This window comes from Thamnophis sirtalis, unplaced genomic scaffold, assembly GCF_051295495.1.
Source record: "Thamnophis sirtalis isolate CommonGarterSnake01/CBP01778 unplaced genomic scaffold, rThaSir2_p1.2 scaffold_4, whole genome shotgun sequence".
Classification (NCBI taxonomy): Eukaryota; Metazoa; Chordata; class Lepidosauria; order Squamata; family Natricidae; genus Thamnophis; species Thamnophis sirtalis.
The window spans coordinates 32,588,032-32,732,210 of record NW_028261384.1 but is presented as its reverse complement, the minus strand read 5'-3'; the positions used below and the strand labels follow the sequence as shown (position 1 = coordinate 32,732,210).

Here is a 144,179-nt window from a genome sequence, read left to right as displayed (position 1 = left end):
GGAAGTTGCGAATGGCGTAGAAAGCAACATTCACAAGGCTGGCTGGGGACATTTCCTATTGCAGAACTATGCCACCCTTGAGGCTGGTGTAAAGAGTTATCAGTAAACTTCCTGGTCCAATTCAGACTATGGATTATAATCTATAAAGGGCTATATAAAAAAGTTCCAAGATATCAGGGATCAATTTGACAAGTATGATTCTGCCTATCCAGTCCAAACATTCAGATAATAGCTCTGAAATCCCACGAAAGAAGAAAAGTGTGGGCCCAGAAGCCAGACTTCTACCATTCAAAGTCTATTTTGATTTGGAGTTTGAAGTCAGAACTGCCATGTTTGCAGGATGTGTAGATTCAGTCTACCAGTCTCTCTCTGACTTTTGTAGCTTAGTAGATTCCTGTCTTCACATTCACCCCTTTCTGAACAGGAGATATCTAGTATGCCACCGGCTATTGCACCCATCTGTGTAGCAAATAAAGTTGGGCTGTTAATTGTACCAGTTTCAGTACTCTTAAAATGTCATATTTAATTACTGTTATGAATTTCTGCCCAGTTAGCTGAGAGTAAGCTTCATAAACAACATTGAATTTATTCTTGTGCAAGCGCGCATCACATTGTGCTGTGAAAGTATATAAATAATGGTCAAAGAAAAAAACACTAATGTAAAACTTCCATATTGTAGATTATGAAAAATAATTGTTAGAAAGGTCAAAATGGAAAATGTTACCTATAGAAACTGTCATTGCAATTTGTGATTGATATAAGATAATAATCCAAAACATAATTAGTAAGGAGATTTACTATGCTGTGACTGTATTTATAATATAATTAATCTCACAAATGCAGAAAAGTTATCCATTCTAGACTCAGCAATTAAAATAGCGAATGAATAGAATCAAAGGATCCTAGAGTAAAAGAGACATTGGAGGTCTTCTAGTTCAATCCCCTGCCCCTGGAGTCCTTATACCATCCCAGAAAAATGATTGTCCAATCTTTTCTTAAAACCTCCAGCAATGGAACACTCACAGCTCTGGGGGATTAATCATTATTACTATCAGACAATTCCTCCTTATTTTGGATTGAATCTTCTTCTGACACGCTTCCACTTTTTGCTCCCAGTCCTGCCCTTAGATGCTGTGAAGAATAAATCAATACTGTCTTCCCTGTGGCAGCCTTTAAATATAGAAAGACTATTATTATATTTCCCAAATATTCTCTTCATTAAGCTAAAAATATGTACTTCCAGGATCCAATCTGAATCGATCATTGGGACCAGAAGTTTATTTTTCCAAGTTTTTGGACTCGTGCTAGACTCCATTCTCAGGAAACTTCGCTCTCTCTCCAGTATGTCTCCCTCTCATTTTGGAGAGTGAGAAGTTGGGCTCCAGCATGAGTCTGGAAGTATAGACTTCTGGTCCTGGTGACTGACTCAGATTGGATCCTGCACCGTTATCCTGGAACACACACTAGTTCCCTTAGCTGGTCATTGTATAATTTAGCCTCCAGATGAGAACTTATCATCTTTGTTATTCTTGTCTGCATTCTTTTTAGGGCCTCAGCATCTTTATTTTATTTTATTTTACCAAAATTGGACACAGTATTCAAAGTGTGATCTCACCAGTGCAGTATGGAACTACATTAGCTTTTTTGGCAGCTGCAGAATGCATCTGGCTCATACTTAGCTAGTTCTCCACCAGAGCAGCTTTTGATAGCTCATTTTTTCCCTTTTGCATAAAGGCAGATGCAATAAAGAAATTAAATAGTTCTGGTTTCTACTTGCTACCCATCACCTTCTAGTCATCTTCTCCCATTAGTGAACCAGCTATTTGAATATATAGGAGCCACTTACCTATATTTCTCCATCTACTGCATTTCAGATTTAAGAGGAATCTGAAATAAATACATTTGAAACATTCACACATGTAGGCATGTAGGTAACACCTTTATAAAATGTTTTAGAGATTAAAAAAAGAGAAATATTGTTAAATGGTTTGCATTTTTATATGTAAAACATTCTCTATAGCTGTACAGTCTACCTGATGAAGCTAGAATTGGGAATGAGGCACTTATCGTCTTAAATTTGTAAAATGACCACTTTTCATAAGCCATAAGCATGGACAGTAGTCTACGATGATAAGAGTTGTAATCTAATCATGTCTGAAAGGTCACAGATTTTATATCATTGGTTAGAGCTCCAGGGCTAATGTGATGATTAATTAATCCTTGGATAATAATACAATCAATTTTATACTTTTGTCTTCATTAAGGGTAAACAGTTGCTACTAGTCCAGATGTTGCTGAAAAGTCACACACAACCAGTGATGTGCAGTCAGAGGAGGTAGGGGAGGCACAGCCTCATCAATGTCAATCATGAAAAGGAAAAAAAATGTAAACAGGAAAAGGCGAGTGCTGAGGTTAGGCTAGCTAGCTGCTGCCACACCGTGAATGACTGCCTGTTTAAAAAAGCCTCTAAAAAGTGCCCTCTACTATGAGGCAGGAGAACTGCATGCCTCATCTAGTCTGACTTTTTGGACACTCGAGCAGAGTTAAGTGAGGGTTAAAAGCCTAAAAAATCCTGAGATAGTTGAGGCATGCAGTTCTCCTGCCTTATAGTAGAGGGCACATTTTTAGAGGCTTCAACTCTATCATTCTGTTTAAAGCTGCAGCATCGTGCTCACTCTTCCTCCTCTCTTTCTCCGTTTCTGATGCCCCCCCATCCCACCCCACACTCCCTCTTTTCCTTCAAATTTCCTTTTTTTTCTTTTTTCTTTAATAAATGCAATGCTCAGGCATTTTCTCCTCTCCCGCAACACCCCACTGACTAAAGCACTTTCGCCCGCCTGAGCTCACGGCAGCCCGCCTGAGCTCACGGCAGCCCGCCTGAGCTCCGCCGCGAGCACAGGCGGGTGAAAGAAAGTGACTTTCTTTCTCCCTCCTGTGCTCACAGCATAGCTCAGGTGGGCTACTGCGAGCTCAGGCAGGTGAAAAAAAGTCACTTTCTTTCGCCCGCCTGTGCTTGCGGCAGAGCTCAGGCGGGCTGCCACAAGCTCAGGCGGGTGAAAGAAAGCACTTTAGTCAGTGGGGTGTTGGGGGAGAGGACTGCCTCACCAGCCATAAACATCACCACACGTCACTGCACACAACATGCTAGAACAACAAATGATTTGAATTTATCTCTTAAATACATTCCCATTCAGAATTTAAGCTGTATATCAACAAAGGTGTGCATGTGTTTAACCATCAATTTTCATTATACAAAAAGCTTCAAAATTATTTAGGATGGAATTTTAGACAATTCCTTCCATTGTTGGCATTATTCAGTTTACCACTCTAGAAAATGTGTCTTCTGTGAGGAGAATTTATAAACTGCTTAAATATGAGTGTAGTTTAAACCTATTTTATGTGTCCATATTGAAGTAGAATAAGGGTGATCCATTTGGTACACTCCTTTTAGATGAGTAATGAAATTGTTCATTAGACAATATTGTTTTATTTCATTAGCAGTCTTGATGCTGTAGTTGTGTGATTCCAAGATGTCACTTATGCTTATTAACCCACTAAATCTTTCCATCCAAGCAGTAATACTGTGATACATCAGCAAGCAGACTAGATGGATATTGAGAAGATCATTGCATTTGCATTAAAAACAGGCATCAAATATTTTATCTCTCAAAGGCACAAAGAAACAGGAAAATGGAACAAATCAATCATTTCAAAGCTTCCCCTTCATAGTAAGTGGCTTCTCTGAGAATATTTTATATGGCGTTGGATTTTGGGGTTAACTAATCTGAAGATTTTAAATGCTTGTTTCTAGAGCAAGCATCCCTATCCTGATGTCCTCAAGGCTTGAATTGGATTACAGATCTCATCATTGTCAATCGCATGAATTGATGGTAGCTGGATGTTAATAATCATAGTTGAATTGTCTTGGAAGATGCCAGGTTGGAAATTGTTATTCTCTAGATATACGTATACATGACAGTATATTCACAAACTTGTACCTAGGCAATAAGATCGTTTAAACTATCTATAGCAAGTCTTTTAGACTTGAGATATATACCTTAGGAAAGGTATTTTCATATATAGATTAAGTTCTACATCTGTAGTTCTATATCTATAGAAGTTTTAAGCCTGTTCTATCATCATAAACCTTATTAATAACGGAGTTTTCTGAATGTCTGTCAAGAGCAACATACATTGTCCCATCTTCTTTCCTTTCTCCACTTGATATGTGATTGCAGTGATTATAGATCTCCTCCAAACTTTCCTCAATTGTGTCTGCAACATTAATGTTTCAATTACCAGTATGTCACTGTTCCATGTACTATCATCATCATCATCATCATCATCATCATCATCATCATCATCATCATCATCAATTTCTTTCACACGAAGCACAATAGAACAGCAAGCTTCTTCCAATTAACCCTATCCATGACAGTGTCTTTGGCAACTTCCCATCTCTAATATATTATGGTTAGGATGCTATATATCTAGTAAACAGTAGACAAGTACCATCTAGCTACAATGTATTAAGGATGTTCTCTGGCTCATACAGTAAACAAAACTGGGTCAAAAAAGAAGCCAAGAAATGGAGCTAACTGATGCTTAGTTAAAGATAAATTACTTGTTAGTACTTTTATTTAAACTGAATTATTTTTAATTATAACTAGCAATTCTTAGATTGCAATAGGATATAAATGTAATCATATCCAAACATTAAAAGCCATTTATTGTATTCTGAAAGTAGATTCTAGCTAAGCATGCATGTGAAGCATCTTTGTCACTAATGTGAGAGACACCCAAATTATAGGAACCATAATTCCCAAAATTATTTTTCATGGACAAGATTACATCAATTAGCAATATAATACTTCAACAATATCTGCATTTAAAAAATAAGTAGAAGTCAGTAAAATGCTCACAATTAATCTGAAAAATATCATCAATATGACCAAAACCATGTTTCCATTATAATTATTAGAAAAATTGAGAGAAATTGAGCTTTCTTTACTTAATTTCTCAGTTCTAAAAAAATAATTTTACCTTTTTTCTATATTTTAACAACGGCAAAGAATTCCCAGGTGAGCTATATTTTAGTGATATATTATTTTTCACCAGGTGACCAGCAAAACCTTAGTAAAACAGGAGTGATACATTCTGCCAAGCATGTAGAAATTCTTTATAGCACATTGTTACACTACATGTGAGCTTCTCTTGATCTTTGAAGAGGTGGCATACATAGATAAAACACATTTAAAAAGTTGAAAGCAAGGAGCATTTGGAAAAGCAGTGAATTAGTAAAGGATTATTTCATAATTTGTAGTCAGAGAAAGGAATTAAAGAAAAACTTCACCAATAGTTGTAATTGTTGGCTTTTGTCTTATATCCAGGTTTATATTTTGAAAAAAAAAAGGCAAAATATAAAATATTTAATTTTAAATTTTAAGTAACATTGTGGTTCTTTATATACTTCCCTGGGGAAAATCTCAATGCACTACAGATACTTACTTCCATGTAAACCATCCAGATTGTGCTGAAAATTACTCAGGTAGTTTAAACATTTATCTATTGACCTTTATTGTAACACTGAATGAAATCCACTTTGAATTCTACAAATAGTTAAAATGTTTTGACACTTATCAACTAGTTAGTCAGCCAGCATAGCAGTAGTAGGTTGCAGGATACCAGATACCATTCCGGTACAGTGTTCCGGAGGGCCTACCTGCCCGCCCGAGCTCCTTACCTGTGTTTTAAAGCTTCTGCACTGCTGCGCACATGCATGGCACATTCGCGCCTGCGGAATGCTCCGCAGAGCAGCTGGAGCATCATAGAATTGCTAAGATGCGTGTGTGTGCTGTGTGCGCGTGCATGCATGCTGTGCGCATGTGCACGCACGCTGCACATGTCCATGAGGACCCTGTCGGCCCCGGTGGGATTTGAAACCCACCACTGCAGTACAGATGCCTAAATTCTTTGAAAATTAGATCAGGGAAGTTATGATGCCTTAATAATTGACTGGGCAATCTGTAATCTTCTATATATTGTTGGACTATACATTTTTAACTGGAGAAAACTCGCTGTCTTTTATATAATTCCTAGTATTGGTTTATAAATTACAGCCTCCAAAGCCAGTGACTATAATTACTAATAGACCTGTTACAACCATTGCTTCACATTAGCTCAGCTGATTAAAAAAAGTAGAATCCATGAGCACTGTAATTTTGCTTTCATATTGTTGTTCAACTAATGTAGTAGTCGAAACTAGATAGCTATTGGCATATATTACATATAATTGACATTCAATTATTTAAAATAGCCATTTTTATTCTGCTCATGTCAGTGCTTTTAATTATAACATAACCGATCCATTTGCTTAAGATTAAAATTAAGTGACAGCAAAAGTTCCAAACAAACATAATGTGATGTGAGTATGAAAGGGCAGAGCTTCTATCACAACATTGTCTTGTCTCAGGTTCTGTATCTATAGCACCTATTAGCAGTTTAAAATGCTAAACATAATAAAATATTATTAAAACACATTAGCAGTATCAACTGAAACTATATATAACTATTTAGACATAAACGCCTTGATTTGCAGGTACAATATAGAAATGCACTCCCAAATAGCAGCAACATCCATATCAGATTCACTCCATCTTTTCTGATAGCCTTAAACTTGAGTAACTGTCATTGTTAATCATCTTGGCTAGTAATCAGTGATTATGAGGATTATGGCCTCACCATTCTAAAACTCAGAAAGTTGTTTTTAAATACTATTGAGAATAAAAAGACATTATTCAATTAGATAACAGTGGGAGACAGATCAACAAAAATTGGCAAAAAGCTCCATAAATTGCATCTTACTACATAGAAAGTAATATATCTGTTAAATGTAACTCAGTGGGGCAGAGACAGGGTACTTACTCTGAACACAAAACATTGAAGTCTCAATCCCTGTATGTTCGCTTATACTTATGCTCTAAACCTTGAACAAGGACTTTGCAATGGAGGAGGTTATAGAAACCAAAATATATAGCTCAGATTCCAAGATCCAATCCTAGTGATTTTGGAAATAATTCAGGCTTAATTGTTGGATCCAGAATGAAATTCAGAGAATGGGATTCTATTCTTACTGTCTAGCTGTGGAGAAAATCGAACCATTTACTCTGAAAAACATATGATGCATATACTTTGAATAAACAAGACTTTCACCCCCAATCTGCATAGCTATGGGTGCTAAACCCAGCTTCTCAGCCACTTGTTAGACCAGTTGACCATAGAAAATATACAAACATATATTGTTAAAGAACATCCAAGTTACTTAGTTATGCTATATGTGCCAAACGTGTAACTAATGTTATGCATATTAAACCATAAGCCAGCTAATGAATTTCTATATAAAAATAATATGCTTATCATATCGCTATGCCTTTATCTTTAAAATGACGCAAGATCATTGCCTAATAAAGCTTGTTATAATTTCATCACCACATTGGTCTTTTCCATGGAAAAGTTTGTTTATTTCCATCCACATGGCATAAGGAGACCACAACTAACTATATCTGTTTGTTATTTCCATTGAATGAAATGAAATTTACAGAAAAAAACTAAGCAATTTGAGAGAATAAAACCTGCCAACTCTCCTCTTTGCTGCTATTCCTGTAATCATTTCATATCCACTGAATATCTAAACATGTACTAGCACTTGATGATCCCATAGGAAAAACAGCAGGAAATTTAAAATTCATGGTAATTTACAACAATCATTGCCAAGGTTTCAGTTCTTAATCAGTCATTGTTCTTCATCCTGGTGCTCCAGGTAGCCTTGGTGGGAAGACAAGTCAGGTCCATTGTTTTTTATGATCCATCTCCTTTCACCAAACTGTCTTCCTGACTTTATGGTAGACAGATTTTCTCTCAGGAGATGTGAGTGGCATTTATTCAAATTACTCCTGCTCTCAAACAACTCACTATTCTCAGTACTGTTTTGTTTTGCTACTTGGCACCACAGTTCTTCTTTGGACATTTTAGGAGAAATCTCTGATGATTTAAGTTCTGGGTTGAAGGAATGGATGGTTTTAAACTCACTGTGAGGGTTTTATGCAGTCTTCATCATGCTGCTGCAGTTATACTCACTTGCACTCATTTTCCCATTCTTGTTAAGGTTTCTCCCATCAAGAGGCACAAAATTCTGCAGGAAACAGATGTTCATATCCTGTCTCATACCTACCTTATCAGTAGAGATCCTTGGGCGAAGAACCTAATGCCTACATCAAAATATGAAAATGAGACTAGGAGAGTCTTGCCAGCTTGGATGTCACTCAGATTAGCAAAATCCATGTCATATTTTCAGAAACAATCTGATGATAAGTGGGTTACTAGAACAAAGTATACATGGACAAGGCAAGAGAAGCTGGATTTATTGGAATGATACTATAACAGCAGACATAAAGACAGGGGATATATGAAGTGTATGAGGGAACTATGGGTGGACAGAAGACCTGCATTCACACTAACTGAAAAGAGCCGGTAACCCAATGTTTCAACTTAGTGAAGAGGAAACTACTATCACAATTGGAGATAAGCCAACCACACATTCCATTTCATACTCATGAAGTCCTGATAGAACAACTGGCTGTGCAGCCGATATCTGAAATATTGGAATGTCATTACCACAGTCTCCAGCACAGAACACATATGCTGATATGATGCATAAGATAATTGGATAAAATAGCTACAATCAACCCTCAAAATCAATTTCCAACATTCAGCAAAGGAATACCATCAGATAGTATGCTGGACAATAATCCCTATATCGCAATAACTCAAACCAATGAACTGATATATGCTACAACTGCTGTAATCTGCAAGAAACTGAACAATACTGGAAGTATATGGGAAAAAGAGAAGTCACATAACACCAGTGCAAAGTAGTTATAGGACCTGACAGCAGCCCACAGCAATCTCTCAAAACTGTAACCAATTACCATTACAATAGCAGACATCCAACAGTGGGTTAAGACCATGAACATCTGGACAGTACACAGCCCAGACATGACCCACACTTATTGGGTGAAGAAACTAACAATACATAAATGCCTAGCAGTACAAATGAACCAGATGATTTCCACTCAAACTACCAATCCAAGATGAGTGCTAATTATTGAAGAACTCCACCAGGGATCAATACCAGTCAACTTCTGACCAATGACTTCCCTCTTCACAACTTGGAAAGTCTCACCAGGGATCAAACTATAGGACCATATGGGCACAGTACAGAAGGACATCGGAAACAACACCAGAGGCTCAAAATACTAGTTGCTCATAGATAGAGCAGTTGCTGAAGATTCAAGAGCTAGACAGATGAGCCTGAGCACTGGATTGATTAAGGGAAAACATATAACTCAGTGCCATACATATAGATTTATGAATGCCTGGCACTATATGAAATCAACAGAACATTAAGAATTCTCTTAAAGAACTCAATGGGACTGTGGAAGGCAACCCTAGAAGGCAGTTCAGACAAGTGGCCATTAAGTGCAGCAAAAGTCAAGGTTATGCATTGTTCTTTGGCTGTTTTGCATAAGCTTGAACCAGGGGTATGTCCCAGCAGGCACTACCGCCGGTTTGCTCATGTGTGCACCATGCACAAGTGCACGCACAATGCAATTAAAATTGTTCTGCGCATGGGCAGAATCAAAAAATAAGATAGCAGCTGTTAAATTATTTGAATCCCACCACTGTTTACAACCCTGCCTAAGTGGTTTACAAAGTGGTCCTAGTTGTGATAGGATTAAATTTTAAAATTCTCTCTCTCCCCCCTCCCTCCTCTCTCCCCTCTCCCCCTTCTCACTCTCCCTTTCCCCCTATCTTTTTCCGCCTGTCTGTCTCTCTGTCTCTCTGTCTCTCTGTCTGTCTGTCTGTCTGTCTGTCTGTCTCTCTCTCTCTCTCTCTCTCTCTCTCTCTCTCTCTCTCTCTCTCTGTGTGCATGTCTTCCCTCCCTCCCTCCCTCTTCATAGATAACCAGTTTGGACACATTGTGTGAAGATTACTTCTCTTGAGAAGATTGCAATGTGGGTGAAATGTAAGCAAAGAGAAGAAAAGAGTGAGCAGCAGCAACATGGTTGGATTTACTTATACTATTACAGTTATAATACCCAAAGTACCAGACTGAGAACAAATTGACCTGGAAAAAATTCTATGTAGTCATTAAGAGTTGAGGCCAACTTGATGATTCATTATCAATCAATCAAAAGTGCAATGAAAGTAAAAGCAATTGACTGGCTGAAAACAAAACCAGTATATCTGGAAAAGATGATATCTGAGTTCAATAGATCAAAACAACTTCTATGCAGCTTTTCCTCCTCATCAGTTCTAATTACAAGGATGACTCAAAAAGGAAGAAAAATATATAATAAATTGGTGGGTTTAAAAAAAATATCATAAGTCTTCAAAGTATAATCATTTAGATTGGTGGGAACAATGGAAGCTGTAAACCAACACATCTGGAAAGCATCAGGCTGTTCCTTATACCATTATTATACTATTTTGTAAATGAATAATATATCCTTATTTTAGGTGAACATTTTCAGAATTACCCCAAGTTTAATGAAGTACATTTGATGCATTATTCAAATGACAAACAGAGAACTATGATTGATATATTTTTCCATCTTTAGCCATGCAGAGAATACAACCACCAACAATGGTAGAATTTAAATTAGTCATGAATAACATGTCCTACCTTGGCTTTTGATGCAACCCTTTATTGGATCTTTACAATGTTCTAGGTTTTATTAGATATTTTGATTATGTAACATATAATGGTAATTGTAAAAATAGTTTTACAATAGTTTATTCATGGCAAAGAAACAGATGCCTCCATAATTCTGCAACTCATTTCAGAAAAAGAGTGTAAATGTATAGATCTAACAGAGCCAAAACTAATGTGAGACCAAATGTATAGCGTTGATTTAGTTATTGACTTATTTAATATTTTATCCATGACGTGAGTGAGACCAGAATTTTTGATATGACAACTTCTATTTAATCTATAAATATTTAGTATTCCCTTAATTGTTAGTTCTCAAAAAGACCCAGAACTTTTAGAATGGACTTAAAAATCCCCTTCACTAGGTATAGTAAAAAGACTATAACAATAAATTAAACAAGCAATAACTTGCTGATCAAAATTCAACTGTGTGATGGACACCTTTTGTCCCCTGCTCAAGTTGAAAAGCCTTTCAGCCAATTTTCATTATGAATGTAATGTCACATTTCAACAAACATTACATTATGAATATTCAGCATACTAGTTTTAATCCAAATGTTTCCCATATTAATGGTTTCCATATGAAACTGTGAGAAAAGAAAGTAAACATGAAATAAAGGGATGTTGCTAATCAGCTATCATTCCCAATTTATAACAACTTTACTTTGGTTTAGCATAATCACAGGAGAAACAATTGCATGGTGACCAGGTGTGGTGGGGATTAAAATCTGGCATCTGTAGAATAACAGATGCACAGGACAGATATATTTTCTTGAGCATTGTTTACATGGAAGTATGGGGTATAAATGTGAAAAATGAATCAATAGAAGATTAGTAAGATACTGTGTGACGTTGGCGTTAGAAAATCATTGGGTGGGGGGAAAGAAAGGGAAAAGTCTCTATAGATCTGGAACTAAGAGGAATTCTGACTGAAAGACTGCAAAGGTTGCTCTTGCTACAGCTCACCTCCCATCCAGCCCCAGTTAATTGCACAGACTTTGGCCTGTTGAAGGTTACAAATGATAGCATGAAAAAGAGACTTAATTCTCTCTTCGTCCAAACTGTTTTTCCACTGGAAAAAAGTTCTGAGCACAGTAATAGGCAATTCTCAGTGAGCAAATACTATGGGGAAAAGGTTGAAACTCATTATACCTGATATACTCCCTGAATAGCTGGAAACATATAAGTGGCAAAGTAAGAGAATTCTCACAGTGTAACTAAAGCAATTCACAGATATATTAATTTCAACTATTACTTTTTTTGCCAAAGAAATGTTCTATTTTAACATTACAATAAAGAAGTAAACGCAACAAAAGGATATCATCCAAAGATTAGCAATTCAGTATATGTCCAAAAACATATTTATAATATTTTAGTGATATTAACTTGATAATTTCCTGGAAACTTTAATAAGGCTAAGTGTTTTCCCCAGTTTTATATACAATGAGAATTGAAAGATTATTAGATTATGTTCTCTGTATTTGTTTTGATTAAATTTTTGTTAAAGCTAAAGCAAAATAATATTTATTTTACTAAGAGCCCCAAATAATATTCTTTTTTTTTCTTAGCTATTTAAACCCACATCCATAATAAATATTCTTCTAGTATCATTTAGGATACTTCACAGAGAAGGTTTTCTAAAAACCTGTTTTAAAGATTGCCTTAAATCTTTTAACTATGAATATTAAACTTATAAGCATAAAAGTCAAATGGGCTACCAGTTCATCTTTAATGTCAGTATTTAGGCCCTCACAACAGTCACTCGTGCCCTTGTGACCTCTAGGCTGGAGTACTGCAATGTGCTCTACATGGGGCTGCCCTTGAAGAGTATTCGGCGACTTCAGCTAGTCCAGAATGCGGCCGCGCGAGCGATCGTGGGTGCACCTCGTTTCACCCACGTAACACCTATCCTCCGCGAGCTGCACTGGCTGCCTGTTGATCTCCGGGTGCGCTTCAAGGTGCTACTTGTCACCTACAAAGCCCTTCATGGTATTGGATCTGGGTACTTGAGAGACCGCCTACTGCCAATTACCTCCACTCGACCGATAAGATCGCATAGATTAGGCCTCCTCCGAATTCCATCAGCCAGCCAGTGTAGACTGGCAACTACCCGGAGGAGAGCCTTCTCGGTGGCTGCTCCGACCCTCTGGAACGAACTCCCCATGGAGATTTGGACCCTCACCACCCTTCAGACCTTCCGCGTCGCTCTTAAAATCTGGCTGTCCCGGCTGGCCTGGGGTTAAAGACTCTAACCCCATTCGAATTGTATGACTGTTGTGTTCTTAAATGAGGTAGTGTTTTCATGTTGTAAATTGTTTGTCCTCCCCCCCCCTTTGAACTGTGAGCTGCCCTGAGTCCCCCCAGGGAAAAGGGCGGCATATAAATAAAGCGAAAACTAAACTAAACTAAACTTTTGCAAAAGCAATATTATTTCCCCCTTTCTTCTACATGTTCCAAATAAATTTTCCCACTTGTATTTCTTCATAACATTTCCTCTTTTAAGAAAAGTTCTTAAGACAAATTGCTTATTCATTCCATTGATTTGCTGCACATTAGAAATACTGGACATCCTAATTGTCTCTCCCTTTTTTATTTCTCAGTGAACTGACATTGCATAAAATATATATGGGAACTATGTTGGACTTGGTTTGTATGCTTGCATGCTTTTGAACAAAATATCCCTAGGAAGATGGAAGGTTGCTGGGGAGGGTTGCAACCTAGGTTACAACTCACACACTGTATATGATTAGAATTTGAAATATGAATGTTATAGTGTGGCAATCGCCTGTTTCTGAATCTTGCCTGGCAGGATATTATTACTGGGTATTCCATTTTATTTCACATATGGCTTGTGATATTAAAGATAGGATAACTACACTAGTGAATTTTTCAATCTCCATTGTTTCAAGAGCAGTTTGAAATCCATAATTATAGATTATAGTTTTTATCAAGCTCTACGTCAAATTCAATTTTATCTTTTTCAAATTCATAATTCTTATATCCATGTTAATTTTTTTCATTAGCTGTCTTAACTGCATAACTGCACTCAGAAATATATCAACAAGAAATGGGGAGCACTACTCCGACACAAGCTGCAACAGGATCTGCAGTACGGTAATTAAAATTTCTCAAGTTATCCCTCCACTGGAGAAAGAAAAAAGGAAATTAAAAGTAGAGGAAGTGCAGAGCTTTGCATCACTTTTGCCCTGCCAAAGAAAAGAGAACTTGTTTAATCCCTGTTCACTTCATCTAAACAAGAAAAAAAAACCCAGTGATTAATATGAATGAGTGATGGAATGTAGCCAGCAGAAAGAGTGTTATATTATTTTAAGTGATTTCAATTTTTCTTAAGAAAGAACTGTTTTTTTTAAACATAATGTTTTTCAATATATTTATATCTATGATACACTCTAATATTGTTAATGACTTTATATTTAATCTAGCAGTTCAAACTACTCTCATTAATGTTTCTAATTTACTCAGAAAGCAAACTGCAACATTTTAATTATTCAGAAAAAATACATTTTGATGTGTCTATGTTCAGGAGCCGAGGTGGCGCAGTGGTTAGGGTGCAGTACTGCAGGCCACTTCAGCTGACTGTTATCTGCAGTTCAGCGGTTCTAATCTCACCGGCTCAAGGTTGACTCAGCCTTCCATCCTTCCGAGGTGGGTGAAATGAGAACCCAGACTGTGGGGGCAATATGTTGACTCTGTAAACCGCTTAGAGAGGGCTGAAAGCTCTATGAAGCGGTATATAAGTCTAACTGCTATTACTGCTATTCATTTACTGTGTTCATTTACAAATGGAAACTTTCTTTGGATTTAAAATGATTGCTTATAAAAAGGAGCAAGTTTGACATGTATATTTAATAAATAAATAAATTTGAGAGAGAGGTGATAAACACATGTTGCTAATCTTCACAATTTATCAATGAAAACCTAATTCCCATTGAAATTAATAATGGTAGAGGAATTTTCTTCCATCAAATGTGTGCAGGTGACATATTTGTGTACATGTCCCTGCACATATTTACTGTATATGCGGACATCAGGATTAACCAGAGATTATTTCTAAATAAGTAAATAAATAAAAAGGAATAATACTTGATTAAGAGTGATTGCCTATAACAAAATACAATACAGATGGAAACATTTGGCAGTATGTAAGACAGAAATATGATTGGTGAAAATGACAGAAAATGAAAAGGTGAAACTGGCTTGTTTGATTAGGGAAAAAATGCAACAATCCTTATTAGTGATTGGAAATCCATATGGCCTTTGTGCATATTAAATAAAATGAATCTCTGATTTTGATGATTATATAAAATAGATTAGGAAGATGAGTGTCACCATATAACTTTTTAAATGCTTTAAAGAGTGCGGAAACCACTTCTTTATGTTTTCTTTTTCTTTTCTGTTTTTCGGCTATTTTTCTTTTTGCACCTTTTAATTTTTCTTTCCTTTTTCCTTTTTTCCTTTTTTCTTTTTCACTCTACTTTAATCTGTATTATTCATATTCTTCTGTTTAAAGTTTTCCAATATATATATAAAGTCAACTCCAAATATGTATGTATATATGTATGTATGTATATATGTAATTTTTTTTGTCACCACCCCTGGTATGGCCAAATATGGGAGGAAGCATACTGCTTTCCTTATATACATGTATGTATGTATGTATGTATGTATATATGTATATATGTATATATAGAGTATGCTCCCTCCCATATTTGAGCATACCAGGGGTTGTGACACAATATATATGTGTTTGTGTGTATGTGTGTGTGTGTGTGTATGTATGTATGTTGCATTTGTGCTGATAAATAAATAAAGGGAGACTAGTATAGGTCTATTTCAAGCTATTTAGATCTCATCAGCTAGCCATACCCTTACTAGGATTTGAACCTGTGCTGTATTACATATTAGGCAGTTGTGTTAGCCACTAAGCCACAGGCTCTCCTCCATTATCATATAATCATATATATATACGAGCCATCCAGGCAGAAAGCCATTTTTTATGTTCCCTTGTTACATTTGTGTTGCATTTGTGCTGATTAAATAAATAAAGGGAGACTAGTATAGATCTATTTCAAGCTATTTAGCTCTCATCAGCTAGCCATATCCTCACTGGGAATCGAACCTGGGCTGTATTACATATCAGTTGTATTAGCCACTAAGCCAGAAGCTCTCCTCTTTTATCAGCTAAGCCAGGGAAATGGGCATGTATTGTGTCACAATCCCTGGTATGCCCAAATATGGGAGGGAGAATACTGCTTCCTTTTTCTGTCTATCGGATCACCCTAGGAACCATCCAGGCAGAAAGCCATTTTTTATGTTGGCTTTGTTACATTTGTGTTGCATTTGTGCTGATGAAAAAATAAAGGGAGACTAGTATAGATCTATTTCAAGCTATTTAGCTCTCTTCAGCTAGCCATAAAAAAATAAAAAAGGCTTTCTGCCTGGATAGCTCCTCTGTGTGTGTGTGTGTGTGCGCGCGCGTGTGCGCGTGTGTGTGTGTACATACGTACGTAGGTATGTATGTATGTATACTTCACAGAAATGTCTACATGCCTCCTTAGTAACAACACAATAAAGGTCACTATTTCCCACTTGGATGTTTTAAAATAGTCTAGCCTACAGATTTGAAATTGCCTGGTTATCTTCATTCAAATACAAATCAGGATCAACCCTCCTATATTGCAGTGTTTGGCACTGTCAGCCTAATGCTATACTACAAAACATAATAAGCACTGCATTGCAAGAAATCTAACTAGCACCTGGATGGGAAATCATTGGGAAAACTCAAGATTATAAATTCCCTTGACTCTTCAAAATCATCACCACTTCCCTAACACCCCAAGTAGTATTTCTGAATCAACAAGAACCAACATGCAATGAAGAGTTGCAATATTTCCGCTACTATGTCACTACCATGCCTATGCAATCTCCTAGACCAAAATATTCCCTGCTTATTATAGCTACATAGCACTGAGTTTATATATAATGCAGCTAAAGGATCTTTGTCTGTCTGTCTGCAACTGTGGAATGGGACAATTCAGTACAGTCACCTCTCTGCTGCCAGCTTCTCATTGCCAAGTCACCTCTGCCAAATCACCGTTGCCAAGTCATTGCAGGAAAATTGAACATGGCCATTTCATCATGGGGACAACTCATCACAGGGAGCTGGAGGGAGAGGCAGATGGTCAAGCGAGTAGGTGGGCAGGATGCAGAGCAGTGACATCCAGGCATATCCCATTTTCACAACCCTTCCCACTGCTATGCTGCCAGTTATTCAATGGTAGCGGTGGTGTTTGGGCCATATGATAATATAATTTAATAAAGAAGGAAATGTTTTGGTCCAGGACAGTGATGGCGAACCTTTGGTATGCATGCATGAAGTGGCACACAGAGACATCTCTCTGGGCCCACCAGCCACCACCTGTTGCTCTTTACATGCAAGGGAGCGCCAGAAACTGGATGAGCAGCTCCCTAGCACGTATGTCAGTATTGGTGAACCTTTTTGACATCTGAAACTGGAGTGCACGCATACATGGCGGAGCACTGGAAACCAAAACCAGTTGACCAATGAACATGCACCTGCCAGAAACTGGAATCCCAGCTTCCTGACACATACATGTGTGGCAGGGAATTGTTCTTCCAGTTTCTGGCACTCCATAGAACTGTTCTTCTTGTTTCTGATGCTCTCCCCCACCCCCACCCCCACGCATGCTCCAATTTCAGCACTTGGTGCCGAAAAAGTTTGCCAACACTGATCTATAGGATTACACAGACATTGTAGAGACAGTACTGCACCGAGTCTCAGAATCAGCCTGCTGAGTTGTCCTATGATGACTTGGTGGTGGTGAACTGGTGGTGATGAGCTGGCTAATTCTGTATAGGATTCCACAACCAGTTTTCTTTGGAGATTTCAACCTCGAGATGCCACCATCCTGATCATCCTCCTAATGTAATTCATTTACTTCAGGTGGTATTAAAACTCACCCAGTCACCAGCATCATCTGTGAAGATATAATTGTCGTTTTTTTTTAAAAAAAAATTGGCATGAAATCAGAGCTACCCATATTTGTTTTAATGGCCAGTAATTGTAATAGCTTTCTGAATTGTTTAGTGACAGGCTGATTAGCAGAGCAAACAGAACAGGAAAAAAAAACTCTTCTAATTACACAATTAGAAAATAAGCAAAGGGAAGATCCATTTCAGAATTGCTTTCACTCAAGGAGTTGAGATATGAAGCTGAAGGTTTTTAGTCAAAGAACATTTTTTTCCCAAGAGCTCTGAGAAAGGAATTACTGTGGAATTATAAAAACAGGCAGCAGCAACCATCACTACATAGAAAGTGTAGTTATATATGGGTCAAATAATATATTGCCCACTTTTCTACCAGCAACCAGCAATGATATCCCTGTGAGATAAATTAGACTGAGAAAGGATAATTGTTCTTATGCTTTTTTTGTAACATGTCTGGTACTCTTAATGGTCAGGAGGCAGGTGAAAGATCAATAAAGAAGTTATTAGAGCATCCCACGTTGCACATGCTGAACAATTGAATACAATTGTTAAAGGCACAAGATTCTGTAAGAAATGAACAGCTTTCTCCATTGGCGTCTGAAGTTGTAAAAACTGGGAATAATGCTTAAGTAAAGCCTTGTTCATTATATTGTACTTTAAATCTGAAACATCTTCTAGGTATCCTGTGGAGTCATTTCTTATTTTAAGTAATCAGGTTCATTTTACAGTTTTACCAAAAAAACAAATGTTTCCTATTTATCAGTTTTAATCTTCATACATAGTATTGACTGCGATCATTTTGAAACATTGATTCCATTCTTTTCAGAAGAAAAAGATTCAATAAATGAAAGGCCTGTATCAACAGATAATGACATATTCATAAACTAGGAAAAAGAGAAATAATTAAAATAATTAAATTAAATTAAAATTTAACTTAATTAAAATAATAACAAGAGATACACACATGCAAGAAATTGAGAAGTACAAACTTTCCATCTCAATAGGAATAGATCTGTAGCATTCTAAACATTTCTGTAACCTGTTAGTGTGTAGGGATAGAGGAAGGGTTACATAAAGACACGCACAGCAAACTGCCATGATCTCAGTGACTGTGTAAGATAGGGCAAATTTTATATCTTGAACCCAGGGCTCCAGTAAAGATACTACATCTATGGTCTAGATGCCATCATGCAGTGGAAAAATTTGGCTCTAAAGTTTTAGCAGGACAACAATTGATCACAAAACCTCCGCCTGATTATGATCAAGTAAAAATTATTCCCCCGAAATCATCTTTAATTGGACTTTCAGCTCCTCATGGAGAGGTTAATTCTTCTGCTTCTCCACAGTCATTGTACACCCCCATGAGACAAATTTTAGAGGAACACAGCTTTTTGCCCTAAACCTCTTTCACACTGCCTTAAGTATAAACAACTGTAAGGATGTTTCTCTTTTGATTATGATTCTTTTACTAACCCTTCTTACGATGCCTTGTCTAACAAAATAAAAAAGAGTGAGATGTAGGGATAGAGGAAAGGTTACGTAAAGACATGTGCAGCAAATTGCCATGATCTCAGTGGCTGTTTACCTCTTAACCTATGAGCTCACCTAATTAGCTTCACTAGGCACTACCAGGAACTATAGAATTACATGAGATTCTACCCTGAGTGGGATGTTCTTAGAGATTGACATGGAAAATAAGCCAACTATAATACTGTTGCTATATGCTCATTGCTTTGCTTGTAAATACTAAATACTGTATAAAAAGAATAAACCCTGTGGAAGCAGGGAGGCATTTTGGAATGAACCCTGCAATGTCGAGTCTTTGAATCCATCATTAGTGGATTAGGTTTTAATCAGGCAAACGTAATGTTTTGAGGGAGCCATCTGGCCCTCAGAAGTTGAATAAAATGTGTAGCATTCATATTAATATGTATAAATACCCAAAATCAGACCCATTCTTATTTTCTTTTTTTTAATATCATTTTTATTCAGCATTTTTAAACATTAAAATCAAAAATACATTTTACAGCTTGGTATTTTTTTAAAAAAAATCTATTTTTCCATTCTATGGCCTATTGTTGCATACATATATCTCCTTGTTTCATGGTTATTACTTTTATATCTCTATTGATTTCTGAATATATACCATCTCCTTTTGTTATATTTTCTACACACGCATATATACCTATTCTTATTTTCTATTGGGCTTTAAAATAACCTCTTGGGGTTTTTTTGTGGGGGGTTATTATTTTTAAGTGCAGGAGGTGAAAAGCATGGGAGCCGATGGGAATGGAAGTGCAGCTACCAATGCTCCCTCCCCCTCTGTCCCACTGTCTGCTTGCTCCGAGCTGCAACATGCCAAGCTCGACGCATGCCTCGGCTTCCTTGGTGCAGTGCAAATACCATTAATTGCAAGCATGGAGGCAAAGGCAGGGGGGAGGGGGAGAGGATAGGTGATTCAAATGTGCTGCACAGTTGCCTAACTCACAGGAGACTTGTGGAAGGTTTACATAGTGGCATTGGCAGCAGGTGGAGGTAGAAGGATGGGAGATGGAGGAGGAAGGCAATCCCGATGCCCCCTGTGGGTGCCTGTTTGGCTGGGCCACAAGCAAGCTGAGAGACAGTGGGATGGAGTGGGTGGCACATTGGGATTGCCTCTGCTGCACATTTTTCACTCAGAGAGAGATGAAGCTTGATGTGCTTGCAAAGGAAACGCTTTGAAACAGACCTAATTGCTCCATTTCAAACCATCCTCTTTGCAAGCACATAAAACTTTGAATCTCCATCCTTTCTCTATCCAGTTGAAGAGCATTTGGTCACCTATTGGGTGCTTGGGAACGGAGCCCTTACATGTGGCTTCAGGATCGACTTCCTCCCCCATGTGTCTGCTTCTACCTGCTGCTGGTGCCATCCCACAAATCTCTCATGAGTCAGGCAGTCACACAGCATGCCTGGATTACCTGTATTCTTCCACCCTGTGCCTCCATGCTTGGAATTAATGGTATTTGCGCTGCGCCAAGGGGCCAGCAGGCTGGTTGCTGCCAGACTCTGTCAACTCCCACATGGTTGCTGCTTATCAACTCCCATGTTGTTTGCTGCTGCCCATGCTGATTTCCACAGACTTATTTTCAGGGAAGGGGTTATATTAGGCTCACCCTCCAAAAATCAGGTTTGGGTTTGTTTTCAGGGTGGGTACTATTTTCAGGGAAACACAGTATACAGGTAGTCCTAAATACAGAATGTATTTACAATGGGTACAGTGACTTGGGGTCATGGGATTGCCATTTGTGACCTTCCCAAATGCCCTCCAAGAATTAAAGTCAATGAGAGAAGTTGGGTTTATTTAATGTCCGACAATTTATTTAACTGCAGTGATTTGTTTAACAACCATGACAAAAAAAGATCGTAAAATTTGAACATGGCTCACTTAATAACACCATTGCTTAGCAATGAAAATTCTGGTCCTAATTGTAGTCATAAGTCAAGGACTACCTGTAAAAATATTCAAATGACTTAATATGATATAAAATAAACAACATATTTAGTAGTGGTTCCTAAGTTGTGAAATGTCCTTCTGAGACTAGCTTACCTGGACCTTAAATTCTTTTGGATCCTCTGCTTTTTAAATTATGTTATAGTTTTACAATTTTTCAACCTCATGGATTTTGTTTCTTTCTTAGTTTCAGCTTGATTAGTCATTACACGTAATTTATTTGGTTCTCTGATATTCTATGGGTTCATTTTATTTCGGGTAAAAATGTTCTTATTTACAATCCATCTCAGCTTCAATTATAGGAAAAAGTGTAAATTATATTGAACCAAGTAAGTAAACAAATGAACAGAATCAATTTAAAAATAATTCCTGCTGATCAGAAAAGATTCACTTTTTCTAATAGTGGGGCTGGAAGACAATGCTAATGAGATATAGCAAAAGCTGATTTTCTCTTTGAGAATTGCCACTAATTTTACTAAAATTATAAGACATGAGATTTACACACCTCCTCAAATATGCTTTGATAAAATTAATCTCCCTCTCTTTCCTTTTCTCTTTTTTAAAAGAAGAAACAGAGCTAATCATACTCAAATAATAGATTTCTCAAAAATCTTTCTGTTGATTCTGCTAATAAAGCCAGAATAATAGGCAGACAGAGCAATGGATGCCATAGATAGCTTTATTTAAGAATCATTTGATAGTGTGTATTATTTTTCTCATCTATCACATTACTTTCAATGGTTTTAGATATGAAAGATATGACGGCTAAAAAAAGGAAGCTTTCCCCCACAAATTCTGTGGTGCACTCAGCAAATAACTTATTCTATGTATATTTTCACCCTTTCTATTTAATCAACTCAACATGAATATTTTCATACCAAAAACAAGGTAAAGTCTTGAGCCCCAGGTTGCTGCCACATAACTTATTAGTCCTCCTCCATATGATGGCAAACTTCCTGCCAATCAATAGCCAGAAGCCAAAGTGGGAAATGTCTTGAGAAGATGTTTGTTCTGCAAATCAACATAAATGGCTTTTAGATGAGCAACTTCAGTTCTGATGTGCTTCCTTGCATGTAAGTGATTTGGGGATTACTCCTGCTTCTCAAGTAAGTTTTCTCAGTAACAATGATTGATTTTGTCTCCCTGACATTAAGAAAAATAACTTAAGGAGCAGGAGCAATCCTTTTGTCATTTTCATTGAGAAAAAAGTATGCAATTATTTCATTTTGGAACACATTTTTAGAATAGCAGAAAAATCTAATCAATGTCAGGGCTCCAAATAACATCAAAAATTACCGTATATACTCAAGTATAAGCCGAGTTTTTCAGCCCACTTTTTGGGCTGAAAAAAGCCGCCTCGGCTTATACTCGAGTCAGTGAAAAATTTGCCCGAAATGGAGGAGAAAAAGGGGCGGGGCCATGCCGCTGGGTGACGCTCATGAATGGCCCTGTGCCCCTGTGAGTTTCCCCTCCCTCTGTGTCAGTTTGCCACGCAGCGCACACCGCACCATCCCCCCTCCTCACGTTCTAATGTAATGCAGGGCTGTCTTACGATTCCCCTTCCTCCCCCTCCTGCCGCTCTGCAACGATGTCCCACCTCCTCCTTGTTATGGCAAACAGCAACATAGCGATGTCCCACCTCCTCTGGTACAGTGATCCAATGATAGGAATCACTGTGCCGTGTGTCATAGGAGGCGGGACATTGCTCCCGCGGCTGCACGGGACATCATCATCACAGTGGGACATCAGCATCATGAGGTGAGTGAAGTATTTCATTGAATACACCGCTAGTTTACTGTTTTTCTTTGAAATAAATATTCAAAAACATTATTGGTATCTATTTTTATTTTTGAAATTTACCAGTAGCTGCTGCATTTCCCACCCTAGGCTTATACTCGAGTCAATAACTTTTCCAGTTTTTTGTGGTAAAATTAGGTGCCTCGGCTTATATTCGGGTCGGCCTATACTCGAGTATATATGGTAAATCAGAGTCCAAGGCAAAGTATTACTCAAAGTTCCAATTTATTAAGAGAGTCATGTTGGCACATCTGGGAAAACCTGAATCTGAAAGCTTCCTGGTTTTCCCCACCCAGTTGAAAGTTCAAGATCCTGCCCCCACACCCACAAGTCCATCACATGGCCCAATCTTCCACTGCCATGCTGGCAGTTCCACCCATCCAGTTCTGGTCAGGTGCAGAAGTGCAGAGACAAAGGATGACCTTGGATTCTGGAAAGGAATTTTATTTTGACAACATCACATTCTATTCTTTACTATTCCCCCTTCTAATTCCCCACTAATGAAACAGCATAGTAGAGTAGAATATTAGTGTGCAGGCCAAAGATCCCAAAAGGATTCGGCTGCAGGCCTGACACTCTAGATGTTTTACACACCTTTCGAATTAAAGCAGTGATTCTCAACTTATGGTCCATGGACCCCCAGGGGGGAGCACAATGTCATCATGGGCATGAGTGAAGACTTTAAGAAATGTTATGATTTAAATCTTCATTTACGTCTTGGGAGTCCGTGGCCATGGACACAAAGTGCACTTAAAGAAAGTCATATGAAGAAAATGCTGAGAACCACGGATTCAAAGTAACACAAAAAGTTACGAAGATGCACACAGAGCATATAGATTATTGTAACATGTTCTATAATACGCTGCCTCTAAATGGAGTTTGGAAACACCTATTTATGTCCAAGGTTGTAAAAGACCTTGACAGGAATAATTAAATACGCTCTATGATGGCAATTTGTTTCTATTCTCACTTCAAAGTGCTATTGATAACTCATGCCTTGATTAGCCCAAGAATATCTTCTCCCTTATTAGCACTCAAATGCCTGTAAATAACTCATGTCTTGATTATCCTAGGAATATTGCTTATTTGTATCGATGACTATCATTAAGTGTTGTACCTTATGATTCTTGGCAAATGTATCTTGTCTGTTTATGTACACTGAGAGCATATACTCTTGGCCAATAAAGAATATATTCTATTCTATTCTATTCTATTCTATCTTCTACTGTTGACTCAGTTTCCCAGACTGAGATCCAGACTCTCACAGTCTGCAGACACCAGACCAAGAATTTCGCATTATCTCCAATTTATCTGGAATTGTGGTATACAATCAAGTATCATTAGCATACAGATGGTGTATGCTTCACTCCAAATTGATTTTATCATCTCTCCCTGTGGCTTCCTACATGTTATAAATAATAGTAAGGATAAAATTGAATCTTGCAATAATCCCTATTGGGAATCCATTGGTTAAGCAGTCTTCCTCATCACTGCTGATTGGAAACATCCATTTAGGTGAAAAACCTCTAGAAAATAATTGTAGTTGCAGTTTTAACCCTCCATTCTTGTACATATCCTGGTAGGAAATCTTTACTACCTGAAAACTTCGATTAAGTTTATGGATAAGTGACACTTGTGCTATAAAGATTCCTATCAACACTGTTAGTTTCCACTTCCTCAGAAAATAAGAGGACTGATGATTAGTAAGTCCAATATGAACTGCCCTAGAAGAAACACAAACTGGCATTCCTAAATGTTATAGTGTGGATGCTGCTGCATAATTCACTGTACTGAAATGAAGTAGCGTGATAGCCAGTAATATTGAGCAGCATATTTGTCAGGTAGATTCAACATTTTGACACCCTCTAGAATCCATAAATGTACACAATGCACTTTTCCAGAAAATAAATCCTCAGTTGGAAAAGAAAAGAAACTATCTTCTTTTAATCAATATATAATTTTAAAAAATTGCAAAATCAAAGATGTAATATTTCTGTTTGTCCAGTATTAGAATCCAGAAAGCAAAGGTATAATTGAATCCTTGTATTTTACTCTGTATATTCCATTCTTTTAAAACCTAAGTCATATTCACAATGTTAACATCTGAATGGATGGATAGGACAGATTGCCCATAACAATATTTCTTTTTATTCATTCTACTTATAATTAATGACATCTATTGATTTGACTGTAGTCCGATCTCGGCTCCTGAGAGGTGAATTCTATTCCTGATAAATAGAAAAGAAAAAGAAAAGATGTGTAAAAATATGCACATTTTTTATAACAACAAATGATTAGAAAAATTATAAATTTCTAAAATCAAAACTATTTTGGAAATTGAAGAGCTTAAGATTTCATCTCAGATGAAATATTCCATTAAATTAAATCTAATAGATACACAATAGTGGAGATATCATGTTACATTGTGTGCTGTGAATTGCTCTGCAAAAAAATATGGCTGAAATATAAAGACGCTCCCAGTATTGATTGCCATTTCTACTTGCCAATCTCTGCAAAACAGTTTTCCCCCTCCACAACTTTCACTAATCCCTTCTTTTGCTGACCCCAGACTCCAGAAAACAGAGAGATTACCATGCCAGTCAGTCCATGCCAGTCAGATCATTGACCCAGTTGATCACTAGGAGAATGTGAAAATCCTCTTGCTTTCTTGAACTACCATACCCTGGAATATGTTCTATGATCTATGAACATCTTCCTAACTATTCCAAAATAGAAAAAGCAAGAAATGGTATTTTGAAAACAGACAATTTTAGTATATGGATTCAAGTTAAAAAGTTGTAGACTTAGCAGCTTGTTATAAATATTTGCCTATTGGGTTGTTATATTCTCAATATGTTATATTATATTCACCACCACTGCTACAAAACAATCACCTTTGAATTTATAATAGCTCAGTTAACCCTTACACATATATTAATCAGTAAACATACCTGGGGAAGAATGGAGTTATGTCAGTTGAACTCTGGAAGGAAAATAATCTCTGAGCATGCTAGTATATAAAGTCAACACCTACTTCACAGAAGAATGAAACATTTAGGGAATATTTAAAAGGCAGAATATTATATTTCCCTAGATGAGAAATGAAGAAACATGTTTTTTTTAAAGACAGAAAGCAGACTCAATCTTTCTTAATAGCCTCCAGCAGATATTTTGTGCCCATTAAGAAAGATTAGGCCAGCCTATTCAAAAACCAACCCAAGTTTCCCTGCCTGATGCAGAAACTAAGGAGGCCAGCTTTTAAAAATACAGATTTGGTAATCCATTCAGGAAGACTGGGTCAAGGCAGAAACTCAGATAAGCAACAAACAAAAGATTGATAAAATTAGCTCAGACAAGCACCTAGGAGTTGCATTTCCCCTTTTGCCTATAGAACCAGCTTTGACCATGACATGACCCCTACATGACCCCTTAGGAATCTGACAATAGCCAATAGAATACATGTTCCTGCACAGGAACAGGAAGCTCAAGTGCAAATCCCCCCAAAAGGTCTAAAATGCCTCCATTCTCAACTCCATTTTGTCAGCTGCTCAAAACTACAAACCCATGTGGTTCTGTTTCATCAATAAACCATCTTTCCAATCAGCCTCCATGTTTCCAGGGTCTTTCTCCTGGCTTGGAACTGAACCAGATGGATTGTCAAGCCAGCCTCCCTCAACAACCAAAAAAGAAACCACTTAACTCCGTTTTGCAGAAGTAAGAGTACTTTTACTGGTTATGAAAAGATAGCAGCTAAGTAAAGCAAGGTCTGGGGGGAAAGTGTGCGAAATCATATATATCAATATTTGTCCAACTCCCTCCCCGCTGTAACCCCCATCCCATTGTCCAATCTGCAAATCCCTCAGGTGTTATGTGGGTTTCATCTCCAAGGAGCATCATCAGGTTGGTATGAAGCACGGTTGGCCTTGACCAATTCTAAACACCAATCTTCGGCATGTGCAGTAGATGGTGAGAACAAAACTCCCTTTTAACAATCTCTCCTGTACCAAATCTTCCCCTCCCAAATACCACCATCCCTCCCTGTTTCAGTGGCAGCCGAAAACAAATAGCAAAGCAGAGGCTGACATGGATATTTGGTTCACTAGTCTCACCGGATCCACTTTTACTGATCTTGCCATAGTCCTTACCTACGCAGGAATTTAAATAACAACCTGTACAAATTGCAGTGACCCAGACTATAAAATTTGCCCTTGATAAATTCTGCTTGGCTGCTCTCTTTTATTCAAGAGTGAAATTACCCAAGCTCTTTAAAGTATTGTATGTATGTATGTATGTATGTACTTATTGTCATTGTACTTAAATACAACGAAATTGGTTCTAATTCTAAGTGATCCTGCTTCACAGTATCTACCTAACCATATTTTGTTCTGTCTATAAAGCACATCTTAAGCAGCATTTGGCACAGCTGGAAACTTGACTGAACATGATGATAATGGTCATCTTTCTGCTGTATCTTCTTTTTTTTTTTTGCACTGTCATACTATCCTCAAGCAATTATGAAAAACACTTACCCTTTTAGATTGCTTTGTGTTTCTGAAACCCCGTTTCTTCTAAGCAGGCTTTCAACATGGTTCCATTTTTACTTATTCATTCATATTTATTATTTGCAGAAGTTAGATTGCCGTGCTCCATGATGATGATAGGATAATCTTCTACTGTTTATAGGATTGGATAACTCAATTCTCATTACTTAACAAATATCATAGCATTCTTCTTCCCATTAATCAGTGATACTGGAGACAGATTTGATTATCTCCCTATTGTATTATTGATTATCTCTCTATTGTGTTGTATTAAAAGTACTAAGATATTCTCTTAGAAAGAGAGATAAGAAGATTTCCCGCCTAAATACCAAGATGCGAGCAAAGTTACCCAAATCCTTCTTTGACATTATGGATGATTTTGAATTGAGAGATATCTGGCGAGAAAGAAATGCAGAGGAATATGACTTCACTTTCTTCTCGGACAGGCATCAATCCCTTTCAAGGATTGATTTTATTCTAACCACTAATGATTTGCTTTCTAGGGTCAAGAAAACAAAGATTGCAGCTAGAGTCCTTTCGGACCATAACCCAGTTTGGATGGAGTTGGGAAGGGTAGTGCAGGCAAGAAGGTTTTGGAGACTGAATGAAAATTTATTTAGATATGAAAACTATATTAATGATTGTAAAAAATTACTATCTGAATATTTTGTTTTGAATATGAATAAGGGTACATCTATGGAATTTGTATGGGATGCAAGCAAAGCGTATATGAGAGGAGTTTTGATGAATATAAATAAAACACATAGAAATAAGCAAGGGTTAAAACGAACAGAACTGGAAGAGGAAATTAAGAGAAAAGAGCTGGAGTTAACAAGGAAACCAGACGATACAAAGGTTAAGGAAACTATTAACATATTAAAATCTCAATTTGACATGTTGATCTCTGACCAGGTAGCTACTAATTTATTATATGCAAAACACAATACTTTTTGTAATGCAAACAAACCTGGCAGATGGTTAGCTTATCAGATTAGGAAAAAAAGGAAAACTCGAAATATATCTAAACTGATTTACAGAGGGAAGGAGGTGTTCCAACAGGAAGAGATTCAAAAGGCTTTCTGGGAATTTTTTACAGAACTGTATAAAGGGGATAAAATTAATGGTTTAGACATAGACAAATATTTAGACAAGGAGAAAATACCTTCAGTTAGAGAAGAACACAGGCAAAAATTGAATCAACCAATAACCTCGGGGGAAATCCTGCAGGTAATTAAGCAATTAAAGCCAGGGAAAGCACCAGGTACAGATGGCTTGACAGCGGTTTACTATAAAAACTTATTTCTTTTCTCTCAATAGATTTTAGACTGTGCTAGTTAAAAATCCATACCGTGTACGGGTTCTGGGAAGTCGGGGGGGGGAAGGAGGAGGGGGGATGGGGGGGTGGAGGGAGGGAGGGGTATACACAACAAAAAAAAATTGTACTTCAATGTCTTAATGATTGACAAATGATGACATGTTTGTGTTTTTTTTAAAGAAAAAAAATAAAATAAAAATAAAAAAGCTCTCTTAAAAAAAAAAAAAAGTACTAAGATATTTTTATACTAATGGAATAGATCAAGGGTGGGGTCAAAGTCATGGCCTGGGACCTGGATCCGGAGCAGGGGCCACTCTGGAAACAGTGAAGGACTGGCCTGCAGTGTCTCTACCAGAGAAAACTGAGCTTGGGAAGGCTGCATGCGGCCCTCCCGAGTTCCATTTTTGCTGACAGAGGGTTTCAGGAGGCCATCGCAGCTGAAAATGGAGGTTGGGAGCCCATTTTCCCTGGCAGAGTGCTTGGGCCTTTACAGGCACCCCTCATATGTGCTATCAAGCTGGCCATGCCCATCCTGGCCATGCCCCCCTGTCCCCCCAACTCTGATACGGCCCTCAATGAAATTGAGCTTGACACCCCTGGAATAGATGGTACCCTTTTTAATATGCTATGGCATATAAAATTTAAGGACTATGAATCATGGCATGTCTTCCTGTAGAACAGGTATTTGATTTTTTTTGTTCATTGTAACATGTTTTAATTTGGGTGGAGGGAATCACACATGAAATATTTCTCCACCATTTTTCTATAGTACTGGAATGAAATTCTGAATAAAAAGCTTAGATCTGATGTAAAAGGCTGCTGTGTACTTCACAAACTATTTCATTAAAAAACAATATCAGCTGTCATGAGCAAGCAGTAGAAAATGAGGGCCATCAACGGTTTATAATAGATAGTTTTTATATCCAACTTTGCTGCAACCCCAGCAAAAATCACCATCTTTCAAGTTCATAATCAACGAAGTTTGTCCTGCAACAAAATGACACTGAAATTTCCCAACATTATATTCATGCTAAAAATATTGGCATGGGATACGGACAGATGTCTTTGAATTTTCTCAAAAGAAGGTGAAATGTACCAAAATTTCTTAAGGGACATAACTATCATGCTAACTGTGGTAGCATCATTAAAAGAAAGCCAATGCTTGAAATTCTCTCATGATGTTTTTCACTGGAAAAAGTCCTTTGTCGTATATTTCCATTAGGTTTAACTGAAGCCTGGAATATCAAAGAGCTACTGTTCACTAGTAAGATTGTACAATAGAATATAGAACATTTACACATGCGTACCCCTTGAGGTCTCATAAGCACAAGAACAGCACATTATGCTGTTCACCCACATTTCTTTACCAAGAATGTTCAAACAGAGGAGGATTCTCTACGAAAGATAACACAGTAGAACTTATGATGCAAGGACATAATAATGTCAGGACTCCATAGGGTACAATGATGCCAACCCACTAAACTATTACAAGATTAAGAAGCCACATTAAAGATTTAGCATCCTGCTTTATAGAAAGCAATTTGGGGAGATTTAAGGATACTAATTTGTTAAAAAGAAGTTGAAAGAGTATTGCCATTTCATAGGGGAGATTCAAATATATACATTCCTCTCTCACATCATTTGTATTCCAAAATCTCTACAGTTGGATGCTATCAGCCATATAGATACAACACTGCTTAAATTATCTCATTTTCTTCCTTCAGCTCTTTAAATAGAAGGCATTGTTAAAAAAGTAATTTCTGTGTATTAAAATATAGCATGAGCAAAGAAATGAAAAATACAACTGTAATAATAGTTCTCTGAGAAATTTAGTTAAAGGCACCCCTCTGTGCTGATAATGATGGCATTCTATTACAATGGAAAATTACTATTTTTGTGAAACTGTAGAAGGATATCATTGTATTCTAACACAGAACATATATTCTTACTATATATTCAAGCCATATTAATGTCAAATAATATTTTTTCATTGGCTTCAGTTTAGATGAGCTGCTGGTAATGAGTTATTGGCTTTAAAGTATGGAACTAGCAAGAGAAAGAGAAAGAAGGAAAATTTTGAGCAATGTAGTCAGAAATTATCCCAAATTTTGAAACCAAAAGGGAAAAGGCAACTGGATTTTCTTGGGTTGTTTTTTTTTTTTTAATGTTTTGCTTCTCATCCAAGAACTGTAAAATGGAACAAAATCAAGTCTGGAATTAGGCATGAGCATCCATAGTTACCACCTGCATCATCAGAATCATGATAATGACAATTGGGTATGCCATGTGGGAAGAAATATCAAGCTCCAATTCCAAGTTGGGAAAAAGGCACTAAAGACAAAATGGAGGCTGGAGGCTGATTGGAAAGAAAGTCCATTCATCAATGAAGCCGAACCGCATGGGTTTGTGGTTCTAGGCTGCTGACAAAATGGAGTTGAAAATAAGGGGTTTTTATACCTTCTTTGGGCTTTGCACTTGAACTTCCTGTTCCTGTGCAAGAACATGTATTCTATTGGCTGTTGTCAGATTCCTATGTAGGGGTCATAGCCGGCTCTATAGGTAAAAGAGGAAATGCAATTCCTAGATGTTTTTCTGAGCTCCTAAGTTTGGTTGAAATTTGGACTGCTCTGGAATGATGCAATGTCTGAAATGCCCTTAAGAAATTATGCAATATAATGAGCTCTGTGTATTCTACTAAATCAGCAGTTCTCAACCTGTGGATCGCGATCCCTTTTGATTTGATATGAAAAGCAGGTGATGACTATGGAAGAGATGCATGAAAATACTGTAACCAACTGACACACTTTCTATAATTTGAAATGGAAGATTTTTTTATTTTTATGTTTGTTTGTCTTTGTTCAAAAATAAATAAAAATTTGTTAATAAAAAAAGAGCACTCCTGCAAAAAAAAACCAAAACCAGGTTGAAGATCCATCCAGGTAGGGTAAGCTAGTTTGTGAATGCAGCTGCAGGCAACTTAGTTAAGGGGGCTGCGGGAATAAAGCCACTGTGTCTCTCTGTGTATGTGTGTGTATGATTGTATAGCAGCCAAGGTTATCCAGCCTCCAGGATTTGGTTCTTTTGAAACCCAACATTTAGGAACAGACAAGATGTTGGCTGCCTCTATAAAAAAGATGTGGAGACTCTAGTCTAGAAAAAGTGCAAAGAAGAGCAACCAAGAGGATTAGGGGACTGGAAGCTCAAACATATGAAGAACAGTTGCAGCAACTGGGTATCTCTGGTTGAATGAAAAGAAGGACTTAAGGGTGATATGATAGCAGTCTTCCAATATCTGAGTTGCTGCTCCAAAGAAGAGGGGAATAGAAGTAGAGTAAAGTCTTAACACTTAGGCAAGGAAAACCAAAGTTACACCATGCTTCAAGTCAAAATTTCATTGATTTGTAATTAGAAATAAAAATTTCACAATATATAATTACATATTGTTTTTGTGATTAATCACTATGCTTTAATTATGTTCAATTTACAACAATAAAAATACATCCTGCATATCAGATATTCACATTATGATTCATAACAGTAGCAAAAGTACAGTTATAGAGTAGCAGTGAAAATAATTTTATGGTTGGGGGTCACTACAACACGAGGAACTGTATTAAAGGGTTACAGCATTAGAAAGGTTGAGAACCACTGTACTAAATGGCAGTGGGCTAATCCTTTTATGTCCTGAAGGGTTATGTCCTGTTCTTAATCCCATCATCCTGGAGCTGCAGTTCTTTTGTTTTGTGGATAGACTGACCCAATTTTATTTAATGGGCAAAAAATATCTGCTGATGACTATTAAGAAGGACTGAATCGGCTTCCTGCCTCTTAAAAAAAATGTTTCTCCGTTTCTGGGGAAATATAATATTCTACCTTTTTAATATTTCCCAAAATATTTCATTTTTCTGGGGGTTGGGTGCTGACTTTCTACAACCACAAATCCCAACCATTTAGACATGTGTGCAACATCATGACATGCATATAACAGAAGTGGCTTTATGTCATGGTATGTTACCATGCTACTTCTATTAATGGCAGCTGGGAGCATGAATCTCTGGTTTATTATTATAGTCTTGAAAACTTTTCAGAATCTTTATGAGAGAGAGATTCTATAATCTGATTTTTTTAATTGACTGCATATTTAGAAGTTTTATGTGTATCTGTCCCAACTAATATGCAGATTTATTTATTTATTTATTTCTAGACTTTTCATCATAGTTCTTGCTTGAAACCTCCAGATCAAATATATGAAACACATATTTTTAGATTAACAATAATGAAAAAATGGTATTCAAATATGCATTTAAATACATTTATTTCTTATGAAATACATAGGAATATGGATTCAGATGCATATTTGAATACCATTTTTCCATGTAACCTTTTTAAAAATGGTTTAATCTAAAAATGTACTGAGAAGTCCACTAGAAGTAAAACAGGTTTATGCCAGAATACCAATAAACTGATCCATTGCCATTTTTTGGTGCTCTTTATGGATTTGCTAACAGCACAGATAGACCACAATTTACAACTGTTTAGTGACCATTTTAAGTTAAAACAGTGTTGGGGAGGGGGGGGGAATCAATTGGTCCTTCCATTTAGAGCCATTGCAGAGTCCTCTGTTCACTTGATCAAAATTTTGGCACTTGGCATCTATTTATGACAGTTGCAACATCCCTGGGTTATATGATTTGCAACTTTCCTAGACAGCTTCCAATAAGCAAAACCAAGTGGGGGAAAGCCCAATTTGCTTAACAGCTTTATGAATCACTTAACAACTGCAGCGTGCCTAACAACCATGATAAAAAAAAGTTTACAAAGTCAAGCACAATTCACTTAACATCTACCTTGCCAGTTGTGGTAGTAAGGCTAGGTTTAAGGAGCTGTTTAGGTACAGGATGTATGTCATCCCATGAAAATACGCAGTTACCTTAAAATGTTGCAAATAGCTGCTAACTGCATATTTACCAAGTGTTGTTCTAGAGTCTCATCTGAGGCATTGCATGTCCCAAATGCAAAACTCCTTATCTCCCTGTTTATAGTCTAAATCAGTAGTCACCAACAGGTCGTCCACGAGAAAATTTTGTTGGTCTGCAAAATAATCTGGACATTATTTGCATTATTTACGTTTTATTACCATGTTTCCTAGGGACTTCTTTTAGGCTTGAAAATAAGCACTTGGGCTTATTTTCGGGTAGGTCTTACATTTTTAGGTGCAGAAGGCAATGAGAACAATCACCTCATGGCTGCGCAGCCCATGGATCAGCTGAGCCAGTGAGGGCTGGAAATTCTTACTTCTACCATAAGCCCACACTTCACACAATCATCCTTTTCTCAATCAGCAGCAGCCGGGGGGGGAGGGGGAGGAACTGATTCCAATGGGCCGCATGGCTTTCTGCCTCATTGTAGCAGCAACCTGAGCAATACCTGAGCTCCAGGACTGGCGGAGCACAAATTGTGGTCATCACCTGCTCCAGAGCCACAAAGTGAGCTGAGGAAGAGAGGAGCCCTTGGATGCAAGGTTCTGGCACCATCGGCAGGGCTGGGGCTAGCAAGAATGCACTGGAAACATCTCCAGGCACCTGCAGAGACAGACCTCCTGGCCCTCGCTGGCTCATCTGAGCCACAGGTGGCGGTTAAGGGGCCAAGCAGTCATGAGGTGACTGGGGAAGGGAAGGACTGCCTCCTGTGCTGGCCATGCCCATTCTCCTCACTAGGCATTTATAAATACATTTATAAATGTATTTATCTTTTTAAAAAAAATCATATTAGTGGGTCTGCGGGATTTAAAATTATGAATTTAGTGGTCCCTGAGGTCTGAAATGTTGGTGATTTCTGGCTTAAACCCTAGAGCAGAATAAGTGAAAAGAAATACTGTAACCATAAAACAAATTTAACAAATCCTTTCCCCCTTTTTCTCCTCCTTTTAAATCAAATTAATAATTTGCACATGGCTAGGCAGCTGAAGATGGAAATGCATACTGCATACAGTCTGCTTTCATTGTGCTCTAAGTTTATTTACAGACTTACAACCAGAAAAACAGCATTTGACTGTTTTTCTCTGGCTGGCATTTTAATTAGACAAAATTCTTGATAGCATTTCAAAGAGAAGATGACAGAGCACAGGATTATTTTTTGCCTGACTTTTGTTGTTGTTGTTTCTTTTTTAGGGTTTTTTCCTGATATACCATCTTATACTAGATCCAGTATAAGACCCAGCAGTGGATGACAAACTGTGAGATTGAACAGTATTCTAAAAGACACAAAGCTGCAATAACTAAAATTACAGGTCTTTATCAAGAGCTATTTGCCGAAATAGTTGGTTAGCATCTTGAAATACAGAGTAATGTATTTGAAATAAGGGGCTATTTAATTATGCTCAAGAGTTCAGGAGTCTCAGTGGGACTTTTAATATATGAAGAGTGATATTGACAGGTTCAAACCATTATATTCTTCTCTCAGCTGCCCACCTTTTTCCTTCTGAAAATACTGGATTTTTTTGGAATATAAGATGCATCTTTTTCACTCAAAAAAGACTGAAAATCTGGGTGTGTCTTATACATTGAATATTGCATTTTTGCCTCCCGAAACTCCCCCCTCTTCACCAAAAGTGCTGTGCATAGCTTGTATGAAGCTTTCAGAGAGCTCCTGGGGTCTGGGGAGGAGAGAAATGAGCAAAAAAGGGCCTGGTTTTTTTGCTCAATTTTGCCTTCCCAGGCCGCAGGACCATTCTATAAGCTTCCTAATACCCTTTTATTGACAATTGTTTTTGCTCATCCCCGCGCCCAGGAACACTCTACAAGCCTTCTAAGAGCTATTCATGCCCTTTTTTTAAAGAAAAAAAATGGGCCTGTTTTCGTGAAAAACAGGCCGTTTTGGGGAGGTTTGCAGAGTGCAAAAACTTTTTTTTTTAATTTGCCTCTTCAAAACCTTGGTACATCTTATACTCAGGTATGTCTTATACTCCGAAAAGTATGGTAATCAGACAAAAATTGAGAGCATGGTCTGTGTGGGTGTGTGGCTGTAATTTCCCCCATTTGCTTCATATATTGATCTGAAGGAATTTTGTTATGGCATTGTACAACATTGTACTGCAAACCAGAGTGTACGAAACTTTTGCTGGACCAATTCTTGAATAAAAGCTCATCTGCCTGGAATCTACACTGTATAATGGACAATAATACAATTGAGCGAGTCCAGAGGTATTTCATGAGAAGAGTGCTCCACTCCTCTGATTGCAATAGAACACCTTATGACATTTGGGCTTAGACAACTTAGAACTATGCCACCTTTGGTCTGACCTAAGCAATTCATGTTAGCTCGTCATTCTTCAACCATTATGTTATGGCTCGGCGAAAGTGTATTAATTCGCCAGACAGTTTCTGTTTCATCTGTGGTGAATATACAGTGTTGAAGCAATGGCAGAACATTACAGACTTTGTGAAAAAAGTATACTTTGCATACTTTAGATTAAAAATTGGAGATCAAGATAAAGTTTGGGCACCTCATAAAGTGTGCAACTGTGTGTTGAGGACCTCCAAAACTGGTTCAAGGGTAAGAAAAAATATTTCCATTATTGGAAATGGAAATATTGGTATGGCGAGAGCAATAGCAGTTAGACTTATATACCACTTCATAGGGCTTTTCAGCCCTCTCTAAGCGGTTTTACAGAGTCAGCATATCGCCCCCAACAACAATCCGGGTCCTCATTTTACCCACCTCGGAAGGATGGAAGGCTGAGTCAACCTTGAGCTGGTGAGATTTGAACCGCCGAACTAGCAGTCAGCTAAAGTAGCCTGCAGTACTGCACTCTAACCACTGCGCCACCTCGGCTCTTGGCAAAAAAACCATAGTGATGACTGTTACCTTTGTTCATGCGATATAAAAGGGTTTAATTCCAAATGGAAGCATTCCATTTCATACCCCAATCTTCACTCAGCAATTCGTCCCATCTCCCATGGCACACATATACCAGTACCCAAGCCCCCTGCTACCTTGGAATAGCTAGCTCTGATGAAGGTGAAGTCGTACCTGAACCAGATGACAAATCAAGTTCTGACTTTGAAGATGAAACAAGACCAAAATTGTTTTCTCAGGAGGAGATGAATGATTTAGTAAGAGACTTGAATCTTCCCAAAGATGCTGCTGAGTTACTTGGATCAAGGCTGAAAAGCAGGAATTTATTGTTGCCAGGAGTGTCATCTTCATGGTTCAGACATCGTGAAAAGGAGTTTGTTCCTTACTTCATTCAGGAAGACAAGTTGGTTTATTTCATCGATGTCGAAAGTCTGATGGGTCAATTTAAAATCCCCTCATGATATGATTCAGAGCAATGACGTCTTTTTATAGATTCTTCAAAAAGAAGTCTCAAAGCAGTTTTACTCCACAGCGGTTTTTACACTTCCATACCTGTAGGTCACTCCGTACACTTGAAGGAAACCTACAAGAACTTGGAATTGGTAAACTTAAATATGAAGACCATAGTTGGCAAGTGTGTGAGGACTTGAAGGTCTTGTGCATGCTGCTCGGGCAATAAATTGGGTATACTAAATACCCTTGTTTTCTGTGTCTATGGGACAGTTGAGACCGACAAAATCATTGGACCAAGAAGAGTTGGCAGCCGAGGGTGCTAACAGTCAGTGAAAAAAATGTCCTCCGAGAAACTTTGGTACCTTCCGATAAAGTTCTTCTACCACCTCTCCACATAAAATTGGGATTGATGATGCAATTCGTAAAATCACTTCCAAGAGATGGAGAATGCTTCAAATACTTGGTCACTGTTTCCATGCCTATGAGAGGCAAAATTTGAAAGAAGGTGTGTTCGTCAGACCAGACATTTGAAGGCTTATAGTTGATCAAGAGTTTGTCAATACCATGACGGATCCTCAAAAAGAAGGGTGGATTGCATTTAAAGAAGTCTTACAGAAATTTTTAGGCAATAACAAAGATCCTCACTACAAAAAGATTGTCGGAAGAATGCTGAAAGCATTTCAAGCTTTAGGTTGCCTGATGAGTTTGAAAGTGCATTTCCTCCAGTCCCACCTTGACTACTTTCCTGAAAATTTGGGAGCTGTGGGTGAGGAACAAGGTGAATGATTCCAACAAGACATTAAAGAGATGCAAAGGAGATACCAGGGAAAATGGAGCATTACAATGATGGCAGACTCCTGTTGGATGCTTCAGAGAGACATTCCAGATGCTACTCACAAGCGTAAATGAACCAAGAGGAGCCTCATAAGGAAGAAGAATCAAGTTTAGTGTGTGTAGGTGAGCTCATTTCGGTTCAAAAAAGGGTTTTGAATTATTGTAATAACTTTAATTTTATAAGTCTATTTTCATTTATGAAAATGAAAATAGATGTGATGTTCTATGACAAAATGGAGGTCATTTTTGGATTCAGTGCACAAAAAAACATAAAGATTACGTGGAATAACCAAAACAGCTCTTGAAAAAAAGTTTTTGCAGACCTATCTCTGCAAATCAGTTTAGCAATTTCTAGTTTTTGTGCGCTAAATTCTTAATGATTCTATTTAAGTTTCAGTTTAATTATTAAGAAGCATTTTTACTTTTGAACTATTTCTCTGTTAGAAAACTGATGCCATTTTCTGGAGATCATAGTCCCCTGAACACCCCTTAGCTAAAAGAATAATAAGTTTCGAGACACAATGCTCCATTTTCTTCTGAATTAAGTGCTTCCTTTTCTTATGCAATTCATTCTGGCTTAAGAAAGTTCTTTTCACCCCAAATTCCATAGACATCTATAAATTGAAAATGTCAGGCACTGCATGTGGTCTCTTATCACTGCCGCATAGAAGACAAAAGATTAAAACCAACTGACTTTCCAACCCTCTTGAAAAGGTCCCAGAGTTCATAGAACGTAGTTCAAGTCAATGAATAGATAAAATCCACTATTTTATTGTGTCAGTAATGGGTCTTCTTCCCATGGGAATTAGTTTGCTCAGAGGCAACTGCTAGTTTTTTCATCAGTGTTACAGTTTTGTGGATTTGAAAATAAATTATACAAAACCAAAGAATCACTACATACTCCTAAGTTACTACTCATTGCCCAAGAGAAGCCACTTCTCCTCCTTCTCCCTCTGATGTATATTGTATGTGCATGGGTATGTGTATATGTATGTATGTATTAGTGATGGGTTCTGGATCCCATCACAACTAGTATGCTGTCCACCACAGGCACAAGTGCTGCGCACGCATGCGCACATACATGCAGGTGCCATATGCTGTGCACAAGTGCGCAATTGACCCATTTTCCTTAAAAAGAGATAAGGAATGCGGGCAGGCGGGTGGCCCACCAGAACACTGTGCCGGTATGGTGGCTGATGCTCCCAGCTGCCACCGGTCCATAGCTCTCGGAACTCACTACTGATATGTATGGATGTATGTATAATGTATATGCCACCTGCCTCTGTTGAATTCTGTGGATCCGGTGGCAGGACAAGGGGCCAGGCACAGAAGTCCTCTCCAGAGTAGGCCTGCCATAAGTTCACACCATACTGATGAAAGCCCAGACATGCTGGGCAGGCCATGTTGCAACGATGCCAGACCATCGCATCCCCAAAAAGCTCCTCTAGGGTGAGCTGTCTCAAGGAAAGTGCTCACACGGGGAAAGAAGGAAGCGATAAAAAGATACATTGAAAGCCTCCTTCAAGTCCCTGGATATCGATACCACCTCCTAGGAAAACGTGGCACAAGATCAATCAACATGGTGCATGCTGATCCGCCAAGGCTGCCAGACATCTGAGGACAGAAGAACAACCATAGCACAAGAGAATCAAGGACTCCGCAAAGCCAGAGCTGCAAATGCTGCAACAATGATCTCCACATATGTCTGTCTGACATGTGGCAGAACATTTCATGCCCGTATAGGCCCTACCAGCCACCTGTGGACACATCGTGGACAGCCCACAACCTCTTAGATATTAAGGTTATTTTCAAACACGATGGATGAAAGTCATCATGTATATACCACTTTGTGCCCCAAGGATGGACTTCACGTCAAATCATTAACATAACATTGATAAGAACATTGATCTGAAAATGAAAATAAAGCCAGAGAAAATTTGGTGTGATAGCATTATTGCTTATGAGCATCATGTTAACTATTTCTAATGTTTTTCCCAAAGGTGCTTTTTTTTTCTTTTTTCAAGAGGCAACTTTTTTCTTATTTTTGTTTGAAAACATTTTGCTTCTCCTCCAAGAAACTTCCTCAGCTATGATTCTAGTGTTAGTTGAATTTATGCAAAGGCTTTTATCTTCTGCAATCTCTCCAATCATTCCTGAAGAACATGTCATTAAAATGAACTATAGCAATACACAGATAAAACCTAATTTCACTGAAATTGTTCCTTCCAGACTTCCTTTTCCCCTGTGGTTTCGTTGATATGCGGACCATCCTGACAACTTATGTGAAAATGAAGCTCACTTATTTAGTTAGAAGAGGACTGTAGAGATTTTGACTGTAGATGGGGAATAGTATTTTGTTATTTTTAAATAGTGGCTCATCTCTACTCAGTGACTTTGATTTGGGAACATTTCTTCATAATAGAGATTGCCTGTAAGAAGATAAGGTCTGTGTGTATATGCCTGCCTGTCTGTATGTCTGTCTGAGTGTCCCTTGATGGTTCACTTTTTTGCTGTACACTTTATATGTTTTGAAAATGTTATTTATATTTAAATCTGACCTTGACTCTGCTTATGGAATAAGATGGTACTGATTAAAGTATGATTCCCACCTCGTGGTTCTACCTACAAAGGGGATCTCCCTACAGAAGGAGATTTAAAAAGTGATGAAGACACACACATTACAATGCCAGCAGTTCCCTGGATACATATAAAAGAAAAACTGTAGCCTGATATGGAAGATTTTCTTAATAAATCTCAGTGATGCTAGTAATTCACATCAGTCTCTTTCATGTGAAAATGTTTCATCGTGGCTTAAACAAAGCAAATTGTAATGGGTAGGAAAATTATCCCTGTGTTGGAAAATAATTCTTCCTTGTCACACTGTAGAAGCAGAAATTATTTAGGTATACACAATACAGTAATATTTTTCATTCATTATTGCCCGCTATGAAAACAAACTGGATTCATGAATACCAGAAAGGAACTCCTGTAGACTCAACTGTTTGCTGCCATAGTAACACTTCATTTTATAGGAAGTGCATAAATTTTCTTGGTGCTGTTTCATGTAGTCCAGTAGCTAGTCGATTGGGACAAACTATACCAAGCATATGGCACATTTATAATTAATTGTTTACAATACAGTGTATTCTAAAAAAAAGTGTAAAATTTTTGTATGTACTGGTACTAAAGATCTAAAATTGCTCTATGTCTGTGAGGAAATACTCCATAGTTAATAGGATGTTAATAGAAGAGAGTATTTGCTCATAGTTGGCTCATTTTATTGAAAGAGCAGTAGACTCTTATTGATGTGAGCCCAAGAGTCCACCATAGAGGGATCCATAAAATTATTTCCTGGTATTTCATAGACATGCATCCTTACAACATAGTTACTGTTAACCCAGTTTGTCCTACTTCAGTCTGCACAATTCCTTTGACCTCACAGAAATCAAATTTCAGATATAATACAGATGCCTTGAAGTAAATGATAGATCGTGAGCACCAACATGAATATTTTTCTTTGGAAAGCTTCATTTAATATCAGTAATAGGAACAAATTCTGCTTGCCATACGTTTTTAGTCATCAGCAAATGATGACTAAAACCTTTAATAAATATTACTGATATATGGCTCACTTATGATTAACTCTACATACATAGGATGTATGATGCAGGAAGATTTCAAGATACTGTAAAATAATAATGTAAAACAGGAGTCCCCAATCCTACTAGTCCATGGTCCATCAAGAACCGAGCCGCACAACTGACAGGTAAGCATGCAAGTGCACCAAGCTCTGTTTCCACAATTGGTGGAAATGTGTGTGTGTGTACAAAACCATTCCCTCTGCCCCACTTTAACGCCACCACCGCTAGTCAGCAGTGTGGGAAAGGTTCTGGACCACTGATATAAAGCACAATAGTCCGATAGCTTGGCAAGAAAAGTTAAGGGCAGAATCAACATCATGTACAGTTAAGAGTTACACAATATTGTCACATTTTGCTTTATTTGGTTTTTTGGCTTTACTTTATGAAACACATATTTCTTTTGCCTAAATTTTCCTTTCACTATACAATGATGGTATACAGTTATATGACCTTACTCTCCTAACCCACTTCCCCCAGTGGCATTATCTCTTTCTTCTTTCCAAGAAAGTTTATGCCTTACTACCATAGTATGCTGTTATGTCTCAATGCAGACAAAAAATTTCAGACTGCAATTCTCATTTAAAATAAATCCTGTGGAATGTAAGATCTACTTTTGGCTTAAATGGGCACCAGTTTCTTCCAATCATGTCTGAGAAAGCAGCAGACTTTGCATTGCCTTTGTTGCAGCAAATCAACCTGTCCAGCAATTGGTCCTCTGGGATTTATCATTGCTTTCAAAATTGAATGTGAAGTGTTTTAATATCTATTTGTTGCTTAGTACAATTCTAATAGGAGCATGCAATTTATTGTCTTCAGTTTTATTAAATATGTCTCCAATCCTTTTGCAGGTTAATTCTGTTCCTTATCAGAAATTAAGTCAAAATAAACAAATTATCCAAGCATATGTTTTGACAACTATAGCATCATTGTCACCACAGCCTTTTAAAAGAAAAATGGTCTTTCATAACTCAAGCTTTATTTTATTTTAAATTAGCCTGGAGCTTGACTTTCAGTTCCCTGAAGTTGTTAGTTGAGTAGCGTCTTAATTTATTTCCTCACGATGGTAAATGGGCCTTTTGTGAAATTATCTTTAGGCATGCAATATTTTTTATGGAACACCAGAGGACAAGAGATTATGCGAGTGTATGATAATGGCAAGTTGTTGACTACTTTGGATTCTATTCTTTATTTTATTTTCAGAGATATTTAATAGCATAACCATGAAGAAAGAAAAATAATTTGATCCCAGTAACAGCACAAAAGAAACAAAAATCTTCTACATTCAAAATTATTCATGGAACCAATAAAATGACTCATTAAAAGCTTAGGAAAAAAAATACTATATTTTGACTGCCTTTCTAAAATCCATAAAGAATGGGCTATCTATATCTGTCCGATTAAGATATTCCCCACAGATAGAGCAGATACCAGAAGCATATGCTGTAACTACTGTCAATTTCCACAGTAGGGTTTACAATATATGATCAAGATAGTTCTATCTGAGAGTCATTGCAAGAAACACCCAGATTACATGCTATAAAAGGTTTTATAGATTAAAACCAGCCTCACAATTCATGGACCTGCTCTTTCAGTAGTCTCTCTCTGTCTATTGATATCTCTGGGACAGAAAAAATGGCAGAAGGTTTCTGGAAAAAAAGCATTTGCTTCTCACTGGGATTCAAAATAAAGGCTAGCTGTAAATCTAATGACAATGATAATTTAGTCTCAGCTTGCCTCTTTCCACTCAGCTACAAAGGAAATTGAACAGTAACAAAGTTCAAAGGAAAAGAATAGACAAATAATCAAGAATTTCATATTTCGGATGGCAAACTAAAACTTCAGGATTAGCTGAGGTTAGCAAAGCCTGGCAAGAATAACAAAGGGCTTCTTTAGTTACTTTCAAAATGAAAGGAAAATGAAAGAATCAGTATAATAGCTGGTCATTGAAAGGACCAAATGTTGACAGATAACAAAACTCTTAACTCTTACTTCTGATTTAATCTTCCCCAATTAAAAATAAATATTCTACCAGGAAATTGAGTAGGGTAGGATTGAATTTGAACTGAAAGAAACAAAATCATAGAATATCTTCTGAATGAGTAGGTTTAAATCTCCAGAATGTATTTTCCTTGCAACAGATAGTACTGAAGGAGATACCTGATGATCTGGTTGAACCCTTTTGATTTTTCATTAGACCTTCAAGACCTGGTTATGCTGCTGTAGACCTGGGCCTCAAAGGGAACAGGAGCTTCATCCCCATAACTCCATTGCTGAAGGAGTTGTTTTCATCCTTCCTACATCCAGAGTGAGTATTTTTGTTTTTATAAATTTTATTACTGGCTTTTAGGTTTTTACCTGTTTTACTAGCTATTTAATTTATTGTTGTGTGCTGCTGAGAGTCCCTTTGAGGGGGATGATTGCTATGTAAATTTGATTATTAAATAGATAAATATTAATAGATTACCTATTATCAGGAGGATTGATGAAGTGGCAGATAACTTCATCAATTCTTCAAAAAGGAGCCCTAGGTTGAATTTCCTTCCAAAATGGTGTGCTGAGAGGTGATCGCGATTTGCTTGTCTTGCCAACAAAAAGTTAGTTTTACTGCCAAAGTGGGTTCCTTGGCAGCCGGCTCCCCAGTTTGAATGGAAGCAGTAAGGAATGACCTAAGATGACTCTCGAATGACTGTGGACACTCCTGGGAAGAGGAATCCAGGTAGGGGAGGTAAGAGAGTCCATTTTTCCTCTCAGCTGTTTGGTTATTTTTAAGCACCCCTTTGGTTTGAATATTTCAAAGATTTTTTCTTTTTAATTTGATACTTATTTTTAAAGACTGACCAGCTGAAGGCTGAGTTACTCTAACCCCCTGCTGGATTTTAATATTAGCTTTCTTTTGTTGCTTTCCTGGGGTTTTTTTTCTTTTGTTTTGGAGTTGTTGAATTGATTTTTTTGGCTTTTCCTTTTCTGTATCGAAGCTAATCACAACTTTCTGAATAAGAAACTGATCAGACTGAATTCACATCTATATCAGTTTTTGCTACAGAATTTAACTCTTTACAAGTCCTGGTTTTGGATTTTTTTCCTTTTGATGGAATTTTTCTTTTTCCTTTTCTTCTTCACACCTTCATTTTAATGTTCTCTCTGGCCATTATGTTACAGTACTGAGATTAATCTGCAAACATCATGAAAAGCAGAATATTTACAAATAATTATGACTAGATGTCAACATGGAATTATCCAGAACAATAAATCTTGTCAGATTGATCATATTTCATTTTTAATAAAGTAACTTATGGTAGTTAAAAGAGTATATGAATGCTGAGCTCTCACATATCTTAATTCAGCAATGCATTTAGTAAAATACTCCATGACAAACTGATGTAAGCAAGCTTATTTCGTGTGAGTTGGATGACATGTCAATTAAATGGATATATACTTTCTAAAAGTTTATTACAAAAATACTAATTAACAGTTTATTATCAGTTTGTAATATACCCAGTTTTGATCATCAGTCTCTGATAAGTATTCAAAAATAGACAAAGATAATGTAAAGGTTAGAAACTAAGAGTTACAAGGAAAGACCTGAGAATATATAACCTTACCAATAGATGAATGAATGAGAAAAGATGAATATGTTAGCAGCCTTTTAGATACTTAAAAGAATTTTATACAAAAAAAAATGAAAACCTGCTCTCCCTTCCTCCAGAATACAGAACAAAGAATGAAGGAAGACAAATTCCAATTGAAAAATAGAAAAAAATGTAAAAAGCAATTAAACTATGCAACCACTTATCAAGAAAAATAGTGCTTCCACACTCTTACAGTATTAGAAATGTTCAAGAAGTTAGCAAACCATTTGTCTGGGATACTATAATTTGGATTCCTGCACCATACAGGATGAACCCCGTGACCTAAATGTTCCCTTTCAATGTGATGGTTCTACTTACACATAAGTCTGAATACCAAACAGCTTTACTGCACTACATGAATAATGGATCACTACCTAATAGGAGGGGTGGGTTCCTGCCAGTTCTAACCTCTTCTATAGAAGAGGTTCGACAAATCTACCATTCCATTTAGAACTGGTTCCAGCTCCCTCCCCATGTCCGCACCACGCTTGCCCTGCCCACCACTCACTGATTGGCTGGCTCACCAATTGTGCTGCCCGCCTCTAAGAGTTCTATCTAAACCTTAAAGTCTTAAAACTGTCAAGTTTGAACATCCAGTTTGAGGGTTTTTTTTCTAAAAGGTTAGAGATGCAAGGGTCTTGTAACTTGGCAGCTTGAAGACTTGCACACTTCAATGCCAGAGTTCCTAAGCCAACATGACTGGAGCAGGAATTCTGGGAGTTGAAGTCCACAAGTCTTAAAGCTGTCAATTTTGAACACCCCTGGGTGTTTCCCCCCTAAAGGGTTAGGGGTGCAAGGATCTTATAACTTGACAGCTTTAAGATTTGCATGCTTCAAATGCCACTTTGGTTGCTAAGCAAGAGAGTTGTTAAGTGAGTTTCACCACATTTTATAAGTTGGCCACGCCCACCTAGTCACATGACTGCCAAGCCACTCCCACTTGGTCACATGGCTGGCAAGCCACTCCCACAAAGCAGGCCACACCTACAGAAGAGGTTCTAAAAAATTTTGAAACCCACCACTGACTAATAGGCTTAAATTGGCTGAGATTCTTAATCTCAGAAGTGGACATAAAAATAAAAATGTCATAAATTAATGGATTCAGAAGGATTCTTAATGGTTTGGTAGATTTTGCAACCATTAGCAATAGCAATAGCAGTTAGACTTATATACCGCTTCATAGGGCTTTCAGCCCTCTCTAAGCGGTTTACAGAGTCAGCATATTGCCCACAACAACAATCCGGGTCCTCATTTTACCCACCTCGGAAGGATGGGAGGCTGAGTAAACCCTGAGCCGGTGAGATTTGAACAGCCGAACTGCAGAACTGCAGTCAGCTGAAGTAGCCTGCAGTGCTGCATTTAACCACTGCGCCACCTCGGCTCTTACAGCCAGCAACCATACTGCTGAAGGTTTGACAGATCTGTGAAATAAGCATTTGATTTGAATTTGTACCTGATATAGCATATGGGTAACAATCATTTTTCTTTTACATTTGGAGGGTGGGAATTACAGAATAAGAACATTTATAAAAAGCAGTTTATTGGAATAAGAATTGCTCTGTCTTTAGAATGTATATATTGCCATTTATAGAAACATCTCATATTCTTCAATATGGTATAGATAAGAATACTCTGGGAATTCAATTGTTTCCTTTAAATGTGTTCACAGTGTTTTTCTGTATTAGTGTCCTTGCAATATTTCTGTATAAAATCAATTTCTCTATAGCTGAAGTGTTTCTCTAGGGGATCCTCCTGCAATTATTATAATATACCATATATTTTGGAGTATAAAACGCATGCCCCCCCCCCAAGGTGGGTGAAAATTTAGATGCATCTTATAGACCAAATAAGGGCATTTTTAGACTCCTGAGCCTTCCACGCATCCCGTTTTTTCCTTCCCGACTCCCTGAAGCACTCTGCACTGCTCTGCATGGCCCATTTTCACAAAAAATGGGCCTGTTTTGGGTTCCCAAGCCCTCCATGTGTTGTATTTTCACCCTGCCCAATCCCCAAAAGCACTCTGCAGTGCTCCGCAAATGCACCCTTTTTTGGCAATTATGTGCCTCTTTAATTAGATCTGGATTCAACCAAATGCCATGCAGTTTGCAAACTGCAATTTCCAAAGAAAGAAGAAAAAACCCAGATATAAGAAGGATTAAGAACCTAGAAGCCATTATGCAAGTATTTTTCTAAATAGAAGAGAAATTTGTTTGTAAGTCAAAAGTAGCATAAATGATACATAGCAAGAAAGGTGGCTGATTAAATTAAATTAAGATAATTTTAGATACAGTCCTGTCTTTGCTTTTAAATCATTTCTTGTTGCATCTTAGAATTATATCGCTTCCATAGCAACTATGCATCTGTCCCAATTAATATTTGGCCTCACGTAAGTGGCAGGGCAGGCTTTCGGGTTTGCTTTCACTGGCTTAAATTAAATGTGAACTGTGGTTAAAAGCCAGAAAGAATGTCATTATCACAGAGAGATCAAAATCTAAGAAGAAATTTGCTGGAATAAGTCACTATCTATCAGAGTTTAGATTTGCTACACAATTGGGGAACCTATTTGTATGATCTGCTCTGTAAAGAAATAAAACAAATGTAGTTTAGGATCTGTTTCAAGTACAATTTATTTCCCCCCTAAATGATAATGTCCTAAATAATGGGGAATCAAAGAATCTGAAAGGTTATATCTGCATCACCCAGGAAAATAACTTGTAGCTCTTTATGTTGACAGAATTTAAAAAATATTCACAAGAAATCTGAACATATAAACAGAATCATATCTATGTATGCATCCCAAGGCTCTGTCTTAGACACAGTATTCTTCATCAGTGATTTAGATGAGGGAACTCATCTAATTTGCAGAATACACTAAGTTGGGAGGAATAGTCAACACTCCAGAAGATGGGCTAACGTTACAGAAGGATCTTAAACGCTGGGGCCCTGTCTAACAAAATGAAATCTAATGGTGACAAAAGTAAGGCAAGAAAAGTTAAGCAAGAAAAACCAAATGCATAGGCATAATATAGGTGGCAGCTGGCTTAATAGTAGTAACTGAGACAGGGATCTTAGAGTCCTAGTGGAAATCAAATCACTTTAATGTGAGCCAGCAGTGTGCAACAGCTTCCAAAAAAAAAAAGCCAACACAGTCCTAGGCTGCATAACAGAGGGGCAAAATCAAGATCACGTGACACATTAATACCACTTTATATGCCTTGGTAATGCCACACTTCAGTGACGTGCAGTGAGGTTTATGGCTGGTGAGACAGAATTTTTTTTAGACTTGTGGACTTCTACTCCCAGAATTCCACAGCCAGGCATGCTCAGTTCCGATTTAAAGTGACAGCATTTCTTTTTCTCCTTCTCTAAATAAGTTTCCTTCTTTCTTTTCTTTTTCTTCTCCCTTCCCCTCCTTCCTCCCTCTCTCCCTCCTTCCCTTCTCTCAAACACACACACAGACACACACACATACACACACAGTTGCACCAGGAGGATGAAGTTTGAATTCCTCCCCGTCCCTCCGACCCACACATACTGTTTCAGAGAGGATTTCAACTCTGCTCTTGCCTGCCATCATGAAAAGAAAAAAAATGTAAAAGGAAAAAGGCAAGAGCTGAGGTCAGGCTAGGCTAGTTGCTTCCAGAGTCACCGTGGATGACTCTGCTTAACTGTTTAAAAAAGCCTCTTAAAAAGCACCCTCTACAGGAGAAGGCAGGAGAATGACGTCTCATCTACGTCAGGAATTTTTCGGCTTTTAACCCTTGCTTAACTCTGCTCAAGTGATCATAAAAAGTCAGACTAGATGAGGCACGTAGTTCTCTTGCTGCCTCCTGTAGAGGGCACTTTTTTAGAGGCTTTCTTAAACAGTTAAGCACTAAGCAGAGTCATCCATGGTAGCTCTGGCAGCAACTAGCTCAACCTGACCTCAGCTCTTGCCTTTTTCCTTTTACATTTTTTTTCTTTTCATGATGACAGTGGTGAGGCTCTGCCACCCCTGCCTCCCCTGACTGCACATCCCTGCCACGCTTGGAATACTGCATTCAGTTTTGGTTGCCACTATGTAAAAAAGATGTTGAAACTCTAGAAACTCCTCCCAAAGAGGCTCCTTAAGGATTTATTACTGAAAGATTGTTGGTCTCTTAAGTCAGATTTAAGAAAACAAACTAGGAAGAAGTGAGAATACCTGCAATGGGCTAATTAATATTCAGAGAACAAAGCTTTAAATGGTAGTAAAGGTTGTTTTAGAAATGAACTATTCCATCTGGATAAGAATTAGCAAAGGAATATTAATGTATTCTTATTTACACTTAACAGAGACAAATTTTATAACAGGTAGTCCTTGGATAACTTGGATAACTCATGCAGTATCCAATTGTTTATTAAATTTATTTGCTACCTATCTTGCCCTAAGGCTACTCTGGGCAGCTTACAAAGCAAAAACAAAGAAATAAAAACAAGTGTAAACATAACAGTAGCAAAGTAATAGAACAATAGAATAAACAGTGAAAAAGAAAGAAAGCAACAAGAATACAATATGAGAATAAAAGATGGGCAGGGGAGAGGGGTTTTCTATCAATCTAGTAGCCACCTACAGTGTAATATTCCACTATGGGATCCCCAGGCCATCTGTCAGAGCCAAGTGTTCAGGCTTTTAGGGAAAGATCAGATGGTTGCAGCAGATCTCATCTTGGATGATAGGATGTTCCAAAGAGTGGGTTGTCTGGCAGAAAAGGCTCTTCTTCAGGAGTCTGATAGTTGGAGTTCTTTGACTGATGATATCTGCAATACATCCTCTCTGCAAGCATTAATAGGACAGCCTTGTTTTAGTGGGATGATTGGAATGATTCATCAGGTAGCCTGGACCTATGCCATTAAGTGTTTTAAAAGTCATAAGCAATAACTTGAACTTCACCTGGAAGCAAGCGAGTATCCAATGCAGTTTGCAGAGTAGAGGAGCAATAGGAGCCATTCGAAGGTCCCCAAACACTGCTCTTGATATCTTTGAACCAGCTGAAGATTCTAAAAGGATTACTGTGGTAGCTCTATGTAGAGCACATTGCAGTAGTCCAGACAAGAGATGACAAGGGCTTCAGTAACTGAGAGCCGGAAATAACAATCCACAAAAAGTCACAGCTGGTGCCCAAATTGGAGCTGTGCAAAAGTCACACCTGACATTTACTCTTTGAGCAGGCATTGTGGGTCTAGAAGAACCCCTAGGCTGTGAACTGGATCTGAGAGGGGCAGTACAACCCCATCCAGAACTAAGGATAACAAAAATTCAGATCTTGAGGCTCCATGCACCAAAAGCCATTCGCTTTTGCTTCAGTTGATTCTATTACATTATAATCTATTACAACCATTTGCAATTATACTGGTACTAAACAAGCAGTTTTTATGACCAGTCATCAAAGTTTTGGCTCTCCAAGCATTCCCACAGTCATGATTGTGGTTGGTGCTTGGCAACTAGGTCACACTTTTTAACAGTTGTAGCATCCTATGGTCACATGTTCACCATTTGTGATCTTTCTTGCCAGTTTCCCACAAGCAAAGTCAATGAGGAAGCTGTCAGGAAAGAGGTTGCCATCCACTCCAATAAGTCCCACAGCTTTTTCTCCCAAGAAGCCTATAGAGTATGAGATCCCAGAGAACATTCCAACAACTGCACTTAATAATGCATGCATACCCATTTGACTGTAGCTGTGGAGTGCTGCAACAGCCATTGGGGCTGCTATGATTGTGCAGCACCATATGAGCCACTGGTACACTCCCATTCACCTGTACTTGCACTGCACCACAGCAGCCACTTATCTGCTCACCAACCTTCTTGGGAGCTGCCCAGGACTTACAAATTCCTGCCAGCTTCCCCCTTGTTCTTGTTTATTGGCAACTGGCAATACATTATGCGGAGGTCTTCACTTAATTATTCACAATCTTCGTTTAATGACAGCAACAAGGACTGTGGAATTACAATCACTAAAGTATGTGGTCACATGACATATTATATTCCCACATTGCTTAGCAGATGAAATTCTGGTCTCAGTTATCATCATTAAGTGAGGATTCTCTATATAAAACCTCTCTATATATCGGGTTTTATGTAGAGAGTACCAAGCCAAACTATCCAACCTACTCCAAGACCCCACTTACAAACCTCTAAACACAGACCCCACCACCTACCTAGGAAAAACCACCAAATCCAAAATAAAAGCCTCTTCCATCAGTGAACAGATCCAGCAAAGAATCGTCCCCAGAGGGAAATCTTCCAGATGCCCCAAACTCTATGGCCTCCCCAAGATACACAAAGAAGGAACTCCACTCAAACCCATAGTCAGCTCCATAGGCTCACCTCTATAGAATCTTGCCAAATTCCTCGCCAAACAACTTCAAACCTACGCAGAATCCATCACCTCACATGTACAAAACTCACTCCACTTCATAGAAACAATAAAGAAACAAAACTTACAATCCAGCAACCTATTCGTGAGCTTCGATGTCATATCCCTCTTCACCCAAGTGCCTATAAAAGAAGCTTTGACAGCTATGCAGAACAAACACAATTCCCCTAAACACATCTTGGACCTGACCAACTGCTGCCTAACCAACACATACTTCATCCATAATGGACAAAGATCACCCCTCTCACCCGTCATTGCAAACTTATACATGGAACATTTTGAAACTAGCATCTTAGATAAATCTGAACACAAACACAAACTCTGGCTTAGATATGTTAATGACACTTTCGTGATTTGGCCACACAAGAAAGAAAAACTGGACAACTTCCTCACACATCTCAATAGCTTACACCCCAAAATACAATTCACTAAGGAAATAGAAACAAACAAACAACTTCCTTTTCTGGACATCCTAATCTACAAAAAACCCAATGGCTGCCTAGGACACACCATCTACCCAAAAAAAACAACCCACCAACCGCTACTTAAACGCACAATCCCATCACCACCCTGCACAGATCAACTCTGTAGCCAAGACTCATCACCAGAACCAAACGCCTAGCTAACAAAGATCACCTGAAAACTGAATTACACACTCTCACAAACGTATTAATCTCCAACGGATTCCAAAGAAAAACAATTACCAACCTAATCCAAAGGGAGACTCCCCCCAAGAACCGAGACACAGAACAGGACAACGGCATCGCCCTCCTCCCTTACATCAAAGACAAGACACCACAGATAAAATCAGCAAAATTCTCTACAAACACAATATCAAGACAGCCATCAACATTGACCAAAAAAAAGCCAACATCTTAAGGAACCCCAAAGACAAAATCCATCTAGAAAACCAAGGAGTCTACGAAATACCATGCAAAATCTGCTCTGCAACATACATAGGACAAACGAACAGGAGAATAAATGCACGCATCGCAGAACACAAGAACGCAGAAGAAAAAACTTCCTCTCTTTTCCAGCACCTTAAAGCTACAGGTCATGAAATTAATTTTGAAGGAACCAAATTAATCTCCAAAACTGAACACTTCAACAAGAGAATAATTATGGAAGCTATCAAAATAAAGAAACACCCTCACAATATGAAGAAACATGATGATACCTCCCGCCTATCAGACATCTGGAAACCAGCCCTAGTCAACAAACGAGCCCCACCCACCACCCAGGCCATTAGAACACAAAACAACAATGGACACACAGCCAACACCAATCAGCACCAATCTACCAATCATGACACAATCACACAGCCAATCAATCCACTTACTGAAACAAAGCTAGCACTTCACATGCCCCCACCAAGATCTATAGAAAGATGGCAGCTCCGACCACGCTTTAAGCCGAAAACACCAGCCTGAAAATGGCGAGTGGGACCTCGCCGAAACGTTGCCAAGACAATCTCAGTCTTATCTGGGAAAAGACCCAAATACAAGACGTGTGTGTGTGTGTGTGTGTGTGTGTTTGTGTTTGTGTGTTTGTGTTTGTGTGTTTGTGTGTTTTCGTAGATTTTCACGGGTCTAGGTATGCTGATCTTGTTGTATTCGGGTCTTTTCCCATGTAAGGTTATCTTACATATATACATATATATACATATATATACATATATATACACATATACATACACACACACACACACACGTATGTATGTATGTATGTATGTATGTATGTATGTATGTATGTATGTATATGGAGCCCTCACTTAATGATGATAACTGGGACCAAAAATTCTGGTCCCAGTTATCATCATTAACTGAGGACTCTCTATATAAAACCATATCTATCTATCTGTCTGTCTGTCTGTCTGTCTGTCTGTCTGTCTGTCTGTCTTTCTATCTATCTATCTATCTATCTATCTATCATCTATCTATCATCTCTGTGTGTGTGTGTGTGTGTGTGTGTGTGTCTGTCTGTCTGTCTGTCTGTCTGTCTGTCTGTCTGTCTGTCTATCTATCTATCTATCTATCTATCTATCTATCTATCTATCTATCTATCTATCTATCTATCTGGAGTCTAGGTACATATATGTGTGTGTGTGTGTGTCTGTGTGTGTTGATTTTCAAGGACAACCATGACAGCTAATTCTGAATCTTCATCCAAATCCTATTAAGGATGGTTTTCAAGGATAGAAACTATATGAAAAGTAATACAGTCATGAATAACATTGGTATAAACTTTTTATGTATTTGTATGAATGTGTATATGTATGTACATTTCTTATCTCAAGCCTTTAATTTGTTTTGCTGAATATTATTTTCTTACTTTGTGCACTTTGCAAAATGTTCCTAATTCTTCAGGGAATAGTTTGATGGATGTGTGTATGTAAGTACATATACATTTCATCTAAGAAGATACATTCCCTTTATGTTAAAGTAAAGCTTTACAAGGACTGTAAGTGCCCTTTCTGTAAGGAAGGCTTTAGTGGCAAGTCTTGCGAATTTAGTTAGGTTCACCATTCCTTATTTAGCCCATTGATTCCCCTCCCTAGAATTGGCTCTTGTGGATTGACAAATACCAACTTCCAGATATCTAAAAAGGCCTGAGGTGCTTTAAATTAGCAATGTGGCCACTTCTGTGTCATTTAGATTGTAATTACATCTATTTTATCTCACCATTCAATTATACTCCTAAACTCCTTAGTAAAAGAAAGCAATTAACATATAAAAATTAATATAATAGCAATAAACAACAAAGCGAATGAAACCTAAGAGCAGATTGCTAATTTTAGAAATTACAGATCATTTCTTCAACTTGGGGTAGAAACTGCAATCTCAATTTTTATTCATGCTGCCTACAAAATTCTATTGAAAGGCCAGGGACCTGCCTACATGGAAATTCCCAACTGTCACATAAGTAAAAAATTGAGGTGACAGAGATCATTTGATCTAATTTCCAGTACAAGCTGCTTCAGGTATAAATTGATTTGGACAGTGAGTCCAAATGGAGTAACTGAAATAGGTCACTCCTATTACAGAAATGGACATGGAATTCAATTCAGTCTAACAATCCAGGACACGGACTAACACTCTGACTTATATAAGGCAGAATTAATTACTGGTAATATGAAAAAATTTGGGCTAGCAGAGATCAACATTGTCTCTGTTGGTTACGGATGTCAAGGTCAAGTAGAAATGAATTGTGTTTGATATTCACAAGCCTTTTAGTTGGAAGAGTCCAAGGTTACAGTTCATAAATATTCCAACATATATTTATAAGGCATGGATTTGTGGTGCTCTAAATAGTTATCTGTTAAGCTCACAGCAATTTCCATAGAATAGAAAGTACAGAATTTTATGTTTAGATTAATGTGATCAGTAAACTTTTAACTTGGGCAAAGGAAAGAGAAAGAGATTCATTTAGTCAATGTTGCCCAAATTTAGTTTTCTGCTCCATCCTCCTCTTTAGAAATTTAAGGGTCCATTCAGCTCTACAGCCCCCATATTTAAGCTTGGATACTTTACACTGAGAGTTAAAATAGTATCCATCTCCTGCCTCTCCTGGGGCATGGGGAACTGACTTGATAGAGTGGATGCAGCTGGTTTGACAAGTATAATGTCAGTGAGTCATATCCTGCCTTCCACCATTAGAGTTAATGGGTCTTAATGATGATCATATTATCCATTCATTCATGTCTGACTCTTGGAGATTCTATGGGCCAGGTCTCTCCACATCTGAGCTTGCACTATTTCTTTGAGTTTTTGTATGTTCTGGTTGGTTTCAGTTTTGTTTTTTGATGGCCTGGTTTCCTTTTACCACTAATTCCTGAGTCTTAAGGACATCTAAAATAGAAGCCAAAATCGAGAGGAGGAGCCAACATCGCAACAACACAATGTGCGGGCTTGACTGTCTGAGACCGCCATTGACACCTTTGCCTTGGATGGTCCAGCAGGACCTAAACCGTCCCGAACAGATGGTGATCAGGAAGACAAAGCCTTGCTGGTCTCAGGGGCACCACAAAGTCCCTGATTGACCCAAGGGAAGCGCTTCAAGCCAGTGGCAAACAGGCAGCCCCCAATGAGTCCATCGGATGAGGGGGTTTTTACTCTGAGAAAGATTGCCCAAAGATTTTTTTTTAAAAAAAGATAAATTAGTCCTCTAAGTAAAAGAATAAAGCGGCAAATTTAATTCTTATTGGACTGCATGGAAAGTTTTTGTTCTTTCTTATAACAATATTTTGTGGATTAAAGTGATTGTAATGTTTCCTGTTTCTCCGCTTGAAGTGAATGAATTGATTTTTTCCTCTATTTTTTTTAATTTAAAATTTAAAAAAAAGCTTTTACAAATTTTTACCTCCCTTCCCCCACCCTCCCCACCCGAACCCAACCTCCCCCCAACCTTCCCCCCCCCCCGAATTCCCAGAACAAATACAGGGTATAAATCTTTAACATATTCTAAAATAAACTTAAAGAAAGTTAGTATCATCTTTCATTTGAGCTTTAACTCCTCTTTTGTTAGGCTAACTCTAAACAGATTATATTGTTCCTCCTTTTCAGTCAAAAACTATCTGGAATTTCTTAGTCCCATATTTATTTTGAATATAGTCAATCCATCTTCTCCACTCCAGTTTATATTTCTCATCTGAGTGGTCCTTAAGATATGCTGAAATTTTAGCCATCTCTGCTAAGTTTGTTACTTTTAATGTCCATTCTTGAATAGTAGGCAAATCTTCCTTCTTCCAGTATTGTGCCACCAACAGTCTTGCTGCCGTTATTAAGTATAAAATCAAGTTAGTCTCTATAACAGTACAATCAGTAATTATTCCTAACAAGAATAACTGAGGGGTAAACTTTATCCTCTTTTTAAGAATATTTTGCATAATCCACCATATTTGTATCCAAAACGCTTTAACCTTTTTACAAGTCCACCATATATGGTAATATGTAGCATCAAGACAATCACATCTCCAGCATTTAGGTTGTAAATTCGGATACATGCAAGCCAGGTTTTTTTGGATCTAAATACCATCTATAAAACATCTTATAAAAGTTCTTTCTCAGATTTTGGGATTGCGTGAATTTTACATTTCTTACCCAAATCTTTTCCCATGTATCCCAGAGCCGAGGTGGCGCAGTAGTTAAATGCAGCACTGCAGGCTACTTCAGCTGACTGCAGTTCTGCAGTTCGGCTGTTCAAATCTCACCGGCTCAGGGTTGACTCAGCCTTCCATCCTTCCGAGGTGGGTAAAATGAGGACCTGGATTGTTGTTGGGGGCAATATGCTGACTCTGTAAACCGCTTAGAGAGGGCTGAAAGCCCTATGAAGTGGTATATAAGTCTAACTGCTATTGCTATTGCTATCCAACATTATTGGTTCTTCAAAGTTTTGTGCCCACTTTATCATAAAGTCGTTCCAATCACCCATTAATATGCAGGATCTATAGTCCCATTGTATTAACGTAGTATGGAGCATTTTGTAAAATTTGTCTTGTTGTTGATTGGGAGCATATATTCCCATTAAGAGCATCTTTTTCCCTTCTAATACCAGTTCTATTGCAATATATCTTCCTTGGGAATCTGCTTCAATTAATTCAGTTTTCATGTGCTTTCTTAGGTATATAACTGTTCTGTCCCCCCTTCACGGCTCGTTAACAAACGGCAGACAATTAAACTTAAAAGGAACTTTCTTTATCAGTTCTCGGCTCAGACTGGCTTCGAGCCCAAAATAACATAAATACAGTCTCTGACCAGATAGCAGAATACAAAACAACTCTTACAAGCAATGCACTTCTCCAAGTGTAGCCTTGAATCAGGCTTACAGGAAACACAAAGCACTTATCCAAGTGTATCTGACATAAACCACAATTGATGATCAAGCAATGTTGTACCAACCAAGGAATGCACGAAGGAACGTTGACTCCTGCCACTAGGGCGTGGCAGCATCCATCCTTTTATCTCCAAAACCCCACTAACGAGCCCCAGCTGCATCGTTAATCTTGCATTCCGAAAAGACTCACAGAAGACTGCTGCTGAGTCACAACATATAACTATACAATTTTTCTTCTCCGAGGTGGAGGCTACAAAGCGTTGTCCAAGTTTTGCATTGAACAAATATTTCTGGTCAGTTAATCTAATATGTGTCTCTTGCAGGCAAATTATGTCATTCTTAAATTGTTTCAAATAATGATTTATTTTCTTCCTTTTCTGTGGTGAGTTTAAGCCATTAAGAACTTAGTTGTCATCTTTAGCTCCCTGAAGCTTTTTAAGAGCCATCTGGAAATCCTGTAGTTTGGCTTTCAGCCTGGCTCCTCCCACTGCTTCTGAGCTAAAACCTGTGAGTTATTTAACCGTTGTGTGTGTTTGTTGCAAAGCTTATTGCTTTTTTAACTCTATTTTTCTACCACCTTATTTTTTGGCTTAAATTAAAATTCTCTTTTTTATTTTAACAAATTTTCACTTCTATTTGTTATTAAATTCCACCAAAGATAATTAAAGATTTTTGTTTTCCATAAAATTGAGAAAAGTATGAAAAGTATGAAAAAGTGGAATCTGCCATTCGGAAGCCAGAGTCTGAAGTTCTTTCTTTGAAACAATGTATCCTTTGTTCATTCTTATTTGATCTTACTGACTTTGTAACTGAAGGGTTTGCAACTTGCTTACAAAATCTGATAAAGAGTCAAGGGCTCGAATCGCTTTTTTCAGGTGCTCTTGGAAAATATTTTGGCAAGAGAAAGAAAAGGAAAGAAAAAGATAAAAACTCTTCTCCTTTGAAGAGTACAAACGAATGTGCTTAAGACTATATATATATATAGTGGCTATCAGACTCTTTTTTTTCTTTTTCTCCACTTCATTTTTATTTTTTTTGAAAAATGGATCAATATTCAGATGAGAAACCTTAAACTTTCAAAACATCTTGGCTGGAATTCAAAATATTTCAGAAGGATTTTGGAGATTTGAGAAGAAGTTGTCACAGCAAAAGATGATGGGATTGGAGTCCCAAAAATTAAAGAAAAGAATGAAAATATAGAAGATAAATACTTATTAATGGAGCAAATATGGGTGAAAGCAGAAAGAAGGGAAGATGGAAAAGTGAACTTGACAATTTGGAGCTTTATCCCAGATTTCAAGATACAGGAGAAAAAAAGGGTGATAATGATGGAATTAAGAAGAGAAACCTATTCAGAAATAAGTTTGACAACCAAAGACAAGTTAATTTAATAACAATTCAAGGGCAAAGAGACTGAGAGATCTTTCAAGCAATAAAGTGCGGAAAGACGTTTATAAAAACTTTATAAAGGAGCTGAAAAGAGAATTGACACAACAACTGGCAAGAGAGATTATTTATTTATTTATTTATTTATTAAATTTATAGGCCACCCAATCCCGGAGGACTGTTTTGCTACTGGAAGGATACAGGTTGATAATGAAAGTTGACGATAAAAAGTTAACTAGTTTTTGGTGATTAATAAGTAGGGATTTCAGTATTTTGTAGATTGTTTTAGGTTATCATTGAATGTTTATTCGTTAATATATAATTAACTATGACAACAATAATGAAATGATAACCTTAATTAGTATAAGTAACCTGGCTATAAATTGTAAATTGGGACTTGGTGAAAAGACCTATAAATTTTATTAATAATTTTTTGTTTATATCTTATTATAAAGGTATAATTAATTTGGGTCTGATGAGAGAAGATGTGATTTAAATAGTAAATAATTTTTTCGTTAACCCCAATAATAACAAGGAAATGTTAATGGATATTTTTGGTGATTAATAAATAGGAATGTTAGCATTTTGTAGATTGTTTTAGATTCTTATTAAATATTCATCTTGTTAACATATAATTAACTACGACAATAATAGTGAAATGATAACCTTAATTAGTAAAAATAACTTGGATATAAATAGTAATTTGGGACTCAGGGAAAAGACCTATAAATTTTATTAATAAATTCTTGTTTAGAGCTTGCTATAAAGATATAATTACTTTTGGGCCTGATGAGAGGAGAGATGATATAAATAGTAAATAATTTTTAGTTAACTACAATAATAACAAGGAAATGTTAATGGATAATGTTTAATGATATATATGTGTGTGTATGTGTGTGTTGTACTAGTAAAAGCAAATTGGATATAAGCTTTAAACTGTGAGTTGGGGGGGAAAGGGGGGTAATGCTTAGATATCTTACTAACTGATTTTGTTTCAGAATATGTTATAAAGGTGTAATGTTATTGGAGGTTTATTGAAATTGCGAATAAATGCCAGTTGGTGGTTGTGTGTTTAAATGATTTTAGATAAAAGCATGTTTAAATAATTGTAATTAAATGAGAATTGTGGTACAGTGATAGCAAAATACATTTAAAAAATTGATTTAAAATATACAATTCAATTTGAACGAAGTATATTTAATGATTGTGGAAGAAACGCACGAAATGTATTTGTAGCCAATCAACACGCTTTCTACAAGATGTAATGAAAGATGATTCTTTTTTTGTGTTTTTAATTAAAACAATAAAACTTTTTTAAAAAAAATAAATAAAATAGAAGCCAAAATCATTCATTCCCTACATACCAGAAATGCTGACTAATAGCAAAGTACTGAATTGTATTTTTCAGTTGTCCTTTCAAAATCCCAACTTGTGGTTCTTTAGGGATTCACAGGAACCAATCATAGCAGAAAGAGATAGGGCTATTAGTATCCATGTCTACCATCTCTCATCTAGAATTTATATCCTAGGCAGATATAAGCAACTTACTCCTCATCATTGCTTGCAGCTCATACATTCACTTAGTATTCTGCCTGATTGCCTTGTGAATTCTTATTTTGACCCAGCTATGGATATAACTTTTGTTTTTAACAAGTTCCTTTTCTTATAATGTTTTTGGCTCACAGCAACCGGACTATCTGCTTGTCATCCTTTGGAATTCATTGCCATGCTGCTTGAAACAGGAAGGCCAGATGGTACAAATTGTTCAGATAGTGTCATTTATCCCATCAGAGAAAATTTTAGCAGTTACAGAATGGACACCGTGGCCTCTATGCTTTGTCAAATGTATGCTTTCTTTTTGTAGGTAAATGAACTTTAATGTGCATTTACTTTTCAAGATTCTCATTTGTACTTTGCATTCTAGTCCCATTTTAAAGAAAGAGACAGATTTATTGTTAAACTGGTTGATGAATATTAAATTGGGCAAGGTGGAAATATATTTTTGCCCTGAAAATAACCCAGGATTTGTTGTAGGAATGTCCAATTACCCAATGTTCTTCTAAATTTCATTGTCAGGTCAGCATCTTGCATATTTATGGAATGGACTGCAAGCAGTAGGGAATTAACATTTGTCTCTGTTCAAAAATCTGTTTAGAAATAGTAGCTTCTGAGTGTTCTGTATGAAAAAGAACTAATTTTGCTGAAACAGCAAGAGGCAGTTATTTTGTAAACAGGAATTTTATACTTACAAAATTTGCATTCTTCTTTATGCAATAAAGAGTAACAGCAGGGAAATTTTAATGTTAGTATTTTAAAAACGGTTTCAGAGGTAATTTATGTTAATGGATAATGTTCATTATAGAAGTTGTATAAAAGTACTTCTGAAGATTTAATAAATGTCAGGAGGATGGTGCAGATTTTTAATGGGTTTTCTAAAAAATATTAAATAAATGTAAGGTGGAATATGTTAGTCTTTTGGGTACAAAGAAGAATGGGCAGAAAAATGGACCAGACTTATATTGATCTGAACATTTCCAGTTAGAAATGCTTAGCTATCCTTTTGGCAAAAAAGACTAGATGTAAAGTCAGTGTTATTATCCTACAACACATTTTTCTTCCTCCAGGAAGAAGTACTGTAGCTCAAGGTATTCATGACAGCAACCTAGCAAATTTGATTCTCTCGCTATAGTCAGCTACATTCTATTATTTTGCAACAGAAATTTGAAGCTATTATTTGTCTGAAACCCAGAATAATTTGGGGTCATGTGTCCAGTGTACAAATATTGATTCACTCGAAACTCTAGTCCACAAGCCTATATTCTATTAATTCTGCTTTTATTTTAACCCACCTTTAACAAGTGGCATAGATGACCTTCTGCTGTTAACATGTTGCTGATACTTTAATTGTACCACTTGCTTAGTGCTGATATGTCTGAAATTCAAAAGAAAAATTGCAAGCTTTGCTCTAGCAAACACAAGGATAGTCAAAGTAGATTTGCATAGCCTTATTTTTCTACCATTTGCTGAATAACTTTCATTTGCTAATAAGGCGGTTAGTCTTCAATCAATTAATGTACGTACATTTTGTCTACATCTGATCTAAAAATAGAAATTACTGGAAATCTAGTAAGTTTGGCTTACCTGGATTCTAATGAAGGGGGTTCAATAGGGCCTAGGAAATAACTTTTAACTGCAATAATTCATTAAAGGAAGTAAGAAAGATGAAAATCTATCCATCCATCTTTGGACTGTGTTCCTTAGCTTCACCAACTTTAAGATGTTTACACCAGTCAACTCCTAGATTTCCTCGGGCAGCAATTTCCAATTGTGATTGAGCTCAACTAAGTCATTTAGATTCATTCTACCAGAGGTGGGTTCCTACCAGTTCGCACCTATTCGGTAGATCCGGTTCGTCAAATCTACCGAACCGGTTAGAAGAGGTTCCACCAGTGGACCTGAAAAGCAGGCCACACCTACAGAAGAGGTTCCAAAAATTTTTGAAACCCACCACTGATCCTTGGATATGATTATTCTACACTATCATGCTCAGATTTCTAAAACTTGGTGCCTCTGTGAAAGGTAAGGATGACTACTGCGTTTGTGGTGCAATCAGAACATTGCGTGTGTTGAAGTTGTTTTAACGCAAACCAAAGATGCCTTTTAAAAAACAAGTTTACATCATATTCTTATGCATGCCAGTGCTGTGTGTGAGGTAATTTAAGGTGGTTCTGACAAGTGTTGTCAGCATCTTCATATCCGATCACATGGGCAGCAAGCCACTCCCACAAAGGAGGCCACACCCACAGAGTAGGTTCGAACAATTTTTGAAACCCACCACTGCATTCTACCTACACTGTTGAAACAAGTGCAAAATGAGGTTTCTATTTGCATCGTTTTAGAACTTTAGGACCATACCTACATGGAAGTCTCATGACCTGACCTGCAACATGTTTGAATAAAAAGGATTTTTTCATCCATCTCTGTGAAAAAAATTAGTCATCCTAAATCCCAAAGTACTTATTTGGTTAGATATGCACATCTCTAAATCATTTGTATTTTCTCATTCACTAAGCAACAAACATGTCTCAAAGCTAAGTTCTGAGAAATCAGTGATTAATTGAATGTAGTGAAATTTTGTATTATTATAGTAACAGCAGAGAACAGAGTTGTTAAAAAAAATCCATGTTACTCCTCCATAAAATAGCAAAATGAACTGCCTCGGAGCATTAACTGAGTTTCCATAAGATTAATCTGAATAGTCATTACTTATCTTCTTGTACGTACATTGAGTAATAAAATAATTGCTGTCTTGATGTCACAGTTTTGAAAAGATTTAATGCACCAGTAATGATACAGTTGGTATAAATACAGCATGACATTTCATCACTATATCATATAAATGTTGATTTTATCCATTATTGAAGAGACAGTGAACAATAGTAATATTTCAGTGGTATTAAGAAATTAAGTTTTGAAAATAGCAGAAATTACGTTTTGAAAATACATAGATTAAATTTAATATTTGGAAAAATATCATAGTTTCCTAAAAATATGAATTCACCTTCCTCTTTCCTTGATATTTTTATACAAGGAATTAGGAATGTTTCAAATTCTCAAAGACTCTCTGGTAAAATCAAGTCATCTTTGCATATGACTTGCTTCAAAACAGTGTGTGTGTGTGTGTGTGTGTGTGTGTGTGTGTGTGTTTGTGTGTACACCCAGATGGACATACACACACACACACACACACACTCACACATTGCTAGATCTACTGGTAGATCTACAAACAACTTCTATGCAGATTAGAAACATTCCAGATGCTCAATGCTTTCACAATAGGTGAGTTCGCATAAAAGTTTGAGTCACAAACAACCACATGGGCTGAATCTGTGCAATGGACAATGATAAATAATAGGTGACTAATTTTTTATTTGGTTCAATGTGTTGTTCAGCCACTGGAGAAGATTGTAATGCTGGAAAAGGTGTAAAGGAAGAGGACAGGGTAATCAGCAGCACAGTGAATAGATTTAGTTGCAGGGTGATTCAACTACATCATGGGAAGAGCTTGTTAGGTAAAGATCCCCAAGAAGGAAAACTATGTGGTTGCTAAGAATCAACACCAAGTAGATATCATATGACCACTCATAATCAATATTGTGTAAAGTTAACTAAAATAATGTTTTAAAAATGATTTTAAAAATGTAATATATTTTGCCACGTTTGTTGGCAAGGTCTAATGCAGAGGTGAAATCCAGCAGATTCTGACAGGTTCTGGAGAACCAGTAGTGGAAATTTTGAGTAGTTCAGAGAACCAGCAAATGTCACTTCTGGCTGGCCCTGGAGTGGGGGGGGGAATGGAGATTTTGCAATATCCTTCCCCTGTCATGCCCACCAAGCTATGTCCACCAAGCCACACCATGTCCAAGCCACACCCACAGAATCGGTAGTAAAAAAAATTGAATTTCATCACTGGTCTAATGGCAAGTACAAAAATCTGGAGCACATCCAATCAACAACCTGTTTAGTAGCTATATATTTCTTATTCTATACCCTTTTATATTTTTCATGCATACCCACCAATTAATTATCTGAACATTGCCTTCAGTTGCTTCTTCTAATGCTTTAATAAATTTCTGTTTCCCATTTGGAGAATATTGTGTTTAAAATGTCACTTCTCTCTTTCTGCCAGTGACAGACATAATGGTGAACTAGACAGATCTGCTATAAGGTATAGGTGAATTTTTGGACAGGGATGGGAGAAGAGAAGGTTCAAAAAAGTAATGTATGATACATAAAAATGCCAGAATTTTGACTGCACTATCACAACTACCATCTTTAATTTGCTGAACTCTTTGCCCTCTACTTCTGTTTGTGGAATCAGGTTTTTTTATTCACTACTCAGTAAAGAATTTAAAGAGAAAATTAGCTATTCCTCCAAAAATCCATGGACTTGCTTATCAATAGTTTATGCCCAAAGAACAGGCTACACAGAAAAACAACTTACTTCTTTGGCATCTTCCCTTCTATAATAAGATGAATTCTACTTATACATTTTTTAAAGTTAGAACAATTTAACTTGTGCTCTCCTTTTTATGATACATAAACAGTCACCTGACATCCCATGCTGCTTATAAACTTTATAAATTACAAAAATATTTTGATATATTTTGTAAGGTATATTTTGTAACAAAGCAAAATTAGCTAACTTCAGCTGAACTATTTTCAGTAGAATTAAACTGCACATGGAGAGCATATTTGGGAAAATATATTGTATGTAATAGAAGAACTGCAATTTTTCAAATTATGTCTGGGATTCCTCAAAGATAACCAACTGACAACTTAGAAAAGGTAGGGGGACATTTCTTCAAAACCAGACAGTGGAAAAACAGAATGACAAGCAAATAGTAACAGGCAAGGAAGATATATCAATTTTGAATGTGGGGAGTTGTGAAATTAATTAGTTTACATAATTTCATTAGCATACCCTTTTTGAATACTATCTGCAGTAAGGAAATGTGGCTTGAACTTTTTTCCTCATTAAACTGCTGCAATAAACATACTTTGGGGGAAAGGGGTGTCTGATAAAGGTTAAACTGAAAGCTTGCATTTGTAAATATTTGTTTCCTGTAGAATGAGAAAATGGAAAATCACTGCTAATTTGCAGGTTACTGTCAAAACAATGATTTGTATTCTTCATTAAATTTAATGGACAAAGATCTAGAGAGAGAAGTTCCCTGATTAATTTTTTTTAAAAAATGGGTTTTTAAAATTTGAATTGCTGATTTTAGTCCTAAAACATTTAGACAAATTTAATATCCAGTTCATGTTATACTCTGAATGAATTACCAAAATATAAGCCAAGTTCTTTGCATGAATTATTCAACAATCAGAAAAACTTTCAAATGGCTTGTATCCAATCCAATGCTCAATGCACAAACCAAAATTAAAAGCATCCCCACCCCACCCTACTATCAGCAACAATGGTTGTTTAGTCTGCAGTTCACTCCTAAAAAAAGAAAAATCCTTATCTCTCTGAATAATCAGTTCTATCAAATTTCACTCACCCTTTAGAAGGGCTTCTCTCCTTGTCCCTCTGACATTGAGTTGAAATCTGACTTCTTGTTACTTTAGTTCATTATTCTATGTCTTATATTCTTACCAATGGAGAATATGTCTTGATCTTCTTCTGTGTGGGATCAGAAGTGGTATTCTGCTGGTTCGCACCGTTTTAGGAGAACCAGTAGTGGGGGTGGCACGAGTCTCCACCCACACACACACCCAGATGTAATCAAGGACATCTCTGCATGCCTAGACATGTGCGCTCCCGCTACCGAATCGATAGTGAAGATAAGAGGATACCACTGTTTAGATTCAACTGGAAGTTCTCCAGCTGAACAGACATGGGGGATATGAGCTCTGAAGAGCTTCACATGAACCCTGTCTGACAAACCAATACTTTGGATCAGAACCCTCCTGGAGAGGGGGGTGAAGAAGGGGCAACATCTCATCAGATCACGGGGAGGCAACAGGAACATGCAGGTCGGAGATTTGCCCTCTGAATTGGAGTAGGGGTGGCAGCATGGCAGCATGACTGCACAAGAAGCTGGCTTCCAGCCAAAGCAACTGAACAGGAGTGTGAGGAAGAAATGAAAGACCAGTAAGAAGATTCATTTAACCCACAGTCATAAATCAAAACTTGGAAAAGGCAAAGAATTTTGAGAGTACAAATAATATTAATAGACAGATCTGGATTTTGGCAAAAGGAAAGAAAGAAATGGAGGGTTGAAACACTACCCCCCCCCCAAAAAAGCAATTTGTTTGAAACAATTTGGACAAAAAGGGAGAAAGCAGAGAAGTGACAAACCCACTCAAATATAAACTCTAAATTTGGCTTTGGATTTGAAATAGAAACCAAACATTCCAAGGTGATTTACTTCGTCCAAATTTCTTCTAACTAATATATCTGAAGCAAATCCAATTAATGAGAGGTGGAATGCAACAAGGGACAAAAATCACGGAAAAAGCACTATTTTCTCACTGATAATTGATAATCTAATCTTGGCTGTGTGGGAGATTTAATTAACCAACTGCATAAATCAGAACTTGGAAAAGCAGGAAACAAAGAGAAACATACCCGAGTTTGGCTGTATGCAAGTTTGTTCCAATTAATATGTTTTGAGCAACCATAATCAACGAGAGGTGGAGGGTAGCAAGGGAAAAAATAATAATAAAATCAAGAACTGGGAAAATATGAAGTTTGTTTTCTTTGCAAAAGATCAAGATGGCTCCAGCTTCTCTTCCTTTTTCACATTAGCTAAATTTAAGATGGACCAGAACTTTGAAATAAGAACTGTATAACTAACTGCAGTTTTGGAACTGGACATTAAAGAAGAACAAAAGACCAAGATGGCTCCCGTCGCTCTTCTACACAACAGCTGAATTAGATAAATTTAAGAGGGACCAGAATTCTGAAATAAGAACTGTATAATTAACCGTACTCTTGGAACTGGACATTATGGAGAGGTGGGAATTTGAAGAATTACATTAAATTATAAAGAATATGCATAAATCATTAAAATCAAGCCTAAATAGAATTCTGAACTCAGAGAAGCAGGAATTTAAAGAAGAAGGGAAGGAAGAATGAAAGGTAGAAACGGTGGGAAATAAAAAGCAGACAAAAAACTTTTTTGGATTTGGCAGTGGTATATGAAAAACTGAAAAGGGGGGATGTCCCAACAAAAGGAAATAAAAGCAGACAAAAGATTTTACAGAGGTTGATAGTGGCATAGGGAATACTGAAGAAAAAGGTTACACCCCAACGAAGGGAAATATAAAAGATTTCTTTGATGGTGGCTTGGAGAAAATTGAAGAGGGTGGACGTGTCAAAAGAAAGAAAAGGGAGAAGTCAGGAATAGAGAAGTGGGACAAAAGACTTACTAGGAAAAATCAGACAATTAGAAATTGTTATATGGGGAAATATAAAGCTGAGATAAAGGGTTTACTCCTAAATATGACAATAAAACCGTGTTGCTAATTGATTGAACATGATAATGGAAAAATAATTAAATAAAGGTTATAATATATGGAATATAGACAAATATGAAACTGATATGCGGAGATTGTAAATGATAATTAAACTGAGTTGCTAATTGATTGAATATGACAATGGAAGGATAATTATGGGTTAAAACATACGAAACATGGATTCTATAGATGATGAACAAAGTGAGATGTGTACTGCTTGCTATTCTATATAGTAGCTTAAGGGAATTGTAATGAACATTGAACAGTAAGGATTGTTATTTATAGACAATTAAGGGTAACCTAAACCAAGATATGGAAAAATTGAGAGGGAACATGAAATATACTTACAATGGGAAACTATTGAGATTTAAAGACAGAATCACAAATTGGGGGTGTGTAAAGATGCATAATTATATAAATATAATGATGAGAATAGCTGGGAATTGTAACCAGGTCTGCATCTTGGCCAAAATTAGGCTGAAGAAGGGGGGGGGCGGTTAAAAGTACAATTACTATATATGGATACTTTTTTCTCTTTTTTTAATAAAAATGGAAGAAGATATATGTTTAAATTAAATATGTATATTGAAAAGGAATTATAAATACCACCAACATAAAATGGAGCTCGCTCAGAGGCTGAAATACACCAAATAAATGAGATGAAGAGTGTGAAGTAGAGGAGAAAAGTAAGGGAAGAAGAGAGGGGTAGGAGAGAGGGCAGGGGAAGTAGAGAAGGATGATAGAGAGAAGAAAGGAGGTAGAGAGCGGGAGGAGAGAGGGAGAAGAAAGTGATGAATAAGGTATAAATATGGTGTATGAAGAGCAGAAGAGCCAATAATTGTTTTTGGTAGTTGATGGTAAGATGAATTGATGTAAACATTTAATAATACAATATGATATTGGCTGTGTAATATTATACATATGGTTATATGTTATGAAAATGAAAAAATAAAAATCTTTATACAGGAACAATGGTTGTTTAGTCTGCAGTTAACACTCCTAGAAAAGAAAAACCCTTATCTCTCTGAAATAATCAGTTCTCCTGTCAAATTTCACTCACTTTTTAGAAGGGCTTCTCTCCTTGTCCCTCTGACATTGAGTTGAAATCTGACTTCCTGTTACTTTAGTTCATTATTCTATGTCTTATATTCTTACCAATGGAGAATATGTCTTCACCTTCTTCTGTGTGGGATCAGAGGTGGTATTCTGCTGGTTTGCACCGGTTCAGGCGAACCAGTAGTGGATGTGGCACGAGGTTCCACCCACCCACCCAGATGTCATCAAGGATATCTGTGTATGCCTAGACATGTGCATTCCCACGACCGAACTGATAGTGAAGATAAGGGAATACTGCTGGGACTCCTTCTAAAAGTGTCATTATATCACCCTACAGTCTTCTTAAGGTGAAACAGTATTCCCGATTTCTTCAATCTCTTTGCATAATGCAGAGCAGTAAGTATTTCACGCTAAAGCTCATGTTACCTGGTCCCAATCGTTTCCAATATATTGAGACAAATCATTCCTTTTTTGTCCAAAGATGCCCTCAATTCATATAAATCAGCACATTTGATTTTATGCAAATGTGTATTCTTTATTTTTGAGGGAGGTATTCCCTCCTCCTTTCTTTCTACCAAATAAATAGCTTCTGTGAATTTTTAATGAGGGTTAAATTAGTTGTTATAGTTATTCCCAATGAGAAATGGGTGGTTGCACTTGCAACTGGTAGCTCTCAAACCTTCCTATTTCTCTCTTGATAGGACCAGGTGTCTTTGGTCTGTTTAGTCTACTATCTAGGGATAGTCAAAGCTCTATCCTTTTTTAATATCCATTCAATATATGTAATCAATGCTAATAAGGAGTGAACTTCAATCAACTGATCATGATTGCCATTATGAAGTCAATTTCCATTGCTGCAGATGCTGTTCTACTATCCTATTCAGCTGGACCTTTTAATGATTTTTCCCCTTTAAATTATGCTTGGGCTGGACAGTTCTTCATTTTTCCTCTCTAGAAATTGTACAAAACCTTCTTAAAAACTATAGGTATTAGGATGTGCAAGTAATGCTTTATCAGGGATTGGGATAATCCAAGATTATCATATTTATTTTGAACTGGGTCTGCTTTTCTTTCTCTACCGATGAGTTTGGTTAGCAGAAGAAGATGGCAGTGGAATTGAACTGCAGAATGAAAGAAAATATTCTGTACCTTGTTCTGTAAATAGTAGGTAGCAGAAATAATTGTGTTTGCATTAAACAAATACTGTGACATTCCCAGGAGTCTGTATGAACCAGACACCAATCGTCCTTTCTACAGAATAAAAATAACTCTACAGATTTTATCTGTTTTTTTTATTTTAAAAGCTAACAATAATATTCTTTATCTGATTTATATTACTTTGAAAAACTCTTTTAATGTCCAGTAGTATTCACTGAAAAGTTTCACTAGTCCAAAAATATAAGAAGACTGGTTTTTCAAAGGAAATGGATAAAAATAGGTAATCACAATGGTGGAAAAATGCATTTTTACTATCTATTTTGGTTCTCCTCCAATATTATAGCAATGTTAGAAATTACAAAATGGTTCAGTAAAACTTTACACATTTATAAGAGCTTATATTTAGGGGTAAAAACACGTTTCTGCAGTATATAAAAGAAAAAGTTTAGGAGTAAGGCTGCCTATTGAAATATTTATACTATGGGGACTTGCACAAAGAAAAGGAAGAAAATAAAACATTAAATAATACATGAGACATTTGGTAGGAATTCAATCATATGAAAAAATAACTAACTAAAGTGGAAGAAAACTGTTTTAACTAATTTTATGAAAGCAAATTACTGTTCTCAGTTTTAAATGTGCAAGTTGGACATGCTTAGTCTTCAGAGTTTTATTTATATATTTTAATAGAAATCTCAATAACCAATTGTAACCAAGAATGAAATATTGCTTCAGAGATTATGAAATCATATAATGAATACTATCAAACATGCATTTTACATGAGTAAGGATTCAAAGCATTTGTTCATCTAAAAGTTCATTTAAAATAACTCACATTCTTTTGGGGTATGGTCGCTTTGAGGAACTTTTATGGTTATTTTTTCAGATGTTTGGTGGATAAAATCCTTGTTTGTCCAACCAAGGAGATGAGGAGTGGCTGGAAGCCCTTCTTTAGCATGTCAACAGACAGTGATCTTACAGTCTTAGACTCTTGATCTTGGGATTCCACAAGATCTGTCCACAGACTGCTATGAAGAGTTTGGGCAACATATGATTATAAAATGATTCAAGCTTGATAAGATCATGATTCGACATGGGCAGGATCTATGGAAATTGTAGTGGTATGGTCTTGCAATGAGATCTGTCAATCATTCCATCATGTGGATTTCAAGGTATAATCATTATGGATAGGATAGTGCTGCCATTGAAAGAAGCATTCTACCAGAATAATGGATACTGCTTGATAGCAGGTGAAAGACTTAGCTTGGGAGCCTTTGCCAGCTTTGGCTGATGTAGTATACCAGTTGTGGGTTTGCCTGGGAATGGAAACCCTGGCTAGAGTGACCATCAGTAGAAGTTTGCAAAAAATACTGGACAGCCATTGGTCCAGAATGGTACAGGGCCGCGATGGCGAAGCTATGGCATGCAGAGCCCTCTCTTCAGGCATGCCAGCCATTGCACCAGCCCAGCTCCAACACATGTGCTTCCTGCTGGCCAGCTAGTCTTTTGGTCATTGCCGCACATGCGCGGGGGGGGAGGGAATGTGATGCTTGCATTGCATTTTGGGTCCTCGCACAGCACCCCTGAATCCTGCTTTGGCTTCCAGGTTGGTGCACTGTTGGTACAGTGATCCCTGCCTTTGTTACCTCCTGGTTAGTTTACTGCAATTTCTCCACACAAGGCAGCCTCTGAAGATTACCTAGAAATTGTAGTTCACGGGCAGTAGATCTCATGTTAGCAAGTAAGAACTGTGATTTACATATGCTGGTTCAATTTATGACCACAATTGAGCCCAAAAATTTGCTGCTACATGAGATAGTTGTTAAATGAATTTTTCTCTATTTTACTACCTTTCTGGACAGAGTTGTTAAGTGAATCACTGCAGTTGATTCATAGTAACACGGTGTAAAGTAAATCTGGTTTCCCCATTAGCTTTGGTTGTCACAAAAGATGACCACATGATCCTAGGACATTGCAACCAACATAAATATGAGTCAGTTGCCAAGGGTCTGAATTTTGGTCATGTGATCATGAGGATACTGCAATGGATGTGTAAAAAACAGTCATAAGTCACTTTTTTCAGTGCCTTTGTAACTTTGAATGGTCACTGAATGAACTGCTGTAGGTCGAGGGCTACTGTATCAATGTCTTACCTGCATTCATTGCCAGAAGGTTTTCATGTTACAATTTAAAGTGCTTGTGTTGTCCTACAAAATCACTTAATACCCATAGGACCATCTACTACAATCTCAGACATCTAATGTGCGTTGACTCTGAGTGAATATGCTATGGGTTCTTCCTTTTTGAAAGATTGGGTGCATGTGAGAAATAATCTTCTGTGACAACAACACCTCTCCTGTAAGATATCTGGATGGTGCCTTCTCTCCTAAGCTTTAGGTAACCTATTCAGAAGGATATTTTAGGGATTGACAGTTCCCACCAAGGGCTTAAATGTGAGATATTAAAAACAAAATTGGGAAGAGCAAAAACATGCAATAATCTCTCCACTTCCAGGCATCTGAGAAGACACCATCAACATATTGGATGTTGGCTTATCCTTTTTTTGATGTTGCCATTGCTGAAGGAGGGCTCCTGTAGACTTACATGACTACAGGAAGCAAAAGAGAGCTTTTAACCTTCATTTCAGGTCCTTCATTTGCCAAGATGGCAATGGACAAGAACACAAAAGGGATTGATTTTATTTTTATTAAATCAAGTTCTTTGGGTAAGAAAAGGAAGTGAAGAGAAACTGGTCTGTTTGAATTTTGGAATATTAGTAATAATTTTAGATAATGCCGTTAAAAATAATGTCCATAGAAGTCCATAGAAGTCACAGGGGATATTGGGAATTTTGCCATGGTTTAATGGTAGCAAGTATGAGTAATTGATCAATGTCATACTAGGAACAGGATGGTCTAAAACAAGCATTTGCTTAGTTAGGAAAGCTTATTGAATGGTTTGGAACTGGCCACTCTTTCTTAGCCTAACCAATCTTACATGTCTGTTATTGTGTGTTGTGCATAGTATATTGCCTTGAACCTCTGAAGGAAAAGTGGGGTACAAATATAGAAACAGACAAGAAAATATTGAATACTATTCTCTGAATATGCTAGATATGAGGTGACTGGATTCACCAAATACAGAACAGTATTAAGAACTTTTGAAATACAGCCACGTTTTCATGAAGGCAGTTCATAAATTAGTAAAACTTATTTAATCTTACTGTGTTCAGTTTATCAACAAGTAGATTAGTGGACTAATCAGTGTTTATATATAGCCCAGAAAGATGCTTCTGCATAATGCACCGGTAAAAACAGGACAACCTGACCCAAGCCCTCAATAACAATTATTTTTCACATTTATATAGGGCCTCTTATTTTAAAGTACTGAACAGAAATTAAAAGCGGGAAGAATATTTGCCCCTAATATGCTCTAATAAAGTAATACAAAAAGAGAAATAGATTGCTGCAGAAAAAATAATGTGTATCTTAGTCATCTATTTTTAAAGTTATATAGTGCCCTTGTGATAATTGCCAATTACAGGGAAGAGAACATTTAAATGACATCTGACATCTTTTTTAGTTGTTTATTTTAGATTACTGAATGGAAAATATAAATCTACTATTGCTAATCAATCGTGAAAACACAAAAATATATAGAAGTTAATGAAAAACAAATGTTTCTTGAGAGATTGTTTCCCAATTGGTGGATATCAAATAGCTCGGTACTCGAGCAATGCAAGCAAGAAAGCAAATCTAACCATAAGGGGAACTGTAGAAGTTTTTAATACTCTCACTAGTGCAAATGCAGAAACTGGAAACTACTATTCCATACATGCTATTTGAGCCAAAGCACTGCTCAAATAAGTAGTAATTTACCTTTGTTATTTTCACAGCTACTATCATTCAAGAAAAACTAAGATTATTCTATTCCTTTCTTGATCAAACTTTAGGGTTTGCTTTTTCCATATTTTTAAAGGTGGGACTCCAATACTTACATTATCTTCCTGAAGCTTCTTGACATCAAAAGATCATATTTTATTTTACTAACAAGTCCAACAGGTTTTTCAGAGTTCTTCAATGGGAAAATAGCCAAGAATTAGTAAAGTATTTTTTTTAAGATTAAGATAGCAAAAGGATCAAATTGAACTAGTTGCTGTTGACTCCTCACCTGAATCTGGTAGAGATGAAGATAAAGATCAGAAAGCATAATCTATCATAATGTGGGTAACTATAGTGGTTGATCTTTGCTACCTCTATTCTACAGATGCTATGTTAATGAGGCAGATTGGACCTGACATTAGTAAAGAGTGAAAGATGAAAATGTTATTTTCCTACTGAATTTCCAAAGCATGTCCTGAGATATTCAAAGATTACCAATTGGTAATAATGGACTGCAAAGTACATTCAAGATGTAATCAAAACTGGAGTGTAGGCACCAAACTAACTTGAAAGGTCATTTAAAATTGGATTTATCTCTTCTGTATGTGTAGCTAATAAACTAGTGAATCTGAGAAAATGTTAGTGAAGTTTATAAAAACTAAAATGCAGCTGGTGTCTTTGCTGAGGAAAAATTGTGATTTACACTGTCTACCCTTGCTAAGAAATAATAGGAGAAATACAGAGAAAAATGAGAAGTCATAACTAACTCAATGGCGTAGACTCTGCACCCTACCTTTCTCTCTGTAACAGTTGAATGGAATGGCTGTTAATAGGCAACCATTTGGGGAGTCATTCTGAGTGGCTGACGAAGGACTGTCATAGCAAATCCATTTAAACTGGTGCAATGTCAGAGGCCAGTAGCTCTGTCTGAATGGCTCTCGGTCAGGTAGCATTTAACAATCTAGCTCAGGTCAGACAGTTTGGCATTACGATGGTATTGCAGGAAAACTGCTATAAATTGACTCCGTCAAAGGATTGATGTAATACAAAATGTGGTATTATCTTTCATTTTTTCTACAAAGAAATAACCTGAATACCCATAAATCTTTTGGGTGGGCTATAAAACCAGTTTCACATCACTATAATTATTTTAAATAATTGATTTTCTTTCCTTTTTCTTTAAAAATGAATTAACACAATCAAACCATCAAGTAAATTTTCATGTGTGGCATAATACTTTGATAAATATGCTGTTAGCTTGCTTTGAAAGATAAATGGAAGACTTGACAATTATTATGGGCCAAACATTTTTTCAGGGGAAGTATATTTTGTGATGTCAAGGAATCACAAAATAGTGGGTTTCAGTCAATGGAATTATTTTATTTCACTTTGTTGAGTTTGTTACAATGTTAGTAAATGAGCTATTAAAATATTTATCATGCATTATAATGGAGCCAGTTTGGTGTGGTGATTAAGGCATCAGATGAGAATCTAGGACACCATGGGCTCTAGTCTCACCTTAGGCACAAAGCCAGCTGGGTGTCCTTGGGCCAATCACTTTCCCTTGCCCTAGAGAGGAAGCAGTGGTTTGTCTGGAAGTTTGTCTAAGCAGTTTCAGAAAATCTGATACAATTAAATGGAAGGAAAAAATATTGAGCAGTATAATGATTTAATAAAATGACATGGCATAAACCAACATAATTATTACATCTATGTCTACATAAGATCAAACTACCGTTGCCTACTGATGAAAGAATAGACTAAACCCTGGAGAAGCATTAATTACTGCATTGATATTAATTGGGTCCATGTTAATAAAAGAAAATGAAACTATCTCTCCCTGTGGAAGCATGTGACTTACACTTATAGATTGATTAGATATTGTATAGTTTATATTTTGCATATGAGCTACCAGTTCTATAACTATTAAGACATAGCATGGAGGCTGTGATTGTCACAGGATTAAACTACATGTTAATTAAATATATAACATGTAGCTACACTAGTATTTTTAAATTAACAATCAGTGTGGCAGAGCCAACCTAAATCATTACATTACTTTAATATGACTTTCTAAATTTTTAGTACATCACCTCATAAATCAGGAAAACCCAATATGCTGGATGATACCCAATCATATCTTTTGAACTCAGATTGCTCAAATAACACTCTTAAGGTCCTACTCCAGTGCTTAGAGACTACACAGGGCAGAATGGATAGTAATTGACTCTGACTTAGTCCTACTTAGATTAAATGGTTTTGGGTGTTAGAGTCCCATTGATTGGGGGATTTTCTATTCTTAATTTTAGATAAAGTAATACATCCCAAGAGTGGTTAGTTACGTAGTGTATGATGAGAACATGACAAAAGATAAATAAGCATATACACACAATCCATGTAATTATATACAAAACGTCTATGGGATATGGCTCATAACTGGATGCCCAATTCAATTTCCTAGGCAATCATCTCTGGCATAGCTTCATGCAGATCTTCTAGAGAATGCACATTGTGTGTGCATATCTTGCCCAATATGTTTGCATATCAACACCACAACCTCAGCAAGGGGAATCTTTCCAACCCCACTGATACAGGGTAGAGGCACGTCTTCCAGTGTCACATCTAATTTTGCTCAATTGTGTCCAGACAGAGCAAGACAGGTTAAAACCAGATGGTTTGGTAGAGGCAGTGGTGGGATTCAGCCAGTTTGCATCATTTCGGGAGAACCGGTTGTTAACTTTCTGAGCACTTGGTGAACTGGTTGTTGGAAGAAATGATGTGGGCAGAGAACTGGTTGTTAAATTATTTGAATCTCACTATTGGGATCACTAACGACTAGGCCACAAGAAGGTACGTTGGACCATTCTTCTCTCCAGGCATTCTTGGGGTTAAACTGAGCAGATATTAAGTGAATAGCTGTTTTCCATGCTGGCCTATGGAATTTCAATCTTGTAGTGGACTGTGCATTGTGCTGGTGAATAGGGAGAACCTTGATGTTCAGCATCCTTGACCATAGCTGAATGAGAGTTTGTTGTCTTCTAAGGTAGGGTGGTATGACATTGCTAAGAACTGAAGAGGGGTGGGATGTAATACAGGGCGGGGCATAACCTTTTCCTAGGGGGTCACAGCAACACTTGTAATAACAACACAAATAATTCATACACCATTTGAAAGCCCATCAAAAACTGAGTTTATTGACATGATTTAATAGTCAGTATGACCACCATTAGCCCTTCGAACAGCATTCAAACGAGGTGCCTCTCGAAAGGCAATGCATTTTATTCTGTCAATGATCCTTTGTTCTTCCGAATCGAATTTTCCAGCCATTCTTAAAGCAAATTTAACATTTAATAGCTCATTCAATTCAGTTTTTTATGGGCTTTAAAATGAGGTGTCGCGGAAGTTGTAAACTGCTGTCGATCTTGCTGTGACCCCCTAGGAAAAGGTTATGCCCTGCCCTAGAATTGCAAAATAATGACTGTTTGAAGATTTGTTGTGTTCTTATCCACCTCGTTTGAATGCTGTTCGAAGGGCTAATGGTGGTCATACTGACTATTAAATCGTGTCAATAAACTCAGTTTTTGATGGGCTTTCGAATGGTGTATGAATTATTTGTGTTGTTATTACAAGTGTTGCTGTGACCCCCTAGGAAAAGGTTATGCCCCGCCCTGTATACCAGAAATGGTATGCAATATCTAGTGGAAATGGACCTCTTAGGTGTGGATGCTATTAAGCCACACACTGGCACAATATTCAGCTGTGAAATAAACCAAAGCCAAGACTGTTATTTGTAGTAGAGTGTTAGCATCAGCACCCCAGAATGTTCCAGGCAGTCTGTTCAGTAAAGTTCACTTTTCAATTGTGCAGATGTTTTTTTCCAGGTTTCGGAAAGTTAATGATGGTGTGCAACCTAGGGATCTTCTTGGGCGCAGAGCTCCTGATCCATGTATACCAACTGCATCCTTTCCTGGACCAGAGGCTCTTCAGAATCTCTCATGCCCTAGTCACATCAAGGTTGGTTATTGCAATGTGCTTTGCACAAGGCTATTGTGATGATCACTCTGAAGGAGGTTTCTGAGTGTATTTCAAAACACTAGTCACCTATAAATCCTATATGGCATAGGTCCAAATTACTGCCTATGTTTGATGGTTTCAGCTCAGCTGGTATGAATAAAAAGTGAAATCTGATCCATTCTTATGAAAGTGTCTTCTACCAGGATCCAGAAAGTATGGCACCTTTGTTATGGCACCTATATTTTGTAATTGGATCCCTCATAATATCTTCTAAGAATCTTTGAAGAACAGGCCTTGGGTTGATGGGGACAGAGTACCTTATTGGGTATGTGTCTCTGCAGTGTATGCATTTGTGCTGAATGGCCAAATCCCATCTTGTTTAAATACTTTGTGCTTGTTTTCTGATACATTGGTAGCTGCCAGAGTTAGTTTAAATTAAATATCTGAATTGCATTGTGGAAATTAATTCCTCTTTGCTTCAATGTAAGCTCTTTTTAATGGCACTTGTGCCAAAGATATAAAATTTCAAGGTTTTGTTAAACATCTAGAATCCATCACTGTTGGCCAAATTCTCTCATAGTTCTTTTAGCAACTTTTGGAGAGCCACAGGCCTTGAGCCCTAGCCTAAGGAGATCTCATCTCCAGTACGTATGTTTGAATATGACAAAAGAAAACATGGATATATCACTTGCTATGTATAAAAGATAACATTATAAAAGTTACTCTGCATTATAGATTCAGAAAAATGATATATGAGAAGTACAGAAAATGGGAAAAGGAATACAAATCACAGACCAAAAGTATCACACTGCAAGTTATCATCATGACAAAAAGCACACCAACTCATATCCGATGTAATTTATTTTGTTCAGTTTGTTTTCAGAACATCAAGAGAGTTCATATCGTCTCATTTTGTTAGTTTTAAAAATGTCAACAAGACCTTCTGATCTGTTAGTGTATGGTGCTGGTGAACTCACTAAGAACTAATGAAAAAATAATATGTTCCCATTTCCCCTAATTTTAGAAAAGCAAAGAATGCCCGAAAGAATGATTAATGCATAAATAGTCTCTAAGTGAAATTGGTTATGTATTACTTGGCACAAAGGACTTTTATGGAAAACACTTTTATGCACAATCTTTCTATCTGGGAAAACATTTTGTTTTTCAAATTATAAAATATGGTTCTCGGAGATGACATACTCCCTACATATGACCTTGGAAAAGACACACTGTCTGGATACAAAATAATGAATATATAAAAGCACTAATAAATGTATCCATCATGAATAAGTGTATCCATCATGGATCATTGATTAAGTCTTCAGAAAACTATTGTGTATGCCATCTTTGTTGGCATTCATCTTTCCATCACCATGAATCTTATCCCATTTGCTTCTTCCATAGTATATCTAGAATTCCAGATGGGCAATTTAAATATGAAGACAAAATAGAGTATGTGATTAATACAATGCATAGATTGGACCAGAGTAGGAGGAGTTATGAACACCTGGGATGCCTGAACCCTCTCCTTATGTCTATTTGTTTTGACAAGTGTCAGAGCAGTAATAGGGTGTCGAGACAAAAATTTCTTTTAGATTCATAGACAATGAGCAAGTCCTAAAGCTGTTCAAGTTACAAATCCCTTGCACCCCTAACCCGTTAGAAAAAAAACCCAGGGGTGTTCAAACTTGACAGCTTTAAGACTTGTGGACTTCAACTCCCAGAATCCTTCCTCCAGGAAATCTGGCATTTGAAGTGTGCAACCTCTCTTTCAATCTTCCACCTGTGGAGGATGTGCAGTAGTCCTCCTGGAGGAGCAGGTCTCTGAATAGTGCGAAGGCTGAGGAAAGGGAGAGGGGAGCTGCTCTTTTTTACGCTTCTCGGCCCAAAACAAAGCAGTAGGGAGGAAGGAGTCTCTGGTGGCTGCAGCAGTAGAAGAAGCAGTGGTGGTGGCTGAAACACAGTCCCAGACAGTCAGTTCCAGTTTTCCCTTCCCTGAGCATGTCCCTTTGCTGCTGCCGCCGCTTTTGGTGAATCCAGCCTGGTGGTGATGGCAAGAAGTGGCTGCCAGCAATGCTCTCAGCGATGGTAAGAGCCCTGCCACTGAGCCGGATTCACCAAGTGCAGTGGCAGAAACAATAGGACATGCTCAGGGAAGGAAGAGCCGAAAGTGACTGCCCAGGACTGTGTTTCAGCCACAACCACCGCCGCTTCTGCTGCTGCAGCAGCCACCAGAAACTCCTTCCTTGCTACCACTTTGTTTCAGGCTGAGAAGTGACGCCTGTGAGGGGCTTTCCCCACATGGTACCTGAGGGTGTCTCGCTGCGGCTCTTGGAGGAAGGAGGTAGGGATGCTGCTTGGCACTCCCCCCTCACCTCTTTCCTGGCCAGCCACCCAGATAAGCAGGAATGGTGGGGCTGAAGCCAACGGGCGCAGGGGCAGTGGTGGCAAATGGTAAAGGAAGCAAGTTGCTTGTCAAAGAGAATGAAGTGGCGGGAGAGGGCTTTTTCAGAAGAGCCCAGGCCAGAACAGTGTTGAAACCTGGGCTTGTCTGAATAAGTCTCCCTCCCGCCAGCTTCCTTCTCTTTGAGAAGCGGTTTGCAAAGTCCCAGCTTTGCAAGTTGTATGTCAAAGGGAAGGAAGTGCGGGCTTCTTCCAACAGCCAAATCCTCTGCTCCTGTTCCTTCCTTGGCTGTTCCAAGAAGTCCATGCCTGCTTCCTTCTCTTTGATAGCCGCCTTGTTTCTAATGGGGTGGGGGGAAATCCATGCATTAAAGGGAAGAGAAGGCCGAGCTTTTGCTAGAGACTGCCTTTCCTCCCTCTCTAACACATGGATTTCTCTGCACCCCATTGGAAACAAGGCAGCTGTCAAAGAGAAGGAAGCACATGCGGGCTTCTTCCAACAGCCAAGTCCTCCATTCCAGCAAAGGAAGTGGATTGGGTGGGGCAAGCATGGTGCGGACAGGCGGAGTGAGAGAGAGAGAGAGACAGAGAAAGAGAGGTGACCAGGTGTGGGGAGCAAGAGGGGGAGCAGGCCAGGGCAGGGACCGTACCAGTATGGGCCTCTGGGAGCCCCAGTACGGAAACAGACACCCAATTTCCGCCACCGATATGCACCTACCAGGCATACCGGTTGAAACCCACCTCTGGATTGCTAAGCAAAAAATGAAAATATGAAATTCCAGATCAGACTCTTTAAACATTAACTGGATGAAATTATATTATATTAAAATTTAACAAATGTATGTATAAATATAATTAAGGTGGTGTTCTTTTCTATAACAGTATATTTTTGACATTGGAACATGTGCAGAGGCAAAAAATATTCCAGGTTTCTGTGTGACATTTCTATGAATGACTACATTCTCTTGATGTTTCCATTAGAAATGGCTGTACTATATTGAAGTTAAAGTGAGTGACAAAATTCATGGGAAACTTCACCTCCTACTTGGTAACAGTTTGTGGTTGCTCAGCAACCAGTGGGAGAAATGTTAAATCTTCAAAACAAGCACATATCTTTAATACATAGAAGATCAGTTTGGTGTCAAAGGCCTCTCACATATTCCTTTTGAGGAGGCAAGGATACTCTTATTTTTCCTTTACATTGCCATGATGTTTGCTCAGATTATCTCGGCTTGTCACACAAATACCCACCAGGTTTGCAAATTTCCTTGCTACTTCACTTTGAATGCTGAAAATATGTAAAGATGTGCTATGCATTTCAAGGTCAAAAGGACTCAGTCCCAAAGCATCCTTGGAACAGAATAGCAACAAGATAGCTAAGAGTGAAGATTTTTCATCTCAAAATATTTTGCAAAGTTTTAAAAATATGTACTTGCATACAATCTTTCAGCATTCATATTAATCTGAACTATTCTGAGGAATTTTTTGTATTTTCACAACAATCTGTAATTAATTTGTGTGAAATTAATATTTTAGTCCTTTGTTCAATTACTGTAGTGATAGCTATGGTGGAAGCATCATACCCAGTTATTGTTAGAATATTTAGCCAAAGATATTGAAAATTTCAGAATAACTCAGCTAAGAACTTGGCTAATTCCAGGTTAAGTCCGGGCTCTTTAACATGCCTTGACCCCAGCTACAAAAGTATTGTTACTACCACCCTGTTCATTTTCTGACTTAAAGTTATCCATTAGGCATGACAGTGACATGACAGCTGTTTCTATGGTCCCCATTTCATATATAGGAACAATAATATATATGAATTCAGACACCAAGCTCAGGGCACTTGCTGCCTTACTTAGCAGCCTCATGAAATAGATAGATGAGAGATGATGAGAGGGAGAGAAGGAGGGAGGGAGAGAGAGGGGGGAGGGAGGGAGGGAGAAGGAACTGAGAGAGAGACAGAGACAGACAACATAGAAGAAATGAGACAGGAAAAGTCAGAATAGGATAGGATGAAATAATAATATATAATATATATGCCATTTGTCTTCTATTTTCCCTACAACAATAATGGGGAGGAGTGGGCTGAAAAAGAATAACTTGCCAAGTCACCAGTCAGCTTCCATACCTAAGATGAGACTAGAATTCATGGTCTCCTGGTTTCTATGCCAGCAACATAACCAAGTCTACAAACTAAGTCTTGTTATTTAATTACAAAATTAATCCATTTCAGCATATTTCAGGAACACATTTAAAGTACGAAGATCTGGGGAGATTTATACTTTTATTAACTAAAAAATCCCAGGAAAACACATTTGGCACTATACAGAAAAGTGTTACAGACGCTGAGATTGTTTAATTTAATGTATTGTTTTAATTCTGAAGATATCCAACTCCATAACTGTGGCCAGTTTAGAATTAAAAACTAATTTAAAAGAAACAACATATCTCAAAGAAAGATAATACAATAGACCGTAACACCGGTCCATAATACAAAAAGATAAAATACTGTCACAGGGCTTGTGAGAAAGTCAGAAAGTTAAAAATTTGTGAAAAATCAGCTAGGTGGGTAGTGTAGGTAGCCATACAGAGGTCCTTGGAGAAGACTTTCAGAAGCCATTAGATGCAAAAGCATCTTAGACCAAAGGACGCAGTAAATTATTGGCTGGCTGACATCCTGGGGTACAAGAGGCAGTGAAATGAAAACATAGGCAGATTTGCAAGATTCTGTTACGGATAATCCTTTTTTATCTAGTGGCAACTAGGTGATTAAGAGAAGTGGTCACTAAGTAAACTACAACTTAGCTTAAGAGCTGTGGTGGCCCAGTGGTTAGAACACAGTACTGCAGGCTACTTCTGCTGACTGCTGACTGTTGGGAGTTCAGCAGTTGGATAGCAATATAGCAATAGCAGTAGACTTATATACCGCTTCATAGGCCTTTCAGGCCTCTCTAAGCGGTTTACAGAGTCAGCATATTGCCCCCAACAATCTGGGTCCTCATTTTACCCACCTCGGAAGGATGGAAGGCTGAGTCAACCCTGAGCCGGTGAGATTTGAACCGCTGACCTGCTGATCTAGCAGTAGCCTGCAGTGCTGCATTTAACCACTGCGCCACCTTGGCTCTTGGATTGTCATTGGCTCATGGTTAACTCAGGCTTCCATTCTTCAAGGATCAATAAAATTATGATTCAGATTGCTGAGGACAATAGGCTGACTCTGTAAACCGCTTAGAGAGGGTTGTAAAGCACTGTGAAGCAGTATATGTCTAAGTGCTATTGCTATTAACTTATGGTCTTATTTTCAAGGTTTTTTCTTAATTATTTTTTTCACCACCATAGTAACTGTTCACAGTTGCTAAATGAAGTTATCTATTACTATAAAGTATCTCAATAAAGGACAATCCTGTAGAGTCGGTTCTCTTATCTTGTCTACCTTGCAGTGCAGAAAACAAGAAAGGCATTATAAGAAAGCAATTAGGTCTGAAATCTGGAATTGGTCAAAAGTTTAAAAGGAACAGATGTGGATTAGCTCATTTATTCATTCCAAAATTAGTTTATTTTAGGTAAGCAGATTCATAATGTAGCCAGAGAAACCTCCACTTTGGGCTTTGATTATGTTTTTCTGACTGGGCAGGGTTATTCCAGGAAATAGATAAAAAGTTTGGGCAGCCTTTCTAAGAATTCTTTATGATTATTATGACATTTCAAAAGTCCCACTCATTCCCTTTATTAGGTACATTGCTTTATTATAATCAAGCTATATTTTTATGATTACTTGTACTTTTCAAGCTTATTATTTTAAAAGCGCACAGCCCCACGCACACTAAAACCCATACCTGGAAGATGTAACTGCCTTTATACTAAATTATAAACCTTTTTGAATTTTCCATTTAATATACTGAATAGGAAGGTAATTAAATGAATTCAGCAATAGATCATGAGCCATGGGGTGAGGGGGAGATTAATGGAAAACTGGGAGTTCGTCCTATTCTACTACTCTTCTTAAATTTCCTCCTAAAGCAAGGATTCTGCAGGAAGAAAACCTGAGGGTATCAAAGTAATGGGGAGGAGGAAGATTGTGAGAAAAGCAGGATACAAGGGTATAGAATCTTAAAAGAAAACAGCAAACCAACTTTGCACTGGGGCTGGAAACAAAGAGGAGACCAATACATTTGTCCAAATCAAAGATTCATGAGAATATTATTATTCCAAGTCTGTCAATAAATGGACTGTCCCATTATTAATGACTGAATTTAATATATACCAGTATGTCCTTTTTGGAGTGCAGTGGAGAAAATAAATTTCCTCTTTACATAACAGCAATGGTCATACTGTGTTCTTGTGTGTTTGATCATTGGTTCGTCAGCCTGAAGCTTTGATTTGCATTCCAGTAAGCAATCTATGGATTGAAATGAATAAATTGTGGTCTGGATACAATTAACAGCTGCCTAAATAAATATCCTGTGGTTGGTTAGTTTCTGTTTCAGTTTTTTGCTAAAATAAGGGCTTAACGCCAGGATTAATATAGTCATTTATTTTTTAAATTCCCACCATTAACCCAAAAGGACCAGTATTTCAGCTCTACCTACTAAAGTTATAAAGCCTGCAACCATTCTCCCTTAACAGAAATGCTGCCTATCCCATCCTAAAATAAATACAGGTAATTCAACATACAGCTTGTAAGATGAAATTCTAAACTAAATTTACAAACTACTTCTTTCTGTTGTATATACTGCAGTAATTTGGTATTGATGCCTAAGAAACATAATGATCTTTCTCAAGTTGAGGAAATAGGGTACCTGTATCCTGCTTAGCTACCTGGTAAATAATAATAAAATCCCACTAAAAATGGCAAATACCATATTTTTCAGAGTACAAGACGCACCAGAGTATAAGACGCACCAAGGTTTTGAAGAGGCAATATTTTAAAAAAGTAGGTAGGTAGATAGAAGGAGAGAGAGAGAGGAATACAATAGGTAGGTAGAAAGAGCGAGAGAGAGAGTGGGTAGGTAGGTAGTAGGTAGGTAGAGGAGAGAAGGTAGGTAGGGAGTGGGTGGGTAGGTAGGTATGTGGGTAGGTAGAGGGATAGAGAGAGAGAAATACAGTAGATAGGTAGGAAAAGAGAGAGCAGGTAGGTAGGTAGAGGGATAGGCTTATAGTTAATCAAGAGTTTGTCAATACCATGACGGATCCTCAAAAAGAAGGGTGGATTGCATTTAAAGAAGTCGTACAGAAATTTTTAGGCAATAACAAAGATCCTCACTACAAAAAGATTGTCGGAAGAGTGCTGAAAGCATTTCAAGCTTTAGATTGCCTGATGAGTTTGAAAGTGCATTTCCCCCACCTTGACTACTTTCCTGAAAATTTGGGAACTGTGAGTGAGGAACAAGGTGAACGATTCCATCAAGACATTAAAGAGATGGAAAGGAGATATCAGGGAAAATGGAGCACTTCAATGAGGGCAGACTACTGTTGGATGCTTTAGAGAGACATTCCAGATGCTACTCACAAGCGTAAATGCACCAAGAGGAGCCTCACAAGGAAGAAGAATCGAGTTTAGTGTGTGTAGGTGAGCTTATTTCAGTTCAGAAAAGGATTTTCATGAAAATATTGTAATAAAACTTTAATTTTATAAGTCTATTTCCATTTATTTTGAGGTATGGCCTTATTGAAGATAGTTACCTAAATTGTCAGGAAATATGATATCCTATGAAAAAATGGAGGTCATTTTCAGATTCAGCGCACCAAAAAACATAAAGATTATGTGGAATAACCAAAACAGCTCTCAAAAATTTTTTTTTGAAGACCTGTGTTGTCTTATGTGAGAACAACTCATTTAGCTAACACTCAAAGTTAAAATAAAATTGAAAACTAAATTAATTACTTAGACTAATTTTCAGGAGACTTGTACTTTTTGACATTTTAATGGAAACTAATGTTATATTCAGCTATTTTAATCACTGTCACTTCTATTTTAATCTTGCAATGAAGTTATTTCTACACCAAATCATTTTGAAACTAGGAATTCAAAGTAAAAATATTGTTTTTGAGAAAGGTCAAAATAATATGTTGGGGGAAGATTGTAAATAAGTGATTAATTTTTTTAAAACCTGGGAAAAATCTTATTTCCATTTAAAACAGTTGAGAGAGTTTTAATATATGTTGGATGATAAAGGGCTCAGACCAGGTAAATGAGTTTTCATTTCCTTTTTCCATGATCTCTATATAATATCTTGGAGAAAAAACCCCACATCAATTGAATATCAAGACAGATCCCAAGATATGAAGCACATAGTAAAATATTGCTACAGTTCTCCAAGATAGCATCCTCCAAACAGTGAGAACTTACAAGCCAATAATCTCCTGAAATTTGTGAGCGGAGCATGCCTCTGGATATGGCATCATGCTTCTGGATGGTGACACTAAATGCACTAATTATTTATTGCACCCATAAACCTAGGTTATATAAATCAGACTCATGCTGATGTCTGAAAGCCACAATATGCATTATATTTATTATGTAGTGAGTTTTAGCTATCTTTTCTTAATTAGTATCAATAATTAATTACAAGAAGGCAGAGATTTTTATTCCAAAAACATGTAGCAAAGGAGTGCTTGCCTTCTTGATCCTCAATCAGGTTTTAAATAAAATCTGTTTCCTATAACTGGTTTGGAGCTTTTTCTTTAAAAAAAAAAACCTTAAGTATCAATGGGAATTCTCCTTAAATTTTCAGACCATGTTCAGTCATCATGGGAAGTGTTTTCAACTGGAACGCAAGAAAGAAATAAAAAGGTAAATCTTGGACAAACTATTGTCAAAGTAAAAATGCCTGTTTTTATTAATTTATCATGTTCCTTATGAAAGGTAGTTTAGTGTGACTCTTTCAGTGAGCTGTCATGGCTGAAGATGGATTTCAGAAGGTGTGAGTGCTCCAAGCAGGGAATTGGACTAGAACATCTTCAAGGTGCCTTCCAACTCTGTTATTCTGAATCTAGATCTTCTGGGTCAAAGTCATCACTATAGTCGCCTAGTTCTCATCAAACCCTAACAGATATTCCCAATATAAAATTATGTGTAGCATTAATGATATAACCAGAGATCAATTTCTTTTTACTTCCAGTTGCCACTTATAAAACTTGATTGTTTTTCACCAGCCCTGAATGCATATTTGATTTGTTTAAAAATGGAACGTAAAAAAAAATACCCAGAACGTAACTATTTTTAAACAAGGAGTGTTCTATTGGATTCTGGCGAATTGTGCATATAAAATAAAAGGAAGGTCCACCTATTCAGTTTAACTTCTCTTCTTAAAACTTGGATGAAGAATTTCTTCGGGGTTGTTGTTTTTTTTTAGTAAAGAAACAGCTGGACTTTGAAGCTATTCTTCTCGCATTGAACACTCCTCTTCCCAGCAGCCTGGAGCTCACTTGACTTGTTATATTCCAATTAAATCTCAAGGGAAGACATGGCAAGGGAACTTTTATCAGAACAGAAAGCAAAAGCAGCATGGGAGGCTGAAGAATGATACAAAGGTGCATCACAGGAAGAGTAACAATGCCATCTGCTACTTCAGTGCTTTAAAATGAAATAGAAAAACCAAAATTTCTTTTGTAGGAAAGAAATATTGGGCAAAAAAAGGCAGATTTTGGTATTTAAAAGTAAGTTCAAAAATATTTCATATGGTCTTCAAGACACTTGAATCAAACAATAAATTATGTTAAATACACACAGCTGTATTCTACTTTTAAAAAGCAAAACAACTATTAAACTTTGAACACATCAATATGCAGTTCAAGGTTCTTTCCTCTCTGATGTTCTGACCATCCACCAAATACATTCTTAGTACAAAGCCATTTTAATTCTATTTCCTCCATATGGTAAATTTAATACATCTGAAATGTCCAAAATATTGAATTATTCTACACATTTAGTGCAGGCTGTACATAATATATAGATGATCAAAAGCTACTTTTGATAATTCATTATGCATATGTATATTTATCATCTTCCATTATTCTTTAGAATAAAACCATTTAGAAAGAAATACCAAAAAAAAGGACATACCATAAAATGAAATTCAAAAAATGTGTTAATGTTTGCTGTCTCCATCATCTAAAACACTGAACTGTCTCTTGGTTTTTGTGGCCTCTCGCATTAGTTCATATAGCTGTCCAACTTGCTCATCTCGAAGGGCATTAAGTTTCTCCTTTGTGAGATGTGCTCCAAAATCAGGCTGATTAGTGGTGTTTTGCTCATGTTGATTAGCCTGCTGCTGAAGCATCATCGCGTAGTTCTAAGAAGAGGAGAAAAAACAAATGAATAAAGTTGATGACAACTTTGTGGGAAGCATACCTTTTCAAGTTAGGGACTGTGGGGATGATGGATGAGCTTACCATATAGAGAAAGGGTTTTTTTTTTTAAGTAATTCAGTATTTTTTTTTAAAAAAAATAGAAATGTAAAATCAATCCAAAGGAATCTAGTCCTCAACTTTTTTATTTAAAAAAATATTTAAAATCATAAGCTAATCATGCTTCCATACTGTAAAGAATGGAGAGATCATTTTTGAAGCCTTCCGAAACTTTTATTTAATCAACATGACCAAAAATATCAGGCAGATCAAATGAATCTGACTGTCAACCAATACCAAGGAAAATGATCTTGCTCTAGAAAGATCAGTGTTTGAGCAACATCCCTTTTTGTAACCTGACCCAGAAATTCAAATCCAATTTTTTAAGTTAATGCTGGAAATGTGAGCTACTATGCCATTCTAGTTTGTAACAACAATAAGCATATGAGGATCCCGCTGTGCTTAAGAGATACTTTTATAAAAGCCCCTGATCCTCAATCTTTTTTTAACAAATACACATCTATTTCTGTCTTTGTGGACCAGGGTTTAAAGAAGCTCTGGCATTATTTTTATGCTACCCTTTTTATCTTAAGGTCAAAATCTATTACTTTAACCCTGTAATATATAACAGGAACCTCTAAAGCAATTATTTACACATTCAGAAGCTTGACTGGCAAATTTCAACCTCATTTGGTTTGAGAATTAATTATATTTGGAGATCATCTGCACTCAAGAGCACTAGTAGCTTCACTGTCTTATTTGCTAGTCAATATTTTTTTTCATTTTTACACCAACTCAACATGATAGGAACTTCCACACAATCTTACCAATTTTCAAAATATTAACTTTAAAAAAAGTTAAGAAAAACAGTCTGTTGAATTAAGAAAGCTAATAAAAACTGACAGTATTTCACATTTCCGTTTGAACTCTTGATTGCTGTACTCTGCAGCAATGAATCACTGAACGACTTCAGGCTATGTTTGAAAGTGAAATACCTCTGTTAAAATATCATCTCTCTTCTCCATGCTTTTTGGTAAACTTTTTTCTACTAAATTTGAATTAAAAATATCTGTGCTCAAACCACTCCTTCTTTGCTGTATCGGATCTAACTCGCTCAATAGTAGTAACTGAGAGAAGGAACTTAAGAGTCCTAGTGGACAATCGCTTAAATATTAGCTAGCAGGGTGCTTGAGCGGCCAACAAAGCTAACACAGGCTGCATTAACAGAGGAATAGATCAAGATCATGTGAAGTTTTAATATGAATTTTTAATACCTTGATAAGACCCCACTTGGGATTCTAAATGCAATTTTAGTTGCCACAATGTAAAAAAAATGTTGAGACTCTAGAAAGAATGCAGGGAAGAACAACAAAGATGATTAGGGAACTGGAGGCTAAAACATGAAGAACGGTTGCAATAATTGGGTATGTCTAGATTAATGGGGGGGGGACTAGGGATGACATAATAGCAGTGTTCCAATACCCAAGGGCTGTCTCAAAAGAGAGAATTGGACATCAAGGAGAGAATTGACCTAGAAATAAGAAGAAATTTTCTGACCAAACAATTAATCAATGGAATGACTTGCCTTCAGAAGTTGTGGGCAACCATTTGTCTGAAATGGTAGAAGATCTCCTGCTTGATCAGGGTATGACTAGAAGACCTTCAATGTCCCTTCCAACTCTGTTATTTTGTTAAATCATTATGAATAAGGCTAAGCAAATCCTTTAAAGAAGTAGTTTAAAAGACATTGGGGTGCATGCAAAAACACCTCCTTTGGGATTATTAAAATAGCAGACTCTTTTTTCAAGCTCTTGGAGCTGTTTCAGAATCTGTTTTCAGCTGTTTCTGTGCGCAAGTGAACATACAGTCTGCATGTGGGGAGGTAGCAAGAGACATTATAAATTGAAGAGGCCCTGCGTGCATCATGCATGTAGAATCGGCAGATGTGATTATGTTGCACTAATATGAAAAAAGAAGAGTCTGTTACTTTCATTTTTCAAAAAAGTGTTTCATCTGTGCTACCACCATTCAAAATCATATTTCAAACAAGTTGAACAGCACTTGTTATTGATTTTTGGATTCTACCCAGTAGAAGTAGACCATAGTGTTAAACTTGCATTTAGTAAATTGATCCCTTAAAGTGCTTTTTTTTCTTTGGGTTATGAGCATGCAGCAATTCAAGGAGGTCACGAAGCAACAGTTTAAAAATACTGATCCAACTAGATATCATATCCTTAAAAATAGCAGAATCAGATACTGGGTTATTCACATAGAAGAAAATCTATTTCCTATCTTCTCTCTTTGTTATCTCCAAAATAATTTATTATAAAAACAATATTTGGTATAATATCATATCTATAAGACAGTTATAGACGTTCTATAAAAAAGCGTTTATGCTCTTGTAGATCTGGAGTAATTGAAAATATTATCCACACATTTTATATTGTATTTTTTTTACAGAAATTGTTCTTTACAGAGGTAGTACATTACTTCATTTTTGTTAAAAATCTCAGACAATTCAGATCTGAGTTTTTTGTACATTTATCAGATAAGGATAAGATGCTATCACAATGTGGCAAATTTTATGTAATAGCTTCCAGTGTCAGAAAGGTGATAACAACTATTCAAAGTATGATTGTAGTCCATACTAATGGGATATCACTTTTTTATCAGTGTAAAGAGTATAAGAAAACAGATGTAAGGAGTTTTGTTAATGATTAATATTACAGGAGGCTGCAGGGAGGCTTAGAAGGCTCAAAATGGGGCGTGGGAGGGTCTTCCATGCATGTGTGGGGGCAGGGTTGCACAGGGAAGTGTCATGTGCACTTGTATGGGGGCAGAGGACATCCATGGGGGGCATGTGGCATGCACAGAAGCGGGGTGCATGTGGGGGTGTCGCCTGTGCATTAGAGGGTGTTGCATGTATGCGCTTTCGGCATGCAACAACAAAAAGGTTACCCATCACTAGTATAGATCAACTGATCTTGAGAATCATCAACCCATACTACATGCGAACTATGCAGATAGTAAAGTATAATAAGTACAGTATTTTGTAAGCAAAGATTAATGTTGATGCATAATGAGAAGGGGATGTCATTTCTGGTTCTATTGCACTGTACTAAAAATGTATGAGAGCAATCTGAGAGCACTTATTTCCCCCTTAGCAACTGCCTCTTTCAGACTTGAAGAAATGTAGGTCTAATAAGAATCAATGAAAATGATAAGTGAGTCTCATCAACCCAGCTGCACAACAGAAGCACTATAAAGGCAGGGATCAGCTTTGGTAGCAAAGAAATCCCATCATATTACATGCCTGTCTTCATGTTTTAAACGGACTCAGGTAATGGCAACACAATACCTATCAATAAAACATGATCTTCACTTTGAATACCACTGTCCTACTTATTCTCTCTTGAAAATGCTATATTCAAGATGTCTGGAGATCCAAAGATAAGCTACTTTATTTATTTTGTATAAAATTTCCCAATTCCTATTGATGTGTGTCTCTACAATACAGATGTTATAATTTTTTATTTATATTGTTGTTTATTTTGTTGGACAAATACATTGGATTTATGCCTGTTTTATAACTGGTATAATCAATTTCCCTTTGGCCTGATATTAGATGTGGATTTCAATGGAAGTATAGAAAGGATGCCCTTCAAAGGCTCATATGGCAGGGATCTTTCAAGCTTCACCTAATTAGCTTTGCATTACATGAACTCTTTTTTTTAATGTAATTTAGAAGCAAGAACTTTTGCATGTTCAGTCTAACAGATTTATATACACAAGCATTGCTTTGTGATTATCAAAATGAAGAATAAAGTCCCTTGAAAGTGTTTGCAATTTTATAATTGATGTTATTGTAGAACAGGGCTTAACAAAACATTTCTAGATAGATTAGAAAATTTATGTTAGAAGGATGAATCTAAAGAAGGTAATTTTTATCATCTTTGGTGGATTTGTAATAAAGCAAAGAAATACTGGGTTCATTCATTTTATAATGCAGATTTTTAAAACTAGCATAAAATCGAAACCTGAAGTTTTTCTTTTAGAATTATTAGATAAGCAGCTGGGCAAAAGATTTGGAGCTTTGTTATTGTATATGTCGACTGCAGCAAGAATTCTATATGCACAGCAATAGAAAGATATATCAATCCCTACAGTTGTCTGCACAGAAGAATAGATGGAAAAAGTGATGGAGTTAGTAGAAATGGAAAAACTGATTGTTTTAATTAGAGAAAAGAACATATCCAGCTCTGTTTTTGCTTGGCAACTGTTTCTGGATTTTGTGCTCGAGACAGAAAAAAAATGAATACTTGACATTAGGCTTTGCTGATTAATATAGTTTGTTGTTATAGAAATGGCTAATATTTATTAAGTTGGTAAGGTAAAAAGTTGAAGTGGCAATTTTATTCTGTATTTTATTGCACTGAAAAATATTGGAAGTGAATGCTTTTGTTTTCTCTCCTCCCACTCCCCCATATCTACACCTTTTCTTTCTCTCTTCCATTTTCTATCATCTTTATTTACATTTGTATTTAATATTATAATTTTAATTTAAAAAAGTAAAAATAGATTGGAAAGAGAATGAATAAATCATCCAAAGTGATTACTGTTATTATGGGAACTAAAGTCCAACAGTTGGATGGTTTCAGACTGGAGAAAAACCTCAAATCACAACATATGGCAATAGCACTCAAGTTTCTGAGTCAGAATTAGATCTATTTTTATTTACATCACTAACTACCAAACATTGCATAAAAAGTTATTTTATAATGGAGGTATGATGTTGGAGGTAAACAGCCAGAATCACACAAGTATGATGGACAGTACAGCAATTTGATTATTAAATAAAATTATTATATTTGAAAGCTGTCCCTTGTCCAACTTCCAAAACAGAGTCTCTGAAGGCCCAATTCAATTGATACACTTAGCCCAGGCAGGAAGAACACTGAAGATATATTTACTAGAAAAGTGAGAGAAAGGCAAAAGAAGCAGTTTCAATATTATACTGCTAGGTACAAACACAGCCATTACAGGCATCAGATTCAGATAATCCTAGACTTACCACCATTCATTTAGTGAGCATTCAAAGTTATGGCACTGAAAAATGTGACATATGACCATTTTTCACACTTATAACCATTGCAATATCTCCATGGTCACATGATCAAAATTTGGCTGCTTGGCAACTGGAATGTATTTATGATGGTTCTAGAGTCCTAGGGTCATGTGATTACCTTTTGCGATCTTCTGACAAGCGAAGTCAATGATGGAAACCAAATTTACTTAATGACCACACAATTCACTTAGAATGATTTGCTTATCAACTATAGAAAGAAAGATTGTAAAATGGGGCAAAGCTTACTTAACATCTTTCTTGCAATGAAAATTTAGAGGTCAACTGTGGTCGTAAGTCAAGGACTGTCTGTACATGTACAAATCTCATATGTTTTTAAACATACAAAAATTACTATTTCTCACCCAACATTATAGCTTCCCAACTGCAGAACACAAAGAATTACACATTACTAATTCTAGGCAACACTTTCAAGTCATTTATTTGATACTATTGTCAGTATCTCTAAAATCTTTATTTCCCTGAAGGATCTGATCCTGTTATATTTTATTGTCATAAAGATTCACTGCCAGGAGGGAAGAAACATCAAATGCATGAAAAATGATCACAGCAAGGATAGTTAATTCAATGGCAATACTAAGATTTTAAGACACAGTATAAAAATAAAAAAGATACTCAGCCTGCAAAAATACAGTGTGCTCCATTTATTCTCACAATATGTAAAAACAAGGAAATTTTTCAAACTAGTAAGTCTAAATTAATACTTTTTTGAAAAATGTTGTATATAGTACTGAAATATTATCTACAACAGGGATGTCAAACTCAATGCCTATGGGCCCGATTTGGCCCTTGGGGTGCATAGATCTGGCCCACAGGGCTGCCCAGGATACAGCAAAGGACCGGGCCACAGTGCCTCTGCCAGCAAAAACAGCTTAAGAGCTTAAGAGGGCTACGTGCGGTGTGTCACCCCCCGAGCTCCATTTTTCACAGCAATGGCCTCCTGCAGCCCTCTGCCAGCAAAAACAGAGCTCAGGGAGGGCCAGATATTTCAATGTATGGTATTAATCTATGCTTAATTTGAGTGTTGGTTGCTGGAGAGGATGCATTGTGGTCTTTTTGCTTACTTCTTAGTTTTGTTGCCTTTTGATGATGTAGATGTGGTTTATCTCTCTGTATCTATTGATGGTCAATTTGTCTGAATCCCAAGCTTCCAGTATTTCCCTAGAATTTTTGGATTTGGCTTTTGAGTACTCAGTTTCCAATTAAAACTATGTTTGAGTCTGTCAATGTCTTGCAAGATTAAGGAATTTTCATTGTATCTTCTGACAGCTAATTGGTGTTCATGGATACACTCTGCTAGTCTTTTACCTGTCTGTCCAATATAGTGGTTGTTATGTCCTTACACTGTAGATGCTCCTGGGTCCAATTGTTCCACATTATTCTTGGTCTTAGGGAGACAGTAGATTATTTTTCAATAGACTGGCATTCCCATTTTTTGTCTGTAATTTCCTCTGCTGATGAGGATACTCAGGAAGGGCAATGTATTATTATTTCCTTCTACTGTTGTGAATACTGTTCCTTTGAAGATGTTGTTGATTATTTCATGTATCTTCTCAGGTTGTTCCTTTTTTATTATGATGGTATCCTCTATGTACTGTATCCATACTTTGTATGTGTGGCAGTACTTATAATTTCCAGATGTATACATTTTCTTGGATTTCTATGGCAAGTTCTATGGTTTCAAGTGCTGCTTCTAAGGCTACAAAGAATTCTAACTGATTAGCATTGTCTATGTTATAGCTGAGGCTTTTCTAGAGAATATTGTGTTACTTGATGATGCTACATTACAATATTTGCTATAAACTCTGAGAGGGGTAATCAATATTGCTCTAATCTGTGGCATATTTGTCCATCAAACTGAAATAGACAGTTAGACAGATGATGAGAGGCTCATGATTCTGATCTCAGTGTATTTGATTGGGTCAACTTTATTGTATAGTATTATTGTCATGAATTTTTTGCTAGTTCTGGATCTAAGGACATAAAAATGTTTTGACATTGAATGAAACCATAATTTAATCTTATATTTTTAAATCTTTGATTTTCTGGAGGAACTATGTTGGCCAGTTGATAGAATACTCACTCCTCTCTGTGAAATATTCAAGCTTTTCTTTGGCTATGTTGTATTCTCGGGTCCCTGGCAATGATACAATTAGACAAAGAAGCACATCAGGTTTGTATGTTTGGGGGTATCAATAAAAGCTGAATAGCGGATGTACTTGTTTTCATCCACCACTGTTGTACTTTTGTGATCTGACTTGATTGTGTAGTTTCTGTATTGGCTTGGTGTTTTAGTTTTTAGTTTTATTTTTTTTAGGGATGCTTTCTCCACTGCTTTGATTCTATGTTCTCTTGGTCTGTGGTATGACTGTTTGGCATATATTTTCTTGGATTTCTATGGCAAGTTCTAAGGTTTCAAGTGCTGCTTCTAAGGCTACAAATAATTCTGATTAGCATTCTCTATGTTATAGCTGAGGCCTGTCTAGAGAATATTGTGTTCTGTGGATAGTAGACATCTAGACATTTATGTTCAAGTACCTCTTTGTTTCCGGTATTTAGTTTAAACAATTTGCTTTGGAATTTTGTTTTCCTGTTTTCAGCTTGTCTTATAGATATATATTGATGAATGCTGTCATATTAGAATCCAGATACAATACAAAACTCTGAATTTCCCACAGGAAATTTCACATGAACCTCCTTAGCAGATGCTGATCACTGTCCTTTTTTAGGTCATGAATATATAGCCATCCCAGTTTCGTCGCTAGGCTTATAACTAAAGCCCTGTCAAAAATATAATAAAAAGGGTATATGATTTATGAAGCTATCAGGAGAAAAACTACTATTGTTCAAAAAGCAATGGAATATATCTTCTGGTATTTTTTATCTTTAACTGGTTTAACCAAGCACTCTTTATCTGGCCCTAGAAAAATGACATGGCATTCTTCAGAGTTTCCTTAGTAAAGGAACCATATAACAATTTCCAGTGTTGTGCCAAGCACATTAAAATCATGTTGTGGCATCTTAAAGAAAAATGGAATGAATAAAAATATACCTTATTTGTTTCTGAACAATGCATTAGCATCTAGGTACCCATTCAAATACTACAGGACTCCTGTACTGCTGAAATTATGGAGGAATAAACCATTCTTTTTGGAAAGCAAGCATTCTTCTAAAGCTATTGTCCTGTGCATATTTTTCACGCTTATTATTTTCAAGGAGTAGTAGAAACACTCACAGAGGTAATTTTTATGTAAATTGTGGCTCATTTATATTCAGAATTCCATTTACCATTACCTAGATTTCAATACATATTTGTAGGGTTAAACCATTTTTTTCTTTCTCTTTTGATAGCAAAGCTTTGAAACCTTCTTTAAGCTCTTCATAGAAATCAAACAATGTGCCAGCCTTGCTGTCTTAAAAACCATGCAATTCTGGTAATCAGAAATAAAGGATGGCTTAAAATGAATACACGGTTTTAGAAATAAATATGGAATCTCAAGCACCCTTTTCTGTTTTTGTTGCCATAGCTACATTTCTGTCCCATAATAATAACCTTTGTATCACTGAGTTAGGAAAAGTGAAGTAATGCTTAACTTTTCAATTAGGAAAGAAACACACACCTTTTGGTTATTTCCTGGAAAGAAAGATAGACAAATACAACCAATCTTCCTAAAGTATAATATACTGTAGCTAGTTGTACACAGTAAAAGACTGCAACTATTGAACATACAGTTGTTATGTTACTGAGCTCTGATTAACAAAAAAAAAGTGAGGATTGATATTATCATAGTAGAAGGTGCTGTGTGAGCTATAATGCTTCCAGATTGTTTCTAGGTCCAATTCAAATTGTACCAATTCAAACTGCTGCCCAGCTGTTATTATTCATACATAAATTATTCTGCCATTAAACTGCCATCACTGATGCTGATTGAGGAAATTTGCAATGCTCTGCATTAGACTTCAATTCCCTTGAAAGTTAAAAAAATCGAATCATTGTTCTTTATATTTCTTGTCATTATACACCAAAGTAATTCATTGCATAATAATACTAAGAATGCCTTTCATAGAGATCTTCTTTTGCTAACTCTTCAAAGTACTGCCTTAATAGGGAAGAAGAAGCCTGACATTATCAAAAGTAGTTTAGAAAAGCATTTAGATATGCAGGTCAGCTTCCACAGAAAGCAGACTTCCGTTTGTAGGTAGCTACATAAATGTGATGGCTCCTGAGAATATGACTGCATGAGGCAGGAAAGAATAAAATAGAGCATCTGACAAAACAGAATAAAAACAACTGAACTCTTATATAACAATAACTGGAGGCCAGTTGTATCACTGGATACAAAAACTAATTTTAGCATAAAGTTTGCTTTGGAGATAAAGCTTACTTTTCATAGGCAAATGCGTGTTAAACTTAGGACAAAGACAAGAGTAAAAATATTGTTCTAAATATGTGGGATGGTAAATGGTAGATTTTTATTTGTTTGTTCAGTCTGTGAATCTTATCACAATTCACCAGCATTTACATACATGTGATATACTATATACTATGGAACCATCTTTGTCCCATTGCATCTGCCAGTCCCATCTGGTCAGGCTGAGAAAGTATGTTGCAAACCCTATCAGTTAAAGAACTTCAAGAGGTGGGGGTCCTAGAGGAGAGCTTTCTCTGTCATTGTCCCCATCCTATGAAATAATCTGCCCCTTGGAGGTGAGGCATGTCCCTACTCTCTTGGCCTTCTAAAAAGGAGTCAAACATTGCTCTATGGCTTCATGTGAAGAGCCACGCACTCATAGGGTTATCTGGTGCCCTGAAAACCCTCCCTTCACTTTTTAAATTAATTTTAATAGTGTTTTAACATCCTTACCTCTTTTTAAATTTTTATGTACTGTTTTATTTACAGCCCTGAGTCTCTCTCTAAGGAAGATGGACAGTTCAAAACTATGACAAATACATACCTACAAAAATACATACATACATATCCCTATTTTCAAATGATTAAACATACCAAACTGATTTATTGTTATAATATATATTAGCTGATAGCCAGCTATATCCAATCTTATGCCTTCCAGATACTTTGGACTTAAAGCTTGTATCCCAGGTGCAGAATAAATTTGTTCTTTACTTGGGATTTCTTTTTCTTTTTCAGCATTAAATAAAGAAAATAATACTTCTGAAATTTACCCCATTAGCTAACTAACTACATTATCTAAGTAAGTGTAATTTGAAACATTGTAAAGATATTAAATTAAAATGCATTTTCTTCAGCTGTATAAAGTAATAGGTATCAAGATTAATTTTAAAAATAGGAGAGATCCACACACTTGTTAAAGAAAAATTATTAATGATTTCATATATATTATTATTAGGCACATATATAAAATCATATAGGCATTCTTACCTCATTTAATTATTTTATTTAAAGAACTTTTAAATATAACATAGCAGTACAACATCTATTTTTACGTTATTCACTCATTTAAAAAATAACCCGTTTTTGATGTACAGTACATATTTCATTATCAAACTTTTCAAAGATCCAATTCATTAAAAACAATATGAATAAAATATATTATAAAATATATTATTAACAATATGTAGGTATTCTAAATATTCTAATATTACTGTTAACATACCAGAAGTAGAAGTGTTTTTCTTAATAAATATCATTGATATTTGAATGGAAAAAGGTGTACGGAAAAGGTTAACACCAAAACTGTTAACAACTTTTCTACAGAACTATAAGGAGCAATTCACATATGAACAGCGATTCACATATGAACAATTAAATTAATTTTTGTATTGCTCATGCATATAATACAGCAATCTTCTTAGACTGGTTCTTTCCAACTGGCCAGAATAGATAAAGTTCAGGGGGATAGAACCTTGCCCTCTTATGCCTATGTAGATATTTCAGCCTAATTCCCCACTTTACTCCTCCCCTGGCTCGGCCAGTCTCTTTGCCATCATCAACACCTATTACAATTTTCAGAATGAAGGAAATTATTTTAGAATGCTAGTCCCATTCTCTTATATTTTTATAGCTTTTTCACTCTACTTGCATATCCCCAATTTAGAGATGGGGAGAAAGATTACTTTATCTCTATCACTTCACATAAAATTTTGTTGGGTGCATTTTGTGTGAAGTTTGAGTTGAACATATTCCAGAATCAATACCGTCAAATTCTTAATATGGGTTTCTAAATAACATTAGAACATGATGCTGGAAAGAATGTAGAATTAACAAGAAGATGAATAAATGATGGATAAATAGGGATGCTAAATGGCTATTTAATAAAATTGTATGATGTCTTCCACAAGACAGAGGAAAATAAATTCTTATTCATGCTATACATAGTTAAAAAACAGATTCAGTGCTGCTAGGTATAGCAATGTCTGCATAAAATACAGTGGTTGATTCTACTGATTAATCCAAGTAATTCACATAATCTCTGAGCCTCCGTCCAGTATGTGAATACAGACAATATGTTTATATCAAGAATGGCCAGAGAACCTACTCTGTTTATCATCAAAATGCACTGCACCTGGATCATTTGAGTACTTTTCCTCAACTTGTATCCTCTTATGTATTTGAACTACAATTCTCAGAAACTTCAGAGACTTTAAAAATCTAATTCAACAGGTGCCCCAAAAAGAATCAAAATCATTAGTCTTTTATGCATTCTCATATAAAAGGACACAAAGAACTATGAAGGTAGAAAACTTGACCTTTAAAAAAATTCAGCTTCATTCTCTGCCATTTGCTATTTTTGAGTGGTTTCCATTAGGAAGTCTGTACACTGAACTAATAAACAAAATTTGAAATCCCTAATGAATGTGATGTGAGCAGAATGGCTAAGCCTTTATGTTTTATGTCAAGGAGCCCTGATTCAATTAGTGGCCTTTCCATTTGAAAGGATAAGGTAATGGAAAAGATTCACTACCTAACATTTTATCAAGCCACTGAACCGTTAATAGGCAGTGTCCTATGTTGCTAATATTTAAGATACTTTTCTAGTCCAATCCCCTAATATTTTCTTCCTGCTTGTATTCGTGGGAGTCTTTAAACTATGAGGTGATGTCTGGTTTTTGTACCAGTACAGCAATAAACAATTTTGCAATGAATCAGTTCATAGAGCCAGGTTAATATACTTTACCATAAGCCCTGTGACTACTTACTGCCTACATCGAAACTAATTATTTTTCCAGAAATCCCTGAAGCAGGTATTTGGTGCCATCATGTGGGTCATTTCAGAAAATGCAACCTTATATAAAAAGACAATAAAATTTCATGAAATGTTAATTTTTACTTCTACAACAAGCAGATCCAACATGAACTGACGAAATGATAGGTTAGATATTAGTTGAATGAATATTTTGACTGGAAGTAAAAATCCATTCTATTGTTCTGAAGTTTTTCCAGGGAACAATTTGCCTCCAGAAATTGTGGATTCTCCAATACTGGAATTTTTAAGACAAGATTGGACAACCATTTGTTTGAAATGGTATAGGGTTTCCTGCCTGAGCAGGGAGTTGGACCAAAAGTTTTCCAATGTCCCTTCCAACTTTATTATTCTGTTCAGTTCAGTTGCAAGTTCCTAATTCCTGAGTTTAAAATGCTGGATCCTCAATTCTCCTTAGCTGATTCAATATCTTTTCTACTACCTTTCTGGAAATAGAAGTACGTTTTGCAGGGATCAAGTACAAAAGCTGCTGTGTTTCCATTATTCTGTTACCAATTAATAGAGTTGTGAGCAATCTAGTACATATTAACCTTTGGCCATACAGGTTATTTATGTAAATCAACTGGTCAATGTAACATGGGTCAGTTGATCAATACTAGCCATGTGATAGCATATATAGGGTATGCAGATACACTTCTTCTAACCTGCCAACTGGGTTGCACTCCACCTGGAATGGTTTGCAAAAACAGTTCCTCTATTATAGAACTATTCAGTGAGAAATTAACCAAACCGACATAATGATTTGGTACTGACAATAATAACTTTTTAATGAAGCCAAAATATCAAGAAGATTTCAAGAATTTATCTAAATAAAAATGAAACTGGGAAGCTGTTAATTAACTATATTTTCCTATTTCCTTTAGAAACGAAAGCTCTAGTTATAAGCCTTAGAATAAGCAAAATAGGGTTTGGCTTTGGATGTCTGAAGTAGAGATCTTAAAGGATTTTTGTATCCTTTGTAGAATTTACAGATGATTCTTTTGAAATCCTGATTAATACCAGAATGAGGAAATCACTGGGGATTAGATGTTTATTCACATGACCCTTTTGTTCTATGATAATGAAATACCTTGGCATGAAAGGCTGGATCCTGGAGAGAAACCAGAGCTCAACCTGGTTGGCTCTCTTCTTTATTGTACAATTGTATTATTTTAAATGGATATGCAGCTATTTATATAACTTTATTTCATTCTCAGCTACTCCAATTGGGTTGAAAAAGTGGAGCTTGGATTTTTGGGGTCTGAATTCGGTTTTCTCCACCCTGCCAAAGGAATTCAGGGCCCCTCCTTGGCAGGCAAGTCTTTCAGTCAGTCACAGTCATTGACTTTCTGAAGAAGCCAGAGAAAAGAGTGCAAATCACAATCACATGATTATGGGGCACTTGGCAGCTGACAGTAAGTGTGAAAAGGTTGCCAAGCATCCAGATCATGATTACTGTGACTGGGGTGAGGGGGAGCTATGACCTCTTCCATCACCTGGAACTGCTTCCCAGGGCCATGAAATACTCTTTCTGAAGACTATAGTAACTTTGAACAGTCATTAAATGACTGGTTGTAAATCAAGGACTATATATAATATGCCAACTTTAAGGCTTATACTGCAGCTTCATCTATTTCTTATTTTAAATTGATGGGAAACTGTGTGTGTGTGTGTGTGTGTGTGTGTGTGTGTGTGTGTGTGTGTGTGTGTGTAGCAATTGTGGGTTCAGTGGTTACAAATCTTTTTTGGACCGCACAATGTCCTAGGATTTCAAATGATCTAACTATTTTACGTCAAGGGAAGAAAACTCCATTTTATTTGCTGAGGGCCACATCACCACACAGACACTTTGTTGAAAGTTATATCTGAAATCTGAAAGAAGGGAATTGCTGTTATACTGGAGGCTGAGACTGGCTTTTGGAAAGAACTTTTGAAATTTAGACTAACAGCCGTAAGAAAGTAGACTGAAGGCTGTAAGATGCACATCCATCTTATAGCTCTTCATGTTGCAGAAATCATTTTTAAAGTTACATAACATGAAGAGCTGTAAGATGTAATCAAGAAGCAGTTTTCTACTAACAAATTTTAGCCCCCTCAGAGACGGCCCACAATCTGGGAGTCCTCCTGGATACGCGGCTCAGTTTAAAAGAACATCTTACGGCCGTGACCAGGGGGGGCCTTTTACCAGGGTGGCCTGGTACGCCAGTTGCGCCCCTTCCTGAATTGGGATGTCCTGTGCACAGTCACTAACGCCCTCGTCCTTTCTCGCGTGGACTACTGTAATGCTCTCTATATGGGGCTGCCCTTGAAGAGCATCCAGAGGCTCCAGAATGTGGCCGCATGGGTTGTCATGGGGGTACCTAGGTGCTCGCATATTACGCCCCTTTTAGGTGGCCTGCATTGGTTGCCAGTTGTTTTCCGGGTGCGATTCAAGTTGTTAATTATGATTTTTAAAGCACTCCATGGCTTAGGCCCAGGGTATTTGCGAGACCGCCTACTGCCACCGGTAGCCTCCCACCGTCCAGTACGATCCCACAGAGTTGGCCTCCTCAGGGTGCCGTTGGCCAGGCAGTGTTGGCTGGTGATCCCCAGGGGGAGAGTCTTCTCTGTGTGAGCACCTTCCTTTTGGAATGAGCGCCCCCGGAGCTTCACATAACCCCCCAACCTCCGGTCATTCCGGCACGCCCTAAAAAGTTGGCTTTTTCAGCAAGTCGGCCTGGCCTGAATATAATAAAATAAATTATTAATTTTAAACTGTCAATTTTAATTTACCTAAATTTGATGTAAATTGTCAATTGAAGGTTATTGGATTTTCTATTTAATCTTTTTTAACTTTTGTCATACGTGTTTTTATGTTGTACGCCGCCCTGAGTCCTTTGGGAGAAGGGTGGCATATAAGTCCAATAAAACCAAAACCAAACCAAACTAAACTCAGCGTCTTTAACCCCTAGTCTATTGTGCCCCCTCGTCCTAATTATTAAAAAAACAAAACAAAGGAATCTGATGCCCTCCAATATACATTATCTATGGAACAAGCAAAAATTATTTGACATTGTTTTAATTTAAGATCACCAAAAAGACTGCACAGTAAGATAGATAAAGTCTAAATTTTATTTGGATAAATTTAAACTTAAGTAAAATATAAAAAATGTACTAAAATTCCAAATATCCAAAATAAATAAGGTGATAAGCTCAGGAGAAAAACTACATCATCTGATTTCTTTTTATTTTAATTTCCTTAAAATTATTTTAATTATTAAATACAGTAGCATGTTTATTTGCTGAGCCCGTAGCAATTTTTTACTGTCATATTAAGCATTTCAATTCAACATCAACTTTTTAAGGAGCTTGGGGTTATCTGGGAGAATGTCAGTTGGTCTTACCTGAACTGCATGTCTCGAAGGATGACGTGGGAGCAGTCACAGCTGGGTATTGTCATGGCCCATCCGCCCGGAGACTGAGGTAAATCTTGATGCTACACCTCTACCTCTCCTCTGACTCTCCAGATTAATCGATGAGCCAGTCAAGGCGTCTCTAGAAGGAAGGGAACAGGGTAACACCCCCCCCTGGTCCCTGACTGATCAGTAACACTCTACTCAGGCCCACCCCACGCGGGGCGCACTACAGGCGGGAAGTGACTGTTTCCACGCCATCCTTCATGACATGCAGTTCAGGTAAGACCTACTGACAGTCTCCGAAGTGGGGCGTGGGAGGAGTCACAGCTGGAACCTACCAAAGCTAGGTGTCCCTGGGAGGGTCCATAGGGCCTGAGTCCCCCCGAGTATCCAGCACTCTCTGGAGGACTCTCCTCCCAAAAGACGCCTCCGCGGATGCAAAGGCGTCCAGTCTAAAGTGTCTGATGAATGGAGAGGGCGAAGCCCATGCTGCCGCCCTGCAAATGTCTTCGATGGGGGTTTGAGTGGCCCAGGCCGCCGAAGTAACTGCACTCCTGGTGGAGTGCGCGGTAATGCCCTTGGGCACCTGCAATCCCCGTGCCTCGTAGGCCTTGGAGATGGCTAGCCTGATCCATCTACTGATGGTGGCTGGTGAGACTTTTGCTCCCCTGGTTCCCAGGTGGTAAGAGACAAAAAGGGCCTCCAACCACCTGATGGGCGCGTGGGCTTCAGGTAGATGTGCAGTGCCCTCCTGACATCCAGACAATGCCAGGACCTCTCCCTTCCATTGGCAGGAGCTGGACAAAAATTCAGGAGAATAATCTCGTGAGCCCTATGAAAGGGAGAATTAATTTTCGGCATGAAGGCCAGGTCGAGTCTTAGGACCACCCTGTTATTGTGGAATATGCAGAGATCTGCCTTGGCAGACAGTGCGTTAATCTCTGACACCCTCCTGGCTGAGGTAATAGCCACGAGGAAAACTGAGCAGCTGAAGACTCACCTCTCTTAGAGACTCGAAGGGTACTTCCAGGAGAGCCTGGGGCACTGTAGGCAGGTGCCACAAGGGGAAACGGTGAATCACCAGGGGTCTGAGGTTGGTTGCACCCCTGAGGAACCGTTTGATGATGGGAAGTTGGGACAATGACTGTGTGCCCACTCTCCCCCAGGACGGTGGCCAGGGCTGAGACCTGCTTTCTGAAGGTGCTAGAGGTCAGGCCCTTCTCCAGGCCATCCTGAAGGAAGTCCAGGACCTGCGGAACTGTGGCTGTTGTCAGTTCTATCTGAGCCGAGAGGCACTAGGCTGCGAAGGAGACCCAGGTCGCGTCATAGATGCAAGTGGTGGATCTCCTCCTGGCCGCCTCTACGGTTCCTATGACCTGTGGGGAAATCTGGGCCTCTCTTAACTGTGTCTGCTCAATCTCCAGACGGTCAATTGGAGCCAGTCTGGGTCTAGGTGAAGCAGACTCCCCTGGGTAAAGGTTTCCTTCCCCTGAGGGATCCTCCAATAGGGGGTGATAGACAGCTTTATCAGATCTGCGAACCAGGGGAATTGGGTCCAGTATGGAGCCACCAGAATGACCTCTGCCTTCCCTAATACCAGCTTCCTGAGCACCCCAGGTAGAAGAGGGAGGGGGGAAAGCTTAACAGCCACCGACAGCCACTGGCATTGCAGGGAGTCTTGTTCATCGCTTCCTATGTCTGGAACCGTGATATGGACCTCGGGAGCTGAGCGTTCATCGGGGAGGCAAAGAAATCCACCGACGGTCTTCCGAACCTCTGGCAGATTTGGCTGAAGATGCTGGAATGAAGTTGCCACTCTCCGTGGTCTACCGTCTCCCTGCTGAGCCAGTCCGCCTGGTGATTCTTCACCCCAGAGATGTGCTCTGCTTGGATCGATAGGAGGTTCCGTTTCGCCCAGTTTCCCAATCTCACAGCCTCGTCACACAGTGCCCTGGAATGGGTGCCTCCCTGTTTGTTCATGTGTGCCTTGGCCGCCACATTGTCCATGAGGACTAGGACGTGTTTCCCCGCTACCGATGTCTTAAATCGTCGTAGGGCCAGGTGGCTCGCCCTGAGCTTCAGCCAGTTAATGCTCTTGTGGAGGTCGGCCTGTGTCCACTGCCCCTGGACCAGCTGGGACTCAGGTGTGCTCCCCAACCGAATAGGCTTGCATCTGTCGTTAACACAAGTCTGTCTGGCTTCCTGAATAGGGAGCCCTTGGACAGGGCTGGTGACATCCACCAGCGGAGGGGTGTACCTGACGTTGAATTCTGACCTTGAATTCTGCATTGCTTGTCCCTTCTCTCTGGTGGGTAAACAGGAACCACTGCAGCTCCCTGGCATGGAGTCGGGCCCAAGGCACTATCCCAATGCAGGAGATGAATTTGCCGAGGAGCCTGGAAAGAAAGGCTACAGAGACAGATTGTAGCCTACAAATTTCTAGAATCATTTGTACAATGCTGTCCCTGCGCTCCTCTGAGAGGAAAACCTCTCCTCCCACCGAGTAAATAATGGTCCCTAAATGTTGGAGTCTGGTGGTGGGTGTCAGGTGACTCTTCTTGAGGTTAACCGAGAATCCCAGAGATCTCAGAGTGGCGATAATGAGACCTAAGTCCCTTTCTGCTCGAGCTAGCAAGGGTGCTAATACAAGGATGTCATCAAGATAGCAGTGTAACTGGACTGGGCTGGAGCAGAGGTGGGCTGCCACCACGGCCAGTACCTTGGTAAACGTCCTAGGGGGGGAGGCTAGGCCAAAGGGAACGGCCCTGTATTGGTAATGGGTGCCCCCATAGGAGAACCGGAGGAACTTGCAGTGGTCAGGTGCGATCATGATGTGTAAGTAAGCCTCAGTGAGGTCAATAGAGGCTAGGAAGTCGTCCTATCTAATTCCCTCTAGGATAGACTTTAGTGATGCCATCTTGAACCTACGATAGACCAGCCTGGAGTTGAGTAACTTAAGGTCCAGGATGGCCCTCCACCCTCCAGAGCTCTTGGGGACTACAAAGAGGTTTGAATAGAAACCAGATTTCTTCTCTCCCTCTGGTACCAGCTCTACCGCTGTGATCTCCAGTAGATGCTGGATAGCCTTGCACATGAGAGAGTACTTGGCCGGGTTCCTGGAGGAAGAGAAGACCTGAAATCTATTCGGGGGTTGTGAGCGGAATTCCAGGTGGAAACCGAACCTGACAGTTTGCAACACCCAAGTGTCCGTGGTGATGTCTGCCCAGTGATCCACGACTAGAGAAAGGCAGCCACCTATAGGGTGATTCAATCCCGAATCACTTTTTTCTGCGGAAGGGGCGGTCGCCTCCCCCTTGAAAGGGGCGCTTGTTAGATTATTGGAACCTGAACCTGTCCCTAGAGAACTGTCCACCCCTTTGTCTGGGGAACCTGGGTGCAGAGTACCTTGGTTGTTGGAAGTCCTGTTTGGGTGCTCAAAAACTGGACCTTCTGGGGTATGGTGCCGAAGAGTGATCCGGTCATCTGGATGTGGACGAAAAGACCTTCCATTTATTTTTGCCCTCGACAACGATGGGGTCCAGACATGGACTGAATATCTGTCCTCTAGTGTACTCTGTGCCTGCTAAATGCCACTTTGCCTGGAACTCCGCCTGCCTGTTACGCAGCCACAGCAAATGCCTGGATGCCACTGAAGAGGCTAGAGCTCTGGAAGAGTATTTTACAGCGTCCACTATGGAGTCTGCTGGGAACTGAGTGGCCGCCATCACCTTTGTGATGTCTTGCAGGAGTCTGCCATCTGAAGCTGGGGTTCTGTCACTGTTCCAGGCAAAGTAAGGTAGACCTGTTAAAAAAGGAGGCTGCTGTGGCAGCCCTGATTGACCACGCCTGGAACGTCCTGCGCATGATTAATTCCACCTTCCTGTCCTCCGGTTTCAGGCAGTTGGAAATGTCTCCTGTCACCACCGGTGAGGAGGATGCCAGGCTTACCACTGGGGAGTCCACTGATGGAACCTGCAAAACTTGATCAAAGTTCACATTAATGTTATAAAACCTGCGATCATTGCTCCCAGGGGTTGGAAAGGTTCCTGGTTGGGCCCATTGTGACTTGAGCACCTCTAGGAACAGGTCTGGGGTAGGGATTTCCTTCTTCTCCACCTGGGGTCTGTGGAAAGGACCCTTCTTGTCTTGCCAGCCTTGACAGTGTCCTGATTGGCTGCTGGGCCTGGGTCTGCTGTGGCCTTAGCTTTATGCAGCAAGGAGCTAAAGAAAGTGGGTGGAAATAGGCCCAAGATAGATGGGGCTTCAGGGGCTTGGGCCTCCTCTTCATAAGAGAAACTGACCTCCTTAATCTCCCCCTCCTCTGACTCCGTCTCCTTAGTAGCCGTGGAGGGGGATTCCTCTCTAAGGTCTCTGGAGGTGAAAGGGTCGGGTTGGTCTAGATGACCTCGAAGTGTCCTACAGAATGCCTTGTTCCTAGACCCTTGAAACTGGTGCTGCATGCCAGGGGAGATGCCCTAGGCAATGGCTTTAGCTAAGATCTCCTGGAAACCCTGAGAAAGGTCTGGGTAGGCCGGAGATAGTCTGGGAGGCTCTGGATCCACGCTGTGATCAGGGCTTTGCGGAGCCAACGGCCAAAGGGGTCTCCTCGTGCTCCGGAAGGGTGAGCTGGAGATAGATGGTGGGATAAGGAGCTACCCCCCCCCCTTTTGGGAACCACGTGGCGAGGCCGTTAGGCCGGGAGGATCCCCCGGGGAGGAGACCCTGACTGGGGATCGGGATCTGACCGGGGAAGGATTGATCGTGTCCCTGTTTCTCCTGCCTGCCACCCTGGTTACCCTCACTTCCTTCTTCGACTGCTCTCCTCGATTTGGAGGTGCACTTTCCTGCCACGGCTCCGCCCCTCTTCGCAGGGTGGGGCCCTCTGGAGGTCCTTTCTTCTGAGTCTGTCCCCCTTGGGGAAGCTCTGCCCAGACCTGTCCTCCTCCCCACCATCGTGTTTACTCACTGTTAGACGATCCCCCTCCTCGCTCGTTCTTCAAAGAAACCGGTCCGCAGGTTTTCCAAAGGCTCGCTTTCCTCTCGCTCTACTTTCCTCCGACGCCATTGATCCACGCCTTGAGTCGGGACCGGCCCACCGCCAGATCCTGGGGCCCTCTCCGGATTGCCAGAGGAGCTCAGGCCCGATCCCTTCTTGGGCTGGCGGTGGTCGCAGGCGCTTGCGGTCTCTGTGGCCAGAGACCGGAATTACGCTCCGCGCATGCACTCTCTCACTTCAAGATGGCAACCGCAGACCACAAGATCCAATCACATGCACTGCTATCTTCCTGCTTGTCTGTAGATTCTCTGGAGCAGCCGGCACTCAAGCTGAGCTGTGTACGTGGGGACTGGGTTCCCCAGCTCCTTCGCCGGACCGCTGCTCGGGCCTTTCAGAAGCGCTACCACTCCTGTGCCAGGCCAATCGCGGAGCGCATGAAAGGAGGTTCATCCAACGCCAAAAAGCTTCTTAAGGTAAAACTCCAAAGGGAAAAAGGCAAAATGGAAAGAACAAAAAGGCAAAAAGAAAAATAGCAATAGCAATAGCAGTTAGACTTATATACCACTTCATAGGGCTTTCAGCCCTCTCTAAGCGGTTTACAGAGTCAGCATATCGCCCCCACAGTCTGGGTCCTCATTTCACCCACCTCAGAAGGATGGAAGGCTGAGTCAACCTTGAGCCGGTGAGATTAGAACCACTGAACTGCAGATAACAGTCAGCTGAAGTGGCCTGCAGTACTGCACCCTAACAACTGCGCCACCTCAGGAAAATATTTCACGCCAAGGAGAGCCAGGTATTTACCTTCTTCTGGGCCGAAGACTGAGGTTAATCTGGAGAGTCAGAGGAGAGGTAGAGGTGTGGCCTCAAGATTTACCTCAGTCTCCGGGCAGATGGGCTGTGACAATACCCAGCTGTGACTCCTCCCACGCACAACTTTGGAGACTTGCAGATGGCAAATGATGGAGATTTCACACACTGTATCTGGAACTAGTCCAAAGCACCAAAATTAGCAAGGTAACCCCAAATATAAAAGAAATCACTTGCCTCCCACTCCTGTAGGAAATGCTGGGCCTCCTGGAGACTGATGGATTTGTGTCGTCTGAATTCATCTTTCACATATTGATCTCCCAGGGCTTTCAGTTCCAGTGGCAACACTTGATGAAGCTGAAGGATCTTTTTGTACAGTGTCCTTACTTGGGATATATGTTGGCGTATACTGCCTGGCATAATGTTCAAGAAAGAGCACTGGATTATCTGATGTTGCTACTTGCTTCAGTATTTGTTCTAGAGAAGCAAATTAAAAATAAGTAAGACAGGCATGTATGTATGACTTATGTAGCCACTTAATTAAATGCTACTGCAATGCTTGCAATGGGTGTAAAATAGATGAAGCAAAGGAGGGGGGGGGTTATGTGTGGGATTTGATGATGCTTTCCACACACAAAATCTCTGTAATCTATGCAGACAAAAATAAAGAAATATTCAGAAAAAACCGTACCACGTTCAGCCTCAGAAAATGTTTTTTTATTAAAAAAAATTATTTTTATTACATAGACAACACATACACACAACAATAAAAAAAACCTAAAAAAAACCACACACACAAAAAAACCATCATCACATACAGCATGTCGTTTGATTACAGGTGTTTTAACATTTATCATTTTTATACATTTATTATTTCATTTAATAGGTTATAATATACAGTTTGGGTTGTTTTGTTTACCATCCCTTCCTCCTGTTGTAACACCACCTTATTTTCCCTTTCTTTTCTCCTTCCCTCCCTTCTCTACTTCCTTCCTTCCTCCTCTCCTTTCCCTTCCTTCTTCCTGTACCTTTCTCCTACTCCTACTCTTCCTCTTCCCCTTCCTACCCTCTCTCCTCCTCTTTCTCTCCTTTCCAGGAGCCTCAGAAAATGTTGAGTTTGGCCTCTCCAGTTGCTGAAAAATTACCACTAAACTGTAATTCTTCAAGTGATGGGAAGAGCAAACATTATAGACATATGTAATAATCAAATTATCACCATCTATTTATCTACAAATAATAAGGAAAATAAATTAAAAACATAATAAGAAAAAGGAAGATGGTATACTTTACCTTTTTCACACTATTTTCTCTTTATCTATATGCCTCATTGCATTAACATTTGTTACAAATCTACCCAATACATTGTTTGCATATAAAAATATGCATATTTTTATATAATGAACATTCTCTTAACTTCATCACAAATATTCTTCATATTTTTTATCCATAAATATCTTAGATAATGAATGGAACATTATGTTGTGTTTTTCTAGTCCCTTTGAACAATTTAATTAGCGTTCCATTTATTTACACGCATGCTTTACTTTCATCATATATTATCGTTACTACACTTAGAAACCATCCTATTGTATTTCATATTCATACAAAACATTCAGTCACTCAAGTCTATGCACTTTATCATATGCATTTTCTAAATCAGCAGTCCCCAACCTTTCTAGCTCCATGGACTTGGCCGAGGTGGCCGAGGTGATGTCAGTGGCGGTAGGAGGATGGTTTCACACGCAACTTAGATCCTGTACATGCGCTAATGAAGCCCACAGTTTGTGCGGCCCAATTCCCAATGGGCCGTAGACTGATACAGGACTGCAGCCCAGAGATTTGGGACCCTGCTTTATATCACCAAACCTTTCTTCTCATATTCTTATATTTCTCATATTTCCTGCTAAGACAAAAGTCTAATCTTAAACTCCCTGCCTGGCATAAATTTGCACTACACTTCTCAAATTTTGCTCAATGTCAACATAGAGACAGTCTCCTAAATATGACACATATGATCTAAAATGCAGCATAGGAAAGATACAGAAGTGTTTTTCAAACTGAATTCTTCTAGATGTGGCAGAATTTTGTTGGGAATTTTCATCCAGCATGATGGAAGATCTACATAAAGAAATGAAGGCATAGGTGTGTTGTGCTGTGATGATACAAGGTTGAGAATTCAGCCATTTTTGTACAGTTCTAGGAATATTCAAGATGCCCAAATTTAAATACTGGAGCACCAGAGAAGTACTACTTACCACCTACAAAGCCTTTCATGGTAGTGGATCTAGGTACTTGAGAGACCGCCTCCTGCCAATTACCTCCTCACGACCCATTAGATCGCATAGATTGGGCCTCCTCCGAGTTCCATCTGCCAGTCAGTGTCGACTGGCAACTACGCGGAGGAGAGCCTTTTCAGTAGCAGCTCCGACCCTTTGGAACGATCTCCCCGTGGAGATTCGTATCCTCACCACCCTCCAGACCTTCCGCACAGCCCTCAAGACCTGGCTATCCCGTCAGGCCTGGGGTTAAAGATTATATTCCATCCCCGCCCGAATGTTGAATGAATGTTGCTTTACTCTTTTAATTATGTATTGTCCTATATGTCTTTGTATGTTTCCCCTTCCTATATAAGTTGTAAGCCGCCCTGAGTCCCCTCAGGGAAAAGGGCGGCCTATAAATAAACTTAACCTAACCTAACCTACAATCAGATGACAATAGGGTGAAACATCAGCTAAGTTACTACCAGTACCTGTTGTTCAGTAAATTGGCCAGTCTCATTCAATTTGGGTGAATATGCTTTTGTGCATCATGGTTAATGTTCCATTAGAATTTTGAATGTTTACAGCTATGATTTCTTGAGAGTAGTCTGGATTGTTATAGATGCTATTATATTACTGATGTTTAAAACAACTAAGTTTTAGTGTAAACTGCTTATTTATGTCATAATACAACATGTAAGATAGTATTTTGGTTTTATTAGCAATACAGAAGATTATGTATTCAATGCCATTATTAAGCTCTATTCATGAGGTTCAAGTTTGAGGTAGAGAATGATTGAAGGAGTCCTTAGGGATCTAAATGTTAACCATTTCACTGCTCAACCATGACATCGAACTGAGAGGAGTAGCAGCAGCAGCAGCAGCAACAGAAGCAGGAGGAGCAGGAATATATTGCTGAACATATAAGATATGACATTAACAGTATCCAGAGCATCCGTAGAACTGTATGAATATTTTTTGGGAATGATAAAGAAATGTGTTTTGTATTAGGAATACATATACTACTTTCATGATTGTTCATATTAGAATAGCTTAGTTAGTATAATGGTTTCCAAATTATAAACTTCAACACTCCCATTTTTATTTGTTTGTTTTCCATTTTTCTCTCTTTTCTTTTTATTATTAATGTTAATGATTTATTTATTAAATTAATTTGCCACCCATTTAGCTGTGGGGCTACTTCGGGTAGCTTACAACAGTAAGATTGGGGGGGGGGGGAAGGGAATGATAAAAAATATAGACATCACAATAGCAAAGGAATACAGAAATAAAAATAAACAATGGAAATATTATAATATGATTTTTTTAAATGTTGTTTATTTTGATATTTTGTCTACATTTTGAATTCTTCTAAAATAAAGAATTAAAAAATAATTTCTGCAGTTCAACTTAAGAGTGGGCTAACAAAGGAAACTTCCAGATCAGATCTCATTGACTACACTGCATAGGATGGAATTCTTATGAAAGTGTTTTGACCTTATAGGTCAAACATCTTTGTTTTCAAATTTCTTCCAGCCTTTTTATCAGTTAAAAAAAAAAAGGACTGAACTTGGGAGTACTAAGAGCTATTCATCTAGAAGCATTCCTTTATACATTGAAGTGCAGGTAATCCTCCATTTATGACCACAATTCAGTCCAAAATTTCTGTTGCTAAGTAAGGCAGTTGTTAATAGAGTTTTGTCCCACGAAGGCACTGATGTTAAGTGAATAACTGCAGTGGTTAAGTGAATTATGCAGTCATTAAGCCAATGGATTCTGGCTTTCCCTATTGACTTTGCTTGTCAGAAACTGGTTGAGAAGACTACAAATGGTGATCATATTAACCCAGAAAAGTGCAACTGTCATAAATATATACCAGTTGCCAAGTGCGGTCACGTAATCATGAGGATGCTGCAATGATCATAAGGGTGAAAAACAGTAATAAGTCACATTTTTCAGTGCTGTTGTAACTTTGAATCAGGTGTGAAATTCAGTAAGTTTTGACAGGTTATGGAGAACCAGAAGCGGAAATTTTGAGTAGTCCAGAGAACTGGCAAATACCACCTCTGGTTAGCTGAGTTGGGTGGGAATGGGGATTTTGCAGTATCCTTCCCCTGCCATGCTCACCAAGCCATGCCGACCAAATCAGTAGTAAAAAAAAAATGAATTTCACACCACCGCTTTAAATGGTCACTACCGTATTTTTCAGAGTATAAGATGAATCTTTTTCCCTCAAAAGAGGCTGAAAATCTGGGTGCATCTTATACATTGAATACAGTATTTTTTTGCCTCCTGAAACCCCTCCCATTCATCAAAATGGCTGTGCAGATCCTCCAGAAAACTTTTAGAGAGCTCTTGGGGGCTGGGGAGGGCAGAAAGGCTGTTTTTTGCTCAATTTTACCCCCCACCCCACCCCAGCCCTCAGGAGCACTCTATAAGCTTCCTAAAGGCTATCCATGCCCTTTGTTTTATGAAAAATGGGATTGTTTTAGCAAAAGAATGGGCCATTTATGCTTGTTTTTGCCTCCCACCCCCAGGAGCACTCTGCAAGCACCCTAAAGGCTATTAATGCCCTTGGGGGGGGGAAATGGGCCCATTTTCGCAAAAACGGGCCGTTTTGGGGAAGTTTGCAATACAAAAACTTTTTTAAAATTTGTCTCTTCAAAACCTTGGTGCGTCTTATACTCCGGTGCGTCTTATACTCTGAAAAATACGGTGCTTGTCTCAGAAAAAACATCCCTAAGATAGATAGCAGCCAACCTATGGTCACTAGAGCTTCTGGAATGCCCTGAAATGGCATTACCTATAGGAAGTGTGGGAAATTAAAATACTAGCTTGTAGATAGATTCATCTTAAAAAAGGGGAATGGATAGCCTTTAGGAAGCTTATAGAGTGTTCCTGGGAGCTGGGAAGGGCAGAAATTAGCAAAAAATGGGCTGTTTTTTGCTCAATTTTACCACCACCACCCCGCAACCCCCAGGAGCACTCTATAAGCTTCCTAAAGGCTATCCATGCCCTTTTTTTTAACGAAAAACGGGCCATTTTTTTTAATTGTTCCCCCCCCCCCCGAGCACTCTGCAAGTCCCTTAAGGGCTATTGATGCCTTGGGGGGGGGGGGATGAGCCATTTTTGGGAGGTTTGCAGAGTGCAAAAAAAAAATTTTTAATTTGCCTCTTCAAAACCTTGGTGCACTTTATACTCCGAGGCATTTTATACTCCGAAAAATACGGTAAATGAATGGTTGCTAAGTCAAGGATTACCTGTGAGCTGTGATTTCTAGATCTTGAATAAACTGGCTGAGAGCATACAACATCTGATCACCATTCCCAATAGCTGGGTTTATTCCTATAGTAACCAAAGAAAGCACATTATGGCTTCATGGATAATATGACTCATGCCAACAATGAAGTATTTGGCATCTGCCTACAAGTTGATCTCATTGATATTCATATCTAAACTGAAATGAGAAATCTCACTATGTAAGGTGGCCAGAGTTTCATAGCCGTTTCTCTCTCACAAACACACACACACATACATACACAACTATCCATCCATTCATCCCAGTCATCCACCTATCTATTCACATATATGTATAAATATTGTTGGAGAAGATTTCTGAGAGTACCCTGGACAGTCAAGAAAACAAACAAATGGATCATAGAACAAATAAATCCAGAATTCTCATCTCAGAAGCAAATGCCCAGAAACAAGCTTTTTACTATTTTCAAATAATAGGAAGATCTAGTTCTTTGGAAAAAACTCCAATGCTATGAAAAGTAGAAACAGAGGAAGAGAATGCTCAGCAGCAAAAAGGTGTATAGACTCAGTTATAATGGTGATAGGGAGGCTTGAAAGAACAGGTTAGGGACACATGAGCATGGAGAAAAACTATATGGTCACTAGGATTATAAAAACTACTTGATGGCACATAATCACATATAGACACAGAAACACACATGCATGCATGCACATACAGAGAGACTACCAACCTACCTACATATCCCTAACACTAACCCTATCTACCTATATGTCTGTGTGGGTGTGTGCATGTGGGTGGGTGTCGTCTGTTTAGATGATAGATAGATAGATAAGATAGATAGATAGATAGGTAGGTAGGTAGGTAGGTAGGTAGGTAGGTAGGTAGGTAGGTAGGTAGGTAGGTAGATAGATGATAGATAGATAGATAGATAGATAGATAGATAGATAGATAGATAGATAGATAGATAGATAGATAGATGATAGATGATAGATAGATAGATAGATGATAGATAGATAGATAGATAGATAGATAGATAGATAGATAGATAGATAGATAGATAGATAGATAGATGATAGATAGATAGATGATAGATAGATGATAGATAGATAGATAGATAGATAGATAGATGATAGATGATAGATAGATGATAGATAGATAGATAGATAGATAGATAGATAGATAGATAGATAGATAGATAGATAGATGATAGATAGATAGATGATAGATAGATAGATAGATAGATAGATAGAGATAGATAGATAGATAGATAGATAGATAGATAGATAGATAGATAGATAGATAGATGATAGATAGATGATAGATAGATGATAGATAGATAGATAGATAGATAGATAGATAGATAGATAGATAGATAGATAGATGATAGATAGATAGATAGATAGATAGATAGATAGATAGATAGATAGATAGATAGATAGATAGATAGATAGATAGATATCTAGATCTATGTCTATATCTAACTATTGATCAATAAATAGTTAGATATAGACCACTATGTTTGCCTGTCTATATGTACAGTAGTGGTCAAAATGACCGTTGACTTACCTGAACGGTCCTTCTATGTGTGCTACGAGGTGAATCCAAGCATGGGTTGTCCATTAGCCTAGAGACCGAGTTATGTAAATTGGTGACCACGCCTTCTCTGACTGGATGGGTCAGTTTTTTAAATCAGTACTAAATCAGTGCTTTGTACGAAGTCAGCCGGTTAATGATGTATAGCAATGTCACTGATGGCTGTAGCTCAATAAGTTGGAGTAGTTTCTTCAGAATGAGTCAAGTCATAAGTCAGGTAATAGTCAGTCAAGTCAGAGTCACGAACAGCCCTGGCCAGCCGGAGCTGAGGGCGGGTTTGGATTCCCCTCGCAGCACACATAGAAGGACTGTTCAGGTAAGTCAACGGTCATTCTCCTGTGTGCTGCTTGGGGAATCCAAGCATGGGACATGCCAAAGCAATTAAGCGTCAGGGCGGGAGCTAGGCTGGCCAGGGTCCCCTGTAGAGGGGAGCACCCGCTGCAAAACTCGACGCCCAAAGGAAGCCTCAGCCGAGGCATACATGTCAACCTTGTAGTGTCGGATGAATGGTGATGGTAACTACCAGGTAGCTGCTCTAAAGATTTCTTCCACTGAGGTTTGCGTGGCCCAGGCCGCCGTGGTGGCTGCACTTCTGGTAGAATGAGGAGTGATGCGCCTGGGGACCGATCGAGATTGGCTGTCATAAGCAAGAGCGATGCATGCCTTCAACCATCGGCCTATGGTATGGGAAGACACCTTCTGTCCCATGGAAGATGGTTGAAAGGACACAAAAAGCGCTTCCGATCACCTGAAGGAAACAGTGCACTTTACGTAGCAACGAAGAGTCCTGCGCACATCCAGGTGATGCCACTGGCGTTCCTGGGGATGAGTGGGGTTGGGGCAAAAGTTCGGAAGGATGAGGTCCTGAGCCCTGTGGAATAACGTGTTGACTTTTGGTAGGAAGGCTGGGTCCAAACGGAGGACAACTCTGCTGGAATGGAATATGCAGAGATCCGCCCGAACTGATAGTGCTGCCAATTCAGATACCCGTCTGGCCGATGTAATTGCCACCAAAAACACAGTCTTAAGAGTCAGCAACCGAAGACTGATGGATGTAATAGGCTCGAATGGAGAGGCCATAAGAGCCCTGAGTACCAATGTCAAGTCCCACGTAGGGTAACGGTGCACGGTCTGAGGTCTGATGTTAGCCGCTCCTTTCAGGAAGGATTTGACTCATGAATGTTGAGACAAGGAGCGCCCCTGGCCGCCCCCAATCACTGTGGCTAGGGCCGCGAGCTGCTTGCGAAGCGTGTTGGGCGCCAAGCCTTTGTTAAGTCCAGTTTGCAGAAAGTTTAAGACTCGGGGCACTGAAGCCTGGAGGGGATCAGCCCCAGCACGGCGGCACCACCACCTGCAGAAGGCCTGCCAGGTGGCCTCGTAAATACGAGTGGTGGAGAGACGACGGGCCGCTTGGATAGTGTCAATGACCTTGCTGGAGTAGTGAAGGCCGGTTAGAATAGCCTGCTCACGTGCCACACGGCTAACTGCAGCAGCTGGGGGTTCGGGTGTATTAGAGCCTCCTGGTTGAGCTGAATCTGGTCGTCCGGGATCCTCCACGGACGTGAGATCGACAGGTGCACAAGGTCGGCGTACCAGGGGCGCCGGGACCACATCGGGGCCACCAAGAGGACCTCCGCCTGCTCCGTCAGTATCTTCTGGATGACCGTCGGGAGGATTGGTAGCGGCGGGAAGGCGTAAAGGAGATGACACCTGGGCCGCCAGTCGCTGAATACTCTGTCGCCTCTCCAGGGACAGGAAGACCTTGCACGTGACGGAATTGATGATGGTCCCTAGGTGAAGCAGTGATGTGGTTGGCTGCAGATGACTCTTGGGGAGGTTCAGTACGAAGCTGTGCCTCCGCAGGGAGTCCATTGTTACCTGTAGATCCCATAGGGCCTGTTCCCGAGACAGCGACAGGACCAAGATGTCGTCTAGGTAACAATTCACTCTCACCGGGACCGAGCGAAGCGAAGCCGCCACAACCACTAGGAGCTTGGTAAAGGTCCGAGGGGCTGATGATAGGCCAAAGGGCAAAGCTCGGTATTGGAAATGACGATCCACGAAGTGAAAGCGTAGAAACCTCCGATGTGCCGGATCGATGTGTCGACCTTGAAGTCGACTGATGTCATCATGTCGCCCTGACATATGGATGCCAAGATGCTTTTCAAGGATTGCATCTTGAACTTCTGATACTTGATGTACCAATTGAGTCTTTTCAAATCTAGAATGGCCTGCCAGGGGACTCAGGGGATCCCTGAGTTCTTGGGTACTAGGAATAAGATTGAGTAAAATCCTAGTCCTTCCTGACCTTTTGGAACCTGTTCTACAGCGTTGATGGATATGAGATGATGTATTTCAGCATCCATGAGACGCCGCTTCACTGAACACCTGGGTACGGGGCACTTGATGAACTGCCTCGGGGGGATGGAGAGAAACTCTAGAGTGAGGCCCAGCCTCACTACCTGGAGGGCCCAGGCATTGGACATGGTCTCCGCCCACTGATGAGCGAAGACCAGGAGACGCCCTCCCACTGGTTGTTCCCCGTGGAAGTCACCGGTACCTCCGAAATGACCAGTTGCCAGCCCCACAAAATGGCCTCCTGTTGTGGGATTGCGCCTGATGTTGCTGGCGACCCCTATCCCTGGCTCCCGTACGGTCCTGACCGTGGTCCTGTGGCTGGTTAAAGGCCCTGTTGTAGTGGGGAACATAGGGAGCCGCGGTGAATCCAGAGTAACCGCCCTGAAAAGGCTGGCGTCTGTTATAGGGCTGATGCCTCCTATTAGTGTGCCCTCTGGTGGAGGGAAGAACCTTGTGCTTGTCCCTGGTCTCTATGAGTATGGGGTCAAGTACAGAACCAAATAATGCCCCGCCCTTGAAGGGCGTGGATGCCAGGCGCCATTTAGACTTAACATCAGCCTGCCAATGGCGGAGCCACAACAGGCATCATGATGCCACATTGGATACCACGGCCCGTGAGGCGAACTTGGCAGCATTGAGAGTGGCATCCGCCGAGAATTCCAGGGCATCCATAATCTTGGTAACATCTTGGTGAAGACGCACCTCATCAGGGGCCAGTCCATCCTGCAACTGCTTAACGAGAGGTCTGAGCTACCAACCCCGCGTGTAAGAATGAGTGTCATGCCCACGTGGGGTAGGCCCAGTGAGTAGGCCAAAACCGCATGGGTCTCAGTAATTACTGGAGGGAGTTGGATCCCCAAGCCCCCCCACCCCAGCATCAGAGATAATAGGCAAAGGACGATCAGGAGACCACGCCTGGTTCCCTGCTGGCTGCTAAGCTGGAGCTGGTGAAACACGCTGAGGCAATAGCGTGGGGGGGGGATTTCTACCCTCCCCAGAGGCCTTAGTCGCTGCCTTGGTTTTGTCCTTTTTCTTATGGGCCCTATCCGGAGCCCCGGATGTATCCCTGGGCCTCTGACTGGTGGCTCTACAAGCGCCCCTACTGGGCCACGAGCTAACCCCCGCCTGGGCAGAACGCTGGCTATCGGTAGAGGGCTCTACTATACCTCCTGAGGTGGGTTGGTCAGCCATTGTAATGTTAGAAGCGAAAAGACTCAAAGGGAACAGAAGCACAGGTTTTATAATGTAATGAGAGCAGGCCGCATGGAGAGCAGGAGCCACGTTATCACGATCCTCTCACTAGAGCCGAAGTGAGGAAAGTGGGAGGACCAATGAGTCAGCAGCCCTTTGGGCGCGAAGGCTCGCAACGCCCCGTCCTCGGCTGCCTAAAGCGCATGTGCGAAAAACAGCCCCAAAATGGCGACCGCAACTCGGGCGCCAAATTCAAAGGTGCCTTAGCCAACAAGGCGCTCTGAGGCTCCCACGTGGATTGCAATGGCGGCAGCGGCGGCGCACTCCCGGAACGAACGGCGGCAATCGAACTGGGCAAACTGCGCCGCGAACGGCGGGTGTTCCCAGATGAAATCGGACAAACCGCGCCGCAAACAGCGGGTGACTCCCAAGTTTCCAGCACGGCGGGAAACCACCAGGCGCGAGCAGCAGAATTAACAGCAATAAGCCTCGCGCGATAGCCACAGTCATCAAGCCTGAAATCCAACGGCTCCAAAGCCTGCCGCTAAGCCTCAAATCCAACGGCTCCAAGAGCCTGCCGCTAAGCCTCAAATCCAATGGCTCCAAAAGCCTGTAAATACTTGCCACGAAGTCGCAAGACACAGAAGGACTAGGCAGGCAGCGAACTGCTGCCTCTCCCTTTGTCCTGTAATAACGTTCCGAAAATACAACCATCCACTTGTAGAATCCAAGATGAAGCAGAAAATTTTGTCACATTAGTCTGGGGAAAATTGGTATACGTCTCTTCTGGCTGAACTGATTTAAAAAACTGAACCATCCAGTCAGAGGAGGCATGGTCACCAATTTACATAACTCAGTCTCTAGGCTAATGGACAAAGTTAACCCATGCTTGGATTCCCCAAGCAGCACACAGGAGAATTGTCGAAATATTTTGGGAAAAGTGTACAGTATTTTTGAGGTTTGATGGCTAATAACAACAACTTGTTTTTGGAGTAATACCGTAAAATTATATATCAATGGAAAGATAATTTAATCAAGAATGTAGTGCAATAATTTTTATGGAGGATTTGCTATTAGAATAGAAGTTATAAAGAAGAAAAGTGAAACACGTAGAAAAAATGATATACAAAAATTATCACATCAGTTGTATTAACGGTTAGTTGAGTAACCTTTAGCATGAATTGAGGCCTTACAGCGTCTTCCCATGGAGTGAACCAAGTCTTTTAGTTCTGCAGTTATTATAATATGAAACCAAGATTGAATGACTGCTTCTATTAACTAGGTTTTATTGCTGGCTATATTTGACTGTAATCTTTTCATAGAATACAGATAATTAAACAATCTTTGTTGCATTGCATTCTTGATTAAATTATCTTTCTGTTGATATCCACAATTTTGACTGCTACTGTATCTGCCTGCCTATGTCTGTCTGTCTACCTATCTGTCTATCACCTCGCCACTGCAAAATGAGTCTCCCCAAGGCATCATCGGCCCCATCAAACTCTGCCCGGCGAGGTTCGCTGCTCGTTGCCCAGGCGACAAAGGGGGGGGAGGGTTTTGTTACAGATCGAGAGCCACGCTGCTCGGCTACCTGACGTTGCGACCGAAAAGGAACGTTCCCTAGTCTCCTCCCGGCTGAAAGGTTAAGACGGGGGGGGGGCTGCCTAGAATGGAGGAGACGGTGGCCGCTAAGTGACAAACCGCGGAGCGCTTGACATCGGCGGGTTTATCCGGAGCACCGGAAGGCAGTGCCGCGCCGCGCTCCGCCCTAGGCTGGTCTCTCCTTCCTTTGGGGATCTCTGCTTGGGAAAACTTAAGTAGATGGACAAAGCTGTTTCTCGTGCTTAGCGGCTCCTCCCCCTCCCCCCCCCCCGCGAAAAACCTAAGCCTGCCGAGAAAATGAGCTGCGGAAGGGAAACGCTTGTTTCCTTATTTGCCCCTGTCTACCGTTTCTTGGCCGGGGTCCACGTCCTCCGATAGCTGCCGCCTCTTCGAGGCCTTGCCAGAACCTACCCCACGTGGGCATGACACTCGTTCTTACACGCGGGGTTGGTAGCTCAGACCTCTCGTTAAGCTCTCAAAATAGATGGCAACAACGCCGTGAAAAAAGTTAAGATCCATGTTAAAGGCAGGCCGTTGATTGTTCGGAGGAGCGTCTCTGCGCCTGCATCCCGACCTTCGCGTAGTGGGTCAGGACTTGTGACCAAAAAGCCTCACAGAGAAGGAGAGGAGCAAATACCCCCTAGAAGCTCACCAAGAGACGATGGGGGCCAACGGTGGGGTGTCAATAAGAGGCTGATCAAAAAAGGCTGCCAATCCTTGTCACAATACAAGGCTTTCTTTTAAAAGCATTTTATAATCTGGGCCATATAATGTTCATGTTTTAGTTTTTGACTTTTGATTCTTCTTGTCTGCCACAAAATTGTGCTTATTCACCTGTCAAAGTTATGGCTAGAAAGACATAAAGAGCACTCTTGTCCGATATCTAAAATTACTTGATCCCATCATTTCATAAATGGTATTCTTTGCTTTCCTTCCTCCTTTGAAAAAAGTGTCATCTTTTTACAGCCTTTGAATTCTTGGTGTTTCCTGTCACTCCAGCACTGCAGTATTCTCCTCGGAATTGAATTGAAGGTGGGGAGGAGGGAGGGAGGAGGAGAAAAAGGACTTTTACCTGTTTCTCAGATTGATTGACTGCCCAATGAATTGGATAAAAGCTAAAAGATAAAAATCAAATAAGAGATGGGATATATTTGGAAAAATGGAAGCAGGCGAGTAAGTAGGATATACTGTATAGGCTTAATACTGCTGAAATATATTGCAAATTTATTATGTGCCACATATATATGATTTGCTTTCTACCACTGACTCTTAACATTTTATTTAATTATAAGATGATTATTTAGATAATGTCTGGCACTAAGGTTGGTTAGATTCCTCTCTTGAAGCAAATATCTATTTGAGTCATAGGAATGAAATTCTAACTCCAATTATTCTAATGTTTTAGAATATTAGAATCTTGAATACTTTGGACTGTTAGAACAGAGTAGATTCATACAGATACCTCTATTTTCCATTTTTGAAATCTTGGATAGTTGTATGAATAATTGGTTGGTTTTTTTCTTAGCAATATTTAATTTATATAGTTACGTTTCATCTGATCACTGAAATTAGTATTATCTGTCTATCCAAGTCCCATCAGAATTAAGCCCGAAATACATGAGTTTTTGGCAAAAGTGGATTATACAGTGCAGCCACTTGGGGGCAGGAGAATACCTTCTCTCAGCTTTGTCAAACCTAAACAAAGAACATTTTTAGAGCCATTCTACTGTTTTTAAGAGTACTTGATTTTATGAAATAATTATCTCACTTGCTCTCTGTTTCCTCTTGTACAGCTGCTACAAAACATCTATACCCTACATGGTAGAAAATTTCAGAACTCACTCTTAGGGAAATTGCTGTACTCCCAGGATGAAGAACAGTGCTTCTGTTAGGAAGTTAAGGAACATTACTGAATGCTGGTGATGCATTTCCATACAGCTGATACTTCTGTATTTACGTTTTGTTTATTTACTTTTTGGGATAGGTGGAAAGCTGGACCTGACCTATTTTTGATCATCGCATTGCTGCTATAGAGCTCTTGGTTTCTGGTCATCTCCCATATATAGCCCTGACTTGACCTCTGTGATTTTAAATACATTTTGAGTCATTTCTTTAATAGTCCAACTCACACATACTTTGAGAGTCAGGAAGCTTGAGTATAATGCTGAAAATCAGATGATTGAAATAAAAGCTATACCTAACTTCAGTTTTTGTCAGCATATATTTTGTTATTTATTTCTCTGATTTTTTTGGTAGGCTTACATTCCACCTTTTCTCTAGGAGTTCAGTAAGGCATATTTACACATTTTCCCAGAAATGAATCCTAAATTTACATAGTGATTTGCCACCCTGTACCACAAATTATGTTTCTAAGCTTTATAGAATAGGGGACACTTCCAAAGAGGCATTCTAACTCCCTGAAATCCACAAACTCTCTGAAGTATTCATTACTATTTTTTGTAGCAATCATTCAATCAATCACCAAGCCTTCCAATTGACAAACAGAAGAGTGCCAAATTTGGCATGTAGCGTTGTCCTAGTTTCATGTTTATCAATGATTTGTTGCAGAATGGGACAACTCACCTTAGCCAACTCTCCATGGCCAATTTACCACACCATCTCGCCAAGGGACGATTCAACAATTTAATTTAATTATTTAAAATAATTTTAAAATAATTTTAATTTTTGTCATTTACATTTTATTTTTTCCCTCCTTTGGGATCCTTGCTTTAACTATTCTATTCAACTATTTCTTCGATGTTAGCGTAACTCTTGTTCCATGGTGAGTTGTCCATGGTGAGTTGTAGACACGCTTTGTTGAGAAACACTTAATTTTTAAAAAGCATGGTAAAATATCAAAGTGGCTGTCTTAACAGCAGGGAGGTGGAAGGAAATTAAGAGTTCTTGCTGATGAGAAGCAGCCCATATTTCAGTTCCAGCATTAATATTGCAAAACTATACTCTAATGCTGGAAGTTAAGCTAATTGACTGCAGAGAATACCAATGCTGTAAAAATATACAAGCTAAGTCAGTACCAATGTTAGATCAACAAAAATGTCTTGTGGAGGAATCATGGATTTGTGGGAGTGCACTTTATATTAGCAGATTCTTGACTAATGGTACACTTGATTATGTTACTGGCAGGGGTGGGTTCCTCCCGGTTCGCACCGGTTCTTGCGATCCGGTTCGTCAGTGAACCTGGAAGTAATTAACTTCCGGGTTCCTAGCTCCTAGCCCCTGTCGCTGGGTGCCTGCAGGGTTTTTCTTTTTTAAAAACGCCTCTCCGGAGAGGAAGCCCTGTCAAAGCGCACCTTTCCCGCCTTGGCGGCTGCAGGAACCACCCCACCACTTTATCTTCCCCCTCCTCCTCTTCCCCTTCTGCCATGAGCAGCAGCAACGGCAGCCGAGCTGGGAAAGGGGCGCTTTAGCAGGGCTATGGAAGCTCTGTCAAAGCGCACCTTTCCCACCTTGGCGGCTGCAGGAACCACCCCACCACTTTATCTTCCTCCTCCTCCTCCTCTTCCCCTTCTGCCATGAGCAGCAGCAACGGCAGCCGAGCTGGGAAAGGGGCCCCCAAGGACCGCTGACCTCGCGCCGCCGTTTCTTCTTCTTCCCCGGCCTTCCCAGTTAGCTTGCTTGAAGCTCCGAGGAGGCGGGAGGAGGGTCGCAGGAGTGGAAGTGGGGGGAGGTCTCCCCGGCCGGGAAGAGCTGAGAGGCTGCCGGCCCCTTTCGCAGGAAAGTTAACTTTTCTTGGCGAAATCCTGCCCCCCCACCCCGCGTGGGTGAGTGGTCGGCTGCCCTCTTCCCGTAAGCCGCCCGGAGTTACCTGTGTGTGAGGTGGGCTGCCCTATGGAGTGTGTTCAGCCAGAGACCTGGGCGACCCCAGGGGTAATGACAAGCGGCTTTATGCCATAGAGTCTGGCATGGAAGATCTTCTATAATTGCTGGAGGTTGATGCTCCGATGGCGGCCCTAACTTTTAATTCTATTCTTCCCCCAGATCTCTTGGAAGGGCTCAAGGTGGAAGATTAGAGAATGGAAAGGGCCTGCCGTAAGACCCATCAGGCTGTGATGTGGGCCATTAGGACCTCCACCTCAGCCTCCTTCTTTAGCAGGGCTTCCATTGCCTAGTTACGCCACCTGCTCACCCGTATTCCCCAAGGGGATAACGGGCTCCGCCAAGATGTTAACAAAATAATGGTGGCAGCCGAATACACCACAGGCACATCTCTTAAAGTTTGTTTCCAGAGCCATGGCCGCTAACATCACCTCCCATCGGCTCTTATGGCTCCACCATTGGAATGCGGACATAACATCTAAATGGAAGCTTGTGTCTGCTCCCTTCAAGAGTAGCAAGTTGTTTGGTGATGCCTTAGACTCTGTCCTTATTGAGAATAAGGGCAAACAGAAAGTTATGCCTCCGGTTTCGCATAAACCGGACGGCAGAAACTCTTCCTTTCGGAAGCAGTCCTTTCGAGCCACTGATTCGCAACTCAATTCCTTTTTCAATTCCTCCTCCTTTCAACGCCCTTATGCTCAGGGATCCGAACATAACCAGGACAGGCAGCCTTTTAGGGACAGGACCTGTCACCAGTCCTTCTCTAGACACCCATTTCGAGGTGGATAGGCTAACAAGCCGTTCCACCGCAACAAATGACCACCAGTCACACACTCCTATAGGGGATCGGCTTCAACTATTTGCAGACCTTTGGGAAACGACCTCATCAGATGTGTGGGTACTACAAACAGTGACGCTTGGCCTCACCCTATAGTTAATTTCCCTTCCCCCTGTCATTTCATTCATTGTCCCACCCCCAGGTTTGCCATCAAGAGGGGGCTCATGGAGACAATTTGTCATCTGACAGAAATAAGTGCCATAGAACGGGTTCCCCTGGGACAGGAGAGGAGGGAGTTCTACTCCATTCTGTTCCTGATCCCAAAAAACTCAGGAGAGTGGAGGGCAATCTTGGACTTGAAGAAGCTCAACTACCATCTTGCCTACAAGAAGTTCAAGATGCAGTCCCTCCAGTCAATCCTGGGCAGCCTTTGACCGGGTTATCTGATGACTTCCATCTACTTACAGGAGGCCTACCTCCACATTCCAATAAGACTGGCCCACATGTGATTCCTGCGGTTTTATTATGCCAGCCGGCATTACCAGTATTGGGCCCTTCCCTTCAGCCTGTCATCGGCTCTGAGGGTCTTCACAAGATACTGGCCGCAGTGGCGGCAGACCTCAGAAAGTGCCCCCATTTGTCCGCAATGTTATCTGGACAATATTTTGATCAGGTCATCGTCCCAGATGCAAGTGCTGCGGGACCTGAAAGTCACCATGGACTCCCTGTAGTACCACCGGTTTTCCATCAACTGCAAGAAGAGTCATCTCACTCCTTCCACGAGAGTGTTACACTTGGAAGCGGTGATCAACACTTCGTCATGCCTTGTGTCCCTGTCTCCAGATCGGATCCACAGCCTCCAAGAGCTGGTATGGCAGGTTCAATGGTCCCCAACCGTTCCCATGGTCCTGCTGTCACAATTGCTGCGCAAGATGATTTCCTGTCTGGCAATTGTTCCTTGGCCAAGGCTGCATGCAAGAGACTTGCAATGTTTCCTCCTTCCATCACAAAGAGCCAATGCCAGCAACTCCAGGGCCCGTGTTCGCCCATCACCGAAAGTTCTTCATTTCCCCAGGTGGTGGCAAACACCAGCATTGATGAAGGGCTCATCGTTCCGAGAACCCGAGCGTGTAATCCTCACGTCGGCTGCCAGCCTCTTTGGGTGGGGAGCTCACCTCTGCAACAAGGTAGTGCAGGGCAGGTGGTCTGCCAGCGAGCTCGCCCAGAACATCAACTGGCTGGAGTTGAGGGCAGTCTGCCTTGCTCTGCGCAAGCTCCAATCAGACCTATAGGGACACCAAGTGCTTGTTCAGATGGACAATGTGATGGCGAAACCGCACATCAATCGCCAGGGCGGCACCAGATTCAGCATGTTGATGGCATAGGCAAATGCGCTCGGACGGTGGGCAGAGCATCATGTAAGTTCCATAAGAGCAGAACACATATCGGGAATAAACAATGTTCAGGCGGATTGGTTAAGCAGATCCATGCTGAATCAGTTGGATGGCGCTTGGACCCAAACCTGTTTCGTCAACTATGTCAACTCCTCTAGTTGATCTCTTTGCCACCCGGGAGAATGTCCAACTTCCCCGCTTTTACACCAAGTGCAGCTCACCTCAGGCGGAAGAGGTAGACGGGCTCAACTGCCCTTGGGCCAAGGGCCTGCTTTACACCTTCCACCATTACCTCTACTTCCTCAAGTCATCAGGAAGATTTTGCTGGAACAAGCGGAAGTGCTGCTGGTGGCCCCTTACTGGCCACGAAGAACTTGGTTTGCTGACCTCACCAACCTTTTGATCAGCCAGTCTTGGAGAATTCCCCAGGAATTGGTCTCCCTCAGCTATGGGGTCCTACAACACCCCGAGCCCCAGTGGCTCAATCTAATCGCCTGGCACTTGAGGGGGATCTCCTAGCTCAAGCCAACTTCTTGAGGCAGGTCATTCATACCATCTAGGTGGCCCGGCGCCCTTCCACCACCAGAATCTACAGGGCCACATGGTCTGCCTTCTCCACCTCATGAGGCTCACATCACCTAGAGCCACTGTCTGTCTCTCCCTCAAATACTGGACTTCCTCCAAGAGGGATTTGATAAAGGGCTAGCTCCAAACACTTTACAATGCCAAGTCGCTGCACTGGCCCCTGTAATATCTGTTGACTCTTCCCAACTGCTCAGCCGTCACCCTAGCGTACAGGCCTTCCTTAAGGGCACATCAAACTTCTGGCCACAGGTGATCCATCGATACCCATCCTGGGATCTTGCTGTTGTCCTCAGGGCTCTATCAGAACCACCCTTTGAATCTCTCTGCTCTTCTTCCATCAGGCACCTTTCCTTCAAGACGGTCTTTCTCGTCACCATTACCTTGGCGAGAAGGAAGTCTGAACTGGCAGCCCTGTCAGTTAGGGAAGATTTGTGCCTCATCCACAGAGACAGGGTCATTTTCTGGCTGGACCCGTCATTTATCCCGAAGATCAATTCTTACTTTCACAGGGCCCAGGAGCTCCTTCTCCCAAACTTTTGCCCGAGGTCCTCGCATCCTAGAGAACGCCGCTGGCACACCCTCGATATGCGGAGAGCATTGAAGTGGTATATCAAGCATACATCCTCTTTCCAACGCTCAGAGGCCTTATTTGTATTGTTTCAACCAGTGGCCATGGGCCGGAAGGTTTCATTTTCCATCATCAGTCGCTGGCTCAAGGTTTGTATTTCCCTCGCCTACGAACACCAGGATAGGTGTCTACAACTACAACTCGACCCAAAGCGCAGTGACTACTGCGACCTGGGCTACCCAGGCCTCAATTGAGGAGATCTGCAAAGCCGCCAGATGGAAGGAGCCAGAGAGTGTGGCCAAATATTTTCAATCCAGTCCTTGGGCAGTGGCATAGAATTTAACACTTACTTGAACACTCCTGCAGTGCACTGAGAACAACCCTTCAGATAAGCCAATGGTCATTCTCCTGCAATCCTCAGTTATCTCCTGCTGTCAGGATAGTATCTTGTAGTGTAAGGATGAAGCAAAATTCAAGGAACAGCCCAGTTGGCTTCTGTAAATGTAATGGAAAGCAGTATCATTTTTTCTTTAACCTCATACACGATTGCTGCAAGATGCTATGTTATTTCAGCATACATTTTAGTGGATACGGTTTATTACTTTGACACAGAAAAGCATATCACTTGGCAAGTAATAAAAAAGCAATATGGATGAACTTGATATTAACAACATTCTTAGATATCATACAATACTTTTTTTTCTGCTGGAGACAATAGGATCCTATTTCAAGAGGGAAGTATCACATAAAGTTGCAACACAGAATGTACCTCAACATCATGCCAACCAAGTACTGCCTATAACTATTTTGCTCCAAACTAGTTTTAGGTTGATTGAAAAAATATTTTAAGTCCCTGTATTTGATCAGTGGCATAGATTTGTTTGAAAGGAAAAAGAAGCTTTTTATTTCCAGAGGCTGTTTGGAAATTTACCTTTTCGTCTGAAAGACCTTTTTAGTTGTGTGTCTGAATCCTGTTACTGCCAAGGACACATAATGTCAAGCAAAGTTCAAAGTACAAGTAACTGGTTTGTTTTCCTGAAGCTTTTGTTTGAATCAGATACATTTCTCCCTTATTGGCAGATAATTCAAGTTATTCACAAACAGATGGTGCTTGTATATATAAACAAGCAAACAGGAACGGAGGAAGCTGCCGTCTTCCAAATCAAACCATTCTAGTAGAATACTGTATCATGACTTGCAGAGACTCCTCAAGATTTTAAGCAGGGAATTTCCCAACTTTATTTGACAATGCCTGGAATTAAACCTCAAATCTTCTACATTCAAAATGTACAATACATCTTTGATCTAGAGCCTACATTCTAGGCTGTTTCCTTCTCCTTTTTTGAGAAAAATGTTGGTAGGAATTGTTTTTCATATTCTGATCATGCTTAGTAAGAATCAATGGAGCATCTCTGAACTTTGGGAAAGAGAAGATCACTACTCACCTAAATGCCATCTAGTGAGCTTTAAGAGGCATTTTACTTTCTATGGCTGGTTGAATTCAGAAATCAGTTCTTAACTAAGAACTTTTTTTCTTTCCTTCTTAACAACCCATCCAACTGATAGCTTGAATGACAATGCTATTTCAAACCTTAAAAGAAAACAAGTGCAAAGATAAATTAGACTTATTCCCATGTAGAAGAAGAACCATGTTTTGAAATAGAGGGCCCTAAATTCATTAGCCAATTATCCAACAGAGTAGGCATTAAATATATTGTCTTCATGAAGAGATGCCATCTGAATTAAGGAACAATTGGTTCCTGAACCGGTAAGAGGCAAATCAAGTTGAACAGAGAGGATAGTGAGCCCAAAATTCAGAGTTGGTTTCCCATAATAGAGAGATTTGCCCCCTTCACATTTAGCATCTGGAGAATAGGAAGGCACCTTCACGTATTTGGCCCTAGGATTTCTAGGCTGAATTGGCATTATTGCCATTCTACAAGCTGTGCTTTACTCTTTTTATCCCCTTTATCCCTAACTTTTCAGAACATGTTGCCCAACTTGCCTGAAAAAGAGGCAATACTAATTAGATTACCAATTGTAGTTGAATCCACATCACTTTCAGTATTCCCTGCTAACAGTAAGAACAGTATTGGACAGCTTGGATGAATTTTGGTCATTGTGCCAGAAGCACAACTAAATCCCAGTTTTATCCCAAGCACAATCATGCTGTTCAGTACAAGCTAATACAGAAACTACTTTGCAAGCCAACTCACTGTGACTGCAAATAGAGAGTACATGAAATGTACTGACATACCCTTGAGATACAAGTCTCCAAAAAATTTTAGGAAATCTTAAAATAAGGCACCAGGTGAAGAGAAGTGTCTTCAATTATTTCTCAAATGCTTCCTACCAATAGAAGACGGGATCAAACTGTCCTTATGTACTGTTTTTAGAGCTGTTGCCATGGTAGTCTTTAACAGAAAAAAATAACAAGATACCTTTATGGCTAATTAATTTATTATTACATAGGTTTTGTCAACCATAGCACATACAGTATTGTTATATAGCCTTTAAAGAGATATGCATTTTGTTTCTTTTTCTTTTCAGAGTAAATGCAGATGAAGAGATTGGATGGATAGATGGATGGATGGATGGATGGATGGATGGATGGATGGATGGATGGACGGACGGACGGACGGACGGATGGACGGACGGACAGACAAAGAGACAGAACATTATGCTGGCCAAACTATGTACAAACCTCAAATGAAGGAACATGGCCTGTTAAATTTTATTGTATTACCATCCATGTTAGCTGAGAAAGCATGGCCAATGTTCAGAATTTCTTCTCAACAGCCATGTTTCCCTACTTTATCTTAGCAACTATTTAATTTTGTTCTTCAATTGTTCATCACTTTCATCCTATGAATAAAGAAAACTAAAGGACTAGCATAGTTTTTTTGGACTAGGTTCTACTAAATTAAAGATAGAAGTTTCTTTAAAGCCAATGCTGTTTATATTTAGGAATGCAGCAAAGTTTTTATATTTTCTATTTTATCTCTAGTAATAAGTTTCTTGGGTGGCTTCTGTTATATGTTAATACTGATCTCAGTTCAGGGAATGTATTCAAAACAGTTTTGTTCATCATAATCAGGAAGTGATTCATGGTTTATTTACTGTAATGTTAAAAACTCATTCAGGATAATGAATAAACTCTTCAGAAAGAACATTTCCCCAAAAACGTAGTTAATATTAAGCTTCTTCAATAAGCAAAAATCTTCATTGATGTAGTAGTAAATAAATGGGAGAGCTGAAATTCTAAAAAGGAAGGGCTCTATGGTACATTTTTTTCGGTTCCCACTTTTTTTAAAACAGTGGTTATTCCTTTCTCTTTGCAGCAAAATGCAGTAGGCAATATAATCTGAAGAAAGTATATTTGCCTTCAAATATGTAGTTCTCCTCGAGGCCCAAGAATTTTCTTTTATCCTTTGTACATTGAGAACATCTTGACAGCAAAATCCAATTTCTCTCACCTCAGTTAACCCATCTCTGTTTGCTTTAGATGGGGAAATTCCAATCTTCCTCAACGTGGCAGCAGAACAGAAGAGTAGGACTACAGTTCCCATTATTCCCAGCCACATTTAAGAAAGGTGTAGTCCAGGACATAAGGGAAACCACTAGGGAAGGAAAGGCTGCATTATTCAATTTTATTCAGAAATAAAACCCCTCTGTATAAATCAGGATTAACTTCCAGGTGAAGCACTCACAGAATAAAAGTTTTGATTGCTTATAGTTACAGAGTTTTAGCCTAGAAGGCTGACTTTAAATTAAATTCAGCAGCAACCTGCATTTAACAAAATTAAAAGAAAGCTCATTGCCCGGTTTCTTGTTTTAATTAAACACATATTCAGTGAGAGATGGTTAACTGCAAGTTATGGGACAGTTTTGGCAGGATCACTGCTCTCAGTAAAGAACTGTACTATTATTTTGTTTACTTTTTTCCCCCATTTCTAAATTTTTATGTTTTCCTTACCTCTCTGTGTGGCTGCTTCAGTTTTGGCAATCAGATTTATGGCAAAGGGGAACTGGAAAAGTTCATTTTTTTGCTTTCAAAGAAGTTGTCTAACATACTATAGGTCATACTTTTTTCCTTCTTCCTTTTAATATAACAATCAGAAAATATGCATAAATGGAAATAAGATCATTAATGATGATCAAGTTGAAGGTTGCTAATACTTGCCATTTTTTTAATCTTTAGATTTTTTTTTAACCTTGCCTTCTTTCCAAGGACTCAAGGCCATGTATCGGGTGACTACAGGGAAACTCAAAACAAATCAAGATCATAGCCACAACCACACAATCAAAGCCTCATTGTGATGCACATACTTAGCAGCAGACCTTCATTTGCATAGTTGTGGCCATCATCTTGACTTTTTTGACCTCCCTGTAGACACTCCTGATTATGTACCAATAAAAAAACCTTTATAAGATGGGTTAGATGGGAAAATAGTCACTGGCCTAAATAGTCATTTGTCCATTAAACGTTCATGGCTATGGCTGGAATTTGAAGTTAAGCCTTCCCAATCTTATTTCATCCTTTTTCACTGAAGCTTCCTAAATGCTCTTCAGCATTGTTTGGCATTGCTTAAAAACCTCTGTCTGCTTTCCCTATACCATAATTAAAAAACAATTGCCAACCTGGTATTCTTCAGATCTGTCATACAATTCCCATAATCTATAAACCAGCATGATTGCAAATCAGATAGGTTGGGCAATGTGGAAATTGAAGCACTACATCTGGAGGATCCTTAAAGGAAGACTGGTGGTAAGATCTTTTATTAATATTATAGATTACATTCTCTTTTGGTAACTTGCTAGGTTATCTACTTGTAGCATAGAGATACAAGGCCAAAAATGGGCAGAGATGTAATCTAGGTGGCTGAGTTTAGCTCTGCATATGCCAGCTAGTCGCCATCTCCCAAGATGGAAAAAAACTTAGTGGTAGATTATATACTCTGCATATAAAAGAGCCCAGTTTCACTCCCTGAAACAGGTAAGTCTGGGAAAAGTTCTTGAAAGATAAAATGAGATAAATGCAGATGAAGCAACCAACTCAATAAAAGGAAGCTATCTGTCTTTCTTTATTCCACTACTACCTCTATTTTGTGGGTTTCTAAAGGATGGGAATGAAATGGGAGCCCGAGGCCTCTAAAATGAAATTTTCTTCTATTTACACGATTAAAATTTCCTAAAATACTGAAAAAATCCTGAAATCATGTCACTGAAATTTATTGGGAGAATGGGATTAGTTTTAGCACTGTAATTTGGGACCAGAGTGGGAGAGACATTTAAGGAAGGAAATGGGAATGACGTGTCCATGGTGGCACAGGGGTTAGAATGTAGTATTGCAGGCAAATTCTGCCCACTTTCAGGAATTTGATCCTGACTGGCTCATGGTTGACTCAGCCTTCGATCCTTCCAAGGTTGATAAAATGAGGACCCAGATTGTTGGTGACAATATGCTGACTCTGTAAACCACTTGTAGACTACTATAAAAACTCTATTAAAAGTGTATAAGCCTAAGTGCTCTTGCTACTGAATTCCGGAATCTCTAGATAAAGGTAAAGGTTGCCCTCGCACATATGTGCTACTCATTCCCAACACTAGGGGGCAGTGCTCATCTCCATTTCAAAGCCGAAGAGCCAGCGCTGTCTGAAGATGTCTTCATGCTCATATGGCCAGCATGAAACACCGAAGGCACACAAAACGCTGCTACCTTCTCACCAAAGGTGGTTCCTATTTTTCTACTTGCATTTTTACATGCTTTAGAACTGCTAGGTTGGCAGAAGTTGGGACATGTAACAAGAGCTCACTCCATTATGCAGCGCTAGGGATTCGAACCACTGAACTGCCGACCTGATCAACAAGCTCTATTCTCACTTATTTGAAGGTAAAAATGGTGAAATTGCGGTCTGAAAAACAGCCATTCTGAACCATTTTTTAGTTATTGGGAAGCCACATACCACCTACAAGTCCTAAGGCTTGAAAGGATATTTGTTATCAGTACAATCAGCAAGTGATATTTTATTCCATCTTTTCTCTCCTGCTCATAGATTTCCTCCTTTCATTTATACTTTGGTTCTCTTCAGATCATATTAATCTTTATATTATGTGCAGCTACAATTCTGCAATTTTACAAGAAATAAAATACTCTTTAAAAAAAATTTCTCTGTGTATGAGGCATCTTTGGTTGCCATTCATTTCTGAATATTGTGGATGATGAGTTGTAGATAAAAATAGTCATTTAGTGTAATTGCCTTGATCTGAGATTTGCCCATCATTTTTTTAGTAATTAGAAAAGACTTCTGGCCCTTTAATTGAGAGTTTGCATAGGGTCTATACTGAGTCACCAAGTCTCTGTAGCAACCTTGCTGTAGCCTCTCTATTGGCATTTGCTAACATGCCACCCACCTTGAACTCCAAATGCGGATCCAAAGATTGCTGAGTTATGAACACAGTATTTGTGTAACTCTGCCAGTATTGTAACCGCCCATATAACCTCAGGAGAGTCAAGGCAAAACCATACTGAAAAGTACAAAAATAGATTGAACATCACCACTGAAGAAGATGTTCAGGCGAGGTTTCTGAATCCAGATCTTTAGGCATAGGTTTCCTAAACATCAAGAACTTCTTCCTCCCTTTGCTTCAGGTTTGAAGGTTTTAGCCATACTTTTGGCACATGGTAATAAAAATATGAATACTTAGACCATTTTACCCAGGAAATCAAACCCTGCCCATCATGCTTCTCTAAATTAGAAGGTGAAGATGCAGAATTATGGCAACATGACTTTACAGCAAGAGAGAAGTACAAACATCTTGGCACAATTTTGATTCTGGAATATTTCTCCTCTATTTTTCAATCAACCATGCCACCTCCCTCAGATTAGTGTCTCCCCAACATGGGAGACAAGGACCCCAACTGCCATCTCTTGGTCGGAAGTTCATTGAGAACTCTTCTCCTGCACATCTGGAGAATGTTGAGGTCGGCTGATCTAAAATGACATTGCAGCTCTGATTTTGTCTATTTTCCCCACCCCTCACTTCATAGTAGGTCAGGCAGGAAAAAATGATTTTCCCAAGGCCACCCAGTAAGTTTCATAGTAGAAAGGGAACATATAATCCCAAACGTACCCCGTCTGCTCTGTAATAATTAAAGCTGGATAGCTAAAAATACATTACTATGGTACATTGAATAAAATACACAATACTATTTGCTGAGAGAGTTTCCCCCATGCTGCTTTGTTTCATGGATGACAACACATACTGGAACAGTCAATATATGGTTCAACACTTCAATATACGGCTTGTCCCTCTTCCTTGTGGAGAACTTGTAAAAACATGGGCCCGGGAAATTCTATCCTCGTGGTACAACTTTGCGTTCCCAGGCTCAGTGTTACAACCAGTTGTCGCTGGGGGGAAAATCCATCTGAATTGATAGAATATAGAATAATAAAGTTAGAAATGACCTTGGAAGTTTTCTAGTTCAACTTCTTTGACCAAGCAGGAGAGTATACCATTCTGGACAAATGGTTGCCCAATCTCTTCTAAAAACTTTCAGTGATGAAACACAACTTCTGAAGGCAAGCTATTCCAGTCATTATTTATTCTCACTGTCAGGTAATTTCTCCTTAGTTCTTAGATCTCTCTTTGATAAGTTTCCATCAGTTACTCCTTGTCTTGCAATCAGTTTTTGGAGAATAAGTTATTCCCCTCTTCTATGTGACAGCCTCTCAAAAATTGGAAAACTACTATCATGTCAACCTTACTACTGACTGAGATGTTCTGAGGTCTTCTTAATACATTCTGAGATGACATATCCATAAGTTGTAGGAACCAAACTTTATACCAGCTGGTTCACACTAAATCAGGGGTGGGTTCCTGCCAGTTCTAACCTTTTCTATAGAAGAGTTTCCACAAATCTACAGTGCCGTTTAGAACCGGTTCCAGCTCCCTCTCCCATCCATCCGCACATCAAGATGAAGAGCGAGAGAAGGAATTCTGGGAGTTGAAGCCCACAAGTCTTAAAACACCCCTGAGTTTTTTTTCTAAAAGGTTAGGGGTGCAAGGATCTTGTAACTTGACAACTTTAAGACTTGCATGCTTCAAATGCCAGTGTTTCTGAGCCAACATTTTGGTTGCTAAACAAGAGCGTTGTTAAGTGAGTTTCACCACATTTTACACGTTGGCCATGCCCACCCAGTCACATGACTGCCAAGCCACTCCCACCCAGTCACATGGCCAGCAAGCCATTCCCATCTGGTCACATGGCCAGCAAGCCACTCCCATAAAGCAGGCCACACCTACAGAAGAGATTCTAAAAAAAATTGAAACCCACCACTGCACTAAATGTTTAACCAGTTACTTGTACCATGTACTAAGCTTAGTTCTTGTTCAATTTTAGTTCATGTTGGGTTTTGCATCACTTAGTACGTGTTACAAATTCAACCTATTTCTAGTTCAGTGAGTGAGTGTGGAATAGGGCTTTACTGAATAACATTTGTAATGCAGGGCTACAGTATATAGGCTACAAAACTCTTAAGATCACTTAACATGGCAACAAAAAGACACAGGACAATAATCTTTTGCTGCTCTCTAATGGGTGGTTGAATTTTTACAAACCTTGCTAGAATAGCTGTAATGTGTGAATGGGGTATAGGCATGAAAGTCTTTATAGGATGTAAATAATCACTTCATTTGATATTTCTGATTCTTGACCTTTGGTACAGGCCTATTCTCTTGTCTAATGTACAAAATTCTTACTAAAAACTAGTATTAGGAGCTTGTGACATCAAACAAGAATTCTGTGAGACTTGCCTTTACAGTTAAAATATCACTAATAAAATGGGACTGAAATTAGATTTGGAAGACCAAATGATTTCCCTCGATCATTAAAAAGCTACCAGTTCATTTAAAATCCAAATCTGTCATCGGGAGCAAGGAGTCATTATCCTCATCCAAGCAGTCTAGAAGTACATATGAAGACCAATATTTTGAGGAATCTTCTGAATGATCTGTGACAGAGTTCTTTATTTACAGGTACCACTGTATAGAAGGCTCTTTATCAAATTCTGCATGTTGGGACTTTATAAAAACAATATACTCTTGCAAAAATGACACAAGAGTTCATATCCCCTCACATTTTTGCCTCAAATATAACTGCACATATCCATAAATATGACAACTAGGCTGCAAAAACTTTTTATTTATTTTTTCATTCCCCAAGTTACAATACAGCCATTCAGCACTAAAATATCAAGAGGCCATGTTCACCAGCTCAGTAGATGCATACATATACACACATTCCTGCTTTGTTCTCCAGCTGTTGGAATGCCATTGGTAAAGGAATAAGGGTGAAGCTAACTTCGAAGGGACCCTTTTCCTCACATTTCCCCAGCTGTTAGTGCTACTGCAATTACAAACAAGATCTTCAGTTAAATTGTAGCCATGAAGCAGACCAGTGGAGCTGCACATTTTGTATCAGAATTCTCTGTAGCCTTTGCAAAATGATGATCAGTTATTACCATTATATTACTTTTATATCAATAAATCTGAAAACACAAGGAAAACACATTAGGCACCAATCCATGTCTTTTACTGTTTACTTTCTAGCTTTCTATTCTTTTACTTTTAAGTATAATGAAAAACTATGTCACTATATTTGGGAATATAATTATAATTATCCACTATGTTGAACTTTTGACCATGAAGAGTTTTCAATAGTAATGGCAGTAAAATCAGCAAGATTACAAAACACATAGTGGATATATTCAACGATCAAATTACATTTAGACCATGCATAGATAATATTACTTTATAGTTTAATCACTAGGGAAAACTCAAATGTAACTGGGTGGAATCTGATGTCTTTTCCTGCTAATTCTAAACTTCCCAATTACATTTTAAATCATTCTCCAAATATGATATTTGCTTGCTTAAATCTTTGTTGTTGTTTGTTAGTTAGTTGCGAAGTCGTATCCGACCCATCGCGACCCCATGGACACCGTTCCTCCAGGCTTCCTGTCCTCTACCATCATCTGGAGTGCATTTAAGCTCACGTCTACTGCTTCAGTGACTTCATTTAGCCACTTCATTCTCTGTCGTCCAATTCTTCTTTTGCCCTCAGTCTTTCCCAGCATTAGGTTCTTCTCCAATGAGTCCTTCCTTCTCATTAGATGGCCAAAGTATTTTTCAACTTCAGGATCTGGATTTCTAAAGAGCAGACAGGGTGATCTCCTCTAGGACTGATCAGTTTGTTTACCTTGCAGTCCAAGGGACTCACAGGAGCCTTCTCCAGCACCATAGTTCAAAGGCCTCAATTCTTTGGTGCTCAGCCTTTCTTATCGTCCAACTTTCACTGTCACACATTGCAACTGGAAAAACCATAGCCTTGACTATAAATCTTAAATCTTACATATTAATAATAGCACTGTAAATGACTGAAGTAATAAAACACATAAGCAGATTCCAAACCTTTCTAAAATAAATGAAGCTGAACAGTAGCTAAAATTCCCCAGAGATAAAAGAAAGGACTCCTTCATGCAGCACTACTTAATTAATTATTCTAAGTCACAGTGATAGCTTTAAACAAGGTAAGCAAATGCATGTAGGATCACACAATTAATAGTTACCAATTATGTGGATTTAATAGTATCTCCATGACCCAATCAAATATGCCTCTTGGTGTTAACTGCTGGAGAATGCAGGTGATAGATAAAAATCTCATATCCTAGTGAAGATTTATCAGATTTTGAGTTGCCTCTGGTAGAGCAGAATGACTGCTATAAGGGCTATCCATGGGTTGTGAGTATGTATCCAAAATTAAAGATAGCACCTGGAACTGTATAATTGAAGCCTCACTTCTTTTTTATACAGACTGTATATGTGATGCATGTAAAAAAAGAAACAAGGCTTTTCATAACAGCATTCTGATGACCATCTTGATTTTTTTTAATCTATACCCTCATAAACATATCTGCTGCTATGCTAGTTTGATCAAGTCCTGTTCTTCCACTATTCTCCCATATCTGCCAGACCAAAACTTCCCAGTCTACAATCTGACCAATCTTCATTAGTAAATCAATTGTATCATCTATGATCCAAGCATAGTATATGACTCTATCTTCGCCTTTACATGATCTGTGAGGCCCAGTATAAATCATGTACTTTGATCTAAATGTCCATTTGATTTGGAAAATTGGTCCAATCCAGTTTGAACATTTGAACTTAATGGGTTCTGTTTTGTTTGGATTTGATTAGGAGAAAATAGCACAATATTTTTTGAATTTATTTTCAGGTATCCTGTTGGCTTCGCCAATTCAAATGTTCCAATCATCTCACAGAATTAAATATAGTATCTGATTAAACTGCCTTAATCTCTGAATCAGCTATTCACATAACTCTAATGTTTATTTATTTCTTTATTTTTATATGCTTTTCTAAATGCATATCTATGTTCCCTATTACACACACATACATTGGTTTGTCAATGGTGGAATGTTTAAAAGGAACACAGTATTTAGTTATAATTTCTTTGGAAAGAAGAAGCTAAAGGCTTATGTCATGTTATGATCTTAACCAATTGATTCATTAATTTATTGTTTATAAAAACCCAGATTAAAATAAAGGAAGGCAAAATCTTAACAGTCAAATCTATTAGCACACATCAGATAACCCCAAACTAGCAGATCCAAATACTGATTGCTTACACAAAGACCCCCTACAAGCTCTGAGTTTCCCTGAAAAATTGCATTTCAATTACATCCAATTACATTGCCTTTAGCTAAGATTGAGGGGGAAAGGGTCATCTTTCAATCTTTGAGAAAACCTGAAGAAGATTCAGCTATTGTGAGTACACTGCTGATCTCCCTAAGAAAAAAAACCTTTTTGGTAATGCACTCAGTCATTAACAGTTACATTTTTCAAACCATTGTAATCTACCTTGTGTTAATCTGCGATAGCCAAATATTAGAAATTAGGTACTATTAGATATTCAGAGCTTGGTATTTATTTATTTATTTATTTATTTATTTATTTATTTATTTATTTATTTATTTATTTATTTATTTATTTATTTATTTATTTATTTATTTATTTATTTATTTTCCAAGCAAAGTCAAGCAGAGTACAGAAGTAACTAGCAATTAATAAAATGAAAAATGTGAAGTAAAAATAAAATGTATAATAAAATATAAATTATAATTCAGGAAAATAATTTAGCCTATGAAAGAGGTGTCTGAAATATTTTTTTAATGGAAGAGTTTAAACTGTACAGAGTCATCTTGTGGGGGAAGTCTAAACATTGTTGTTGTTGTTGTTGTTATTGTTATGTGGTTAATTATTGGTGAGATTCACAGCCTTTAGGGCTGATTGGTAGCTTAACAGTTTGAGTCCTAACCAAGGACCTAGGAACTGTTAAAGTAATGTCAAAGGATATAAGCTGTTCCAAGTAGGGTGTTTTTTTGTAGAGTCAGAATGTTCAAGTCTGATAAATTTAAAATTTCCAAATAGCAAGGTATTGCTCCAAGGGCTCCAATTACAATCAGGACAACACACAATTTCTTTTTCCACAGCACAACTTCAATTTGCAAGTCCCGGTACTTTGTGATTTTTTCTTACTGTTTATCTTCAATTCTTGCATCACCAGGTATTGCAATGTCAATGAACCATACTTTTTTCTTTTCAACTATTGTTATGTCAGGTGTGTTGTAGGCCAAGTGCCTATCATTATAGTAGCTCCATTCTGCACCAACTGTAGCTTCCAAATACTGTTTAAGGGAAGAACCAGGTAGAACAAATTGTCATATCTAGGTGAGAGAGGACCAGGGCCTAAGTGACAGAACCAGCACATAACATGAAGTTATACAAAGACTCTGCTAGCCACAACTGCCAACTGTTCCTTAAATAAGAGTCAAGAATCCAAGCTGCACACAGGATCTGTCTGGAGCAGTGCGACTCCAACCAGAACTAAAAATGTTAAATTCCTGGATCCTGAAGCACCACATACCCAAAGCCACTCAGTTTTACTGGGATTCAGTTGAAGCCTATTGTTTTATGCTGGCTAGGAGATCCTGAGGTTGAAGTCCACGCATCTTAAAGTTGTGAAAGATTTTGAAAAGCTGCTCTGGATGATTATATATATTTGAAATGAAAACCACACATAGCCATGATAGCAAACCTATGACATGCATGCCACAGGTGGCACATAGAGCCCTCTCTGCAGGCACATGAGCCGTTGCCCCAGCTCAGCTCCACCACACAAGCGCAAGTGCCTCCCACCGGGTACCTGGTTTTTTGGGGGGGTAGGGGGCAGGGGGGTGTCACATGTGTATTGCATTATGGATACGCATGATGACGAAAAGGTTAGCCATCACTGATATAGGTCATATTTTCATAGTTTTTCCCAAACATGCCTGATATATTTGGGCAGTTGGCTCACTGTATCAGCCCTTCAATGTAAATCAGCTGGTTTTGGATCTCTGCCACACATGCGCAGGGGGAGGGGCATATTCAGGGGGTTCATACACGAATGTGAGAAGAGTGGGGGAGTGTGGAGTTAGCTCATGCATGCATAGGGGTGGGGGAGTGCGGGGGGTCATGTGTGCATTGCACTATGGGTGCATGTGGACGCACGCACTTCTGGCATGCAACGAAAAAAAGGTTAGCCCTCACTGACATATAGGGAGGCCTCCTTTGATTGGTAAGAGAGAGCTGATAGTTCACACATGTCCATTAAACACAAATCTGCATCATTCAGGCACAAATAGTCTTTAAACCTCAACTGAGCCCAATATTTCTGTTGATAAACAATTGTTAAGTGAGTTTTGTCCAACTTTACAACTTTTCTTGCCACAGTTGCTAAGCGAATCAATGTGGTTGTTAAGTTAGTAACATGCTTATTAAGTAAATCTGGCTTGCCCTTTGACTTTGATTTCCAGAAGGTTGCAAAATGTGATCAAATAACCCTGGGATACGGCAACCATAATAAATATGAATGAATTGCCGAGCGCCTGAATTTTGATCATGTGACCATGGGGTTGCTTGCAATGATCACAAATGTCATAAAAACAGTTATAAATCACTTTTTTCAGTGCCATTGTAACTTTGAATGGTCACTAAATAGGCTGTTGTAGGTCAAAGACTACCTATATCACATTTGTGCAATGCAGATTATGTAAATGACCTATTTGCAATTCATCTATATCTGGGGTGTCAAACTCAAGGCCCGCAGGCCAGATCCAGCCCGCAGGGTGCTTAGATGTGACCAATGGGTGTTGCGATATACGTGCAGGTATGCATCTGCCATACTGTAACACGTATAGAACAGAAGC

At 38.8% G+C, this 144,179-nt stretch overlaps 1 protein-coding gene across 9 annotated transcripts; it reads right to left on the bottom strand.

Annotated features, from left to right (window-relative positions):
- Positions 1 to 23,763: 23,763 nt before the first annotated feature.
- On the bottom strand, positions 23,764 to 122,722 carry SDHAF3 (succinate dehydrogenase complex assembly factor 3). 9 transcript variants are annotated; one of them, XM_087712719.1, is made up of 5 exons: positions 122,255 to 122,626; positions 115,945 to 116,029; positions 110,664 to 110,903; positions 88,578 to 88,806; positions 23,764 to 25,318 (listed from the first exon to the last, which is right to left on the bottom strand). In XM_087712719.1, the coding sequence occupies exons 3-4, from the start codon at positions 110,844 to 110,846 to the stop codon at positions 88,603 to 88,605; spliced, it is 387 nt and encodes a 128-aa protein (XP_087568845.1). In that variant the 5' UTR covers positions 110,847 to 110,903; positions 115,945 to 116,029; positions 122,255 to 122,626; the 3' UTR covers positions 23,764 to 25,318; positions 88,578 to 88,602. The 9 variants fall into 9 exon arrangements, with proteins under 9 accessions (XP_087568845.1, XP_087568846.1, XP_087568848.1 ...); XM_087712720.1 differs by lacking the exon at positions 23,764 to 25,318 and adding an exon at positions 80,914 to 84,911; XM_087712722.1 differs by lacking the exons at positions 23,764 to 25,318; positions 115,945 to 116,029 and adding an exon at positions 112,098 to 112,326 and having other exon boundaries at positions 87,554 to 88,806; positions 122,523 to 122,627.
- Between the last annotated feature and the right edge of the window lie 21,457 nt (positions 122,723 to 144,179).

What these genes read in the sequence shown, in the direction of transcription:
- SDHAF3 (XM_014055583.2), bottom strand. Translation starts at nt 110,846, where the DNA reads ATGCCAGGCAGTATACGCCAACATATATCCCAAGTAAGGACACTGTAC. An exon ending in ATTTCCTACAGGAGTGGGAG is followed by an intron (nt 88,807 to 110,663) that starts GCAAGTGATTTC and finishes TCCTCTTCTTAG; the next exon opens with AACTACGCGATGATGCTTCA.